The sequence below is a fragment of the Dendropsophus ebraccatus genome, chromosome 1 (assembly GCF_027789765.1).
Source record: "Dendropsophus ebraccatus isolate aDenEbr1 chromosome 1, aDenEbr1.pat, whole genome shotgun sequence".
NCBI classification, from domain to species: Eukaryota; Metazoa; Chordata; class Amphibia; order Anura; family Hylidae; genus Dendropsophus; species Dendropsophus ebraccatus.
The window spans coordinates 147014670-147158848 of record NC_091454.1 but is presented as its reverse complement, the minus strand read 5'-3'; the positions used below and the strand labels follow the sequence as shown (position 1 = coordinate 147158848).

Sequence of the window (144179 nt, the reverse complement as noted above, 5' to 3'; positions counted from 1 at the left end):
CTGATCATACCGGGCTGGGGCGCAGGGCATAGGTATATGTATAGGAAGTGTGCTTGGTTCCCTTTAATTGTAGCAACATGATAAGTCATATAGTTATGTGACCATTAAAAAGCAAAAGGCCACAGGCAAAATGCATTTATGTTAGTCACAGCTCTCAGAAACTTCTTGTATCACTATCAGTGTTGAGTGGACCTGTCAAACTGTTTGGACTCTGCAACGTTCTCCAAACGCGAAACTCCAAACCAGGGGTGGATTAAGGGTACCATGGGCACCGGGCAGTCCAGAAATTGTGGGCCCCCTGCTAGCCATGCCCCAACTAAGGAAAAATGGCAGAGCAATGTCCTCTGCAGGTAATTATTATCTATCTCCTATCTATCATCTATCATTTATCTCCTATCTATCTATCTATCTATCTATCTATCTATCTATCTATCTATCCATCTCCTATCTTTCTATCTATCTATCTATCGATCTATCTATCTCCTATCTTTCTATCTATCTCCTATCTATTATCTATCATCTATCTATCTCCTATCTTTCTATCTATCTATCCATCTATCTATCTCCTATCTATTATCTATCTCCTATCTATCATCTATCTATCTCCTATCTATCTCTCTCTCTCTATGTCGTGTCTCACTGGTCCACCAATAAAGGACCAGTGAGACATGACATGCTGACCCGCTACATTTATTCAGCTCTCAGAGTTTGCTGGGAGTTGTAGTCTCTGATTAGACAACCCTTTAATAAATCACTGTGTGCAGTGTCTCCTGGTGGCTGCAACCATCAGCCCAGCAATACATCTGTCTACACTGTACTACAACTTCCAGCATATCCTGAGGGCTGCACACTGTCAGTAAATGCTGGGAATTGTAGTGCCTGCAGTTGTTGTAGTTGGGTCCTAGGTGCATTATACACTGGATGCTTTGTGGCATATAAGAATACATAGATCTGTGGGGGCTCAGTGTAGGCAAGTGACTCCAGAACAGCACTAATAGGGGATGGAACAAAAACATCTACCCCCCCCCCCCCCCCCCTACCATATTCTCACCATATTACAACCATACCGTTACACTGTTACCATATTATCACGATACCGTCAAACTTCTACCATATTATCACCATACCATCACACTTAGAAACCAAATCCAGTACCCTAAGAACAATATTACCAATAGAAGTGATTACAGTGCAGTTACTAATGACTCACAGGTGAAGGCTTCTCTGATTGCAGTCGCTCACTTTTCGGTTTCTTCTCCATCTGGCGCGGCCATCATGAAGACTTCTACGACCACAACTCATCTGTAGGCGGGCAGCTGGGGGTGACTTTGGCAGGAGGGCAGCTGGGGTAACAGGGGCAGGGGAGCAGCTGGGGATAGCAGGGGGAGCAGCTGAGATAACAAGGGAAGCAGCTGGGGGGGCAGGGGAGAATCTGGGGATGCAGGGGGAGAATCTGGGGAGGCAGGGGGAGCAGCTGGGGGTGCTAGGGGAGAAGCAGGGCATGGCAGGGGGAGCATATAGGGTAACATGGGCAGGGGGAGCAGCTCGGGTGACCGGGGGAGCAGCTGTGGTGACAGGGGGAGCAGCTGGGGTGAGGAACAGGGGGAGCAACTGTGGGTGACAGGGGGAGGAAGGAGCAGATAGGGGTGCAGCTAGAGTGACAGGGGCAGGGGGAGCAGCTGGAGGTGGCAGGGGGGAACACCTAGGGTGATAGGGGAGATGAGCTGGGGGTGGCAGGGGGGAGCAGCTACGGTTACAGGGGGAGAGACTGGGGTAATAAGGGGAGGAAGGAGCAGCTGGGGGTGCAGCTAGGGTGACAGGGCGGGGGAGCAGCTTGGGGGGGCAGATGCAGGGGGGAGCTGTTAGGGTGGCAGGGGCATGGGGGAGCAGCTAGGGTGGCAGGGGGGAGCATCTGGGGCTGGAAGGGGCAGGGGGGAGCAGCTGGGGGTGGCAGGGGGGAGCAGCTAGGGTAATGGGGTAGGGGGGAGAAGCTGTGGGGTGGAAGGGCCAGGGGGGAGCAGCTGGGGGTGGCAGGGCCAGGGGGGAGCAGCTGCGGGTGGCAGGGCCAGGGGGAGAAGCTGGGGGGTGGCAGGGCCAGGGGGAGAAGCTGGGGGTTGGCAGGGCCAGGAGGGAGAAGCTGGGGGTGGAAGGCCAGGGGGGAGAAGCTGGGGGTGGCAGGGCCAGGGGGGAGCAGCTGGGGGTGACAGGGCCAGGGGGAGAATCTGGGGGGTGGCAGGGCCAGGAGGTAGAAGCTGGGGGGGTGGAAGGCCAGTGGGGAGAAGCTGGAGGTGGAAGGCCAGGAGGGAGAAGCTGGGGGTGGAAGGCAAGGGGGGAGAAGCTGGGGATGGAAGGCCAGGAGGGAGAAGCTGGGGGTGGAAGGCAAGGGGGGAGAAGCTGGGGATGGAAGGCCAGGGGGTTGCAGCAGCATCGCTGTGGCTGGTGGCCTGCGCCGGTTGGTCCCGTCCCCCCCAGTGCTATTATTATTAAGAAGCCCTGGGGCGAGCTTCCGGCACAGACAAACAGTTACACACCGTGCCGGAAGCTCACTGATGCAGTCCTGGTGCCTGCACTTCTCTTCCGCTCGGCAGCGCAATGATGTCATCGCGCTGCTGAGCAGGAGAGAAGTGCAGGCACCAGGACTGCATCAGTGAGCTTCCGGCATGGTGTGTAACTGTTTGTCTGTTCCGGAAGCTCGCCCCAGGGCCCCTTAATAACAGCACTGGGGGGGACGGGACCGGCCGGCGCAGGCCACCAGCCGCAGCGATGCTGCTGGCCTGTGTGGATTATTAATGGGGGCAATCTCCCTGGGCCCCCCTGGAGCTCGGGCCCCGGGCGGTTGCCCAGATTGCCCTCATAATCCGCCTCTGCTCCAAACCCATGTTTTCCTGGCAGCCCTAGGGCTGCATCCAACTTCTACAGTCACAGGGAATCAAATGCAGAGCGTTCAAGTTTGGAGAATGTTACTGCACCCGAGCAGCCACTAGTAAAAGTTTTACCAACTATTTCAATGTATTTGTTTTGTTCTTGTCAGTGCAAAATACACATGTGAATTACTATGCTCTATGTCCTTTCACTTCAAAGAAACAATACATTCCAATACATTCTGATTTTCCTGAAAATGTTTGTTTCAGTTCTCTGCCTGTGAAACACTATGGAGATGAAAACCAAAAGTGGTGTGGACTCCCTGTAAGTACCAAAATCTACAAAGTAGTAAGAAATGTTACGGTTAGTATTGCGTATGCATAACAGCCTGATTTAAAGCAGACCCATCCAAATCACAGCTCTTTAGAGTTTTATGTGTACCATAACTATCCTTTATATAGCATATGTAAGGCTGCAAACACACACAGCTTATTTTGGGAAAACTGCCACTTCAGTTTTTGTGCCAAAACCAGAAGTGGATTCAAATGGGATGAACAATATAAAAGTAGGACTTGTACTTCTTTTTTATGTTGGATCGTCTTCTGGTTTTGGCACAAAAACTGCAGTGGCAGTTTTTCCCAAATAAGCTGTGTGTGTTTGCAGTCTAATGCTGGGTTTACACGGGACGATAATTGGCCCGATCGCACGATTAACGATGTTGGAGTAACGTTTAGCGTTTAGACGGTACGATATATCGTACGGAAAAATAGTTTTGCGATCGTTTTAAGATCGCCCGCCCGCAGCCCGGCCCCCCGCTCATCCGCAGCCCCCTGCGCTGGCTCCATCGCCACCCCCGCTGCCCCGATCGCGACCCCCGCTGCCTAGATTGCCACCCCCGCCGCTCCGATCGCCTCCCCCGCTGCTCCCGCTCTGATCGCCACCCCCGCCGACGCTCCGATCGCCCCCGCCACGAGCATACCTTACCTGCTCGGCGTAGCTCCTCTTCAGCCAATCAGTGCTGCCGTGCATTGATTGGCTGAAGAGGAGAGTCGGGAATTTCTAACGGCTCCTCTTCAGCCAATCAGTGCTGCCGTGCATTGATTGGCTGAAGAGGAGAGCCGGGAATTTCAAACGGCTCCTCTTCAGCCAATCAGTGCTGAAGAGGAGCACTGATTGGCTGAAGAGGAGCTGTTTGAAATTCCCGGCTCCCCTCTTCAGCCAATCAATGCACTAAAGAGGGGAGCCGGGAATTTCGAACATCCGCTATGCCGAGCCAATCGGAGTGGCGGCGGGGGTGGCGATCGGAGCGGCGGGGGTGGCAATCCGGGCGGCGGGGGTGGCGATCGAGCCAGTTCAGTGATTTTTCTGGGCTGTAAAATCTCCCACTATTTTTCTCTGTAATTCGTGGGAAATTATCCGTATTTGAATCCGTATCCGTAAAATGTGAACAATACTAGTTTGCTTAGATTTGCTTAGATCCCTGACGTCCGCAAAAAAACCTGGATCCCATATACTTCTATTCGTATTCCGTATCGCAATTACAATCTGCACTAGGACATGTCTTTTTTATGGAACAGATTACAGATCAAACTTAAAATGGACTGTGTGAATAGCCCAATATAAATCAATGTGATCAAATTGTCCATAATTGCAGATCCGTAATCATGGTTCAACTTTACGTCACACGTGAATAAGGCCTTATGGTGCCTTTACACAGAGAGATTTATCTCACAGATTTTTGAAGCCAAAGCCAGGAATGGATTTGAAAAGAGGAGAAATCTCAGTCTTTCCTTTATGACCTGTTCTCTGTAGTCTGTTCCTGGCTTTGGCTTCAAAAATCTGCCAGATAAATGTCTCTGTGTAAAGGCACCCTTAGACTTTGTGCACATATTTATAATTAGATATCCTGTATGATTTTGTCCTCTATTCAGGATGTATGTGGTATGAGTCTGCTGGATACAATGCATGGACCTTCACACTATTCTATTGAGACTAATTCTGTAAAAAGAAACATACTTTGTGGTATACGCTTTTCTTTTACCACTGGATTCCATGTATGAGAAATTTCACTAGGTTGCAACCATGCAATTGTATTGCATTAGCATGCAAGAGACTTCTCCTGATGGACACTGCTTAGCATATCGTGAAAACAGACTGACTTTTTTGCACCATAAAAGGAACTTTCAAAATAGTACTAAACTATTATTAACTTTATATTAAAGGGGTTGTCTGGCACCCCAGCAGCTAGTGACTGGCTGAGCGGCAGTGGAGACGGTGTGCTGTGACGTCACTGTCGTTATAACTCTCAAAGTCTCCTGAAAGCAGATTTTTAGTCTTGTGTTGGTTGAAAAAACAGACTAAACACATGACGTCTGGCCTGTACAGAGAGTCACGACTCAATGGGGAAGATTTATGAAAGGGTGTAAAAATACACCTGGTGTAAACTGCCCACAGCAACCAATCACAGCTCGGCTTTCAGCTCTGGTAAAATATAAGAGGAGCTGTGATTGATTGCTGTGGACAGTTTACACCAGGTGTATATTTACACCCTTTCATAAATCTCCCCCAATTTGTCCATTAGTGACATGACTGCCTTCTCTGTGTGAGCGCTCAGATGGTCTGGGATACACGGGACTTCCTGTGTTTAGAGAAAAAAAAAGCATCAGAACACGGGAAGTGCCATGTTCTCCATGAAAACAACAAAAAAAAAAAATAATGAATGTAAATTGCAAACTTGCTTTATATCACATCTGCTGTTGTTTATGATTTTGAAAGTTATAATGACAGGTACACTTCAAAGGCTACAGAGGAGCAAGGGAGGTGGTGATTATGAAAGTCGCTAAAGGGGCACATTGTAAATTTTGACCCTCTCAGAGCGACAAGGTTTGCATACTTCTTAATACATCATATGAAAGTAAAATGTATGTTATGAATTGTCAAAAAGCCTAATTATTTTATGTGCCTAGATGAAGCCTTACTTCATTGACGATTCTGGTCATGCTTCCTCAATAATATTTACTCGTACAGATGAAGAACATAACAGACGAGAACTGCAAAGGGCAGGTTGGCAGGGCAGGATTCCAATCCACACATGCCAGGTGAGAAATACCATGTCAGAAATGTAACTGATGGATTCATCATAGTAATTGATTCATTTTGTATACGATCATTTTAATCCCGTTGCCTATTTCTACAGGATGTCAGTAGAGTAATGTCAAAGTATCGTATTCTGTGTCAGGAGAGACTACGGAGTCTGGTTCTGGGATATGTGCAGTATATATCCTGGAACAGAGCTGAAAATCTTTTAAGAAAGCAGTGCCTCAGAAGACCAAAAATCACTCCAGTCTTTTATAAACTGCAAAAGCAAAAAGATCAGGTAAAAGTCTGCAAAGCTTGAGACTGCACCATAAAACATTTTTGGTACTGTTCCCATTGATAGGAGTACATAGCTGTACATGAGTATGTTCTAGCAAGTGTGGGCTCTGTGTTCACACCTTAATGATAGCATATTGTAATATATGTGTATTTCAGGCTTACCTACAATGGAGGAACCAAACACTACAAAACCAGGAGCAGCGGCTACATCTCTCAGCAGTTCTTAACCAAGCTTTACAAAGAGTGCAGGAGGACAGCGGGATATTTTTGATCAAGCCTCTTATTTCTTGGGATGGAAGGTGATGGTTTTATAACATTAGGGGGAGCAAATGCTTTATTCAAGAAAACATATCCCTAAGGAAATGTAAAAGAAAGATTCCTGTCATCACTGTGCAGTGATTTAAAAGATGTACTTGAGAATAAATCGACTGTATGTAAAGTGCAGGGGCCTTTCATTACTTTTCTCCTTTTCCCACTTAGTTCTATGCTGGAGAGACGCAAGAAAATCAACTGTAATAAAAAAGCTTCTCGTCACTCTTTTCCCCCAGTCTGCAAGGTAACACCAGTGGTTAAAATCTTTGCATTGTTGTTGCATTAAATCATTGCATGTAAGAGTTAATATTATACTGTAATATCAAGATTTGTTTTCACACCTATATACAGCATTTTCTTTTCTCTTTAGGATGGAATATCATGTCATGGTATAACTTCTAAACCTGTGACCAAGAACTGGAGGAATATGCACATCCACACAGAGCTGAGACCACTAGTGGTAACCCCTAAATTGTTGGAGATGGATATACATAGATACCTGTGTAGGGAATGTTGGTGAGTACAAATCAAGAAGATGTCAATGTAAAGGATAATATGTGGCAGTTTCAGGCTACGTTCACACACAGTCAAGTAGTATTAAAATACAGCCAAAAGGTCAAAATAGAACATGTGAACAAGAGAAAAATAAATAAGTTTGTTGCAAAAATTATTTGTTAATTATGGGTATGTTCATTATTTTTATGCCTGTATTCAATTAAAGGGAACCTGTCACCCCCCGTGCCAGGGTGACAGGCTCCCGACCCCCCGTTAGAGCCCCCTATACTCACCTAATCCCGCCGGGTCCCGCTTCTGGAGGTGGTCGGGTGATGAAGATCTCAGCCGCTGCAGCCCGGCGCGCGCGCTGAGAGATGAGTCCAACACCCATAGAGAATGACAGGAGAGTCCAGCGCTCCGTCATTCTCTATGGGTGTTGGACTCATCTCTCAGCGCGCGCGCCGGGCTGCAGCGGCTGAGATCTCCGTGACCCGACCACCTCCAGAAGCGGGACCCGCCGGGATTAGGTGAGTATAGGGGGCTCTAACGGGGGGTCGGGAGCCTGTCACCCCGGCACGGGGGTGACAGGTTCCCTTTAAGTCCATTTTTTTCTCCTGTGTGTGCACCGATGATCAATAACCCATAGACATCAATAGAGCATATTATTACATTGGATATACATCTGTATTTTTCACTCAAAATTATGGACGTATTTTGCTTTTATTTAACAGTGTGTGACCCTAGCCTCAATCTTGATGGTAGGATCTTATTGTATAAAAGTACCAGGGAGTGAAATGAGAGGTGTTTGGGCAATGGCTGTAATCTACATTTACCTTCCTCCTCCTAATATAACATCAGGTTTTATTACTTACTGAGCATTCCTGATGTTTTGTTGTGAATGTTTGTTTTGCAGTGTAATGTCACAGCTGCAACATCCTTTACATGGTTTACCTATAAAACAACCATCAAATCTTGTCCATATCAAGAGGACTGCTGCTTTTCCTAAACTGTGAAGAGAAGAAAAATGGGAAGAAGGACTAATGGTCCGTTCACACGGAGTGACAATTCGCCCAATCGATCGTTTAATGATTTGGAAGCAACCATTTTGGTTTTTATAACGATCAGCGTTTAGACAAATAAATCATTAGAAAAATCGTCATTGCGATCGTTTTAAGTTCGCTTAAGCCCATCTCACACATAGGGTGAATCTTCGAAAGACTGTTTACAGAAAGCGATCTGCAAATTTTTAGCGGACGACCAACAACAATTTGAGAACATGTTGAAAGATCATGATAAACGATTTCTCACTCGTTGCTTGATCGTTTGCTGTGTTTACATGAGCCAATTATCGCTCAAATGCGAACGTTATTGCGAAAATTCGAACGATAATCGTTCTGTGTAAACGCACCATTATGCTAAGTTTTCACAAGACGATAATTGGCCCGATCGTACGATTAACGATGTCGGAGTAACGGTTATTTTTTTATAACGATCAGCGTTTAGACGGAACGATACATCATACAGAAAATTCGTTTTTCAATCGCTTAAGCCTATCTCACACGTTGGTTAAATCGGCGAACGACTGTTTACACAGTACGATCTGCGAATTTTTTGCGAACGACGAATGACGATTTGAGAACATGTTGTAAGATCAAAATGAACGATTTCTCGTTCGTCGTTTGATCGTTCGCTGCGTTTACACGTACGAATATCGTTCGAATTCGATCGTTATCGCGCAAATTCGCATGATAATCGTTATGTGTAAACCCAGCATAACTCTGTTCTATAAGACATTTTTTTTTTTTTTTAAATTGTAATTTTTATTGAATTTTCAACGAAAATAGACATATAACACATCAGGCTAGAAAAGCACATTCCGCCTCAACAGAACACTGTAGCATCGTGTAAAACAGAAAGCACATACATTAAGGTAACTAGTTGCCCAGCCCGAGTGAGAAGGAGCACATATTATTTAAAGAAAGGTGCTGGGGCCAGGGAACCAGTCGTGGCTTATCACCACAGCGCCTGTCCAAGAATGTCCTGACAGTGCCAAACAGACCAATCATACATTAGACACAAGACAAGTCAAAACAAGGACCAACAGGAGGGAGGTAGGAGGGGGGGGGGGGGCTAAACAACGAACGGAAAGGATTAAAGGATGGAAAGAAGTCTAGGATATACTGGCAATAGGAGTCCCATGGAGCCCAGATCAGATCAAAGGAGTCCAATTTATTGTTTAAGGATGCCGTGAGGCGTTCAAGGGAACGTAATTCCCTGACTCTAGCTTGGAATTGTCGAAACGGAAGGGGGGGAGGGCTGCTTCCAACTTTTGGCGATCAAAGACTTTGCCGCCGTTAACAGGACTAACAATAATTTAGCCTGCTTTTTCCGGACAGTTTTGGGAAATAGATTAAGGAGACAGAGGCTTGGTTCCCTAGGAATTCGCACTCCAAGAACTGCCGACACCAGCGCACAGACCTCCGACCAGAAAGGCCTCACAAGCTCACACTCCCAAAAAATATGGAATTGAGAGCCTAGCTCTCTAGCACACCTCCAGCATTGCGAAGATATCGAGGGGTTGAGCCTGTGAAGCAGTTCCGGGGTATGATACCAGAACATCAGAACTTTGTAATGGGACTCTTTGTAGGTGGTGCATATCGAGGAAGTAGCAGCCCGGTCCCATATGACAGACCAGCATTCCGGGGAGAAAGATCGCCCCAGTAGCGTTTCCCATTTAGTCATATATGAATGTCTCGCCTGAGAACCATCAGCAGGTGAACCAAGAATACGGTAAATATCGGAAATAAGACCAGAGGTCGAAGTTCCCATTCTGACCAACTGTTCAAAGGCAGATGGTTTGGATACAGTGAGGGCCCCCAGGCGGGACTCCATAAAGTGGCGAAGCTGGAGGTAGGCAAATCGCTCCAAGTGTGGGAGAGAGTGTTTTTCAATTAATTTATAGAAAGGGAGGAGTGTACGAGACAGGGGGTCGACCACATCAGCAAATTGGAAGAGGTTCTTCGATCCCCAAAGCCTTACCATCTGAGATTGAAGGCCAGGTTGGAAGTCTGGGAAAAGGAGAAAGGAGTTCAGGGGGGAGGCGGTAGAGGCCAGCTTAAACCGGGTAGAACAAGAGGACCCTATAAGACATTGTTATGCACCGGTGTGAAGTGTCAATTATATCTAAAGTAGCATTGTGGGATTTTTGTTAAATTTTGATATAACTGGTCAGCTGACTGTGAGTGGAGTGACAGTGTAAGGAACATGCAACTGGATGCCAGGTGTGTGGACACAAACAGCCAGAACATGTTCATACCACTTGTAATCATGTACACAGTTCTATCCTTAGTATGACCATTTTCTGGACATTTTTCAAATAATTGCCCTCATTGGACTGTTCTCAGTATCAGCATGCTATGTCCCATTAATAAATAAAATGTACAAAAAAATCATAATGTTGTATTAAAATGTTTCTTGTTCACTGCGGTCAGTAAAAATATAGTGCAAAAAAGTTTTACTCACCATGATAAAAATCTACAGGTAGATTGCATGATAAAAGTCAATTTAAAGAGGTATTTATCTCATCTAATACAATTACACTTCTAGGACTTATCAAGTTAAGTCTTTGTTTGCAAATACATATATTTAGCAAACTTGCTACTTTCTCCTCCTCATATGCTGCTCTTTCCCCTCCCATTGTTGACAGCTTGTTGTCTAAGTTTAGCTATATTAGTTAGGATGGTAATATCCCTTAAAATGCAAGGACCAATGGCTCATATCTCTCCCTCATCACTGTGCAAGGCCTTCTTTGCAGGTGGCACATGGGTCACTGGAAATGATACTGTAAACACAACCCCACTTTCACTTACAGGACATTGCATATGCCCAGGTCTAAGTGATAATTTAACAGCACTGATTTTTTTGTTTCCTGAATTCAGGCCTGTATTTAGAGTTCATGCTGCCCTAGGCACTTTGCACGCGGAGGCCCCCCTCCCTCCTCGGTTACATGCATGATATATACCCTGGCACTTGTGTGCCGCTCTGCTTGATGCCCGCTCTTCTCATCAAACAGACGTGATGAAGGAAGGAAGGAGGCCGGGGACGTCTTAGTTTGGGGACCGCTTCTGTCCAGTGTCGGACTGGGGTACCTGGGGCTCACCAGAGGAAATGATCCTTGGGGCCACCAATATAGAACCAGTGAGACACGACATGCTGACCCCGTCCTTTCCTGGATTCATCTGTATCTGTGACAAATCCCTTTTTCAGTCGAACTAAAACTCTCAGAACCCTCTCTATTTATACAGCTCTCAGGGTATACTGGGAGTTGTCGTCTCTGAGAGGACAACCCTATAATAAGTCACTGTGTGCAGAGTCTCCTGGTGGCTGCAATCTGTGGGTGACAACCATCAGCCCTGAAAGTCCAGCAATACATCTGTCTACACTGTACTACAACTCCCAGCATATCCTGAGGGCTGCAGACTGTCAGTACATGCTGGGAGTTGTAGTGCCTGCAGCTGTTGTAGTTGGGTCCTATACACTGGATGCTTTGTGGCATATAATGATACATAGATCTGTGGGGGCTCAGTGTAGGGAAGTGACCCCAGAACATCACTAATAGGGATAGGGGTAGATGTTGTTGTTCTATCCTCTATTAGTGATGTTCTGGGGTCATTTCCCTACACTGAGACCCCACAGATCTATGTTCTGATCTCCCACAAAGCGCCCAGTGTACAATGCACCTAGGACCCAACTACAACAGCTGCAGGCACTACAACTCCCAGCATTTACTGACAGTCTGCAGCCCTCCGGATATGCTGGGAGTTGTAGTTCCTGCAGCTGTTGTAGTTGGGTCCTAGGTGCATTGTACACTGGGCGCTTTGTGGGAGATCAGAATACATAGATCTGTGGGGTCTCAGTGTAGGGAAGTGACCCCAGAACACCACTAATAGGGATAGGGGTAGATGTTGTTGTTCTGTCCCCTATTAGTGATGTTCTGGGGTCATTTCCCTACACTGAGCCCCCACAGATCTATGTATTCTGATCTCCCACAAAGCATCCAGTGTACAATTCCCCTAGGACCCAACTACAACAGCTGCAGGCACTACAACTCCCAGCATGTACTGACAGTCTGCAGCCCTCAGGATATGCTGGGAGTTGTAGTTCCTGCAGCTGTTGTAGTTGGGTCCTAGTTTAAAAGTTTGCGCTAGTGTACTGTAGTGACCGCGGGGCTGTGTCAGTACACTACCGCAAAAAATACACTGACCCAATGGTATACAGGCTCTGCACGCTATAGAAGTGATTACAGTGCAGTTACTAATGACTTACAGATGACGTCTTCTCCGATTGGCATCGCTCACTTTTTTGCTTTCTTCTCCATCTGGCGCAGCATCATGAAGACTTCTCCGACCAAAACTCATATGCAGGCGGGCAGCTGGGGTGACGGTGAGCAGCTAGGGGTGGCTGCGGGGGGTGCAGGGGGAGAGGCTGGGGGGTGCAGGGGAAAGGCTGGGGGGTGCAGGGGGAGAGGCTGGGGGTGCAGGGGAGAGGCTGGGGGGAGTGCTGGGGGTGCAGGAGGAGAGGCAGGGGGGTGTAGGAGGAGAGGCTGGGGGTGCAGAGGGAGAGGCTGGGGGGTTGCTAGGGGAGAGGCTGGGGGGGTGCTAGGGGAGAGGCTGGGGGGGGTGCTGGAGGTGCAAGAGGAGAGGCAGGGGGTGTAGGAGGAGAGACTGGGGGGTGCTGGGGGGGTGTAGGAGGAGAGACTGGGGGGGTGCAGAGGGAGAGGCTGGGGGGGTGCAGAGGGAGAGGCTGGGGGTGCAGCAGGAGAGGCTGGTGGAAGAGGGAGCAGCCGGGGAGCAGAGGCAGGTGAGGTAGGCCGGGCAGGTCCGCCCCCAATGCAGCTTCGGGTCTGGTGAGTCTCCGGCGGGCACACACTGCCTCTATCACAGGCCGGAAGCTCACAGCTGCAGCCCCGCGGTGCACGAACTTCTCTCCTGTTCGGCACGATGACGTCACGTCGTCACGTGCGTCGCTGCCGAGCGGGAGAGAAGGACCGCAGGGCTGCAGCTGTGAGCTGTGGCCTGTGATAGAGGCAGTGTGTGCCCGCCGCAAGCTGCACAACCCCCGAACAGCATGGCAGGGGTGAAATTTTTTTTATTTTTTTGTAATGAGAAAAAAAATTTGGTCCCTGCGGGTGCCGCCCTGGGCACCGGACCACGTGTGCCTAGTGGCAAATACGGCCCTGCCTGAATTATAAGCAACTCTTTTCATAGTCTTCATTACAAATGACCAGGCCATATGGGGCTTAGGAGCCCTCCATCTGAAATAGGTGTGGGTCCCAGAGGTGGAAACATGTGGATATTAAGTAAGTGTTCCAGATGGGTATACCCATTTTTAACCCTTTGAGGACCAGGCTCTAAATGACCCAGTGGACTGCGCAAATTTTGTTCTTTGCGCTTTCGTTTTTCCCTCCTCCCCTACTAAGAGCTCCAGTTTTTAACGCCGGGCTTACAGATGTCCCCGCAGCTCCGGGGATTTATGTTGAGGCGCACTGCCTCTACATAAATCCCAATTGCACAAAGCCCATCTGTGCAAAAATGTTGAAATCTACGTCAGCTCAGAGCTGGCGTAGGTTTCAGTATAATTTTTCCACCGGAAAAAATGATAAATGCGGCGCACGCAGAGGCCGCACCCCCTCTGCGTGCTGCCACACACCCCGTAATGCCCCCTCTCCGCCCCACTGGCGAAGGTGGCGCAGATGGGGAAGATGAGAAAAAAATATTCGCAAAAATACCATTTGCGAATATTTTTACGTCGATCTGTCCCATCTACGCCTAAAAAGGCATTTACGTCTTTCCATACATGTCCCCCATAGTATACACTCCGGCCTGGATCCCTAGCGGCGCGCAGTGATAACTGACATGTCAGTTTAGTCCGGCAGCTATTAATTGAATAGTGGCCGCACAGACCTGTCAGTCCACACAATGGAAAGTGCGACTCCGGCAGTAACGCCGGGGATGATCTTCACAGACACCGGCCATTCTGTGACACAGCTGGGTCACAGAGAGGCCGGTGTCTTACAGCATGTAAACCCGGCCTGGGGCTGCATCCAACTTCTTTAGCCACCAGTATTCAAATGTCAAACAATCAGACTTGAGCATGCTCGAATTGCACTCATCTCTCATAGTAACGTAAAGACATGTCCATCCAGTTCAGCTATGGCCTACAGCTATTGGCAGCCATTGCTGATAAGTGGCATAGTCGGGTGCAAGAGCAAGCTGGCGGTTTTCTGTTATCTAGTGCTACTATGTAAGTTCTGATACATAGTGCTAGTTTTATCCATTTCATTATAGCTTATTTTCTGTTCCCTGTATCTTGGTGCCTCACATTGCAGTTTGCTATTGTGGTAATCCAGAGAAAGCTAAACTTGAGGTAGAAGCCAGTTTTTCTTTTATTAGCAGAAAAGTAAACCTCCCTTCCAACTCCAGATCTGCCAATAAGAATTAGTTCCTGGCTCGACCATCCTTTTCCAGGAATGTGACACCTATATTCCTCTGTTCCCCTATCTGTTCCCTTCTGGGACTACACCCAGGCCACACAGGCTGACAGGCTTCTTATTCCAGGATCTTTACACTTTCTCTCGTGCTGCCATTACCTTCCACCACACGGGGGCGCTGCTCCGCATTTGTTTTGTTTTTCCTCTTGACGTCAGCGCGACATCGCCCTCAGCCCGCTGCTGGCCGGAGTTCCTGTGTAATCCCGCAGCTTCCGGCAGCTCCAGTGATGGCGGATGAGAGTGGAGTCTTACAGCACGGTCCCCCGGAACTGGATGAAGATGAGGAGGCACCGGGCAGCGACAGCGACACGGAGGGAGAGGACATATTTACCGGGGCTGTGAGTGGTGTTGTTACAGTTGCTGTATAGTAAGGCCGGCAGGTGGCGGTGTGCTGTCCTGTCCTCAGGCTGTGATATCACGTCAAGCAGAGTGTGATCTACGGCCGCACATTGCGCTGTCCTGTCCGCTCTACGGCCGCACATTGCGCTGTCCTGTCCGCTCTACGGCCGCAAATTGCGCTGTCCTGTCCGCTCTACGGCCGCACATTGCGCTGTCCTGTCAGCTCTACGGCCGCACATTGCGCTGTCCTGTCAGCTCTACGGCCGCACATTGCGCTGTCCTGTCCGCTCTACGGCCGCACATTGCGCTGTCCTGTCAGCTCTACGGCCGCACATTGCGCTGTCCTGTCCGCTCTACGGCCGCACATTGCGCTGTCCTGTCCGCTCTACGGCCGCACATTGCGCTGTCCTGTCCGCTCTACGGCCGCACATTGCGCTGTCCTGTCCGCTCTACGGCCGCACATTGCGCTGTCCTGTCCGCTCTACGGCCGCACATTGCGCTGTCCTGTCCGCTCTACGGCCGCACATTGCGCTGTCCTGTCCGCTCTACGGCCGCACTTTGCGCTGTCCTGTCCGCTCTACGGCCGCACATTGCGCTGTCCTGTCAGCTCTACAGGGCTATCTAGAGTGCAGGATATACACCCCAAAATGTGCTGGGAGTCCATGTAGCTAGGGGAGTGCAGCTGTGTCGGTGCGACCCTCAGTGTAGGCTGAGGGGGGGGGGTTGTGTATGCAGGTGTGCCCCCCGGAGTAGGTGGGGTGGGTTGCCTGTTTGTACCCCCCCAGAGTCGGCCGAGTAATTGTGCACCCAGAGTAGCCTGAGAGGCTGTGCAGGTGTGCAGTAGACGGAGTAGTTGTGCACCTATAGTCGGCCGGCGGGGTGGGGGTACAGGTGTGTGCCCCTCTGAGTAGGGTGGGGATTGTGCGCCCAGAGTAGCCGTGCAGGTGTGCCCCTCAGAGTAGGCGGAGTAGTTGTGCACCTATAGTCGGCCGGCGGGGTGGGGGTACAGGTGTGTGCCCCTCTGAGTAGGGTGGGGATTGTGCGCCCAGAGTAGCCGTGCAGGTGTGCCCCTCAGAGTAGGCGGAGTAGTTGTGCACCTATAGTCGGCCGGCGGGGTGGGGGTACAGGTGTGTGCACCTCTGAGTAGGGTGGGGGTTGTGCGCCCAGAGTAGCCGTGCAGGTGTGCCCTCGCTGACCCCAGTTCCCTTGCAGGGTTGCATTCAGTTTGGGTACATAGTATACATATGGGGGTGATGGCAGCCTCTGTACAGCTTTGTGGAGTATACCGGCAATGTATAATATCAGTATCCAGTATATGCGCTGCAGATTGGTCAGTATATTCCTGGCCACTACTACATCTGTTTTTAGAGCTGTAAGTACAGGAAGCAGCTGCTTGTATATGACTCCTGATAGAACTGGTTTGCTCCGAGCTATCTGGTATCTCCTTATGAGAAGATGGAGGAGACAGATGTTATGTGTTATTACTTTCTCTGGTCTTGATCAGCTTCTGCTGGTTTTACGGTCTGTGATTTTTGTTGTTTTCTTTGCTGTAAAGCGCTATGGAACATGTGAGCTATAAAGACTATTTGCACCAACAATATTATGCTAAACGTCAAGAAGAGTAAGCTGCCTCACATTGACCTGTGGCATCATCGTTCATGGGGAGTCGCTGGTCCATGGGTTTGGGGGCCTTGATTCTCTCTTTTGTCATTAGTTTCAGCACTTATAATTAAAGATGAGCGAACCGGGTTCGAGTCCATCCGAACCCGATTGATCGCATTTGATTAGCTGGGGCTGCAGAACTTGGATAAAGCTCTAAGGTTGTCTGGAAAACGTAGATACAGCCAATGACTATATCCATGTTTTCCACATAGCCTTAGGGCTTTATCCAAGTTCAGCAGCCACCGCTAATCAAATGCTGATCGCTCGGGTTTGGATGGACTCGAGCATGCTCCAGGTTCGCTCATCTCTACTTTTAATGCTAATAGACTCTCTGCAGGAAGTTCCTCAGGTTCGCCCCCTGTTGACAGTAGTGGTGACTTTCCACAGCTATGGAGTTGCAGTGTGTGGACTATGTAGGGGGTCCACCTGAGAGCTGAGCAGTGGTGATGGCCCAGTGGACAGTCTAGACCAGTGCTCTCCAGCCTTTGGCTATCCAGCTGTCGCAAATTACAAGTTTTAGGGCCGTATTACCTGGCACAATCTATAGGGGGAAACCAGTGCCAACCTGTCAGCTCAGCGCTTGCTTCCTCCTTGTTCCCTGCTTGCTGTCTGTGTTATTACATGTACAGACAGCAGGGGGGAGCTGCAGGAGGGACTGCCCGGAAGAACTTTAGATCCCCGGGTGGCCCATTGAAGAAAGCAGCGGGAGGGGCAGGACTGCTGTGGCTTCAGAGACCGGCTGTGAAGTTGCACCGGCAGCTGCGGGGAACCTGGAAAAGCCAGGAAGACACTGAAGAGCTTGAAGAATTATGTATATACTTATTATTGAGCCGTATACTAATTTACATTACTAATCAGGCTGTGTAATACACCCCTTACATTTAAGATGTAAGAACAGGATAGCATGTACATTTTATCAGTTTACACTCTATCAGTAAAATGATGCGGGGACCAGTTGAGGGGAATCCTTGTTGGTGAGCAGACATTTTTCAAAGTGAATGTTCCATCAGGCCCGGGCTGAAGCACTGGAGGCAGGCCGACCCATCCCCAGTGGGAGGAATTATAATCATTATAATCAATGGAGCCATATCATAGAGGGCGGGGGTTTCCTCCCACTGGGGATGGGTCGGCCTGCCTCCAGTGCTTCAGCCCGGGCCTGATGGTACATTCACTTTAAGGTCCATGGCGGCATCTCTGCCCATTAAAAAGTTGGCATCCTCAGTTTCTCTGACCAAGCTGAAGAAAACTGGCACCTGTTCAGTCAGTGCAACATTGTACATAGCTTATAATAAGCCTATTGAGACAACAGAGCCTATAGGATGTCAAGATTGAGAAACATTGTATATTTAGTTGAATGTGGGAGGTTTTTATGCACTGCTCTGTTAGCATAGTGCCTTAAAGGAGAGGTCAGGTGAAAATTTTTATTAAAGAATTGTATTGCCCCCCAAAAGTTATACAAGTGATCAATATACCCTTATTATGGGGAATGCACTTACTACTGCATCAAGGCTTCACTTCCTGGATAAAATATTGATGTCACGACCCGACTCCCAGAGCTGTGCGGGCTGTGGCTGCTGGAGAAGATTATGGCAGAGAGATGCTCAGTGTCCCTCCAGTGCCCTTTGTCCCTCAGTGTCCCCCTGCCATCATCCTCTCCAGCAGCCACAGCCCGCAATGCTCTGGGAGTCGGGTCATGACATCACCATGTTATCCAGGAAGTGAAGCCTTGATGCAGTAGTAAGTGCAGGGAAAAAGGCACTTTATAAGCATTTCCCGTAATAAATGTATATTGGTGATTTGTATAACTTTTGGGGGGCAATACAATACTTTAATAAAAGTGTTCACCGGACTTCTCCTTTAAGATCCAACAATGGCAAAATCCAAAGCATAAACTGCACAGGTAACAATAAAACTGTACTCAAGGGTGCACGCACTCCAGGGGCTGGTCCAAGAACCCAATAGGATGCAGTGTTCCACTTTAGATATCCTTTTGAAGCTTGAATAAGATCCAGCAATATCCAAGCTGAAGAGGTACGCTGTCTGGCATACAGTGCCAAAGGCCAGTAGTGATCAGGTATCCCAGGATCCCCAGTGGTATCTTATGTCTCAATAATGTTATTGGATATGTAAAGAAAAAAAACTTAGCATGAGGGTATATAAAAATAGCAAAGATAACAAAGTGTGTGGAGTGCTGCTCATGTCCAGAGCCTGTAGCACCATGATGGCTTTTACTTCAGCAATCAAAACCTGCCTGAACCATGGTCCCTGGGGCACTTTGGGTGGGGAGAAGCCACTGGGGCCCTGTCCAGAAGCTTGCGGGCAGCATGAAAGTGAAGATAGGTTCTCTTTAAGGGAGAAGAACTCTGGGTAATAAGGGAGATAACTTAATCTCCAGCAAACAACTGATTCTGCTGGGGAAAGCTGCAGCCTGACAGGTATGTCTCCTGCAGTGCAGCTATGTGAGATACAGGTATATGGGTTGTTGGATGTGCAAATCTTCCAGTACATATCAAACAGTTCTTATTGTTACTTAGCACTGATATGACTTGTATTTTATATGGCAACTTGTTTTTCATGCCCAAATACTTTCTGCTGTTGAAAAGTGGGTCATTATGTTTAGTTGGAATTCGTGCCATATTCTACATAGCACAGATACCTTTTTTTTTTTTCATTAAATGTTTTTTCATTTTTGCAATAGAATGTGAGACAAACAGAAATACATAAAAAAAAAACTAACAACACTAACACAGGCACTTTACTGTAAATAACCTAAGTGCATTAGCATGAGAAAAAAAGCGCAGATACCTTTTGATATGCTGCTGCCCATGGTGAGACTAAGGGTATGTGCACACTACAGAATCCGCATGGATAACTGCCAGCGGATTCCGTACACACTCTCGCTTGAAGTTCCGCAGGTCCCATAGGCTCCTTACTATGCACTATGCACAGTTCTTTTGTAGACCGCGGAATCTGCCTGTGCATAGTAAGGAGCCTATGGGACCAGAAGAACTTCAAGGGGGGGGAATGGAATCCGCTGGAAATTATCCGTGTGGATTGGGTAGTGTGCTTCCATACTTGTTGTTATCTATTCAGTCTCCTCCCAGTTCTCAGCTGGTGTTTTCTGCTGAAGACACAAAAATCTGTGTGTGAGCCTTTTTCTCCCTCTACCCTCCTCCTCCCTACCTTCTGCGATGTCTGATGTAAACAAGTCCCTGACTGACTTTATCTGCAGCATTGTAGCCTCTTGGTAATTCCGGGAGGGATAATCACAGTGAGTTCATTCAGCAACCTGACCTCAGATTAACCCCCTCAGCATTACAAAGAAGCTACACTGTTGCAGATAAAGCCAGTCAGGGACTTGTTTACATCAGCTGTCTCAGAAGGGAGGGGGGGGGGAGGGGGAGACCGAGAGAAAAGCTCACACACAGATTTTTGTGTTTTCAGCAGAAAGCAGCAGCTCAGAACTGGGGGTAGGAGACTGAAAACATAATAACAAGTATGGAAGGTATTGTAAGGGTATGTGCACACTACCCAATCCGCATGAATAATTTCCAGCAGATTCCGTTGCTTCGTAAAATACCCCTTTAATAATACTTGACCTGTCACTTATGGCCGTTGCGTGCATCTATTCTACCCAGAAACTTTTAGGTAGCCAGAGCATGGATTAGCTCCACTGTGAGTCTAATCCGCATCTAAAACTGTGGATAGATAAGCAATAGATTTTTAGGGTTCATTCAGATGTACTGGATGTGCAGCAGATCCACAGCAGATTTGATGGCGCAGATTTGATGCTGTGTTCACTTATTTAGTTACATTGATATTATATCTGCTGTTGATCCTGTACGTGTCAGTGCACCCTTAAGATGGACAAAAACTGTGTAGTCTGCACAGAGCCATAGTGTGCCGGAGTAGAGCTGCTCCTTTCTGTTTGTTTTGGGGACAGAGCCGTAAGGAACATAGAAACCAGCCTCACCTTCGGCTTATTTCAGGACAGTAGACATCTCTTGTTTCTAGTTAAGCTGTATATTTGGCAGGAGTACAGATTGTTTTGCTGATGGAAAACATTTTAGTGGGCTGCAGGAATGATCCAACATACTACACATTCACCATCTGAAAAGAATAGTCAGCTTTTCATTGACCTCCCAGAACACATGACTTGTGTGCTGCGTCCAAATATGAGTCAGGAGCCAGGAACTCGGATGGAAACTGGAGACACCTCACTAGGTTCTCTCGGGGAAACTGCACTGACAACACAGGCAGGAAGCGATGGAGGGGGATGAGCTGAACATTACTTATACATGTTGACTATCAGTTTAGCAGGAACGCCATGAGGCACAGTCATGTGATGAGCTCTCTTGTACCCAGGGAACAGGAATGCTGTGGTTATCATCAAAGATCAGCCATGTGAATGTAGGGGATGAGAGATGACAAAACCTATAGTTGTTGAGCTGACATAAAAATAGTCATTGCAGTCATGATCTGAAATGTCACTTTTTAGTCACACTGGCTCCACGCAAGTGAATGTGTATTGAAAACACATGGCCTCACCTGACCTGTCTGTTTTATGAAATACATGTTTTCCCCCTTGAATCCTCTCTGCACATGAATGTCCATATGTTCTTATGATCAGACTACAGTTGCTGAGACGACTTCCTCACAAACAGACCCTTAAACTGTGCTGAATGCTGTAGATCAGGGATGGGAAACCCTCTGCCCTCCAGCTGTTGCAAAACTACAATTCCCATTATGCGAAGCTTTGGCTGTCCAGGCATGTTGGGAATTGTAGTTTTGCAACAGTTGAAGGGCTGAAGGTTCCCCATGTCTGCTGTAGATACTAAGTAATGGAGAAGACTACACACCCTATATGTGCCCTGTGTGTATGTGTACAACACAATGAATGACCAGCAAATACAAAGACATTTTTAACCCTGACTAGTCCAGATACATTCCAGTGACCTATTTCAGTGGCTGTGACTAAAACAAAAGCTTTACAGAAATTTCTCAACTCTTTTTTAAAGCCTTTTTTTTACCCTTCAAAACCAACAGCTTTCAACCTGTAGACTGGCTAGCAGTGGTCTATGACATAAGTATTTGCAGTTTATAAGACCTGTCAGACTTTCTGCCTTGGATACACAGCAAGGTTTATTTTTCCTCATTTGTCATAAGCCAAACCACACGTGCAAGTATCTTGGTTATATTCTGGAAGAGCGCACACTGTGTGCTGAGATGCATCATGGCCATTTGCAGAGACCAGGAGCAGTCAGTGTTGTCAGTTGATTCTCTCGGATTAACAGAAACAGTAGTTCCACATACAAGTAATCTTTTTTTTTTTTTTTCTTCTAAGTATACAATGCTTTTTCCTTGTTGGCTTGTCTAACCAGTATAACAGAAATGTAATACTCCTAGAGAGCTAATACGTAAACTGGCTTCTTAGATCCTGTTTGTGATCTTAGCAGCTGGTGTGTGGAAAGTCTTGTCAGGTTCCCCTGTGATTACAATACTTGTCGTCTATTGGCCTGTTTCCTCACGGTCCACTTATGTTTCAGAGCAAGGAAGTGATTGCCCCATTGCCCCAGAAGGAGGTGGTCCAAGAAACTTCAAGGGAAAATGGACTGTTCCTGGATGATGATGACCAAGATTTGTTTGCAGGTATAGATAATGAATTTTGTACAAGAAATGCGTTATAAACTCCTTTCTAAAAGGCCAGTTTCACACATACTGCATTGCAGCAAATTTGACGCTGTGAGTTCCGCAGAAAAATCCACTGCCATGCTCTGACCTTTCATTTCATATGAATTTACATTCTGCTGCGAGAATGTAGCCCCTGCCCAATTAACCCACCGCTGCCGGGCTAATACATTACCCGTCCGCGTTGCCGCTTGCTTCTCCAGCTCCCTGGTGTCCCGCTAGAAGTGAGAAGCGCGGGCAGGTAATGTATTTGTTAGCCCGGCGGCAGATTTTGCAGTGTAAAATCCACTGCAATACGGTACGTGTGACACTGGCCTAAAGCTAAAAAGCTAGAAACCTAGTTGGGCATATAGACTGGAGTGATCATGAACTTGTGTTCTCTTGTTCTGGTCTGGTATGGCGTAGCAGCGAGGTTCCATTGAAGTGAATGGAACTGAATTGTGATACCATACAAAACCCGAGGACATAGTTTGCCTCTGCTCTTTTGGAAACATTGACTGGATAAGTTGGGTGTTACTTATCTGATACTTTTGATATTTGTACACAGTCAGGGCTGACAGCTTGTCTTTGCTTTTTAAAAAAAGAGTGATCAGAATGGACTACAGTAATATTCCTGCATCTTCTCAGACAAACAATGGTGTAAACAACCTCTTAGCAAATGACAATGTACAGAAGGCACCATCCTATAAAAGTAAAACAATAAATTTGGTAGCTGTCTCACTTTGTTTTGTTGTTATATTTTAGAATCCACTGTCAAGTTATCGGTGGACAGTTCACGCAGCAATCAGAAAGAGGAGGCTCCTCTTAGTACACCTGCGCTTATTGCAGCCGCATCAGCTACCTCCAAGCAAAAGACTTATGAGGAGGTAATTTCCAAGAACATTCTAGTGTCTTTGAACCCACCTCTGCTATATGATGCACACACATAACCTCTGCTAGATTATAGAGACACACACACATTTAAATACATATTGTATTTACAAAGTCGAGCACACCCCGAGCAGTAATGGAAGGACCTTCAGTGATGTCAAAGTCATGTGATTAGTCAGAGACATCGCTGCAGGTCCTTCAGTGCGCGGGTAAGTTCCACGGGGTTATTACATGCAGCACTTAACCTCCAGATTTATCTCCTACCCAGCGCTGATCTCTCTGATCGGTGCCCGGTATGGGGAGGGAGAAGGTTGTGCAGCTATCAGCAATTGCACAGCTCATCCAGCCGTCAGGCACAGGGCTGAATCTGTGCATCTTATAAGACAAACAATACGGTAAGTAATATTGCTCTATAGGTCCTGCAGAAATGTACACAAGAATCGGAAATTTATTTCGCCAGTTTTAACCTTTGGTGAATTAAGGTTAGTTCAGTAGAACCAAGAGACGTCTGGTAATGTGGCCATAACAAACACGAAAATGTGGTTTACAAATTGCAGATTTTGTACTGAAGATCCTTAACAATGTAGAGTACAAGGATTTGATGAAACCCTGTAACATAGGGAATAGGATGTGCTGCAGGTTTGTAAATCTGTGGTTGTGACCTATTTGCTGCATATTCTTTAAAAAAAATTCAATTGCAATAAAAAGGGTAACATCTACTGCAAAGGTCCCTGGTAATCTTCTAACCCTTCATATATTAGTTTCAACCCTTTTTGGTTAGTTGAAAATATTTAAACAATAGTGGGAAGTTATTCATGTGAGTCGGGGGGTTCTGTAACAACAAGAAAAAAACTAGAGTAAAGAAATATTTTCAATTGGAAATTGTGAGCAAACTAAAATCATTGCAAAAAGATAAATGCCAAGTAGACTTTAGCCATGACAGTGTATTCTTATTACTTATTCTCTTTGCTTTCAGTTAGAAGAGGAAGAGCAGGAGGATCAATTTGACCTGACTGTCAGTATCACAGATCCAGAGAAGATTGGTGAGCACTCCTGCCCCGGAAGACTCTTAAATTATAATCTATGTAGCCTGTAATTAGTGGAGATCTCCGGAGGATATAGAAGAACTGACTGCATGCAGTACACATACTGTGTATTCTGGCTGCTTTTATCACATGGTTATTGCAGTGTTTTAACTCAAATACTTAAAATAAAAGTCCGGTGAAAATTTTTATTAAAGTATTGTATTGCCCCTAAAAAGTTATACAAATCACCAATATACATTTATTATGGAAAATGCTTTTATAGTGCTTTTTTTCCCCTGAACTTATTACTGCATTAAGGCTTCACTTCCTGGGGAAAAAAAAACTTTGTGAATTTCCCGTAATAAGTGCATATTGGTGATTTGTATAACTTTGGGGGCAATACAATACTTAAATAAAAAATTTTGCTGGACTTCTGCTTTAATAATGTTGGCATCTTGAATTGTGCTTTGATACTTAAAAGGTTATTTCATCTTTAAGAGGTTTTAACAGGTTTGAATGACACATTAATTCAGTTCGTACAGATGACTTGGCTTTTAAACAGTTGTCAAATGCAAATTAGAGTGTTTGCTGGTGAAAAAATTATACATTTACTGTACTTTATTTTGTATAGCATAACTAACCAATACTATAGTTTTCTGCTTAGTCCTATATATTTTGTCAGTTTTAAAGGGAACCTGTCAGGTAGGTGAGGGTAGCATGACATAGCAACAGACATGCTGTTTCCAGTGGAAGGTTACTTATGCCAGGATGTCTTGTAGGTTAGGAGAATTTACAACCAAAATCAGGCAGCATGTGACCAGAGAAAGTTATCGCAGCCTGTGTCCGCACTCATCTGCCATTGATTGACAGATTTCTCTATATTGCTGTTCATAGTGAGAAACCTGTCTGTCATCAGGACATAGGAGGGGGCAGCAGTGACTCCTCTTTGGCCAGACGCTGTATGGTTTCAGATGTAAATGCTTACCATACATAGACAAGGTAGATGTTAAAATTAAAATGTCTGCCCCAATGTTATGCTGCCATCCGCAACAACAAGTTCCCTTTAATTTACTTTTGTAAAAGGATTAATTGAGAAAGGGTGGAGAGGGTATGCCTTCTCGGGTTTTTGTTTGTACTGGGGGATAAATTGTTTTTATTTTATTTTTTTTCAATAAAAAAAGATTTGCTTAAAAAAAAAAAAAAAGATTAATTAAGGATTCTTTTTTTTAGGTGATGGTATGAATGCATATGTAGCTTATCAAGTATCAACTCAGGTAAGTAATGGATGCCAGTGAATTCCTTAAAAACATTAAATACAAAGTTTTGGTACATCGCAGCTCATCATATATCAGAGAGGCTGTACTTTGGGGAGGCATTACTGTATATTGATATTGTGGTTGTTCTCATTATTAATAGCGGCGGTAGTAGTACATTTTATGAAAATACAGTTTAAATAAGTGTATCTTTCTTCTGTTGCTGTTTGATGACAACATTAGAGTAACATGCTGCCCAGTGCAGTGAAAAATAAAATAATCTGAAGGACCCATTAGCATTATTGACATCTATTATGACCTGTTTTGTAATGGATCCTAATAGATTTGTAATATCCTTGTCCACTAGAAAACTGGAAACTATGATACCAATGTCAACAGAAAAACCTTTGATTGCGAACGAATTCTTACCTCCACTATAAAATAATTGGTCTCTAAATAGGACAAGATGCTTTCACAGTTTATCTAGTCATGGTGAAATTTATAGGGATTTATAGTAACATTTCTTTTAGTGACCAATTTATGAATTGTTCTGGTGAACGCTAAGTGGATCCAGCTTCTTTCCTTGTCACCTACAAATGACAATGGATGGATTTGTTTAGTAAGACCACGGGTCATCTTTGTCACATGCACATGTGAAATTTGACTGGATTTGCATGCTCAAGCAATGTTAACAGGACTTTACTGGATTCTTTTTAGGTAGGGTCGGTGGTTGGTGTACAAAGGCCTCAAGCAGTAAGCGTTCCTTATCTGCCCCAGCCACCGGAGTACTGGGAGGCGGAGGTTACTGATCAAAGCTCTAGAGAAAAAGAGACAGAATTGGAAATATACAATTTGATTTAATTATTATTTATACTTGTTTCATGTTAGACCAATTTGCCAATGTTCAGAAGCAAGCATTTCACTGTGAAGAGGCGATTCAGTGACTTCCTTGGCCTTTTTGAGAAGCTTTCTGAGAAGTATGCCCAACAAGGAATCATAATCGCACCCCCTCCTGAGAAAAGCCTCATAGGTGAGTAGTAATGGCACCAGTACTAATGCCCAAGGAAGAAATAAACACCTTTTGTGGGTAGTATATACAAGGTACTTATGCAGTCAGAATTTAGGTCAGACATTAGTATCAAGGGTTTAGCATAGAAAAGAAAGATTAAAGGTCAAATACCAACTTCCTTTTTCCCAAATATCACTAGTGTTGGAAACAACTTGGCTTAGGGTAGATATGGTTGTGCTCCACTCTTTTCAATTCACTTATGCAGAAAACAGGTGAAATGATTGGTAAATGTGTGTCTTTTCATACCTAGAAGATACCACTTATCTGATGCATATTGTTTTTGTTCAGGTATGACCAAAGTAAAGGTGGGGAAGGAGGATTCTTCTTCAGCTGAATTTCTAGAGAGAAGAAGAGCTGCTTTGGAGAGGTATGAGCCAGCACGGTAACAAAAGGAGTCCAATGATATGTATATGTATCACAGTTCTTTTCTCGCTGATGTAATGCTGCTTTGTAACTGTACATCTAAAGCTAAGCCCACTGTATGACAAACAAACTCTCTTTTTGCCCCAGTTTATTGTTTCACACCTGGTTTTTACATAGAAATATATAAGATTGTAGGCAGAAAAAGACCCTGTGTCCATCTAGTCTGCCCTTTTAGTATTTCCCTTCTTGTTATCTTAGGATAGATATATGTTTATCCCGGGTATGTTTACATTCTGTTGTTGTAGACTTACCAACCACATCTGTTGGAAGTTTGTTCCAAGCATCTACTACTCTTTCAGTAAAGTAATATTTTCTCACGTTGCTTCTGATCTTTCCCCTTAAAATGACACTACACATATTGATTACCTTTATTTGGAATTAAAGGGGTTGTCCGGCGATAAAAAATTATTCACAGAATAACACACATTACAAAGTTATACAACTTTGTAATGTATCTTATGTCTGTGAATGGCCCCCTTCCCCGTGTCCCACCACCCCCACCCGTGTACCTGGAAGTGTGGTGCGCTATACTCACTTGTCACGTGCCGACCACGGTCTCCGATCCTCAGCAGTGACGTCTTCTTTGGGCGGGCGGCGGATCTTCCCGAGTGCCGGCTTCCCTCTGCAGCGTCATCCGAAGCTCAGCCGCGATTGGCTGAGCATAACTGTGCTCAGCCAATCGCAGCTGAGCAGCTAATGACGTGGCCGCGTCATCAGCCGCGATTGGCTGGGCACAGTTATGCTCAGCCAATCGCGGCTGAGCTTCGGATGACGCTGCAGAGGGCGGCCGGCACTCGGGAAGATCCGCCGCCCGCCCGAAGAAGACGTCACTGCTGAGGATCGGAGACCGTGGTCGGCACGTGACAAGTGAGTATAGCGCACCACACTTCCAGGTACACGGGTGGGGGTGGTGGGACGCGGGGAAGGGGGCCATTCACAGACATAACATACATTACAAAGTTGTATAACTTTGTAATGTGTGTTATTCTGTGAATAATTTTTTATCACCGGACAACCCCTTTAATGGTCAGGGGCTGCTGTTAGCAGGTTGGGACCAAACAAACTTTGGGCTATACATCGACTATATTCATCAGGATATAGTAAAATAAAATAGTATAGTATGCCGGCGTAACATGACTGTAACAGACTGAATGTGGTATGCTAGTGGCTACTTTTCAGTCTATTCTATACTTCACTGGGGCACTGTAAGCAAATTCCACACAGGGCGCCATCTACCCTACGTCCGGCCCTGGTTGGAGGTTCTGATTTTCAAGGTAGAAGAACCTGATTCATTACATATCGTAAGCCTAGGCCCACACATAGTATTTTTCCCAGTTTTAGCCAAAACAAGGGGTGGAACAGACACAGTAGAACTAATGGAACTGTACCTTTTTGTGTTTTTGTTTTGTTTTTTTAATTATTAATAGTACATATGAACTCTGTTCTTGTGAAAAGAATCTTCGCATCAGTAATTTGACTAAGATGTGTATTTTGTGTCTTCATGTTTGAAACAGATACCTACAGAGAATTGTTAGCCACCCTACTCTTTTACAAGACCCAGATGTCCGTGAATTTCTGGAGAAGGAAGAGGTGTGTTATAGCATCAGTTATAGTGAAGTTCTTGATTGTGTTTCAGAGAACTTGTGAATGAACTCTACCTGACATAATGTGGGTAACGCACAAAAAGATTGCTTGATGGCAAAAATAGTTATATGATAGTTTTGGAATATGAAAAAATATTTCAAAATTGCATGGAGTATTTTATGTCACAGACCATTCTTCCTCCAGGAATGGACTATTGAGGTACTTAAGTGGGCTGGCATTGTAGTTTTATTAGCTAAGCCAGCCCCTTCCATTGTGTCTGCTGTGATGGAGAAGGGGACTGGTTCAGCTGCTGAGTCACACAGCCTGCCCCCTTTAAGCATGTCACTGACAGAGTGAACAGAATGCGTATAACTATATATGCAGTTTAAAAAAAACTAAACGCATAAATAGCAATTACATGTGTTTCACATATAAAAAAAACAACGTTTTGTGACTGTGCTTTATTTAAAATAAACAGCAGTAGCCTTTTATTAGGGTTATGGGAATACACAATACACAAATCAAAGTTTTTCTCTTATAGCTTCCTCGTGCTGTCAGCACTCAGACTCTCAGTGGAGCTGGTCTCCTCAAGATGTTCAATAGAGCCACTGATGCTGTCAACAAAATGACCATCAAGATGAATGAATCTGATGTGGTAGGCACTAAATGCTTTTGTCTTTTGTTTTTGTTTTTTATTGTATAGTGAACATGCTGAGTTACTGCAGTTCAGCTCATACTGAAGTGAATGTGAGATGAGCTGTAGTAACCCAGCCCAGTCACTGTAGTAAGTGAAGCTGTCCGCCTTAAGCCCTGTTTTCCTGTGTATGCCGGAGACATGACTGCTTTGTGGTTGGTACTGGGTGTCGGAATGTCACCAATCTGATATTATTAAACTATCCTGAGACTAAGCCATCAATATGTTGTGACTGGAAACCAATTTAAAGGGGAACTATGAGTAGGTTAGATGAATCTCTAGTGGGCACTAGAGAGGGCAGTGCTGAGGATGAAGGTATGTCTGTTACCTTCATCCTTGGCGATGTTCCAGTGCTGTTAGTTGTGAAATCCTGTGCCCGTCAAGCCATTAAGAGCACAGGGACGGGGCTATTGTCCCTCCGAGAACCGATCCAGCCAGCCCCCTCCATTGATAATCATTTGAATGGGTGGACCAGCCAGGGTCGTAGCCTTGCCCCCTCCAGCCTGCCCCCCATGATCAACAAAGGAGGGGGCCGGACGGAGGCCTTGTGAAGTCCCCCTGGTGTACTTTGGATGCCTGAGTATCTGGGCGTGTTAGCAGCTTGCAGACAGGCAGAATGCAGGATATAATACACTGACAAGATGACAAGTGAAGTATATTACAGTAGTGATCTGATGATCACTGGAAAAGTCCCCTTGTGGTACATGAAAAATAAAATATTATAAAAAAAAAACCCTCTCCCCCCCCCAAAAAAAAAAATAAACAATACTTTTCCCTTTTCCTTATAAAAAATACATTAGGTATCGCTGAGTTTAAGACCTCAACAATAAAAATATTTTATTGTTTATCCTGTATATTGAATGCTGCAAAAATTTTAAAAAAAACACTGATTGCTGTATTTTGTCAATCCACCAAGAAACTAAAAAAAAGTATTCCAAAATAGTACCAATAAAAAGTAAAACTTGTCCCACAAAAAATGAGTCCTCATATGGCTAGTTCGATGAAAAAAATAGAAGGTTACACTGCTTGGGAGGCAACCATGTTAAAAAAAAAAATTACTTTGACATTAAGGCCCAAAATGTACAGTATGTTGGAGGAAGGGGTTTAATATTATGTCAGTTATTTTGAAAAGAGAGAGCACTTAATTCTTTACACAGTTCACTAACACCACCTAGTGGTGGGAAACGTTGTTGCTCTTTCCATCATGTTTGATGTTGGATTTAAAGGGAACCTGTCAGTCGGGATGCCGTGGCGGAGCCTGCCCGACACCCCGGTGGAGCCGGGAATAGGTAACCATCCCTCGGAGTCCCGCTGCTGGATCCGTTCTTTGGGCGGAGAAATCAAGGCCCCGAAGCGGAGCGCGCTCCTTATGTTAAGCAGGAGAAAGGAGTCCGACGTCCATAGAAAATGACTGCTCCAGTCATTTTCTATGGACATCTGACTCATCTAACCTGCTTTGCATAAGGCGCGCACTTTGCTACCTTTTTTTTTTTTTTTTTTTTTTCCCCTAAACCATTTTTTTTATGGAAAAGGAACATCATCATGTAGACAGTACAAGAGTGGGGACACGCAGGTCCCAATATATTGTATAGGGAAAATTAAGACATTTTTGCCTTTTCGAAAAGCAGAGACCTAGAATAATATGTAAACATGAACACTAATGTTCAGAAATACAAAAAAAAAGAAGAAAATGTGTTTAGTAATAACGAGTAAACAAGAAACAAAGAACCAGGGTGGAACCTTGCTATATTACAGATCATGTGGTGCTCAGACAAACAAGTTTATAGCAGAAGTTAGGAAAATAAGAATGCTGGAGGCTTGTTAGAGGTGATAGTAGAAGCGTTAAATAAAAGCATTTAATTTTAATCTACAAAGCTCAAGTCATGTATAACCTGATAGGTTGGATAGGTATTTCTAGTAGAAGTTATTCCACGATTCCCATAAAGTTGAGTATTTCTCATGATTGCCCATCTCCAAACTACATAACTCTTCAAAGCAAGCTATTTGTTGCGCCTTATCAATCCATTCAGTCACAGTAGGTGGCAATTCTTCTCTCCAATGAATTGGAATGAGTAGGGGTGGGAACCCACAATAGAATGAGAGGGATCAAGATAAGATGTGTCGAGAGATCTCTAACCAATAATTTTGGAGGATAGGGAAGGAAATCCAGATATGTGCGCGCCTTACACCTCTAGCAATGTTCATCTTTTTTTTAAAAGATAAGGTGTCCTATACCATCTTGTTGTTAATTTATAGGAGTTTTCTTGATTTTTAACGCATCTAGAGAAGCCGTGTGAGTTCTTAAAAATTTGTAGGGTTGTAGATCTAGAGAATGATATATTCAATTCTTCGTCCCACGCCGCTCTATAGGTCTTTAACGGAACCAATCAGCCTAATTGGGCTGATGTGGTTCCCAGGAGCGCTGCATAAAGCTCCTGGGCTGCAGCAGGAGCTTTATACCTGATTTAAAAAAGTGTCAATCATCCCCTTAAAGCGCACTGACAGGCAGAGCGTGGTCACTAGAGATGAGCGAATCTCGAGCGAACCATCCGAGATGAGCAAGCCATCTGAACCCGAACTTTCGGCATTTGATTAGCGGTGGCTGCTGAAGTTGGATAAAGCCCTAAGGCTATGTGGAAATCATGGATATAGTCATTGGCTGTATCCATGTTTTCCAGACAACCTTAGAGCTTTATCCAAGTTCAGCAGCCCCAGCTAATCAAATGCCGAACGTTCGGGTTTGGATGAACTCGAACCCGAACCCGGTTCGCTCATCTCTAGTGGTCACTAGATACGGGCGGGGAGCCGCCCAGATGACCACTTTCCCGCTCGTGCCTTTCACGCGGCCGGAGAATAAAACACTTTTTTTTTCTCTACTATAAAGCTCCCGCTGTGGCCGGTATGTGCCGCGGCTGCTGCAGGAGCTTTATACAGCGCTCCTGGGAACCATATCAGCCCAGTTGGGCTGATTGGTTCCCTTTAACTCTCCTGTGTGCTGTGGAACAGATTGTGTAACAACCACATAGCATAATGACAGCAACAACATATATGTGACTTGGGACTAGGATGTATTAGTCTTCAGTATTGGCTCCTTTAAAAAGGGCCATAATTCTAATTCAAGAAAATGGGGAACTAGTTGTCAATTGATTTGCCTTGGATAGTTTGGAATCCGAAACCCTATATAGCTGTTGTTAAAAGAGTAGGTATTTAAATTGGATTGGGTTGTCATAACATTATAGGTACTGTTATTTACTATGATCATCTTTTTAGTGGTTTGAAGATAAGTTTCAAGAGGTGGAATGTGAAGAACAACATCTTCGCAAACTTCATGCTGTGGTGGAGACTCTAGTAAACCACAGGAAAGGTATTTTCTTGCATATATAAATAATTGTGTTGTTGCATTTAATTCACCTCAAGATTCTTTAAAGCGTAACTGTCATTTCAGGGTCATTTTTCTGAAAACATTAAATATCAACAGTACAAGCCATTTTAAGAAACTCTGTAATAGGTTTTATGTACTAAAAGAGTTTCCTTCTGTACTGAAAAAGCAATCTCCCAGCCTCCCCCCTCACATCAAATGAAGCAGGATTTCTGTCTCCATTATGTGGCTATGGAGAGGGGAGGGGCTGTTAGGAGTGACTTAGCACGGAGCAGTCCTGCAAAGCACAACACCCTGCAATCTTCTCTCAGTAAGTTCATAGATAAGCACTGACCTTTCTGACACCTGAATTTAGTGGTTTAGGTGCCCAGAGAGTCTACAAACAGCTGACCTTCATGTCACCTCTTCCTGCTCCCTCATCTCCCTCAGCCCCTCCCCCCTTCATAGGCTTACAATGGAGAGAGCAGAGCCCGTCTTCACTGGCTTCTCTGTGATGAAGATGTGTTTGCCTGATAATGCACAGATAAGAAGTCAGGGGGGGGGGAGCCTGGGAGATTGCTTCTTCAGTACAGAAGGAGGCTTTTTTGGCTGATGAAACCTATTACAGAGTTTCTTAAAATCTCTTATACTACTGATTTCTGCAATAAATAAAACATGACAGTTACTCTTTAAGTGTATCTGTCTCAATAGAACACGGAAAAAGTATTTCGACTCCCTTTTAAAAGCAGATTTTTATGGGATTAAGGCCACCAACAGCTTCCATGCAAGTATGACAGGCATCAGGGCACTTGAACTTATCACACGCAGTTTGAGGGAGTAAGAGCGGGTGACAGAGTCACTTTAAAGGTGTTTGCTTGAAAAATGATGGCCCATACTTAGATAGGCCAATAATAGTAGATTGATGGTTGACTGGCCCTTAGGACCCCACCTGTCAGTGTTTTTTAGTAACAGCAGTGCTTGGTACTGCAGCTATAGTAAACACTGTACCTTGAGGGGGGATGTAATGATAACCTATCAACTTTAACCCCTAGGTGACCCTGGACGTACCTGGACGCCCTTGCCGTCTGTCACTAGACGACCCTGGGAGTACAGGCATGATCAGTGTGCATATTCTGCTGTGAAGCGCGCTCAGAAGCAGAGCATGTTTTGTAGCAGGTGGGGCCTCACTGTTAATGACAGGCTGCACCTATCGCACTGCAGCTTGTCATTAACCCCTTAAACGCTGCCATTGCGTTGTTTAAGTGTCAGTGACAGGAGCAGCTCATGATTGCATTCCTGGACCGCTGGAGGTCCCTTCCCTTCCTCTGTGCGGTCCGGATGGCGTTCTGTTCATGTGCAGAGCGCCGATAACCCTGATCATTGCTATGCTATTTAATGATCAGTGTATGTATGTAAAAATCCTTAAGTAGAAAGTGTGGGGAAAAAGAGTAGAAATGTTTTTAAAAATATCCCAAAGCCCCTCTCCTAATAAAAAGTCTCAGATAACTCTTCAAATCTGAGCATGTGATCTCAAGTCACTTTAATACCTATTATTTTTTTTAATATGTCCCCAAACACCCCCAAACAGTCTTTTTTTAGAAAAGGTTGTCCATGAGCATTCTACTGGCCAATCTGATACTGCTCTTAGAAAGATGCAAGTTCATACCTGGTGATTAGGTTTCCAAATCAACCGTCGGATGCCCAGTGAGTATTATGCATGGATCCTATTTTGGGGTGGAGAAGAGTATGCCTGGACAGACTTTTATACAGTGTTACTGGTTATGGAGCTCTTGGTATAAAACAAGGAGTTCTGAATCACTTCTCTACTCTGCCAGCAGCTTATATAGAATGAACAAAGATTCATGTTGATTCAAAATGTGGATTGAAGATGATTGACCTAGTAACCTGCATACAGGGTAGATTGGGGATTTGGTTCCTCTTCAAGAGAAGTTTCTAGGGCTATAAAAATGATAAAGTAAATGTTTTTTTTTTATATTTATGATATTGTCACACACACACACACACACACACACACACACATTTTTTTTTTTGATAATTTGTTGATATCTATTGTCTAATTCCTTTGGCAGAACTTGCTGTGAATACTGCTCAATTTGCCAAAAGCCTGGCTATGCTAGGGAGCTCAGAAGATAATACTGCACTTTCTCGAGCGTTATCCCAGCTAGCTGAAGTTGAGGAGAAGATAGAGCAACTACACCAGGAACAAGCTAATAGTGACTTCTATCTTCTGGCTGAGCTTCTGGCTGACTATATTCGTATTCTGTCTGCAGTCAGGGTTAGTGCACATGACTGAATAATATCTATATTACGCCTGGCACTTTTCTACACTTTAGTTTGCAGAATAAGGCCTCATTACTATATGAAGAATATGACACCTTAAACAAATGTGTAAACTGCATATCTGAATTTCTGTGTGGTACCATACTTTTTGTATATAGGTACCATATGGGAATCTGCAAAGAAAACAAACCTTTTCTGATTATTTTAGGGATGAAAAACCCTACTTGTACAGAGGTTTTAGAAGAAAGTTGACTTACAGCAGTACATGGATGGTATATAAAAAAATATCTCCGTCCAAACATACAGCACAACAACTGTACTTCTGTATTATGGATAGGCCTGTACCACATGGAACGGGTATCAACATTTTTTAAGGTTCTCTGCAAGGTCTTAGAACACATTTCTCTTAGTGTCTCTATTCAGTAGTATCAAAGCAAGTTGGTTATTCTCACTGAAGATTTGAGGAACATTTTGTGAAGTTTACTTTTAGACGCAAGATAAGCAGCTGGCAAAGACCACAGCATTACACATAGGTGTGTCTGTGCTATCACACAGCACCAGGCTGACATAGGCAGAAATAGTAACTCAAAGCGTGTAGTTGTGGAAATGAAATGTGTTTATTACAGGTCATGCTGCTGCCCACTGTTCAGATCTCTGTCAAGCTGGCCATACACTAGAATTCTTGGAAGGCCAAAAAGACCAAATTAGACTATTTTCTGCAAATGTAACTGATGGAAAAATATTTGTTAAAACAGTGATCTCCTTGTTTTTTACACTGTTGGAGGATGTACTTGAAAAGCTAATAATAAGCAAATTCAGATCTGCATCCCATCAATAAAGGCTAGGCCACAGATCAAGGTAGAAATTGATCGGTTAATTGTCATTTACATTTATGCCATTGTCCAAGATGTCCAACTTTTCAAATGACAAGATTTTCAGGAAGTGAAAATCCAGAGTATGGCTGCCTTTATCATAAAATATTTTTTTAGGTGTCTCCACCAGTCAAGGTAAAGGGGTGGTGTTATGAAGAAAATGATACAAGCATTTCTTAAAATGTATGGCTTGAGAGATATAGACTTCCTAATCCCCCATGTGCTGCTTTGTTTACAGCTCACTTTGCACCCACTGAGTACTGCCAATTGGTTTTGACTTCACAAACATGGAGGATTGTGGGAAAGTGTTTGCTCTGGGTCACAGTTCAGAGAGGAAACCAGGGAGTCATAACATCCTTGAAAGAGAAAAGCAGTACAGGGATGTAAGCTGCTTTACTAAAAACTGCACATTGGTTCTCCTTTACATATATGTATGTGGTACACATCTGATTATACCTTCTCTGCTTCATGACACCACCCCTTTAAGTGACGCCTCAGTTTAGAAATGTATAATGTAGAATTTAGAAAAGTAAAATTAAATTTAAGTTCAGTTCTTTCTGTATATTTTATTAGTTGTTATATATAAGAATAGATTTATGGAGGAGATTTATCAAGCTGTCCTATAGAAGGAATGTCCTTTGTTGCCCATAGAAACCAATTGGAGCTCAGCTTTTATTTCTTATGTTTCTTTGGTAAAAATATAAACTGAGCTGTGATTAATTGCTGTGGGCAAGAAAGGACATTTTTTACTCTAAAGCATCTTTCACATGTTCCATAGTTTGTCTGCAATTGCAGATGGCACTGTGGACCCACTTTTTTTAATGGACTGTTCACACATCTGTACTCCTCATGAAGTCAGGTGCTAATACGGACCTGCAATTGCATCATGGATAACTATTCTGTAATGAATAGGCTGTGCATTGTGGACAATTTACAAATGCGCTTTCGTAGTGCTATCCCAAGCTCAGCCAAGGAAGCTGACTGCTTGATAAATCACCCCCATACTACTATCTTCATATTTGTGGAAGATACCGATGAACACATTCTTTGTGCATTGCAGGCTATGCTTTACCAATTTATCTACTAACTAGGGCATTTACTGAAATGTGGTTTTATGACTACAGAGTATTAATATTTGCTTCTGTAAAAGCATGCTGTATTTTTTTTGAGGCACGTGTGTTGATAAATGTCGGACATAATCATGTGTTCTGCTGTTTTAGTGTATTTATTTATACCACCTTTCTAGGAAGTTTTTAATTTGGTGCAACACCCTAAATAAATCTTGGCTATTGTCTACTATAGGGTGCGTTTGATCAACGCATGAAGTCCTGGCAGCGCTGGCAGGATGCCCAGTCAAACTTACAAAAAAAGAGGGAGAATGAAGCGCGTTTGTTGTGGGCCAACAAGCCAGATAAATTACAGCAGGCAAAGGATGAAATCTCAGAGGTGAGTGTGCAGTGAAGGTGCCCTGGTTTTCCTGAAGTGAAACAATAGCTTGAACCAAGTTACCGTATTTTCCGGCGTATAAGACGATTTTTTTAACTCCGAAAAATCTTTTTAGAAGTCAGGGGTCATCTTATAAGCCGGATATGGTCGCCCCATACAGTGGGGGGAGTTAAAAAATGGCCCCACCGTATGGGGCGACCACTTAAAAAAAAAAAAAAAAAACCCTTAACTCACCTGGGGCCCGTTCCCAGCCTCCGCGTGCCTCCTGTCGGGGATCCCCAAAGCTCTTCCGAGCAGCCAAGTGTCTCATCGGAGAAGCTTGGAGATTCTCGGCTGCCAGGAGAGCTTCAGAAGAATGACAGAGTTTTTAAATTTAGCTGCAGTTAACCCTGGGTTAACATTTTCCGAAGTATAAGGCGAACCCCTGACAATCATCTTGAAAGTCAGGCGTCATCTTATACGCCCAGTTGTTTTATAAGCCAGAAAATACGGTATATTGGGTATTGTGTATGGATGTATTCAATATATATTTTAAAGAGTCATTTCCATGTTGACATTTATGAGATATCCACAGGACATGCCATAAATGACTGATAGATTCAGGTCCCAACTCTGGAACCTTCATTTGTCTTCAGTTCTAGGGCCCATGCTGGGATTGTTCACCATGTTTGCAGGCTTTGGTAGCGGTCAGGATTTTGAAAGACTAATGCAATTTTTATATAAAAATCCCATTCATGTAATTGAAGAGTGCATAAACAATGTAGCACTGAGAGCTGGAGACTTTCATGTATTGGATATTTATGGCATTCCTGCGTAAATGCCGTAAGTGGCCTTTATGAATGTTTTGCTGAATTTATATACTTTCAACCAAAAATAGTTAGCTCATTAACACTTTTTCTTTCTTTTGTGATTGTACTAGGATCATGAAATACATTTTATGGGTGTGGATGATAAACTAGATACATACACCTTCAGTTCTCATAAATTTTATAAAACATTAAAGCTCACACAGCTAAAATAACAGAAATTAGCTTCTAGTCACTGTGCTACAGTCCAGAGAGCAGGGGATTTCAGATGATCAAAAAAAGATATTAAAGTTATACTTACCTACTCACAGTCCCATGCAGCTCCTGTTTGGCAGGTTCTGGTTCACCAGTCTCCTTTCTTCTTCCTGCTTCTGAGACAAGAGCTTAGTGCAGCATCTGCCCACTTACTGTCTGCAGTGGTGTACCGTCTCTGAAGCAGGAAGAAGAAAGGATATTGGGGTACTAGAAGTTGCTGAATGGGAGCTGCAGGAAACATAGGTAGGTATGTTTATTTTTTTTGTTCTATCTTTTCACTGCCCGATCAACATCCACAATTTGTTTCCAACATAACATTACAACAATGCAAAAATAGCTGTATACAGAATGGGAATTACAGAAGGCAGAGTTTATATACAGCCTTAGGATAAGCCAGTTCCATACAGTAAAATACGTCTGCAAGAAAGAAAAGGGAATGGATGGGGTGGGGACCCCTTTAAAAGATGGTCTAGTTGTAACTACGTCCTTTGACTTTGTGTTGACAGGTATGCTATAAAACTCTAAGTATTCAGGCATGGCATAAAATGTGTTTTACATTGAATCCCACGTACAATTTAAATATCCAGTATCATCTTGGATTTCCACAGTGAGAACCTGAATAGTGTACTAGGTTGTTTGATAAAGTGTACCTGTCAGAGAGTCCATTCACACTTTTAAATATGCAATAGTCCTTGGAGCCTCAAAACACGGGAATAGCCAGATATCTGTAGCCTGTTGCCACGGGGTGCCTCCATGATGGGGAGAGCACCACACCACCCTGATAGGTAGCCACTCAAGTCCCACTCAGTTGCGAGTATTGGAACATAAATAGGGTAACAACAGGGTGGCCCCTTTTTGTAAAAGTCTATTACTCAAGGTGCGAGTATTGCGACATGACAAGGGCTTGCCAAGACAGGCATCCATCCACAGACAGCTGTTTCGGTTTCATTCACACTTTTGCCTACAGACGCAGCTGCCAATGGAAGTCCGGGCTGCTGTGGAAAGTCCAAAACATCAATGAGTTCCATGCAAACATTTTACAGTCTGGTCGCTTAGGTTCAAGTTCAATGCTCAATCGAAATTCCTGCTAGAGTTTATATAAAAATGGTTGCTGATTAATCAATTTCTGTAATTGTTTTTTCGTAGTGGGAGTCCAGAGTCACACAATACGAGAGGGACTTTGAACGGATTTCTGTGACTGTTCGAAAGGAGGTCATAAGATTTGAGGTACATTTTGGTAAAATGATACCTGTCTGTACATACACTGGACTGTGTTAATTTCAGTTTATAGTATCTTTTTGTTTAAAGAAAATTAGACACAGAGATACAAGCTGGTGTAATGAAGTTGCCCGAATGTGTCTTTTAGGGGCTTCTATTCCTGCTCAGAACACAAGCTTAGGATTGTCTGTATACTGAGCTTGTATCGTTATTTTACTCTTTAAATCACAACTCTTCTGTGACTTATTGTTTTTGGTGCTTGTAATTAAAAAACAGACAGACATTGGCCATGTAAAATGTCTGCTCCCAGTTCAAAGGCACAATTGTTTATTACAGAGAGTTTATTAACCAAAGTAAGGAATAAGTAGAGATCATACTTTTAAGTTCTTTGTTTGTTTTCTAGAAAGAGAAATCCAAGGATTTTAAAAGTCACATAATGAAATACTTGGAAACACTATTGAATGCACAGCACAAAGTAAGTGACCTTAAACTTTTACTACTATGTAGTCTTAACACAGGTAGGTGTGTGTGTGTGTGTGTGTGTGTGTGTGTGTGTGTGTGTGTGTGTGTGTGTGTGTGTATATACACACACACAAACACATATATATGGTTATTTACACAGTGACGTTGTTAATATATTTTCACGATTTTGTAATATTGCTCTACATGTGGCAGAAATAGTTTTTACACAGTGGGCCGGCCGGCTGGCATATACATAACTATACATGTATACATATAGTATACATATTATAAAAAATTTAAACTGGGTTTAATTGCCCACAGAAACAATCACAGCTCTGATTTAATTTTACCGGAGATGAAAGCTAAGGCTGTGATTGGTTGCTATGAGCAGTTTACGTAAGTTTCTATTTTACGTAGTTTAATAAATCTAGGCCTATATATCTATAAATCTTAATTACCTCTGTATGTCTATGTTTTTGCAGAAATATTTTACTTTACGTGCCCAACATATTTAACCCCTTAACGACATCGGGCGTACACTTACCCCCCGTTGCCTGGGCTTTAACGCAACAGGGCGTAAATGTACGCCGGCGGTTTCCCCGATCGCTGTGTTCACACACAGTGATCGGGGAAGATGGCCTGCTATAAATCATAGCAGGCCATCTTAGCTTTTCAGCACGGGGGGTGGTTAACACCCCCCGTGCTGACGATCGCTGCTATTGGCTGATCAATTCAGATCAGCCAATAGCGGCAATCGGCACCGACCACCGAGGACGGCACCGACCACCATTACTGTAAAAAGTAATGGTGGTCACGGTGCCACCGGCCCGATCGCCGTGAACGGCCGGCCGGTAGGTAGCTGAGGGGTCCAGAGCAGGTATTTGTACATTACTCATCTGTCCCGGGGTCCCGATCGGCGTCTTCCGGGTTCGCAGCGTCCTCGTCTTCTCGTCGGGTCTTAGGGTTCTTCCGTGACGTCCCGTTTGGCTTTTTTCGGCTCCAGCGTCGTCTTTTTTCGGATTTTGCGCTCTGCTGCCCTCTAGCAGCTGATAAGTGTAATACACTTATCAGCAGCTATAGGGATGTTCAGAATGTAGTAAATGTTTTTTTTTGTTTTTTCCCCAATTTTTTCTTTTTCTATTTTCCGCACCCTGAGTGTTGATCAGCATTGCACGAAAGTGCACATAAGTGCGGCATTTATCGGCAACACCATTTTTGGCGTAGTTTTTTTTTATACTTACTGTAAAAAAACACGTAAAAAACACTACATTACACCACACTACACTAAATAAAGTTTGACACTACACCACTACATACCCCATATACCAATCTCCATATAAAAGTGGCCCCCTGGCGTGTTTTCGGTGTCGGACGCATGCGTTATTATTGCCTCGGACACCGAAACAGCCAGTGAGGATGAATGGGGGATCCTTTTTTCCTCCATTCATCCTCATCATCCAGTGACGTGTCTGGGGGTAGCGTAGCGTACGCTGCCCCCCAGGCACCTCTTTTCCACCAGTACCGTCCCAATAAGAGATGACGGTATGGCGTGAAATTCTACAAACTCTGTGAGCGTACCTCAGGGTACACTTACAAATTTAGGGTACGTGCACACTGGGCAATGGCGAGGGATAACCCTTTGTGCATTCCGCAGCTGGCACCCGCCGGCGGACTGATGTGGACGCGTGTCTCCACCCGTGTCATAGACCATTGTATGAACGGGCGGATTCCATCGTCCATCCAAAGAATGAATACGTTGGTCGGAGAGCGGAATCCGCCCGTGCATAGAATGGAGTCTATGACACGGGTGGAGACACGCGCCCGCATCAGTCCGCCGGTGGGTGCCAGCTGCGGAATGCGTGAAGGGTTATCTGTCGCGATTCCGCAGTGTGCACGTACCCTTAGAGTGTATGATGGAAGGGACACCCGAATCCAGCCCCCAGATGCCCCCCCCCCCATGCTCAGAGTTAGTGGGGAGATCGTTGGGGAACTGGTCTTCCCACTGCTGGATAAAGGTCACCACCTGTACGGGGATATCTTTTATACCAGCACCCCCCTTCCGGTCCCTCGCTGCCCGAGCTACTGTAGCTTGCGGCACGATCCAAAAATATCAGAAGCAGTAATAGAGCCCTAATATTTAGCAGCCATGGAGCGGACCTAGCACTTCTGGATATGAAGGACCCCGTATCGCACCAGGGCAACATTTTCCAGGTGACGTCCCCCACACTGGAGAACAGGAGACCCCAGAAGAAGTGCAGAGTGTGGCGTAACAGGGGGATCAGGAAGGACACCATTTTCCAGTGTGACACCTGTCCTGATCACCCCGGCCTCTGCATACTGGATCGCTTCAAGGCCTACTACACGTCATTAGAGTTCTACATTTTCTAAATTCTGTCCCTTATTCCTATTTCAGGGGTCACGTTGATCCAGGGATTATTCTGATTGCCATTATGGAGTCGGGAAGGAATTTTTCCCCTGTGATGAGGCTACTGTCGTCTGCCTCACGAGGGGTTTTTGCCTTCCCCTGGATCAACACAGGTTGAGTTTGATGGACACCTGTCATTTTCAACCTTATAAACTAATAATTGGCCTAATACCCCCAAATAAATTAGAATTGTCCCTTATCCACAACTAAATAGGTATGGCCGCCATTCCCATTAGAGGATGCCATGATGCAATTTCAAAGCCTCTGTGCGGCCAGGACAGTAGAAACCCCCCACAAGTGACCCCATTCTGGAAACTACACCCCATAAGGAATCTAACAAGGGGGGGCAGCCGGGATATGGCCCCCTGGTAACGGGCACATTTGTGCCGTGAAAATGAAAAAAAATAGTATTTTTTATTTTCACGGCATATGTTCTACATATGTGCCCGTCACCAGTGGGGTCCATATGCTCACTGCACCCCTCGTTAGATTCCTTATGGGGTTTAGTTTCCGGAATGGGGTCACTTGTGGGGGGGTTTCTACTGTCCTGGCAGCACAGGAGCTTTGTAATTGCGACATGGCCTCCATCCTCCATTCCAGCCTCTAAATGGCGCTCTGTCCCTTTGGTGGCTTGCCCTGTGCCCATATGGCACATTATGTCCACATGTGGGGTATTTTCGTACTCAGGGGAAATTACCCTACACGTTTTACATTTATTTCTTTTTTAACCCCTTGTAGAAATGGAAAAAATCAAGGCTAGACCAACATTTAGTGTAATTTTTTTAAAAAATTTTACTCTAAATCATTGATCTTGTCATGATTTTTTCATTTTCACAAGGGGCTAAAAGATAAAAAAATTTCCCCTGAGTACGGAAATACCCCACATGTGGACATAAAGCGCCATGCGGTTGCAGGGTAAGCCTCCAAAGGGAAGGAGCGCCATTTGGTTTTTGGAGGCTGGATTTGGATGGAATGGATTTTGAGGGCCATGTTGCACTCAAAAGGCCCCTGTGTTGCCAAGAAAGTTGAAACCCCCCACAAGTGACCCCATTATGGAAGCTACACCACTCAGGGAATGTAACAAGGGGTGTAGTGAGCATATGGACCCCACTGGTGACGGGCACAAATGTGGAACAATGTGGCGTGAAAATGATATATTACATTTTTTACACTATAATGTTGGTTTAGCCTTAAATTTTTCATTTTCACAAGAGGTTAAAAGAGAAAAAAACACGCAAAATGTGTAGAGCAATTTCCCCCGAGTCCGTAAATACCCCACATGTGGACATAAAGCACCATGTGGGCGCAGGGCGAGCCTCCGAAGGGAAGGAGCGCCATTTGGATTTTGGAGGTTGGATTTGGCTAGAATGGATGATGAACGCCATGTCGCATTTACAGAGCCCTCGTGCTGCCAAAACACTGTAAACCCCCCACAAGTGACCCCATTCTGGAAACTGCACCCCTCAAGGAATCTAACAAGGGGTGCAATGAGGATGTGGACCCCTTGATGATGGGGACATTTGTGCCATGAAAGTGAAAAAATGATTTTTTTTTTTTTTTCCTTTTATCCCTTTGTGAAAATGAAAAATTTAAGGCTAGAACAACGTTTTAGTGTTAAAAATACATTTTCCAACTTTGAAACTTTTTTGCTTATACAGAAAATGGTTATGCCACATAAATTATAAATTAAATAGCATTAGCAACATGTCTACTTTAGGTTGGCGGCATTTATTAAACTATCTTTCAGTTTTTTTAGACAATATAAAGCGTAAAACATTAGCAGCAATTTTCCAAATTTTCAGTAAAATTTCGAAATCAGATATTTTTAGGGACCTGTTCAGGTTTAAAGTGTATTTGAGGGTCCTGTGTGTTAGAAAGCCCCACAAAGTCCCCCATTTCAGAAACTGCACCCCCTAAACTCTGCAAAAGCATATCCAGAAAGTGTTTTAACCCTTTAGGGGAGTCACCGAAATAAAAGCTAAGTGTGTAAGAATTTTGAAAATTTAAATTTTCTGTGCAGAGATTTTATTGTAATCCAATATCTTTCATAATTATAAACCTATTACCAGAGAAATGCACCCCAATAATTATCTCCCCATTTCTGCAGTTTATAGAAATACCCCATATGTGGCCCTATTGCGCTATTTGACGCAAGCACAAGCCTCAGATACAAAAGGAGCGCCCAGTGAATTTCAACGCCTCCGTTATATTTGGTCATTTCTGACTGTACCACTTCAGGTTGGCAGAGGCTCTGGGGTGCCAAAACATAAAAAACACCCCTAAAGGGACACCATTTAGAAAACTACTCCCCTCAAGGAATGTAACAAGGGGTGCGGTGAGCATCTGGACCCCACAGGTGCTTCACAGATTTTCCGAACAATATGGCGTGAAAAAAGAAAAAATGCATTTTTTCACAATTTTTCACATTATTTTGGGTTTTTCATAAAGATTTGTTATAAGTATCGACTCCAATTTACCAGAAATGTAAAGTACAATATGTCACGAGAAAACAATCTCATAATCAACCGGATAGGTAAAAGCATCCCGAAGTTATTAATGAATAAAGTGACACTGGTCAAATTCATAGAATTTGTCTCTGTCCTTAAGGCCATTTCAGGCTCTGTCCTTAAGGGGTTAAAGTGACACTGTCACCCCCTTTTTGCATTCTGAGTTCTCTACACAGGTTTAATGGGTAAATTTTGTAGTTTTCATAGCTCATTTTAAATCATATGTCATGGTGCTTGTTCAAGTAAAAAGTGATATTTTATCAGCTGTAAATTGTACTAAGTGGGTGGGGCTTCACGGCAACAGCACCACTTAGCCCCGCCCACAACATCAACGTTGGACCCACCCTCTGTGACATCATCCGCACAGGCACCGCACCCTCGACGCCCATTGGTATGGGCTGATCTAGAGGGGGTGGGGCCTAGACCTTTTGGCCAGCTTGTTCCAATAGCCGACAAGGGGGTGGGGCTATGTGCCTATGAAGTCATGAAGGTGCGTGGCCAATGATTGTACTGTGGGCTGGGCTAAGTGACTCCGTTCCATTGAAGTGAATAGCGCTTAATTACAAACCACACCTGAACTGAAGACAAGAGTCGTGTTGTCTTTGGAAGAAAGTAACCATGTTTTTCTAACGCTGGATAACTCCTTTTAAGGAGTAGATGGTATTGCTTTAAAGTGACTCTGTACCCACAATCTGACCCCCCCCAAACCGCTTGTACCTTCGGATAGCTGCTTTTAATCCAAGATCTGTCCTGAGGTCCGTTTGGCAGGTGATGCAGTTATTGTCCTAAAAAACAACTTTTAAACTTGCAGCTCTGTGTCAAACGACTGTGTCCTAGATTGTGTATGCATCAGGCTTGCACAACCTCTGTCCCTCCTCCCCGTCCTCCTCCTCATTAGGAATGCCCCAGGCAGGTATTCTCCTATTCATCAGCTGTGAGAACTCGGCACCTGTGCAGTGTTCACTGCAGAGGAACAGAAAAAGTACTGCCACTGGCATTCCTTATGATGAAGAGGGTGGGGAGAAGGGACGGAGGGGTGGTGCAAAGTTAGGGCACAGATACTCTAGGCCACGGCTGTTTGGCAAAGGGCTGCAAGTTTAAAAGTTGTTTTTAGGACAATAACGGCATCACCTGCCGAACGGACCCCAGGACAGATCTTGGATTAAAAGCAGCTATCTGATGGTACAAGTGGTTTGGGGGGTCAGATTGTGTATATGTATAGAGAATACAGGGAAATGAGAGTATAAAGCCTGTTAGGGATTGATATGAGTAATTAAAAAGTCTGTACAGTATTGTGGAATATGTTGGCACTATTGTGCCTATAGAACAGGATTTTGTAACTATGGAATATTGAGGTTTACACTATAGATGACGTGCAAGTACCATACAGAAAACACAACTGTAAGTAATGTTTATGCTACTTTCTGTTTCACTGTTGTTTTTTGAGGTTGTGGTCAGCCTATTCTACTTCTTGTAATTATCTCACATTATTTTAATAGACACATGCACTGAACCATTGTTGCCATGCATCTAGATGTAGAAGATTGTGACACGTACTGCATCATAAAAGCTTTTTGTTATTGACCACATAATATTTTATTTTTCTCTATTTTATTAGCTCGCCAAGTACTGGGAAGCATTTCTACCAGAAGCAAAGGTTATATCCTAACTGCTGTGGAACAGAATTACAGCCCGAACTATGCTACTTCTCTTCTGCCATTTTTTTTAATATATATAAATATTATACCTCTTGCCTTTTAGAAACCCTAGAATCACAATCTCGATTTGCTTCTACATCTACTTGATGCTGTCAGTCTCTGCTAATTCCATCAGTGCTGAGTCAGGTCTGTTACGCATTGCTGTGCAGAGCGTTGATGGATCCTTCCTCATACAGCCTAGTGCCTCATATACGGACACCCATTCAGCATTTCCTCTTGCCACCTGATCAGCCAGAAGACGTTAGCGATAACTGCAGAGTGGCTTGACAGGCAAGAGTTAACCTAGATAAGGACAGTTATGTCCCAGCACTTATGGACACGCCTGCATCGGTTAACATTTCTTGTGTATATTTTTCATTTAACTTCCACATATATTTTCTTATTAACTATACAAATTGATAATTTAGGGCTTTCTGTGAAAAAGGAAAAAAAATAAAAACCTTTAAACTAGCGGGAATTTCTTGGGAGGGTTTATTAATATAAATATATAATGTATATTTTTTGGCTGTGACACAGACACAAAGAATGGAGTGTTTCTATTCTACAAGAACCACACAGTTATTCAATAAAATAATGAAAATGTTTTTGTGTATTCCTGTGTGTTTAGAGCTTTTGGGTATAGAAATGGAAGCATCACATGACCCTTGTATGGTGAGGCATTGCCAATGTTTTAAGCATGACCCCATGAGTATATTAGGGTTGTGTGTTCTTAACCCTGCATTCATTTTCCATAAGTGAAGAATTATGATTACGTTACTGTGCAACAAAACACAGTAATCACTGAACTCAAGGAGAACAGTGAAAAAACTCCAATGAAGTACTCAATCAAGAGTCTCCACTGATGCCCCCAAAAATTTAAATATGCAAAAGAGGAGTCCGTGGTGTCTCGGTTGCGAGTCTCAAAACACGGGATAGCCAGATATCTCTAGCCTGTTGCCACGGGGTGCCTCCATGATGGGGAGAGCACCACACCACCCTGTTAAATAGCCCCTTAAGTCCCACTCTGTTGCGAGTATTGGAACATAAATAGGGAAATACCTGGGTGGCCCCTTTTTGTCAATGTCTAACTCAAGGTACGAGTATTGCGATCATGACAAGCGCTTGCCAAGGCAGGCTTCCATCCACAGACAGCCATTTCGGGGTATTTGCCCCTCGTCAGTGTGGAGCAGGATTCTGGCTAGTTGGGGCAATGACAAATCAACAAACAAAACACAGTAATCACTGAACTCAAGGAGAACAGTGAGAAAACTCCAATGAAGTACTCAATCAAGAGTCTCCACTGATGCCCCCAAAAATTTTAATATGCAAAGCAAGAGTCCGTGGAGTCTCGGTTGCAAGTCTTAAAACACGGGATTTCCAGATACGTTACTGTGCAGTTAGCATAATCGGTTATCTCATAAATACACTTATAATGCTACTCCCAGCAAACATTATACTCCGTGGCCTGTTAGTCACCTCCAGATATTGACGTCATTTCATTCCTGCCGTCGACCATAAGACCGGTGTTCAGCACTCTACAATCAGAATAAGTAGAAAGAGTGCAAGATTGCACGGTCCAGGCAGAAGGACCTGAAAAGAAGCTAGTGGACATAGCTAACGGGAAAGCTGAAGGAAAAAAAAACTCTTAAGTACCTCACATCATTTTTTTTTTTTAATTTACAAGAACTTTTAATTTTACATTTTCAAAAACAAACATTATTTAATTTCATCAATTCCACACAACATATTTAAAGAATCCTCTTGTTCTTTCTTGTCCACTTTCCCCAATGTATACTTCTTATTTAGCTTGATACATATCTTATATGCACTTCTAAAGGATATTTTATATAAAGATTTTCTCTAAAAGGGTGGATAAATTTAGCGAAATTCTGTCGCCTGTACGCACGCACGGCCGCGCGCCTTGATGTGTCAATTCTTTCAGCGGAATCAGACAGCCCATAGAATGGTGTCTATGGAGCCAGCGGAAAGGTGGGCACGTACGGGCGAAGGAATTCCGCGGAATTTATCCGCGAGAATTCCTCAGTGTGGACCCACCCTAAGACATGTATTTCTATGAATTTCTGTGTAGCTCCTGAAGGTAGACCCAGAAATCAGCTAAACAAGGAACAGCAGGGGGCCCTACTACTAATATCAATGTAAGATATGTTATAATAAAAAATAACTCCTTTAAGTGGGGGCTGGGCCTTTGGATTCCCTTGGAAAGTTCAGACCTCCTATAACAATGCATCTGTCTATGAAATTAGCATTGTAGCCTCTGTTAGCAGCAGGGAAGACAAAGTCCACCAAATGTTTTTGGGAATACAGTGTAGTGCAACATTTGACTTGCCTATACATAATGTTTAGATTACCTAGCGGGCCAAAGAGCTGAGCCCACTACAAATCCCATGGGTACTAGCTGTTTGTTACAGAAAGCAGCCACGGAAAGAAGCTATGAATGGAGGTAACTCCTATTCCAGCAAACAAAAACAGCATCTTGGTAATTAGACAGTAGGTGGGTTATTAATAGAACGGTTACAAACAATCATTGTTCAACTGGACTAATAGTATAAAAAATTATAATAGTACAAAAAAATAACATAAACTTCCCACTTAGGTTTTGTTTGATGCCATTGAGATCAGGTAAATGTTTTTCTTTCCAGGTGGACACACCTGCTTGTCAGTGCAGATTGGCCTTATATTTACATGTAGTATGATAGGGCTGTATCCTGGAAAGTCTGTATTTACTAAAACCTGGATATATGCTGAAATATACATTTGCAGTGACAGCGCTTTTGTACTCTTTTTAACTTCATCAAAGTAAAGTTTACAGTCTATATATGGTAAAATTATTCATAGTCACTGTCATTATACACAAGTGCAGAATAAATAGATTTGTTATGGTCAGCAGATAATCTTGTAGAGCACATGCAAGTAGGCCTGACTGAGGACTAGAAGACCCCGATGAACAGGAAATAACTACTTTCTGTTCCTTTTTAAAGAAAATACCATTTCCTCTTGGCAGGAAAATGTAATGTCAGATGCTTAAATGAGGCTTCATGGATACCTCCATTTTCGTCACATGTCTTCCAGATCAGACTAATGCTATGGCAAGCAAACTTTTTGTGATTTAATGTTTTACTATTTGTTTGTTTCTTTGGACCCACTCTTCTTGGGCATCTTTTCATTTTATTTTATTCTCCTTTTATTAAGAAAAATAATAATTGAAATTGTGCTGTAAAATGGCCTCATGGATCTGCTTCAAATTACGTTCAGTGCAATGGTAGTTTGTAGCAGACGACCCATCCATTAGTCCTAGTGATTTCTAAGCATGACCATCAATCAGTAAATATTCCACATTTTCAGGACCCTGATTGGGATGATGATGGATTCTGTCTTCACATATGTGTGGTAATTATAGTTATACTGCTAAAGATACTCTTCTGTCTTCTCCCAACATAAGGCTGTGGCATTTATCCTCTTGTCAAATCCATTTCTGGCTTTGGCTTCAAAAATCTGTCAGATAAATACGTCCCTGTAAACACACTATTAGCCTCTGGATGCTGGATACTGTCAGCAAATATTGTGAAAAAGATGAATTTAAACTTCTGGGAAAATTTTATAAAATCTAAAAAATAAAAACTTGCCCATGGCAACAATTTCACAGAAAAGCTTTAATATCTTAGTGTTCTTTAAAAAAGAAAAAAAAAGTTATGCTGTCTTTGGTTGCTATGCTCATGACTAGACTAGACAGGCTGTAAAAGTGACAGTTTTATTAGAGTGGCTCATGTGCTTTGAAAATCCCATGCATCTTACGAGTGTTCCGTGTTTTTGGTGCATTTAAGTCACACCCTTTCAATGAGACCACACCCACTTTTCAATAAATCACTACATTCTTATCAGACGGCAAATTATTTGCATAGAACCATCAAACTTCTTTATTTGTCGATCTGTTCTATATTCTGAGTTAAATATTCCATATTCTGAGTTAAATATGACAATGTTACAGGGGTAAATTCACCAGCTAGTTTCATTCACTGCCCAGAGAACACTCACCACCCTAAATAAACTGCTTACTCTGCATGCTTTGAACTGTGTTAAGCTTTGGTCCTGTCACTTTCAGCTAGTGCTGATGCAGCATAAAGAGCTTAGGAGTTGATCTGGCTGAGTCAGGAGCTCTGAAGCATCTGACCCTGTGACTGGCCTGTGGTCTGAGTCAGAAGCAGGTGCTGAACATCCCACCTTGAATTGTGCACAGAAAAAAAAAAAAACAATGAAAAGAGAATTCCTCCAATACATAGGGACATAGCATTGTATTTGTAATTACTAAATTCTCAAGGCCCTATTCCACGGACGGATTATTGTTCATAAACTCGCCCCAACGACCGCTCGTTAACGATCAGCAAACTATTTTTTTTAGCGAACGATAACACATAAGACATGTGGGAACGCGAACAATATATGTAGTGTAACGATTATTTTGCGGTCGTTACATGGTCATTTAAAACGTTCTCCGGGGTGATCATGACCATACGATACACCTACTTTTTTTAAACCTTTTTACGAACAACTAAAAGATTTCTGAAAAACTATTTTGAACGACAGTATAACGATTTCGCCTTTGTCGTTCACTCGTTTACACCTCTTCCACAAATTGATTATCGTTAACGAGCGAGTTTATGAACGATAATCGTTCCGTGGATTAGGGCCTTAAGTCTTATAGGCCATGCAACCTTACAGTGTGTGTGGGTGGCCTGCATAGTTCAAAACAGCCTCAGGAAGTGACATCAGCATAAGAATTGTGTATTCAATGGTGTAGTTAATACCAACATGATGGTAATATTCATTCTTATTTCAGTTCAGTTTCAATTTTACAAAAATGAAGAAAAACAACAACAGAAAAACTGCAGCAGGATCACAGAAAGGAAGGGGTTACAAAAGCCTGTGATGTAAGTAGTGAACTGCTGATGACAATAGGGAGGGATTACATGTAGGGGCAGCACTGTGTGCATAATAAGTATATTCACAGCAGACAGCTGCCCAGAACTTTAGGAGCGGTAAGAGATGAGGAAAGCCTTGATTTACCTTTTATCCATTTCGTTTAGAAGCAAAGGGGCGTTAAAAGGGCAGTCTGGCCAGGACCCCTTTTTTTCAAAATGTCTGAGGAAGATGTGGATGAAAAGAAATAACATCCACTTACCTTCCTGTCTCCCAAGCTGCTGCCTGCATTTTGCCACTCTGGTGTGCAGCCGCTTCCTGGTATTGAGACGTGATGCCGTAGGCCCACTCTGCATTGAAACGGTAGTGGTGGAATGTGGGAGGCATTGTGCATGCCATGCAGGTGAGTGGATGTTATTTTTTTTCACCTACCCCTTCCCCGGCATTCTGAAAAAAAGGGGTCCTGGCTGGACTACCCCTTTAAAGCGATATTGTCATTCCCTTTTACTATGTGTGCGCTTTTCCCCACCATCCACAAGTATCCAGCTAGTTTTTCCTCTGACCCCTAAGTCCACAATCTTTGGGGTCACCTTTGACTGTGCCCTGTCATTTAAACCGCACATTCAGACCCTGATCAACTCCGGTCATTTTTATCTCAAAAACATTTACTGAATCAGCTCTTTTCTCAAGCCTGACTCAGCAAAACGGCTGGTACACACACTCATTGTCTCCCACTTGGAATACTGCAACATCCTCCTCTCTGACTTTCCATCTAACATCCTTGCTGCCCTCTAGTCTATAGTCAACTCCACTGCCCAACTAGTCCACCTCTCCTCTTGCTATACCTCTCTCCCCTTCCCTATTGCCCAATGGATTCATTTTAAATTGTTGACCACGACATACAAGGACATCCCCAACCTGCCCCCTCCATATATCTCTGACCTGATATCACTCAACCTTTTGATGCTCCCATGTCCTCCCATATACTCTTCCCTTGTTTGTACATCACACAGCTGCCTCCAAGATTTTGCACAAGACATTTGGCCCTCCCCCCTTTTCTCTGCATTTGAGGGTCATGGAGAATAAATGGATGTGTGTATGGGTCCTTATACAGACTATCACCCTGGTGAATAACTTACTGCTGTTCCATGGAATACAAACTCGCTAAATGTAGCTAAGTCAAAGATTATAGTTGATGACCAGGAATGATCTGTGAGGATTGTGCATGTCCTGTTATTGATCCTAAGTCATTACCACTATGGCCGCCTCCACCCAATTGACATTTAACTTAATATCTTTGACATATTCCAGAGATTTCATGACAACAAGTTAGATCTGGTACATAATAAGCATTTAAAAATGCAGATGTATAGAATGATATAAATCAGTTATATAATATTATGGAAAATAGGATCCATGACATGCACTGAATATTAATAACAACAAAAACAGTCCTATCCAAGTACATAGCTCCACACCTGCAGACAAGTGCTCAGTGTCTGTGTGCCAGTAACAGCAGTTCCCTTCCTGACCCACTCCACTACCGGACATAAGTAAACAGTAGTGCCTTATTCTTCTCTGTCACATCTCGGGTAATGGACAGAGAGCGCAGTGTGTGTGTGTGTCTCACCCCCAATTACCAGCTCTGGCACAAACTTGAAGGGGAGCTTGGAAAAATGAAGCCAGTATGTGTGGGTGCATGCAATACTGGTTACTAAATAGCATGTTGTTCCTCTCTTTCGCAGCATACCGTCATCATAAATATAACAGGTACTTCCAATCTTGCATGAGTTTTACATTTACCATTTACATTAGCACATTTTTTTCTCTAAAGTTTATTACATTTTTGTAAACATGTATAGGGTACACAGACACCAAGAACAACCCCAGAAGAGAAAACAATGCTCATACAAAAATATCATATATCATGCAAAAGACCAGCAATCATATGAAAACCATCCGTTTACATTAGCACATTGGTTGCTAAAAGGGCAACATCACCAAATGGCAAGGGGAAAAATATTTATGTTGCAGTGAAATGATAGAATTGAGGCATTTGATCAAATCCCAGGAAATGATGGAATAAACGCGCTGTTCCATCATTTCCCTAGGGGTTTGATCAAATGCTTGACCCCTTTCAAGGAAAGAAGGAATGAACAATCAAGGAGTCGCCCGGCTCTACGTTTGGCGGTGGAGGCGGATGGGGGAGCAGAGCGGCACGCCTTCCCAGCAGGCGTATGGGGGGGGGCGGCGGCGAATGGGAACTCCTGGCAGGCATATGGTGGCGGAGGCAGACAGGGGGAGCAGAGTGGCACACCTGCCCGGCAGGCATATGGTGGCAGGGCGGACGGAGGAGCAGAGCGGCAGGCCTCCCCAGCAGGCATATGGCGACGCGGCTGACGGGGAGCAGAGCGGCACACCTCCCGGCAGGCATACGGCGTTGGGGCAAACAGGGAGCAGAGAGGACGGGCTGGGGGAGCAGGAGGCATGTCGCAGGGCGGGACAGACAGGGAGCGGAGTTAATTACCTCCTGGCAGGCAGACGGTGGCGGGAGCGGACAGGCCGCGGGAGAGGGAGACGTGTAGCAGGGGAAGCAAGCGGTACGGGGGGCAGAGAGGCAGCGGAGGCAGACGGGGAGCAAATGGGACAGGCCAGGGGGAGCAGAGAGGAGATACGGTAAACAAATTCTATGTTGCAGGGGTAAATCATAGAGTTCATTCCATCATTTCCCTGAAAGGGGTCTGTGATTTGATTAATTCCCTAGGTAAATGATGGAATGGTGCGGTCATTTAGTGAATTGATAAAATCCCTGATTCTATCATTTCACTGCAACATATATACCCCCTAAAACTAAAGATATAATATCTCAGCATTTGTCTAATTCCTGCAATATTTTGTAACATTGTTTCCCATAATTCTTCTCAATGTTTATAAATATCATATAGTGTTCACTAACAATCATTCAATTCACAACCAAACCTATAGTAACAAATCTACTTGTGAGAGCTTGTCATATACAAATGTATACCACCACATATATTTCTTAAAGCATCCCTGCTACCATCACCTAAGAATATTCAACTCTGTTAGTTTAATTTTACTCCCACGCAGACTTCCTGCAGCCTGGTATGTTAATATTATGGTAAGCATTCCAAACTAATTGGATGTTCATGTACAAGGACTTGGTTAATATCAGATTGGTGACCTGAGAGGAACCTTCTTGTCAAAGCACATCTATTTATTATTAAAAGGGATAGACGCCTTGCTTAGTTCTGCAGACACATGGAGGACTGTTCTGTACCAGTCAGCATTTATATGGGGGTGGTGCCTTTCCTCTAAGATTTAGTAAGGGGGCAGTGGTCAGACTCCACCAGTCTGAGGTTGCTAGCATATATACCTGTAGTTATGTTAAAACATTTAAGCCTCAAAAAATGTCTGAAACTTTAAAAAAACAAAAACATTTTTATACAAATGTATAATACATATGTCCTGGAAGATGTGCCAGAACATGCATGTATTTTGTCACATACACTGTCCAAAAAAAAAGTTCCTTTAATTTAAAGTTTCATTGTCACTTTGTAATTTAAAAAAAAAAATCAGCATGTTAAAAATGCAGTAGTAAATGTAGCTGTGGATGGTTTTGCAGCAAAATCAACAATTCTAACATATAATTGGAGATTTTGAGTTACCACTGGGGGATTGTCATAAAGGAAGTGAGATATATAGGAAAGGATCTACCTCTAACTTTTTTATTTACTCCTAGCTTTGTCTGCAAAAAGCCTGCATCGTTGTATTGCCTTGTGTGACTATACTTTTATTTTAGTTTACTTAGCGTCCATTTACACAGAAAGATTATCTGACAGATTATCTGCCAAAGATTTGAAGCCAAAGCCAGAAACAGACTATGAAGAGAGATCAGGTCATAAAGGAAAGACTAAGATTTCTCCTCTTTTCAAATCCATTCCTGGCTTTGGCTTCAAATCTTTGGCAGATAATCTGGCAGATAATCTTTCTGTGTAAATGGACCCTTAGTCAGCAATCACCTAAAATAAATGGCTTTTTTTCATTACTATGTCATAGAGGTGTGGCCAGAATACTCCTGACCTCCTTGACACTTCAGAGCTGGGATAAAATAGGACAGGATCTAAAATTTCCTGCCATTTTTTTTTTCAGAATGGACACCCTTTAATAAAAATCCTGAAGGGTGTCAGTGCCCTTACATAGCTAAGTAGTTGTGTAAGTCTTTTCTAGCGGTCAGTTCCCTCTAACAGCAGCACCTCTGATGTATTTACAGCATATGGACAACCACAGCACGACAACTGAATGGAGTATTTTTTACTCTTAGGCAAAATGCCCCATTTTTGTGTAACTAATTTTTTTATTTTTTTGCAGAATAATTCTGCAAAAAAAAGTCATAGAAAAATATAAAATGCACAAGTTTTTTTTGCAGTTTTTTTATTCTTGTTTTGGTTAAAAAATTATGTTTACCCAAAGGATGATGCGGGCGTGTCCCTCCCTAATATGTACCTTTACTATCTCGCTGGGCAGTTGAAATACCTGAACCCATGGCTGCAGGTAAACCCGGATTCCTCTCCCGACCAACACCTGTTGGACTTCATCTCCCCGATATCTTTGTGGTCCTACTTGGAGGCATCTTCCTGCCCCCGAGTACAGGCTCTACCAGCCCACAAAGTGGGTCGCATAGTCTGGTCAGCGGCCGGAAACAAACTGCGGTTTCAGGGAACCCCCGTGGAGGCTCCACTATGGAATAACCACTCTCTCCCGCATTTGTTATCCCTCCCTGAACAGAACTATTGGGCACAGATAGGGGTCCTATATGTGAGTGACATGTATGTAGACCATGCCATACGAACCTTTGACTCCCTAAGAGAATCCTTTGGTATCCCGCGTACCTCCTTTTTTAGATATCTCCAATTGCGCCATGCCCTGAACGCACAGTTCCCCAACCCAGCGACCTCATTGTCCTCGCACCCCTTGATAGGGGTAATTAGATCCCAAGGTCCAGGAGGCCTAGTCTCCACTCTCTACTCTCACCTGATCACTGCGGTGGTGGCGTCCAGCCCTCTTCCGGCGCTAGATAGATGGAAAACATACATCCCTACTCTTGATGACGAGGACTGTGAGGCCCTATTGGAGTCTCACAGACACGTATCCCCAGCAGCTAATAACAAGCTAATCCAACTGTATTTTATCCACCAAGCATACCTAACACCCCAACGGTTATTCCGTATGGGGCGCATTCCAGCCCCTATATGTCCCAGGTGCCAGACTGGTCCTGCAGATTTCTGGCACATGGTGTGGACATGCCCATCTCTTGCCTCTTTCTGGGGTTCGGTAATACAGCTGCTGTCCTCGGTCCTATCAATGCCGGTCCCATTGTCACCATCAGTATGCCTGTTCGGCCTGTTGGAGGAGGAGGTCTGGACGCCCCACCAGCGCACCTTTCTAAGAGAGACGTTATTTCTCGCTCGTAAGTCCATCGCCATCAGATGGATGGACCCCCGTCCCCCTAATCTTTCCATGTGGAAAAAACAGGTCAACACCGTAATGATGTATGATAAAATTGTGTATTTGCACCGTAAATGCCCTAAAAAATTTGCTAAAGTATGGGGCGCGTGGAAGGACTCACACCTGACAACATCCCCCCCGGATAGGACTTAACGTGTTAAAGTGTGTCATTGAATCACCTCAGTTATATTTATGTTTACATTTATGTTTGCAACGAGTTATTTCTGAATGTAAGTCACCTGTATGCAGCACCTCTTGTCATGCTTACCATTCTATTGACTATGATGGAATTGCTCATGACTTTCCTTTCTTGATGATACCTATGCCAATTCTCTTTTGTACTGCATTTATATACATTTTTAATAAAACTGAGTTAAAAAAAAAAAAAAAAAAAAAAATTATGTTTATGGGTAGCTTCACACACACCTATCCCAGTGAATTTTTGTGTGTAAATTGTGTGTATATTTGGTGTAAATAACTGAACACACCATCAAATCTGCTGCAGATCTGCTGCGCATTGTTTGTGTGTGTTAGCACCCTAAGGGCCAGTTCACACTGAGGAAACGGCGCAATTCAATTCACACAAACAATGCGCAGCAGATCTGCAGCAGATTTGATGGTGCAGATTTGATGCTGTGTTCAGCTATTTACATCAAATCTGCTGCGTATCTGCTACGTATCCGCAGCAGAAAATTCACTGTGATATGTTGTGTGTGATAGCCACCCTGAATAAGAAATCATTGAATCACGATTGATAAATCATATGGTTTTAATGGGAAAAATACCACATTTAAAATATGTTTTCCATTTGAACCCACGTCTGGCTTTGGCACAAAAACTGCCATGTGTGAAAGCAGCCTAAGCGGCAAAAAGGGCTGGTGGTTTTGCAGAAAGAAGGCATGGCACAATATTGGCATAAGATAAACCAACTGATAGGAGGTATAATGTTATTTCCCAGATACAAAGGAGGCAGCAGCTGTATCACAGAGGACCAGCCTGTACTATGCCCATCATTTATTTGAGGTAAAAAGTCTTCAGAGCCGTCTTGTGTGAACGTGGTTATAGAAGCCGGACACATGAGCGGGTGGACCCCAGCCAGATAGCGTCCCATTGAGGAGTGACACCGCCATGGACTCTGTGAGGCGTGTGAGCAGCCTCCTGTGTGTGCAGGGGGGCGGCTCTGCTGCGGTACATGAATGGAGCCGGGGAGGGGCGCCATAGTCCCGGGGAGGAGCTGCCTCAGGTCTCTACTGTTACCAAGTTTCAAACAGCTGAAGAGGACGCGGCGGAGGCAGAGGGGGTGGGGTGGCATAAAGGCATCAGATGTGTCCAGCCCCGGGCACTCCGGAGCCCACACTGCCCGGGCACATCCCGCGGAGCCGTATGTCCCCCGAGCTGCGGAGCCCAGCCTCACCATGATAGAAGTCTATATCCCGTCAGTGGGGCACCAGGTGTACAAGGCTGACAAGACCCACACGGTAGGCACCGGCCGGGGGCACTGACCTGTATTATACCCCTCTGAGTCCCGGGGGCGCTGTGTCTGCCCCCCCGAGCTGCTCAGTACAAAGGAGCTGCTGGCGGCTCCCAGAGATGCCCGGCTTATTGCCTGGCACTGCCAAACATTGCTGACAGGGGCAACCTCTGCTAATACACCAACCATTGTTCTGTATTATTACAGGGGGCATTGTAGGCAGCCATGTGCCCCCACTGAGGTATCATTCAGGAGGCTTGCCTAGCTAGAGGGGGCAACTTTACCATCCCTCCAAGTCGGAGTCTAAATGGACTGCAGATTTGCTTCCCAGGCTGAGGGCATCTCTTGGGTATTGATCCAAGTTATACTGATGTATGAATGATGGCACTGTGTACATGCCTGGCACACATGGATGTAGCTATGCTGGTTCATCTACCTTGTGTGGGCTCAGGTATGGCATATTCTTGGCGTGTTCTTGTGCTGACCATTGCGTAATGGCGTTATAATAGAGCAGTCTAGACTTTGATCTGTGTCACTGTGTGCTGTGGTTTACAGGCAGTTCCTCTCATAGTCCCTCTTCTGGTGTGAAAGGTAAATAATACTGAGAAGTGGGAGAAATCTATTCCGCTCCAAGGTGGAGACCTACACGGGAGAAGGGGAAATAAAACCTTCCCAAAAGTTTCCTCCTGCAAACCTTGTTCTCTGTTCGTGTGTCTGAATAGGAAACTAGAGTGACCAAACTTACACGAGTGACCAAAGGTTTTCCGTGTAGGACCTACTCCTGAAATTCTGCGCCAAAGTACAGTGTTAGGAACAAAGATCATAGTGTGTATTGTGCTGGGGACCACTTCATATGAACAGGAGGCGTCTTCACCAGAGAAGCTATTTAATAGCACTGGGCAAAAATATATATTTTTTTATTACTGCCTTCAAGTAATGTGCTATAGTTTAACAGCCGCACTGATGTTCCTCTGACCACGCAGCGTTACTTCCACAGAACAGGTCAGTGTCCTCGGCCAGAATGGCATTACATTGTGGAAAGAAGACCACTTGGTAATAGGAATATCAGCGGGCATGTTACTGGCGGGTAATACCATTTTATTTTTTTGCCCACAATACTGCTTTATTAGGCTATGTTCACACTATGTAAAAACAACGTCCGTATTCCATAACAACAGTTATCTTTTAAACAACTGACGTTTGCAAAGCAATGGCCATTGTTATGAGATACAGCCATTGTCTTTACATAGTGTGAACATAGCCTTAGTGTGATTAAACACTGTATGTATGTGGGATGTTAGAAACAAAGGATATGCAAAGTTGCTCTCAAATCACCTTTTTAAGGAAGCTTTCGCTTCAAGTCAGTGTTTCACTTTTTAGAACACGACTAAGGAAATATTCCAAACTTAATAAATATTTGATTTTTTGGAGATATTTTATGTGGAACATAATATGCTATTTTATAAGGAAGTGTGAAGGTAAGGTGTATGCTGGGATTCCCCTTTATGTATAGCTCAGATAGCCTTACTGTAACACAATGGTGCACAGTTACTAATACCTTCAATAGGAATGTCACTTTGTCATTACATTATTCACCTTATCTCTTAGTATGGTGCTGGATTAAAGAATTATGTATGCTGTACTGAAGAAACATCATGAGACGTTCCGTGTTAGGTCAAGATCACGTTTTTGCAGTCTGTTAAAACGTCCCATTTTTTAAAAAAAATGTTTGACACATTTTCTATTGAAATAGAATGCAACAGTACACCCAAATTATACAGGTTCCCTTTTTTCTGTCCTGTATAAGAGCAGGAGACAGATATGTCTATGTTATTTTGTCAAATAGAAAAGAAAAAACAAAAGAGGATATTTTAATCAGATGCAAAAACGTGATGTGAACAGTCTCTGATGGAATCTCCACACTTAGACGATGCTCAAAGCTTTGTTACTATATAGCATATACACAAATCACAGGCCAATACTATATGTGGGAACTAAGGGGCCTAATACTAAACAGAGGCAGAGAGGGAGCTTACTACTATATAGGGTACAGAGGGGCATAACTATTAAACAAAGGTTCGGGGGGGGGGGGGGATTCTATATGAGGGTACAGAAGGGGCCGCTCTACTAAATGAAGACACAGGGAAGACTTATGACTATAATGTTAATGTATATGCTCTGTCCGGTGGGGGGTTAACAGGGTGGTCTCCCGACATGCTCGCAGCAGGTTGTCAATCCCGCTGCGAGTTTGTCTGCCCATAGACATTCCAGGGCAGGGATCCGCAGCGGATCTTGCTGCAAATTTTTACCCTTACAGAAGAAATTACATTTACCTCAATGGGAGAGAAACTGCCAAAAAAAGGCCACTAAAAAGGGAGAGAAGAGAAAGACACCACAGAAAAAAATGCTATGGCATTTCATAAAATTCCATTGACTCACATCTAACATCTGGCCGTGGTGTTTTTGCAAAAAGTTTAGCCAGTGTGAAACAAGCCTAAGGGCTTATTCCCACATTCTGTGAAACACGGAAAGTACAGATGGGTAAGCTGTGTAATGGACTCTTTCCCTGCCCAGCATCATGTATCTGTATCATGCCGGGAGCAGGGAAGGTGTTTGAATCTTTGTAGCACTGTAATGACACAGTTGCGTGGCTAAATAATAATTGTAATGATAACCTTATAAAAGCAGCAGGCTAAACGTTCCCTGCAATCTGATTGCTGAAGTGTCTCCCTTTTATTTTAAAGTTACACCAATGCAACTGGAGAACATGCAAGTCAGTGAAGCATTGCTTGGGCTAGTCATTCCATTTAAAGGCTATAGATATCATTATACTGATTTTTTGTTGTTGTTGATTTGTTTGTTTACTGAATGAAAAATAAAAAATTGTTCTTCATTATGGATATATTCCCACAACGTATAAACAAGGGACGTTATTTGGCACTCAAAACAACAGCCACTGTTTTGTGTATCAAACCTTGGCCATTGTTACAGGTACAGGAACATTATTTTGACGGCTGTAGCCAAACAACGGCCGTTGTTCAATATATTGTGTGAAACAACAGCCGTGGTTGGAATTGACTTCAGTGAAAAACATTGGATTCTAAAAAGAAAGGACGTTGTTTCCAATCAAAACAACAGCAGTTATTCTCATAAAAAGTATGGCTTGTGAACTTAGCCTTAGGCTATGTTCACACGCTGTACAAACAACAGCCGTTCCGTCATGAAGGGTCACCGGAATTAACGATCATGATCATTAATTCCAGCCGTAGGTATAGTTCTTGGAGGAACGGCTGTTGTTTGTACAGTGTGTGAACATAGCCTAAAGATGTCTACTATTTTGCTGCTCCACAGAGCAGCAAGCAGGAAGATAAGGGTCCTATTACACCAACAGATTATCTGACAGATTTTTTTAAGCCAAAACCCGGAATGGAATTAAAAAGAGGAGAAATCTCAGTCTTTTCTTTATGACCTGTTCTCTGTTTATTGTCTGTTCCTGGCTTTGGCTCAAAAAAATCTGTCAGATAATCGGTTGGTGTAACAGGGCCCTAAGTCTGCTGGTTTCACACTTTTTTTTTTGTGCTCAAACCAGAAGTGGATCTAACAGGAAATAGAAGTACAAGTACTCCCTTTTGTATTTTCCATCCCATTTGAATCCATTTCTGGATTTAGAACAGACGTTAAAATAATGAACATGCCTATTATTTCTGGTCGTCAAACAGCGTCTGGAAATAATAGCTGTTCACACAATGTAAAGTACGGCAGACAGACGTACTTTACATTGTAGTCAATTGTTAAATCTTGGGCACACCCAATATTGACTGCAAGTCAGTTGTAAAAAGATAATGATATAGATAAGCCAGTAGTGGCTGCAGGAACGTGCTGAACGCGCCGAATGCTGTTGCTATGCAATGGACAGTGTTATACTAAATGTGAACATAGCCTAAATGTGAACACAAGACTGCTCTTTCAGTGCTAGCAGCAGGGGAAGGGGGTTACATGGGGGAGATAAACCATGGAGGACAGCTCACACAGGATGTAGGTAGAGAAGAGAGCACACAAAATGTAGTTTGTAGGCAAAATCATATAGGCTGCGTTCAAGTATAGAGAAAGTACTGTAGAATTCACACTAAAATGTTAATAAGACCTATTAAGAAAATGTTTTTCCACACAAAGCAGGAATTAAAAAAAAATGCTTTTCAAAGGTGTCCATAGGCATTAATTTCTTCTGTGTTTAGCTCCACTAACAAGTGATGTCTGGCCTGGAGTAACTTCACTGCTCCTTTAAAAAGCTTTTTGTCTGCATTTATGAAGGGCATGGGCTTGCAACATGTTTGTGCAAAATTGTTCTACATTGTTAGTGTACTCCTGGTGTTCAGATCAGGTTACATGCTGCAGGGTGTCTGTATATTCTATGTCACATGCACATTGTTTGCTCTGTATGTTAGAGAACCAATAATGGTGACATAGCAGAGCCCTTAGTCAAGTAATGAGCACTTGTGAAAATCTGCATGTCAGGAGTCTGTCCCTATGAGTAACCCTCTAGGGCAGTGAGAAATGTCTAGATTCTTCTCTATTTCCTGGACTGTTGAGGGAAGATTTAGCAAAACTAGAACAAAGGATGAGGCTAGGAGCTGTCCAAGCAGTCATCATTTATCTTTTATTGTCTAAGGCCATTTGTAGATTAAACTTGCTACTTGCCTGGTAACTATGGGCGGTACAGACACTTTTTGCTGTGTTATATATATGTATTACCCCAAACAAGTCTAATGTATTAATATAAAAACAGCAGATCAGTGAAACGAAAAGTTGAGCACCCTCCATAAAAAGACTATGGGGGAGATTTATGAAACTTGTGGAAGGGTGCAATCACACATACAGGATCTGCAGCAGATTTGAAGTTGCTGAATCAAAGCTAATCTGCAGATTCAAATCTGCGCCATCAAATCTGCTGCAGATCCTGTAAGCGTGATTGCACCCTAAAGTAGAATTGGCTCAGTTGCCCCTAGCAACCAATCAGATTTCTGTGTGTGTTTGTACCCTTAATTAAAACCTTTGCTGATGCACTGATGCGGATGGGTGTGTGGCTCTGACATGTACACAATAAAAGGGCCAGAAGCTGATGGCACCACTCATGGTTGTGTCGGGTTACTACAGCCCAGTCCCCATTGAAGTTGTAGTACCTTAGTGTTAGCACTACACAATGAATGAGTTCTCCAGACATTGATTGATAGCCTATTCTGAAATTGGAAGTCATTTTGAACGTAAAAAAAGCCACACATTGTTGTAGAACACATTGCAGAAATTGGTGAATTTTTGGCAGATTCACACACTGTCAAAATGACGGCTGTTTTTATTGAGCTTAGTATACGGCTGTTATAAATAAACAGTTATTAACGGCCGCACAATAACAATGGCTGTCATTTTGACATTATGTGAACATAGCCTTACATCACACTGCAATCTCCATCAGCTCATAGCTGCCACAGATGTCACTAGTGGCAGATGTATTACAGGTCAGTACCTTTTAATAAATCTGCTGAAATTAACAGCTGCAGAAATTTACCTATAGGGGTTGTCCAGGCAGGGCACTTTTTTTTGCTATATGCTTAAGGTGGGGAAGTTTTAAAATAATAAACGCTTAGCGCTCCTTCCCTGCTGTGAGTTTAAATCTGCAACAGAACACAGGTGTTAAAGATTTTGTGGTGGATTATTCGCTGCAAGATCCATAGGTAAGGAGCAAAAAAAGAAACAATTTAAAAGGAAAAAATATATTTACTGCTTTTCTGTCAAATTGTCCTACAGGTTATTGGTAAAATTTGCTGGGAGCATAACCTTGTCTATTACCTAACTAGACTAGTAGATTTCTTTAGGTTGCAGTTTCAGAAGTCTGTTTTTAAGAATCCTGCTTGCTTTGTCATACAGGACTTGGGTGTGGGGCATGGTTTTTGTTCACCAAGAGCAAAAGAATCTGTGTGCAGGTCTGTCACATGATCTGACCTCAGATCAAATGTCAAAAGTTAGACCAGGAAAGAACATGTTTTGTTAATGAGACAATTACACAGCTCACTTCTTACAACATGTCTGATCTGTATAATGTTCAGATTTTTATGATGTTTTGCCCTTTTAAACTCTTGTATTTTACAACATAATACAAACATACTGTATAATAAGACTTTCCTTTGTTGACCATGCACATGTATTGAAATACATAACCAGCAATTGTGTAACATGATCTGTTAGCTGAATCTTCCTTTTACCATAGAAGTTGCAGGAAATCTGATTTTCTATTGATTGCTGTCCCCTATTACCTGAATTTCTCTTCTTCATAAGTAGAGCTATCTAGGTATATCTATAGATCTCCTTTTAAAAAATTTCTCCATTTTTCAAGTAGCTGTTACCACCCAGCTTTCTTCTACATTGATTTCTCGGTGACATGTCAAATAATGTTGAAAGGTGAACACTTCTTTTGAAGAGTTTTTAATGGCTGACCCAGCAAGCACGAGTAATATACTGGGCTTGCAAAGTGCTGTTTTTGTGCTAAAACCAGAGGTGGATCCAACAGGAAAGAGAAGCACAAGTCCTCGTTTTATATTTTCCATTCCATTTGGATCCTTTTTAGGATGAAACTGTAGTAGCTGAGATCTATGATAATAGGCAACTTTCTGGTGAGATACCTGTCTCATCATATGGAGTAATCCTAAAGTTTTAGCATACCAGTTTTAGCTTTCCTTGCAACAATCCATTGCCCAGAGGCTTCTCATGTGGCTTCATGTCTTGCATTCAGCATGTCTGGAGAAGATGAAACCATTGCAAATTACTTTACTAGCATTACTCTAGTGCCCTTTTACATAGATTTATTGAACTGTTAAACCTTAACCTTAAGGTAATGGTATGCAATAAAAAGCTCTAGCTTGCCTGGCAGTATGTTTGTCACAGTGGCCATACCCTGCCCATACTGCAGACTGCTGTATTACTCTTTTGTTTCCCCTGAACATATAAGCGTACTAGCTTAGGAAAATTGCCCCCCCCCCCAAAAAAAAAAAAAAAAGAAAGAAAGAAAAAAAAAGAAATGCGACATTATGTTAGACAATAATACCGTTAGAGATAGCCTTTTATTGCTATAAAAAATGTATGGAAATGTATGAAAATCTTTGTTGTAGGCAGGACTACACCAATCGCAGCTTGAACATGAATAAAGGTTTTGATTTACTAGTCATGCCAATTAATTTATTTCTAGCAATGGTTGCTTAGTCCTGGTGTAGTATCCCACTACTAGTGTTTCTTTTATGCACCTGTCCTAAAGTTCTGAGGATAAACAAGTGGTGTAAGAAGTATGCAGTTTCCCCACTAGGTGTCAGTATTTCTTATATATAGTATTGCATAGCTGAAGGAAATAATGGGTTAATTGTCTATTTGTACCATGTGTTATGTGCTGACCACTAGTAGGTTCTTTTTCTTTTCTAGGCTATCCTGTTCTTGCTCTCTTACACTCACAGCCCTGTAGGAGGAGTTAGCACTGTGTTGGAGAAAGTCAGCTGAGTTCAGACTAGGCGTCCAGTGTGAACAGATGCAGGAGAGACTAGCTCTCACAAAGATTTCTTCTAAAGAAACTACTACTTACACTATGCAGTGCTAAGCAACAGTAGGGGAAAGCAGCCACCAAGGAACACAGTAGCCCATGCCAGAAACATGTCTACAAAGTGCTGGACAGACTCCTGAAGAAATAGAAGTTAATCCCAGTAGGACAAAGCTACCATTACATAGAAGGTCAAAGTATCCTACTGTGCAGTGCAGGTAACTGGGAAATCTCAGACACCTAGCTAGACCCAGATAACCACGACTGGGGCTCATGCTACCCACCTGGGATGGGTTCTACGATACCAGGGGGCAGAAGGCGGTCAGACATAGTCTAAACGTGAGTACGAGTATCACTTCACTACAGATCTCCACTATAGTTCCTGCAGAGTACTGGGGCTACATTTGGCATAGGGCTCCTCTGGCCAACTCCTCTCCTTTTCTCTCTACCTTCTACCCAGCATTGGTACTTCTACTCTTTCCAAGCACCTACCTTGAGCACTAAGTCAAGTTTGTGTCAAGATTACTATTGTCTGCAAAATGTGCACTGTATCTGGCAAAAGCTCTTCAGTAAGGTTGTTCTATTTTTCTATCAAACACAGGACACTGTCTGCCTCTGTCTGCACCAGCACCTATACACAAACCACCCCACACCTTGGGTTATTTTCCCCCATTCTGTGGGTGGCGGGACCAACATCCCGGGTAGGTCAGTTGCCAATTCAGGTTGCCATGCCGAGAGCCCAGGGGCTATATAACAACCCGTAAGGTTACCGACTATTCTGGGGAGTATAAGCCGGCCATATACAAAAAGGAGGTATCAACATCACACCTGTGTGCTGGACTAGAAGTGGTGTCACGACAAATAACATCACTGGCCAAACTCACAACAAAACTTACCAGTAGCGTACCTCACATGTAGAATACAGTATTCAGTCCGATCTCCATCTGCGAAATTTGACATATACATGGCCAACAACCTTTTCACTTGACTCTATATAAGCATATTTGTTTAAATCAGTGATTTTCAACCTTTTTTGAGCCGTGGCACACTTTTTATACTTAAAAAATCCTGGGGCACACCACCAACCAAAATAGCACAAAATGACACTAAAACAGTACATATTATACATATAGTTAATAATATAGATTCTAAATGTATTTATACTCACTCAGTGTGAAACCTGGGCCTGTTTTCTTCTCCCCCCTGTGCTTCTCTCCTGTGCTTCTCTCCACCATACTTCTCCCCCCTACTTCTCTCCTGTGCTTCTCTCCACCATACTTCTCCCCCCTGCTTCTCTTCTGTGCTTCTCTCCCCCATGCTTCTCTCCTGTGCTTCTCTCCCCTGTGTTTCTCTCCTGTGCTTCTCTCCACCAAACTTCCCTCCCCCCTGCTTCTCTCCACCAAACTTCTCTCCCCCCTGCTTGTCTCCGCTAATTCTCTCCCCCATCCCCATGTTTCTCTCCCCCCTGCTTCTCTCCCCTGTTTCTCCCCTATCCCCAGGTTTCTCTCCCCCATTGTTTTCTCCTGTTTCACAGGGGCACCATAGTTTGGGGAACTTTCCCCGCGGCACACCCGACCCGGCACACTGGTTGAAAATCACTGGTTTAAATGAAGAGAGGGCCATAAACCACTATCTGAATCCTCTGGCAGCAGATAGTGCTGGGAGGACTGAAATAGGTGATGATGTCATCCTGTAATCGCAATAATTTCAGTGTTAAAAAAAAAATGCAAATTTTGCCATTTTTGTCATTAAATGTGGGTATTTTTCATAAGGAAATCTTAAGGATATCTGCCGAAACTTTCCATTAACCTAAAGTACAATGCGTCACGAAAAAAATTTGTCATCTCAGAATGACAGAATGACTTCCAGAGCCTCGGGATAATTTGTCTTGTGGGCAGCAGAAAGAAGCCTAAGGGCCCTTTCTTAGGGTCCATTTACACAGAAAGATTACCTGCCTAAGATTTGAAGCCAAAACCAGAAAAAGACTATAAACAGAGATCAGAGATCCTCTTTTCAAATCCATTCCTGGCTTTGGCTTCAAATCTTTGGCAGATAATCTGTCAGATAATCTTTCTGTGTAAATGGACCCTTAATCCTGGATATTGGGCTCGGTATAATTGAGAGAAGGGCCAATTCCAGTGTAAGGACTAATTGGTTGGAGGTGACAGTGTTATATAACTGCTGAACCCCTTTCCACAGGACCGTGATAGAAGGGCATGACCACCAATCTGACCCTACCTCAGACAGAGACACTTTAAAGCATTACAGAGTTATTACCACCACATAAAGTGAGACCGGTCAGATTTGGAAAATTTGCTCTGGTCTTAGCCGAGTTCTGCAGAGGCTAAGAATAGATGGGCTCTGTAAATAAAAAATAAAAAAAGTTGTTCCATGTAGGTATCTAGTGTAAGTGCTTTGACGCTGGTATATGTAGAAGTGAATTTGCCACATATTCTGAGAGCCAGCATAAATCCCTAATATTGATTTGACAGTACTGCAGGGTTAGACAAGAACACAGAATGCAATGTTATGTTATGTTGTGTTTTTGTTTTTGCTTAAAAAATATCCGTTTTTCTTGTTAGGTCTTCAAATTAGATATTTTATTCAATGGCCGTCGGCATACACTGGACCGCCGATATAGTGAATTTCACACTCTCCATAAACTGGTAAGTTACATTTTTCCTTTTATTTTCTGTATTTCAGATTTGTTTGTAAACATACTATGTATTACCCCAATGCTTTTGCAGATTCTTTTGCCTATGTGATGTGACAATAGGGTGAAGAATTGCGTAGTCTATATACAGTATATACATATTTGTGAGGTTTCCCCCTGTAATCCATATAATTTCCTCTCCCACATAGAGAGGCTACTCATCACTATTGAACCGAGAGGTCTACAGCTACCGTATCATCATTCGTGAGATAACACTCCCAGCTGTAAACAAGTCTCATCTTCTGGAATCTGTACATGCTATCATGGCAATGCATCCATGGATCTCCTGCTAATATTAACATCTCAATGTACATGTATCTACTTATATTAAAGGGATAGTTCACCAAAAATGCTTTCTTTCTAATCAATTGGTGCCAGAATTTACTTCAAATATCAAGTCTTCCAGTACTCATCAGCTGCTGTATGTCCTCCAGGGAGTGGTGTATTCTTTCCAGTCTAACACCGTGCTCTCTCCTGACACCTCTGTCCATGTCAGGAACTGTCCAGAAAAGCAGCAAATCCCCATAGAAAACCTCTCCTGCTCTCCAGACTGGAAAGAATACCACTTCCTGCAGGACATACAGCAACTAAGTGCTAAAAGACTTGATATTTTTTAATAGGAGTAAATTATAAATCTCTGGCACTTTATGGCACCAGTTAATTTGAAAGAAAATAAAATTTGTGACGAATCTAACCTGCTGATAGCTCCCTATTGTGTATGGGGTGCTGAGAATAAAGGTATGCCCCCTCTAATGGTTATCATTGGATTGGGTGGCCAGGGGTGGGCCGGAGAAGCGCTCCAGCCGGCCTTACTGGACAGAGCACTACATAGAAACTGCATGTTTCACTGAGCTTAGCAGAACAAACTTTCATTTTTTCACAAATAAATATTTGGAGCTATGTCACTCACTAACCGTGTCGGTGGCTGCAGTACAGCAGTCACACCTTTCCAAAATGTTTTTTTAAGTGGGTGAAATTCTCTTTGTCTGAACAGCTCAAGAAGACATGCAAAGTTCCTGACTTTCCACCCAAACGGGTTCCAAACTGGATGTCCAAGGTCCAGGAACAAAGACGGCAAGGACTGGAGGCATATATCCAAGTAAGATATTATTTCTTAGGCAATACACATCATGGTCCCATGAGTGCCATATATGTTGGCAACCTGTCAAAAAATATAGCTGGTTTTTACCACAGCATACTTACGAAGGGAACATTAAGTTTAATGGACCAATGTATTAAAGAGAATGTATCACCTTGCTCTTCTTATACTAATTAGAGTTAGATACTTGAAATTATTCTTTTATTCTAATCTGTTTCTGTTTTGTGAATGTAGGTTTTTTTATTTCTCTTTTTGTACATGATGGGGGCTGCTGTTATAGATGAGCTAATTTACAGCATTAATGAAGCGAAGCGCTTTGTTAGCCAGCTGCCTGTGAACTCTGCGCCACTCCGCTCCAGGTGCCTGGAAAAGCTAAATCCAGTCTGGGACTGGATTCACAAGGAGCAGTACGGAGTTCAAAGGCAGCAGGCTGATAAGGCGACTGCCCAACTAACAAGCGCTTTGCTTCGTTAAAACTGTAAATTCGTTCCTCTCTAGCCCTCTGTGTTTCCTAAGCAGTTTTGTTAAGTGACGTGCTTTACAGCAAAACTCATGGACATAGACGACAATATACAGAGTCTGTCTCCTTAAGATAAATGTGAAACATTACTGAACGTACTCTGTGACCTTTGAAGAGGTCATTCTACAGAGAGCTGCTATTGTTTTATACTGATGCCATCTACCTACTGGTGTCACCTGTCACTGCAATGCTGTACAGAAAAAACATCTCCAAAAATTCTTAAAAAATATGTTTAACATAAAAACATTATTTAAACAATAAGTTTTTCTGATGACACATTCCTTTTAACTAGTGACTACAATCAGTTCAATTTTTGGAATGTATTTGTTAATTTTGTGAAACTTTATAGTATAGCAAACCATGTCATTGAGTCCTGCAATCACTGTAGTCACTAATCAACTGTGTCAGTCTATTAAAGGGGAACTATCAGTAGGTTAGAGGAATCTAACCTGCTGATGGCCCTTAATTGCGCAGGAGGTGCCGAGGATGTTCCTGTGCACTTAGTCATTTACTCCATGGTCCAGTAAGACCGTTAGGAGCACTACTCGCTCCCACAGCATTGATCCGCCCCACCCCCGGGCAGCCCGCTCCATTGATAATCATTAGAAGGGGTGGCTGGCAGGGGGCAGATTGGCACTGTGAGAGTGGGGCAGTGCTTCTAATGGTCTTACCTGACAGTGGAGTAAACAAGTAAGTGCACGGCAACGTGCTGAGGCTAAAGGTAAGAGACATACCTGCATCCTCGTCTAAACTGCTGATAGATCCCCTTTAAACTTTATGGGCCTGTTGGAAGTATGCTGCAATATATGCCTGCAAACTTTTTTACAGGTTGCATGCCAACGTATAATGCGAGTGTAGGGCCAGAATGTGATAGGAACATAACCTTATACAGTAGGTCACTGCTTTTTTGTTTTGCCTTTCAATAAATAAAGTATATCTCATATAGAATGAAAGAGCTGGTTCTCTAGCGCAACCTATTGGAAGTAACTTCCCTGTAAGTCAGTGATCACATTAAAGAAGCTCTCAAACATGGCTAACGATTAATAGGTGGCACTAGTGAGCCTTTTAGTTTTTCCTCCTGGGTTACAGATACTTTTTCCCAGGGAGCATTGCTTTGCCTATAAGACCCCCACGCTAATTTTGTGGTCTTGCAGTGTGATAATTTTTATGTCAATGGAAGTTATGTAAAATGCTTAAAAATGTAGGAGGAAGTTCATAACCAGTTTACAGAAAATGATTCATGAAGTTCTGTCATAGCAAATGTGGAAGAAGAAGCTAGCACATGAAGAGAACTGAAGTGTTTGAAATTCATAAACCACCAGTTACCAATGGGAAATAACATCAAAAAGAGTAAATTTATTTATAAACATACACGATTAGATTATATGCATGCATAACATGACAATGTATTAGAAGTACCAGAGGATATTTTCTGGAATATTATACATGACCAATGGTAAGGCTGGATTCACACAGGACGGATCTCTGACGGATTTCATTTTCAATGAGGTTACATACCCCCAGTGGGATTGTCTCTCTGCTGCCAGTATGTAAATGCCGGCCCCCTTAACCCGCTGCCCCCCGGGTACATACTTTACCTGGTCCACCTTCCAGCTGCGGTAGTTCCCGCCGAGCCAATCAGTGACTGTGCGGGGCCGTGCACTGATTGGTTGAGCGGGACCTACGGGGACCAGGAGCCTCAGATGCAGCCGGAGAGTGGACCAGGTAGAGTATGCTCCGGGTGGAGGCAGGTTAAGGGGGCCGGCCAGAATGTAAATGACAATTTTGGACCTGCAGCGGATTTTGCTGCAAACTTGCAGCATGAAATCCACTGTGAATCCGTTGTGTGTGAATCTAGCCAAATGGAGAATGGAAAATCTGGGCAGCATAAAAGTCTCTTCTATCATACTTGATTTCTGTTGTCAGAAGATATAAGGAAACATGAGTACTTGTTATTTTTATATTTTATATTTAAAAGGAGCCAAAAAAAATCATATCTATCTGTCCCTGCCTATCTATCCTAATGGCCATGTAAAAACACACTTTCTTGTACATTGGAGATTTTTTTTTTCTTTCATATCAACTATTATCATAAAGTTGTCCAGTACTTATCAGCTGCTGTATGCCCTCCATGAAGTGGTGTTTTCTTTCCAGTCTGACACCATGGGTGTACGGTGGTCGGACCCCCCTCGATCTCTTACTTGAAGGGGGCAAGATAATTTTGCCTGGACAACTTCTTTAACGTTGAATCATTTTAAATTTTGGAAACAAAGTTATGACTTCTGAATTATGACCATGAAAACAATATATTTCTATACTGTGAAGGCCAGATTTAAGCCAAACTTAGGAATTATTATTGTAGCATGCATTTTATAATGGATGTGCAGCAGAAGCCCTCAAAAGTCACAATGACATCTCAGAGATAGGAGCTAACCTTTTCATGTTTACTCTCTTTTAGGGGGTTTTGTGGTTCAACAAAGAAGTTCCCAAGGAGTTGTTAGATTTTCTCAAAGTAAAACACTTTCCACAAAGCAAAAAGAACTGCAGCGTAGAGTGAGTATATGCCATTGCAAAATGTGGTGTTCTAAAAAAGGGTAGAAATTAGATAGATGAACCAGCACTGACAAGTATATTGCCCATCAGTCAGGATGGACAACTGAAATAAGAGAGCTGGAGTCCGGTTACTGAAGCTGGAATCTGAGTTGGCAAAAGCTAGTAATACTGGCCTCACAAAATGGAAGAAAATGGTTGGATATGCATGCAGTCTTAGGCAGAGGTCCCTCATCGTTCAAATATATCAGGAAGCATTAAGCCACATTTTGTACAGTGAAAGTGAAAATGTGACTAAAATTAGATTTTGAAGAGTAAAAGGGGTATACCCATCTGGGACACCTATGATATATCTACAGAATATGCTGTGTGTCCCCTAGATCCGACTTCTGGGACCCGCACCTTTTTTCAGATTGAGGACTCCCTGGCCTCCTTCAGCTTGTTCATTGCTGTACGATGTGGTTGGGAAGCCAAATCCATTGAATTACACAATTGTGTGTAACTCCCATTGACTTTAATGGGAGTTGCTCAAACAGCTTAACACTGCAAGCTATGCTGTATGATTAACTCCTGAAGTTACGTAAACAGCGTAGCTCAGGGGCTAGGCTGTTTGCGCAACTCCCATTAAAGTAAATGGGATTTACACAAATTTGGTAACTTGCCAAATCTGGCTGTTTTCGACTTTCTGACAGCCTCAGGTGATTTTAGCGATTTTTTGATTTAGTGATATTTTAGAGATTTTTGTCATCACATTAACTCATCACTTTTCAAAGGCTCCATAGTCTTCTTATACTGCAATCAGCAGTGTAATGGGCAGACACCAGAATCTAGTGTTATGAGGCACAATTAACTACTGTTGCTACCTAGTCAGATACAATGATTTCTGCAGCACCACACATGGCTCTGGTCACTCTGGCCAACCCTGTTGTAAAGTACTATATTTTAGTGTTTTTTTTATACAACTTAGAAATCGGCCATAAATTCTAAAACAGATTGTCTAATTAGGATTAATTGTACTTGCAACCATAAAGCCATATTCTCATGGTCAGGAAATGTAATTATTGAATACAATACCAGGAATGGATATGAGAGGGCGAGAAGTCTCAATCTTTTCCGTTCCCCGTTATACATACATTATACATTCCTGGCATTTATTCCATAACTGCAAAAAAAATCCTTAACCTGTATGCATGAGAAAGTTTCATTTAGTTAATAGTCTGTTTCAACTTTCTTTTCAGCAGACTTTTGGCGGACGTCACAATAGAAAACAGGTACGATTCTGTTGTATTAGACACCAAATGGGTCACTAGTTTTTTAAGTGATGTTTTCTTCTATTATGACATCAGTAACTTGTATTTGTTATTATAAAACTCCTGGGTAGCTGGGGTTTTATAGCTTATGGAAAGTAACATCCATTCCCACAGGCCTAGCATCTACATAAGTATTATCTGTATTTACATGATATACAAACATTACTGGGGTTATTAATCTTTCTAAAATTGAAGGCTCATCCTACGGACATCAATGTAAAATTGGAGGTCTAACTCCCGATATTGCTACTAGGGATGAGTGAATTAAAGGGGTTGTTCACCAATTTTTTTTTTCTTTTAAATCAACTGGTGCTATAAAGTGCCAGAGATTTGTAATTTACTTCTATTAGAATATCTTAAGTCTTCCAGTACTGATCAGCTGCTGTGTGTCCTGAAGGAAGTGGTGTTTTCTTTCCTGTCTGACACAGTGCTCTCTGTTGCCTCCTCTGTCCATGTCAGGAACTGTCCAGAGCAGCAGCAAATCCCCATAGAAAACCTCTCCTGCTCTCCAGACTGGAAATAATACAATTTGCTGGGCATACAGCAGCTGATAAGTACTGGAAGGCTTGAGATTTTTTAAAAGAAGTAAATTACAAATCTCTGGCACTTTATGGCAGCAGTTGATTTTAAAGAAAAACATTTTTGGTGTACAACCCCTTTAACAGTACTAGCAAAGCCCTTTGCTAGTACTGCTGCCTATAAACTTAGTGCCACTTTGCTCTGGGTGCCTGAAAAAGCTGGATCCAGTCCTGAGAAACTTCTCTCTGTTTCCCACAACTCTATCTAGCTCCCAGCATCCGGAGAGGAGCCGCATCAAGTTCAAAGGTAGCCGGCTGACAAGCCGACAGCCGAGCCTAGTACTGTAAATTCGCTCATCCCTAATTGCCACCAATCAGCTGTTTATGAAATGCTTACAACACAGTTTTTTCAGTGTATATACTGCTGCTCATAACAGGGGTACTGATGCACATCTGAGAACTGTCCGTAGTTTCTGGCCCACTATTATGAACAGGATTATTGATCTGTGAATGGGGCATACATTAGTCAGATAGCCTCCCTTATATCACCAGAACACATACATGTATTTATTTATGTATAGCACTATAATCATTTTCCAGCTTTTTGAGACTATTAATTTATATAATTAAAAAGCCTATTTTTTTTTTTTTATAGAAATAGCTATTTCATAATAATTAGCTCTGATTATTATAAAGCAGGATCAATGATCATCTGCTAAACCATTGCGCCACCTAGTGGTTACACATGTGATTTTAACTGATAATTTTTCAGCTTGGGAAACAAATCAGTCTTAGGGTGCGTTCACACCTACAGGATTGACAGCAGATCTGCAGCAGATTTGATGCTGTGTTCAGTTATTTAAATGAAATCTGCTGCGGATCTGCAGCAGAAAATAAGCTGCGGATCCGGTAAGTGTGAACGTACCCAGTCTCAAACGCAGCTACCTTCTTACACGTCAAAGACAGATCAGAAGTTGTTATCTATAGGGGTATGAAGCTGTGTGTCTAATTTACAGCAGCTACGCTGCTCCTATGTGGATTTTTAAAATCTGCAACCTGTACATTTAGATTGTGGATTTCCTCATTGCAATTAAAGAAAAGTAAAAATCCACAGCAAATCTGCAGCATTTCTGCACCAAGCCTGCAATAAAATGTGTGCATTTTTAGTGTGGTTGTCGATGCACGATGGGGCTAATTGATGTCCTACATTTCTGTTGTGATGTACACAAGGAAAACACCTGGATTGTGACAATTCAGTTATTTCCCCATATCTGAAATGCGTTTCGCAGTTCAAAGTGATACCTGCACAGCATATTCTCTTTAAAAACAATAGGACATTCATTATCATTGCGTATTTTGGCATGTAATTTATGCTAAAAGGTGCACAGAAAAATACTGTGCAAACCCAGCCCAACATCTTTGGGATTTAGTCTTGGTTTTGACTTAATGATATTTTTCCTGTTTTTCCCTGCAGTTCCCAGTTGGCACATAAGGCGGTAGTAGGATTTTACAAGGACCTGTACATTTTCCCTCCAGACACAGGTAATTGTAATTTTATAGGATTAAAGTGTACCTGTCTTTATAACTTTCAAGATCTAAATCAGCAGTAAAGGTGATATAAAGCATGTTTGCAATTTAAATTCATTATTTTTTAGTTATACTTTAAAACAAAGTAACACTTACTTGTATCCAGGTCCAGTTTCTTGAAGGCAGCTTTTTAGTCTTGTGCTGGTTAAGAAAAAGATTAAACACATGAAGTCCTGGCCAGTACAGAGAGTCACGGCTCAATGTGTCCATCAATCACATGACTGCCTTCTCTGTGAGGGCGCTGATGACCAGGACTTCGTGTTTAGTCTCTTTTTTTTCAACCAGCACAAGACTAAAAAGCTGCCTTCAGGAGACCGGACCTGGATACAAGTGAGTATAGCTTTGTTTTAAAGCACAACTAAAGTAGTAAATAATGAATGTAAATTGTAAACATGCTTTAGATCACATTCACTGCTGATTTATATTATGAACGTTTGAAAGACAGCGACACTAAGGTGGGGGAGCATTTTGGGATTTGGTTTATTCTTTTGTACTGTCCATATTTCCTATTTAAAGGAGATTTGGAAGTTTTAGTTTGTTTATACTTCTGCAAGCTAATATGACTATACTCTGTCACTTGGACAAAGGCTGCTATTACACTTACAGTGCCCAACATCAGGCTCACTGAACAGGCAGCCCTGGTTTTGTTTATTTGTTGTGACCCCTCTATACCCTCTTAACAGCTCCACAACGCAATTGTACATTGGTACATTCAGGGCCGGCCTTTGGGGTGTGCGACCTGTGCAATTGCACAGGGCGCATCACTCCTCGCCAGCTAGGGGGCGCCCTGGCAGACAGAGAGCTGCACATATAACTTAGACATGGGAATCTCTAAGTTACATGTGCTGTCTGCGGAAGCGCCCCCTCTAGCTGGCCGCCTCCCCTCCTCCCATGCTGGTTGCTTTGGGGCTCTCCTGCAGGCACTCAGCACATCTAGCTTAGAGATTCCTATGTCTCAGTTAGATGTGCAGCCAGTAGGGACGCGCTCCCGCCCACCGAGTTTACTGGGGACCCGGTAAATTACTGTTCCTAGTATGTCCGGTAAGCTCCGCCCCCTGTATGCAAGCCCCACCCCCGGCGCCCACCGCGAGTGGGACACTGGGTGCAGAATCTTCATTATCCTGCTGAGAAGCATCAGGTTAGGAGAGGGAGATAAAGGAGGGAGTGGGCCTAAAGTGAGAATAGCCTAGGGACATAGCAGCAGCCACATCCCTCAGTGTGCTGGGACAGACCAATGTCCATGCTATGAACCAGAGCCAGCAGCAGCAGCCTGTGCTCAGCACTGATACTACTGCCATATGCTGCTCGCTGGAAGGAGTCTTTCCTGGGCTAGTAAAATTATATAGCATTTGATTTATCGTAGTCAGTATTATGGCAGTCACCCAGCTTTCCCAGCATCCTGTATGTCAGTGTAATGGAGGTCACCCAGCATCCTGTATGTTAGTATAATGGAGGTCACATAGCTTTCCCAGCATCCTGTATGTCAGTGTAATGGACGTCACCCAGCTTTCCTAGCATCCTGTATGTCAGTATAATGGAGGTCACACAGCTTTCCCAGCATCTTGTCAGTATAAAGGAGGTCACCCAGCTTTCCTAGCATCATGTATAGTAGTCAGTATAACGGCGGTCACCCAGCTTTCCTAGCATCTTGTATAGTAGTCAGTATATGGGGGGGTCTCCCAGCTTTCCCAGCATCCTGTATAGTAGTCAGTATGATGGGGTTACCCAGCTTTCCCTGCATCTTGTATAGTAGTCAGTATAATGGCGGTCACCCAGCTTTCCAGCATCTTGTATAGTAGTCAGTATAATGGCGGTCACCCAGCTTTCCAGCATCTTGTATAGTAGTCAGTATGATGGTGGTCACCCAGCTTTCCTGGCATTTTGTACTCAGTATGATGGAGGTCACCCAGCTTTCCCAGCATCTTGTACTCAGTATAATGGAGGTCACCCAGATTTCACAGCATCTTGTAGTCAGTATGATGGAGGTCACCCAACTAGATAGATAGATAGGCATGGTAACCTGCTTATGTTCCCTATGGGTAACATAATTGGTTGGGGGCCCACTCAGACTCGCTCGCCCCTCCCTAGACTGAAAAACTAGCTACGCCCCTGTGTACAATTGTCTGCAGGAGCGCCAATCAGGAAAGCCATGGACGGCCGCGGAGGCACCTGTCCTCCTGTGTGCTGGTAAGTACCTTTATCGGGGGTCGGGTGGTTTAGAGGGCTTTGCTTTAGAGGTGGTGCTCATTGTAGTAGGATTTAGTCTACCATATCTAAATCCTTCAGCCTCCCACTACATTTGTGGTTTGATTGTGGGGGTTGTCTGGAGGGGTGGGAGGCTGTGGGATTTAGTCTATGTCACTATTATGGGGTATCGGGGGGGGGGGGGGGCGCCGAAAGAAAGTTTTGCACAGGGCGCCATCTACCCTAAGGCCGGCCCTGGGTACATTTAAATCCCATTTTGCACAATCATTTAAAAAAAAAAAAGTTTTTTTTTCAAATGAACCCTTCCTTCATAGCGGTGACAAGGTGATTTAGTGCTCTCACTGCTGATATTAAGCCTGAGAGCCACCTTCATGTATGCCAGTAGTATACCTACAAGCATTTCCTAACAAATCACACACTCTTCTCTGCCATGACATAGTTCTGGTAAAATTGCACTAAACTGTTGGGCTGGTGAGTTACACAGTATGCTACTATACATGAAATGTGAGGGAAGAAGGGGTTACTGATGTAGATTATGCAATGTACCATGTGAGTATAATTGGAAGTAACAGCATCACAGCAAATACTGATCAGGCTGCGCTGCCAGCAGATGGCAGCACAGTGGAGGACTAGGGATTATTTATTGACTGGGTGTGCAAAGTTCTAAATGAGCAGAAAGGAAATTCAACAGCAGCAAAGGGTACGATAAGCTTTGCTGCTACTGAGATCAAAGAGAAGTCTTTAACTTGAAGCAAATAGCTTGCCGGTACACAGCCCAAGCGCCTCTCACTGTCCTTAACATGCACAGAGCAGATGTATGCTCCTACCTTCTTGTATCTGTCCTGCCACCTCTGTTAGAAGACATGGATTTCCACTGACAACAGGCAGTGGACAGCAGATTGCCAAGAAGGGAGACACCTATTGGCCAAGAGTAGTTTTTCTTTAGTAAGGAATTGATTGTAAATGAATATAGAAAATGTTAGAAAACACATAGGCTAACAAATAGAGGGAAGTTGCTTGAAACACCTGTAACCATTTATGTCTGTTTGCACTGTGTCGTACTAATGCATGTTTTTCTTCTGTATTAGATATACTTGAGGACATTGTATTACAAGGAGTAATTCAAGGACTTTACCAGCAGACTCACAAAAATCCTCCAGTAGCCAAGCAAAAATTAACAAGCAATCCTGTTCCATGACCGTGTCAGAAAACCAATAGAACAGTCATTCCATTTAGGGCAGTGATACCTGCTACTTTTCATTACTGGATAGATCACCCATTAAGAAATGGATCAAGTATGTTAGAGCTACACATCAGTTCTCAAGCTGGTGTCTGTCATGGAGTGGACTCTGCCCACCTCTGCTATCACTACCTGCAGCATCCAAGGAGCATTACATTATTTGAGGTGTCTATGGAGAATATGGCCAAAGCTACTATTTGGTAATCCTTTGAAGTTAACAGTAGAAAGTGCATTCATTGTATGTGACTAAAGTGAAAAGAAATCTGGGTTTTTACAAAATCTTTCAGTTCACCCTATTCTTTATATAAAGCCCTAGTGACCTATGTAGATATATTGACACTAGAGAAATCTCAGAAGACAGGATGGTGAAGACATAGGATTGTGATTCTAAGCAGACTTCCACAATTTCATTTGGCTGCACATTTTCACAGGTTGCTAATGTTTTCCAGTTTGAAATCTACACTAGCAATAGGCACGTTCCATTGCTTCCCCCTCCCCAAGAAAGGAGGTCAGCATGTCCTGGCTGACCAGGATGAAGCACATACTGATGTGCAGTTCAGTGTATGTGAAGTCTAGGATGCAAATACACAGTAGTGCTAACAAAGCTGTACTGCAGCTCATGGAATACAGATTGTGTATACAAGTAATCCAGATCATCATGAGGCACAAATCTCATGTTTAGTTGTCCTTTTTTTTTACCATGAAATTAAAATCTCTTTATGGGAAAAAATTTAGTATACCTTGTAATTTACTGATTGAAATCTGCTGTTTCTATGCTAAAAAGAGACTAGTCCATTGAGTGATACTGTCCACTGGCCTGGACATTTATTCTATCTGTGCTGTTTTTAACCATGTGATATTTTTCCATTATGCGCATTACATCATTTTTACGGATGCATTTTTGCATTGACTAACAATTTAAGGCATAATATACTGTTCGCAAAAAAAAAAAAATTAATGTAGCCTTGATTTTGCAATTGTGCTGTTCACCACTATCTACATGCTAAGACAGGATAACAAAATATTAGCCACACTTTTTTTTTTAAGAAACCAGTTTATTTTAAGGAATTGTACACATTTCTTATGTCTTCCCTAACCCAATTTGGATACATTTAACACAAAATGGGTGGAATGTGTAAGTCAGTATACTGGGTCTCCAACAATGTTGGACAGCATTTTGTTTTGGTCACTTTTAGATCAGTTCTGAGCTACACAGACATCTCTGTATAGGTGGCAAAGAGCTTTCTGCCTGTCACAGAACAAAGGCAACTGGTTAAACAAATCTTCAAGCTCCAATTGATCCAGTGATGGAAGAGCAATTTCTGGAAGAGTTGGCACTGCCACTAGTTTACTCTTTAGCAATTCCAAATGGCTTCTCCACTTCAATCTTTCCAGAGTTAACAATGACCACATCTTTAAGAGGCTTGTCCCGCGAATCTGTCTTGGTGGCTTCAATCTTTCTTACTACATCCTGCAATGCAAAAACTCAGGATTATAAATGAAGGAAGACATTAAGGTCACAAGAAATGTAGTATTTCACTATGCCAGTATAACTGAATAAGCGCTGACTAAAAGATCGTTGTCCTGGGGGGGTTGCTTTTTATGAGCTCTAGATGAACATTTAGCCCTTTAAAGCGACTCTGTACCCACAATCTGACCCCCACCAAACCACTTGTACCTTCAGATAGCTGCTTTTAATCCAAGATCTGTCCTGGGGTCCGTTCAGCAGGTGATTCAGTTATTGTCATAAAAACAACTTTTAATCCAGCAGCGCTGTTGTCTAATGGCCGGGGCTTACATTTGTATATACATTAGGCTGCCACCACCTCTCCATCCTTCCTCCCCACCCTCCTCATCATTAGGAATGATCCAGGAACATTTACTGCTGTTTGAGATTTGCACAGGTGTATTAACGATCCAGCCCATGTTCATTATACACACAGGTGGGGAATAGGAAGCAATCTGCCTGGAGCATTCCTAATGATGAGGAGGGTGGGGAGGAAAGACGGAGAGGTGGTGCCAGCCTAATGCATATACAAATGTAAGCCCCAGCCGTTAGACACAGCGCTGCTGGATTAAAAGTTGTTTTTTAGGACAATAACTGCATCCCCTGCCAAACAGACCCCAGGACAGATCTTGGATTAAAAGCAGCTATCTGAAGGTACAAGTGGTTTTGGGGGGGGGGGGGGGGGGTCAGATTGTGGGTACAGAGTCGCTTTAAGTCTTCCCTTTTATAAAGATGGATAACCACTTTAATATTTTACATAAAAGTATTTTGAAAATCCTAACGGTAAATCGTACTTGTCATTTGTAGTGATTCTCTAACAATGGTGAAAATGTTCAGGGAGGCTACACAGATCTGCTTTATTTTTTTAACTTTAGGTGTGTTTATTGAAAGAAATTTTCATTTAACAGAAAGGAATAAGAACAGAACAATGTGGAAGACCCAACAAGCTTCCATAAAAAACCTTGTGAACAAATACAATATGCAGGGCACAAAAAAGAAAACATAACGTAACATACGGCCACAGTTGTGATATAGAAAGTACAAATGGATGACACGACCGTTAGAATAGCGAACAACAAGTATAAGTGTCTCCATTGTTGTCAGCCTACATTTTTCTGATATGTTAATAGTCACCTAACCAATGAAACAAGGCCCATTACTAACTTGTTGACTACTTCAACCATAACAAAAAAAAAATAATTAAAAAATAAAAATAAAAAGAGGAATAAAAATAAATAAGACTAGTGTTACAAGAAGAATATAAAAGTATTAGAAGGAAAAAGGAACCAAAGAGAAAAGAAAACAGTCGAAGAGAAACAGGAGGGGGGGGAGGGGAAGAGGGGAGAGGCCGTCAGCTGACATCCTCAAAGAGCAAAAGGCGTGTTCTGAACTCAGGGGGAGGCCAGCCAGGAGCCCATATCTGGGCTATCACGGAAGGTCAGCCATACCATCCACGTTCGGTTAAACCGTTCATTGCGATTAGCATCCTCTGCCAGATCTGCTTTATTTGACCATTTGTAACCATACCACTTAAGGTGAAACCAGCCTGTTAGGCCAGATTTACACACTAGTGATATATGGTCTGTAAGCTGGATGTATCACAGACTGAACCCTTCACTAACAGGACTCCCTGTGCTCAAGCCACAGCTATATGCTACTGAAGTGCCATGGCTGTGTTTCAGTCCAACAGCATAGTGTTTAACTGTTCCAGAGCTCACAGCATCATAATAAATTGTGATGCAGGGAGTCCTGTTAGAGATATACATCCAGGTTATGGACCATATAAAACAATGTGTGAATCCTGCTGTAACTAGGTGATCGTATAAAAAAAAATGGTCTGGAAGATCTTGCTTACCTTTATGTTTTGCTCTGCAGCTCTATTAAATGTTAGCTTCTGTTAATATGTAAATGAGGCAGTACTGTACACTGGGGGGGGGGGGGGGGGGTTATTTCGCCTTTAGTGAACTGATCAGCCTGCACGCTCTGCAGGGAACAGCAGCCTAAATCCTCATCATTGCAGAGCCCTGGCTGAATTCTCATTAGTAGTTTTTCTGCTAGCGCCAACTGGTAGCCAAACACCCTCATTTACATATTAAATCAAAAGTTACTAAATAATGCCACATCACACCAACACAAGAAAGATGTCCATGTTCTTTTTCTTGTCCCCTGCCCTAATAGAATCTATCTAGATTATCTAAATTATCCCGAGAGCAGAAAAAGGCCCTACCTCTTCTGCTCTGCGGTGCTCCACTAACCCTTCTGCCAGTCTGTTCTGTTAATTTCTGCAGATGAGAGAGGGAGCTGCTAGAGGTTACAGCGGCATCAGCTATGGGACCGCAATTGGCTGAAACAAGCTCCTGCCCGTCTCATCTACAGAAGTTATCAGCACAGAGGGAGAAGGTGGAGCGCCAGAGAGCAGAAGGAGGACCTTTTCTACTTTCCAGATAACCCCTTTAACATCACCTAACCAGCTGCTAAGATTCCCTTTAAGAACCTGATCAGATAACTGCCATGTGGACAGCAGTTGAAATCCCTTGCCATCTTGAAGCTTGAATGGGTGTCATAATGCAGAGGTCCTGGTGAGCAATCTGACCAATATGTCAGGATCTCCTGCCCAGGTACTGTGGGTTAAGCCTAAATCAAGACAAGCCCTTTAACACAGACAGTCCCAATTTATTTTCATTAAGAAACCAACTATCCCATCAGCCTTTGAAACAGAGAAACCCACAAAATTTACTGCTGTCTCAATGCATCCACCACACAATGACCTAGTTACACAAACAGATTAGTAGTTACCTCTCCTTCCAGGATTTTCCCAAATACCACATGTCTTCCATCCAACCAAGTGGTCTTAACTGTTGTGATGAAAAACTGGGAACCATTTGTGTCCTTTCCAGCATTGGCCATGCTCACCCAGAATGGACCATAGTGCTTCAGCTTGAAGTTTTCATCTGGGAATCTATCTCCATAAATGCTTTTTCCTGGGTTTGAAGATAAAATTTCTTATCAGGCTTTATTTCAGTCATGTTTCTTTATGGCCTCCTTTACATGGCCATTATGACATTTTTAAAGTGCTATAGTAAAACATTTTTTTAAAAACGCTATTTGTAGACCATCCCATATTTAGATTTGTGGCACATTGTGTGCCAATACATGCCTTACATTTATTAAAGAGGACCTGTCACCTGTGCCACCTGATCGCGCTGGGTCCCGCTTCTTGAGACGGTCGGGTGACAGATTTCAGCGCCCGGCACGTGCGCTCCTGAGTTAAGTCCAACTCTCATAGAGAATGACTGGCGAGTCCAACGCTCCGTCATTCTCTATGAGAGTTGAAATCTCAGTCACCCGACCGTCTCAAGAAGCAGGACCCAGTGCAATCAGGTGCTCTAGTGGGGGGTCATGAGCCTGTCACCCGGCACGGGGGGGGTGACAGGTTCCTTTTAAGTGTTTAGACACTTCTTCACTCGAGGAGGCATGACTTACAGCTTTATGCACCTATAAATTGTGCAAACATTTTGCCATTTAATGAAACACTCTAAAAGACGTGGTAAATTTATCAAACATTGACTTATAGGGCCACTTAATATGGTGGCTTTGGTGGTTTCCTTACAGGAGCCACCCCTTGGCTAGGTCCTTCCCGGAGGATATCTGGCTAGTCCTGTGTTTTAAGACTCTAAAAAAAGACCTATTGAGCCTCATTTAAAATTTATCAATGGCCTGATTCATCTAGTGCATTTTCAGATTGTCTAATCTAAGTTTACATCAAGCATTAGACAATGTGTGCACATCTTTATCAGTATAAAAAAAACAAAAAAAACATTACAGTTGTTTACCAGAATGGGGCTGCATCATCTACAGGCTGTGTGTGTGAAATGGCAGCCAAGTCTAATTCACTTCAATCGACCGGTTTTGGAAGAAAATAGAAACCCTGAAGCGATGTTGTATCCACCAACACCCCCCCCCCCCCCCCACACACACACACACACACACACACACTCTGGTACTCTGTTTGATGACAGTAAGTCCTTCCCAGTAATGTCTTTTAAAAGGTGCCCGCTGCCTGTTAAGAGTTAAAACAAAAACAAAAAAAAAAAAACTGTCAGCAGCAGCAGAGTCAGGCTGCATTCACATGTCCGTAGATTTTGTGAACCTACGGACAGTGAACGCATGCAATGGATTGTTTCCCCGTCTGGCCTGATGTGTCAATATGCTGGCTGCAGGAAAACTCTTTGAATCTCCACAGCTCTGTCACTACCACTGGGGCGTTACTGGAAAATAGGCATATTCGGGGGGAATTAGTCAACCCCTGTATGTCATCAACGTGGTGAAAATTTTTGTGCAAGCTCCTGTTTGCACAGAAAATGTGCACACATGCCCCACCAAAAAAAAAAACAAACAAAACAAAACCCAACAACCATGTTCTCACATACCTAGGAATGCATGTCCCCCACACATTCACCTGATACTTGGCTGTCGGCCATGTAATGCTTCTGAAAATGATCAGCAACACCACATGGCTAAAGGTAAACACATAGGGCCGTGGTTTGTTCATTTGTGGTCTGAGGTGTGTGACTGTGGTCTTATGCAAGATACCAGTAAGTGTATATCTATTCTATTACTGACCTCCAGTACCGTCTCCCCTTGTAAAATCACCTCCCTGAATCATGAAGTCTTTGATCACACGGTGGAACTTGCTGCCCTTATAGCCAAATCCTTTCTAAAAAGAGAAGAAATTGTTTGACATTTAGCTTGGACACAAATCAAACATTTTTTGAACTGAATACAAATTTCCCCCAAAGCAGAAGGTCAATGACAAGTACCTGGCTACACTGTTTCACTACTGTTCAAAGAAAGAGGCTGTAAGTTTAAAGCGACTCTGTACCTACAATCTGTGCCCCCCAAACCACTGGTACCTTCGGATAGCTGCTTTTAATCCAAGATCTGTCCTGGGGTCCATTTGGCAGGTGATGCAGTTATTGTCCTAAAAACAGCTTTTAAACTGGCAGCCCCGTATCCTACGGGCGTGGCCTAGAGTATCTGTGCCCTAACTCAGTTCCCCCTGCCCACCCTCCTCATCATTAGGAATGCCACTGGAACATTTTCTCCTGTCTGAACATTGCACAGGTGCCTTAACGATCCAGCCCATGTTCAGTTATTCACACAGCTGATTAATAGGAGGCAATCTGCCTGGAGCATTCCTAATGATGAGGAGGGACAGAGAGGGTGTGCCAGCCTAATGCATACACAATCTAAGCCCCGGATGTTGGGAACGGGGCTGTAAGTTTAAAAGTTGTTTTTTTTAGGACAATAACTGCATCACCGGCCAAACGGAACCCGGGAAAGATCTTGGATTAAAAGTAGCTATCCGAAGGTACAAGTGGTTTGGGGAGGGGGGGGGGTCAGATTGTGGGTACAGAGTCACTTTAAGTCTTCCCTTTTATTAATAGTAAATGTCAGTGAATTAATTAAATGTTGGGGCATACTGTACCCATGAGATAGCAATCAGACTGCTCTATTCAACATTTCAACACTAGTGGCTGCAGGAGGAAACACAAGGGCAAAATGATGGTGTTTAGACTTTGACAGATTTTAGCCCCTTGCACACTGTAGTGTTCAGTACGTGAAACAGTCTGAAAGCAGGAAAGCAATTCGTGGACTGAACGCATGCCTGTGAACAAGACTTGCTGCACCATAATGAATAATGGCACCGTCCGCTCAATCCCCGACTCTCTACAGGAGATGGGCTCCATAGACTTACAATAGAGAGTCTCCTGGAGCAGTATGGAAGAGGCAGTAAGCTGGGGAGTGAAGTGCTTACCTGAGTGCTTGTCCTTGCTCCACCTAACAATATGTGGGGGTCTGAGCACATTCACTGTATATAAAGTGTATATTGATATGAAATTTATATTAAACTATACATAGTTTGTTTAAAAGAATAAAAAGGAAATAAACTTGAGTTTTTGGACTCATCTCAGACAGCTACATAATGGGTCCTTTAAAACACTAGTGATACAAATTACAAATTCAGCAAGCCCACTGAGGTGGTTACAAGTGATACATATGTAATACAGACCCTGCTACTCATGGCCTTCAAATTATTTGAGTATATTTTTTCTATGCCTACTAATTTTCTGCCATTTATTTTGAGGCTTGCCTCTTGTCTCCCTTTGCTTAAATGTACAGGCAACACATTGTTTAGACCAACAAAACGACTAAGGACAAGAGGTTATTTTGTATTACTGTCAGGAGAGGGAAACTGGAGAATTGTGAAGACAAAGATTATGGGAAAATAAATATTTAGAAACCGTTAACCATAGAACAGCAACTTATCCTAATGATGGCAAGAAAGCCTTACAGCGAATATACTGCTGTCCGTCACCTGGCTATGTTCTAGATTATAGGATTAGCCTTCACTTTAAATGTGTGTCGTATTCCCACTAATCTCTTGCCTCCAGGACAGGGTGTATGGACACATATGGGGGCTTATACCTGTTTTCTTTGCTTCAGAACTCACCTCCCCAGTTGCAAGTGCAACAAAGTTATCAACAGTCTTAGGAACAGTTTTGCCAAAAAGTCCAATCACCACACGGCCAACTTCTTCATCCCCAACGCTAATGTCAAAGAACACCTTAAGAGAGAAGATCATACAAGAAGGTCAATTCCACTCTTATCACCTGGAGGTGTGCAAGGAAAATATTTGTGAGAAGAATGGTGCACATCTGACATTTACAGCCTAGAATTTAGTGTGCTTACTATAAGCAGATTGTCACTTAGGTCACATGGATTTGTTATAATAACAGTACAAACAGTAAGCAGGGATGACTCCCATCAAACGTCCCTTAATCCAGACCCCGATACAATGCTAACCTTTTGGATTTGAAAAGGAGGTGTTAATACTAATGTGGCACAGCCTAATCCCATTGTTTTACCTGGGAAGCACATATTATAGTGTTCTAAGGAAATTAGCAGGTTTATTAAAAGCAACCACATACAAAGGTTCCGATAATGTCACCTGCTTAACCACTCCAACACAACAGTGAGGCATTTGGCAGGCCTATCCTTGCAGAGACAAGTGGTAAAGTAAATTCACAAAGAGACTGATTGTAGCCAATACATCAGATTGATTATGGACTGATGGTAAAAGCCTTTGTACAGGATACAATTCAGGTCCCGCAACTGTTTTTGTGACATGTAAAAGATGTGGTAAGCTAATGAAACAGGAGAAGCCCTTTAAAATAGGTTCTCAAGTCTTCTGTAACTAAAGTGAGCCATACATTTGAATAATCTTAATCTATAAGAACCTAAACTTGCAATTATTAATCTAATCTGTATGGGCAGAGTCTAGAAGGTGTTGTCCAGGGATGAAAGGGTTTTTTTCTCTCTTAAAGCAAGTTTTTTTCTCTACTACCTTGTCAGCACCAGCACAGAGATCCTGGTGGTGTTGGCCATTTTTCAAAACACCAGTGCATAAAGCGAGTTGGTGCACATCGTCACGTTAGTGGGGATCAGGAACGGATAAAACAGCAGAGGCACGGCTGCTGAATATAGCTTCAATTTTACTTTTCTCCCCCCAAGAAATTAATCACTGTAAAACAAATGCTACATAACTTACCATAAAGGAAGATCGATCCTCCACCTTATGGAGGAAGATTTTCCTTCAAGTCAGTGTCTGACTAATACAAAGCCTTAGGACATCATGACTGGGAATGTAAGGCACACTCTCCTCAAAGAAAAAGATGACCCTTTGGTTGCACCACTTACCCCATGTCACATCAGGCAACTGACAGTCAATAGATGCAAGGTTACGCAATCAATGTGGCTGCATTGTGACATGACTCACAAATCACCCAAAATCCATATTTGATGAATTTTTGGTTGCAGATTACGTGTTGAATGCGACTTTTCCAACATTGTCCTTTGTGAAAGCGGTGTGTGACTGCAACAGGTCTACAGTAATAAAGCCATTCTAAGTAATAAAGCCATTCTAAGTAATAAATAGTTTAGTGACCCAATAATACCAAATAGGGCTGCAGAGACCTATGTCTCCTGAGGTTCTCGGGCAGCGTGATTCAGGCTTCAAACCCGAATGACCAAGTACAATCTGACACTATAAAGGGCTGCCAGTGTCTACTGTACTCCCGGGTGGAGAGTGGCGCTCACACTGAATACAGAAGGTGAATCAGTCACTTGTATACAAACACAATGAGACAAGCAGACTACATATGCCATGGTATAGGGATGAATACTTCACAGTACAGTGTAGAAAAACTTATTACACAGTATATATATGTGTGTATAATAATAAATAGTATTATGCCATTCCATTCCAAATTCCTAGCTGATCACTAATCCTAACCAACTTCCCTCTTGGAGGACTTACATTACATCTATCTGCAGGCAGCTCGAAACGTTGTCAGCCTGTGGCAAAACCACCGCTCCCATCATGCGCTGGCAGTTAAAGGTTATCAGGGCATGATGGGAGCTTTGGTCTTGAAACAGCTGGAGAGCCACAGGTTGGAGAACACTGATACTGTCTGAATGAAATGCAGGTATATTTATATGCTAATAATGGTGTCAGAATGCTGCCACCTGTAGTGCATCACTAGGGAGATGGCCAGTACATCATCTCAGTGGCCCTTGCAGGCAGTATACTGCGGTACCTGCACAGCAGGCAGTATACTGCGGTACCTGCACAGCAGGCAGTATACTGCGGTACCTGCACAGCAGGCAGTATACTGCGGTACCTGCACAGCAGGCAGTATACTGCGGTACCTGCACAGCAGGCAGTATACTGCGGTACCTGCACAGCAGGCAGTATACTGCGGTACCTGCACAGCAGGCAGTATACTGCGGTACCTGCACAGCAGGCAGTATACTGCGGTACCTGCACAGCAGGCAGTATACTGCGGTACCTGCACAGCAGGCAGTATACTGCGGTACCTGCACAGCAGGCAGTATACTGCGGTACCTGCACAGCAGGCAGTATACTGCGGTACCTGCACAGCAGGCAGTATACTGCGGTACCTGCACAGCAGGCAGTATACTGCGGTACCTGCACAGCAGGCAGTATACTGCGGTACCTGCACAGCAGGCAGTATACTGCGGTACCTGCACAGCAGGCAGTATACTGCGGTACCTGCACAGCAGGCAGTATACTGCGGTACCTGCACAGCAGGCAGTATACTGCGGTACCTGCACAGCAGGCAGTATACTGCGGTACCTGCACAGCAGGCAGTATACTGCGGTACCTGCACAGCAGGCAGTATACTGCGGTACCTGCACAGCAGGCAGTATACTGCGGTACCTGCACAGCAGGCAGTATACTGCGGTACCTGCACAGCAGGCAGTATACTGCGGTACCTGCACAGCAGGCAGTATACTGCGGTACCTGCACAGCAGGCAGTATACTGCGGTACCTGCACAGCAGGCAGTATACTGCGGTACCTGCACAGCAGGCAGTATACTGCGGTACCTGCACAGCAGGCAGTATACTGCGGTACCTGCACAGCAGGCAGTATACTGCGGTACCTGCACAGCAGGCAGTATACTGCGGTACCTGCACAGCAGGCAGTATACTGCGGTACCTGCACAGCAGGCAGTATACTGCGGTACCTGCACAGCAGGCAGTATACTGCGGTACCTGCACAGCAGGCAGTATACTGCGGTACCTGCACAGCAGGCAGTATACTGCGGTACCTGCACAGCAGGCAGTATACTGCGGTACCTGCACAGCAGGCAGTATACTGCGGTACCTGCACAGCAGGCAGTATACTGCGGTACCTGCACAGCAGGCAGTATACTGCGGTACCTGCACAGCAGGCAGTATACTGCGGTACCTGCACAGCAGGCAGTATACTGCGGTACCTGCACAGCAGGCAGTATACTGCGGTACCTGCACAGCAGGCAGTATACTGCGGTACCTGCACAGCAGGCAGTATACTGCGGTACCTGCACAGCAGGCAGTATACTGCGGTACCTGCACAGCAGGCAGTATACTGTGGTACCTGCACAGCAGGCAGTATACTGTGGTACGATAAGTGATCCAGCAATCTGGAAACCAGACCCTGTGACTATGTGCAAGAATCTGTCAGCAGCCGTATATGGCTTCCTGTTATATGCTTGTTCAAAAATTATGGCCATGGCCATCTATGGTACCACACCATCTATGTATACACCATCAGCAATGCCAGATGGGAACTACAATTCCCATCATGCCCTGACAGGTATCAGAATATAAAGCTATAAAGCTAGGTGCAGGCACTAGAGAGACAGTTTGGGGATTGTATGGAGGCTTCCATGTTCTGTTTTATTGTCCTTTGTTCTATAAGTTATGTGACTGTACACACACCACTGCACACTACACACTACACATCCACACACCACTGCACACTACACACTACACATCCACACACCACTGCACACCACTGCACACTACACACACACACCACTGCACACTACACACACACACCACTGCACACTACACATCTACACACACTGCACAGAGGCGCATTGCCGGCATGGAGCGGGCAGGTGACAGCCGCAGCGGTAGCGCAGTCTCTGGAGCAGAATGCGGCTCTCAGCAGCTTCTCTATCGCGCTGTATAATAGGAGGAGTGCGGGGATTATTGGGCACAGGACACAGAGGGGCTCGGGGTCCCCAGGGAGTCCTCCGGCCCCTGCCACGTCTGGTCACGTACAGGAGACGCATTGTGCATGTGCAATGACTGCGGCGCCCGAGGCAGCGTGGACTCTGTGCTGCGGCTCCGGCACTAGCTGCCTCCAGTCTGTACTGTTACCTTGACGGTGACCTTGGGTCCCTTCTTCTTCTCATCCGCCTCGGAGCCTCCGGGGAAGAGCAGGAAGATGACGGAGCCCGCGATAAGGGCAGCGGCAAAGAGCAGCTTCATGTTTCTCTCCAGCAGCCGAAGCATGAAAGAGGAGAGCAGGCCTCGGAGAGGAAGAAAAAGGGCGTCCGGACGCTGTGACGTCACCGGCACAGGAGCAGTCCATTAACGCCGAGTAAGGGGGGGGTGTTCAGTGCAAGAATTCAGCCCTATGAACAAACTCTAAAAGTATTTAGTGCTTCATCTATAAGATTGTGTGGCCTCATTCAGTATTGTGATTAATGATAATGACGTATCGTTTTCACTGTCAAACCTTTATTTTGATTTAGTTATCCCCTCAGGTTCCTATCACTACATCAGTCCTAAGGTAGCAAGACTATTGGAAATAAACTAGGACTGTACCATATCTCTGGCACCCCCATGAAAGCTTCGGAATTATGTGCCACGTTACGAGTTTACCATTGGGTGTCCGAGCAGCCAATCAGAGGCCGACATGCCTGTCCATTCAACCAATAGAAATCATCGCTGGTCATGACTAGACAGCGTACGGTCTCCTGGGAGAGATGACGTCACGCGATGCTCAGAAAGCGGCTGCTGAGATGTCCTCCTGGTCCTGCCGCCCATCACCTGAGAGCTGAAGCAGCCCCTGCACTGGTTTAGCAGAGCTCACTTTGTAATTTGGTGATTTTTTTTTTTATAGAAGTCCTGCTTATTTATATTACACTAGAAGGAATATCATCATGAATGCGCAGAGAAATGACAATCCAGCTAGAACATGGACACTGAGTTCTGACAAATGACGGAAATAGGGATCTGTATTGTAGATTCATAAGGGATGGATGCACCCTCCTGTCATGTTATACAGAGATCTGAGGCCTGGAGGTGAAACTGATGGATTTAGCCCCAACATTAAATTTTTATGGGGAAAAAAATTACAATTGCAAACAGTAAACATCCTGGTATAGTCTATGGACCAAGGCGCACAACTGCGGTCACGGTCCGTGCGTCTGCCTAGAGCAGAAAAAAAGGGATTTTATATATATATATATATATATATATATATATATATATATAAAAATAATTTATTATACATATATTTTTTTTAAAACGAGCTTTATCCAGACTGTATTTGTGGTCTGGGCTCCATAGACTTTAATTGAGCTTCCTTTCTAGCAGCGCCCATCAGTTAGTATACAGACGCAATACTGTTGGTATTTGGTGTTGTGTCATATCTGGCCTTAGGCTATGTACGTGTCTTTGTGAGAGATGTTTCTGCCTTCCAAGCTAGAAGTTGGCCTCTTGTGAAGTATGTAAGCTGGAGAGCAATGTCCAGAGGACGACATGAAGAACATAGGAGCCTTGGTTTGGTTTTGTTTTTAATTATTACCAAACAGCATGAAATATATTGGTGATAAGTAGTTTCCCTTCTATATTTCTGTCCTTTCTCTAAATAAGAGGCACATGCCTGGGATATGATGGCTACATTGTAGATATAAAGAAAAACAGTAGGTGTAGGGAACCTTGGCTCTCCAGATATTGCAAAACTACAACTCCCATCAAGTCTGGATGCATGATGGGAGTTGTAGTTTTGCAATAGCTGGAGAGCCAAGGTTCCCTACCCCTGGTGTAGGGTTAGGTGTACACACCATGAAGGTTCTCACTATATTCTCATCCATTTGCCTGCTATGTTACTCTGTAGTGGATTTCACGTGTAATATTGGAGGTATTTTTGCCTTGTGTGAATTTTACCAAAATATAATAATTATTATTTTTTTTTTTTACAAAATTTGGTAACAAAAGCATGAAATAATAAGCCACAGCAGAAAACAGAACAGAATGCTAAAACTCCATATGCGAGTAGTCAGTACTATTTTCTTTATATAAATATTTATAAATATTTTATTTATATTTCACCATTAAAACCATAAAAAACCAAAGCTTTCTAATAGCATCAGGAGCTCAGTATCTTCGGCAGGACCTTATTTAGAAGCAGAGCAGTCTGTAGATTCCCTGTCACATGTAAGCGACCTGTTGTGTAAGCAGTCATGGGATCCAAATCTCTCCGAATAAGAGATAGGAGATCGGCTTCTGTAATCTCTAGGGTAACATCAGGGGAGAAAGTGAGGACTCCCATGCCACACAGTCCTGATCCTGCCAGAAGGAAGATAGAGAAAAGCTTTAATAGATACAGAAATAGAGGAAAAACAAGACAGCGGGCAAAGGACCCTCATGGTGGCAATGAATTTACCTGATGTTAAATCTAGGAAACATGCAGATCTCTTCCCATCCTTCTGGGCCACATACAGCTGATAGGAAGATCTGATTTCAGAGACTAATGATTCTGACAGGATTCCCTCCAGCCGAGACAACATCTCTTCTAGTGAGAGATCTGTAACCACAACAAAACAAGGACACTGTAACATTACCACCACCGCGGTAAAGCAATCGGTTATGGTAAAGAACTTTAACCCCTTAAGGACAGAGCCCAAAATGGCCTTAAGGACCACAACAATTTACATATTTGCAGTTTTGTTTTTTCCTCCTCGCCTTCTAAGGGTATATTCACACTGAGCAAATACGGTGTTTTGCTCAGTGTGAATATACCCTAAAAGCTATAACACTTTTAGTTTTCCATCTACAGGGCCACGTGAAATTTTTTTTTTTTTAGGAACAGGTGCGCTTTGTAATGCAGCCTTTCAATGTACCTTAAAATGAATGACGAAACCCCCAAAATATAATTTATGGGGTGAATTTGGGACAAATAATGCAATTACGCAAAGTTGGTGGGGCTCCGTGTTTACATTATGCACTTTAGGGTAAAACTGACCCTTTATCTTTATTCTATAGGTCACTCTGAATACAGCGATAAGCATGTTTATATAGCTTTACTAATGTTTTACTATTGTTATTAACCGTAAAACTTTTTTTTTGCAAATAGTTATGATAAAAATGGCCCTATTTTCACTACTATTTATTTTTTCCCTTATAGGGCTGTATGGCTGTATTTTTTGTGCCATGATCTCTAGTTTTTATTAGTACTATATTTGTTTAGATTGGATGTATTGATCAAAAATCAGCGATCCTGGCATCTTTTTACCACTTTTTGCGGTAATATTGTTTTATTTTAATAGAGTGGACAATTACGCACTGTACGATATATTATATGTTTATTTTATAATTTTTATGTGTTTTATTTGGGAAAGGGCGGGTGATTTAGACTTTTATTGGGGAGGGGCTTTGGGGCAATTAAAAAAAAAATTATTCATTTATTTTATTACACTTTTTAGTCCCCTCAGGGAACTATTACATGGATACATTAAAATTCTCACACTGATCACTGCTATGCAATAACATAGCAGGTATCAGTGTTATCTGAGATCTTCTGATAGAGCCAGCCTGTGGCAGACTATATCAGAAGACTGAAGACTAGAGATGAGCAAATCGGGTTCGGGTTCGAGTCGATCCAAACCCGAACGTACGGTATTTGATTAGCGGGGGCTGCAGAACTTGGATAAAGCTCTAAGGTTGTCTGGAAAACATGGATACAGCCAATGACTATACCCATGATTTCCACATAGCCTTAGGGCTTTATCCAACTTCAGCAGCCACTGCTAATCAAATGCCGAACGTTTGGGTTCGGATCGACTCGAGCATGCTCGAGGGTCGCTCATCTCTACTGAAGACCTAAATGCACGGAGGAAGGTAAGAGACCTCTGGCAGTCAGGCCATCAGGACCCCCGCAGCCGATCCTCAGCTCCTGGGCTCGCTTCATAGCTCAGACCTCCCCCCCCCCCCCAGGGTGTACATTTACGCCCCCCTTACGCCCAGCCTTCGGTACATGTACGCCCATGGTCGTTAAGGGGTTAAAAGGGTTATCCCGGGTTTGAAAAAGCACAGCTACTTTCTTGCATAACCAGCACCACACCTGTCCTCAGGTGGTATGTGGTATTAAAGCGGTTATCCAGTAAAAATCTTTTTCTTTCAAATCAACTGGTTTTAGAAAGTTATATAGATTTGTAATTAACTTCTATTTAAAAATCTCTAGTCTTTCCATACTTATCAGATGCTGTATGTCCTGCAGAAAATATAGTTATCTTTTGAATCCGACACTTTGCTCTTTGCTGCCACCTCTGTCCAAGACAGGAACTGTCCAGAGCAGGAAAGGTTTTCAATGGGAATTTGCTGCTGCTCTGGACAAGTCCTGTCTCGGACAGAGATATAACAATATTTCCTGCAGGACATACAGCAGCTGATAAGTATGGGAAGAATTTAGATTTATTTTTTTTAAATAGATGTAAATTACAAATCTATAAAACTTTCTGAAACCATTTGATCTAAAAGAAAAACATTTTCACTGGATAACCCCTTTAAAATTTAACTCCATACTATACCTGCAGCATTGAGAGTATTTAACAAACCACATGTGACACAACACTTAATACCCACACGTCTAGGGGTCATTCCCCTTGCAACTCTGGACGGCCTCATCATGGATTCAGATTACAGTGATTGGATAACTAAAGGTATAACTACATTTCAGGACCTGTATTATGATAAACAACTGAAACCTTTCTCTGAATTAGTAGCCACATATAATGTCCAAAATTAAGATTTTTATAAATACTTACAAATGCGACATTGCCTTGCTAGATTTACAAATGGAAGGAGTTTTATAAATAAGATCGCTTTGTATCATGGAAAGTTTAAATGTGTTCCAATAAGTGTTTAACGATAGAATGGAATGGTGGTTAGCTGTGTTAAAGCAGGATACCATTATGAGCTTGGGTATGTTTACAGCATTATAATTTCAGGAGCCCATGTATGTTCACTGTGACTATAGGGTTTAATTACCTTATTTGTAACTACTCTTTTTGTATTGATTAATGGGATGTGCAAATTTATGTTTATGTTGTGTTTAGATGTGGAGCCGAATGTTTAATCGGCGAATGTTTGTGTATAATGTAAAGATGAAAAAAATTTTCAATAAAAATTTAAATTAAAAAAAATAAAAAAAATATTTAACTCCATTTACTTCAACAGAACAGAGCTGCAAAACCACACTCAAGTTGAGCAAAGGTGCCGTTTGAGGCAGAAAGCAGCCATGTTTTTTTAAGCCTGGACAACTGGTATAAACTGTATGTAAATATAAAAGGTTAAAATGATGAAAAGCACATAATGTTGAAAAAATTTAAGTTTAATTTTTCAGAAATAATAAAAATCAATAGTGCAAGCGATTAAAAAACCCTCTGTAAGAGGTTTTATTAAGCGAAAGAGTTTACTTCTGTACTCAAGCTGTTTTCCTATCTCCCCCCTCATTTCAGTGTCCATTATGCTCTATGGAGAGGGGAGGAGCCAAGGGGGACGAGTGAGCATGGAAAGGAGAAAAGGCAGCCCGGTAAAACACTATATCCTTCTCTCAATCTTCTCTCTCCGGTACAAATAATGAGCACCAATCTCAAATTTTGAGACTCCCTAAATTCCATTACCGCAAAAAGATGTAACTGCACGTCTATTTTTGCAGTGAGGTACCGCAAATTGACATTCAGTTACAGGTTATCCAGTGCTACAAAAACATGGCCACTTTCTTTCAGAGACAACACGACTCTTGTCTCCAGTTCAGGTGCAGTTTGCAATTAAGCTCCATTCACTTCAATGAAACTGAGCAGCAAAACCCCGCCCAAGCTGGAGAAAAGAATGGGGCTGTCCCTGAAAAAAAAAGGCCATGTTTTTGTAGCGCTGGATAACCCCTTTAACCCCTTAACGACATTGGGCGTAAATTTATATTATACACTGATCATTTGCTTTGGGGTAAAAAGTTTTTTGTTTTTTTTTTCCAAATTTTTTTTTTCTCTTTTTATTCGCCCTAACGCCGCTGAGTGCTGATCAGCATCGCACGTAAGTGCGCCGCTGATCAGCAACTCCTCCTTTTTGGCGTAAGGGCGTTTTTTTCTTACTGTCCAAAAAAACTTTAAAAAACACTACATTACACCACACTACACAAAATAAAGTTTTACACTACACCAGTACACATTTACATACCCCATATACTAGTCCCGGTAGAAAGATGTCCCCCAGGGTGTTTTCGGTGTCGGACTCATACGCTATTATTGCCTCCGACACCGAAACAGCCAGTGAGGATGAATGGGGGATCCTTCTTTCCTCCATTCATCCTCATCATCCAGTGACGTGTCTGGGGGTAGCATAGCATACCGTCCCAATAAGAGATGACGGTATGGCGTGAAATTCTCCAAACTCTGTGAGAGTACCAGGTACACTTACAGATTTAGGGTACATGCCAACTGCGGAATGGCAAAGGATAACCCTTTGTGCATTCCGCAGCTGGCACCCGCCGGCGGACTGATGTGGGCGCGCGTCTCCACCCGTGTCATAGACTCCATTCTATGCACGGGCGGATTCCATCGTCCATCCAAAGAATGAACACATTGGTCGGAGAGCGGAATCCGCCCGTGCATAGAATGGAGTCTATGACACGGTCGGAGACGCGCGCCCGCATCAGTCCGCCGGTGGGTGCCAGCTGCGGAATGCGTGAAGGGTTATCTGTCGCGATTCCGCAGTGTGCACGTACCCTTAGAGTGTATGAAGGAAGGGACACCCGAATCCTGCATATCCCCCCACCCCTCCCATCCTTGGAATTAGTGGGGAGATCGTTTGGGAACTGATCTTCCCACTGCTGGATAAAGGTTACCACCTGTACGGGGATAACTTTTATACCAGCACCCCCTCTTCTGGTCCCTCGCTGCCCGAGCTACTGTAGCTTGCGGCACGATCCGAAAATATCAGAAGCAGTAATAAAGCCCTAATATTTAGCAGCCATGGAGCGGACCCAGCGCTTCTGGATATGAAGGACCCCGTATCGCACCAGGGCAACATGGTGACGTCCCCCACACTGGAAAACAGGAGACCCCAGAAGAAGTGCAGAGTGTGGCGTAACAGGGGGCTCAGAAAGGACACCATTTTCCAGTGTGACACCTGTCCTGATCGCCCCGGCCTCTGCATACTGGATCGCTTCAAGGCGTACCACACGTCATTGGAGTTCTACATTTTCTAAATTGTGTCCCTTATTCCTGTTTCAGGGGTCACGTTGATCCAGGGATTATTCTGATCGCCATTATGAAGTCGGGAAGGAATTTTTCCCAGTGATGAGGCTACTGTCGTCTGCCTCACGAGGGTTTTTTGCCTTCCTCTGGATCAACACAGGTTGAATTTGATGGACACCTGTCATTTTCAACCTTATAAACTAATAATTGGCCTAATACCCCCAAATAAATTAATAATTGTCCCTTTTCCCCAGCTAAATAGGTATGGCCGCCATTCCCATTAGAGGATGCCATGATGCAATTACAAAGCCTCTGTGCGGCCAGGACAGTAGAAACCCCCCACAAGTGACACCATTCTGGAAACTACACCCCATAAGGAATCTAACAAGGGGGGCAGCAGGGATATGGCCCCTTGGCCACATTTGGGACGTGAAAACAAAAAAAAGTGTATTTTTTATTTTCCTGGCACATGTTCGACAAATTTGCCTGTCACTAGTGTGGTCCATATGCTCACTGCACCCCTTGTTAGATTCCTTATGGGGTGTAGTTTCCAGACAGGGGTCACTTGTGGGGGGTTTCTACTGTTCTGGCAGCACAGGAGCTTTGTAATTGCGACATGGCCTCCATCCTCCATTCCAGCCTCTAAATGGCGCTCTGTCCCTTTGGTCGCTTGCCCTGTGCCCATATGGCACATTATGTCCACATGTGGGGTATTTTCGTACTCAGGGGAAATTACTCTACATGTTTTGTGTTCAATTTCTTTTTTAACCCCTTGTGGAAATGGGAAAAATCAAGGCTAGACCAACATTTAGAGTAAAAAATGCTTAATTTTTACACTACACTAAATCATTGATCTTGTCTTGATTTTTTCATTTTCACAAGGGGTTAAAAGATTTAAAAAAAAACACAAAATGTGTAGAGCAATTACCCCTGAGTACGAAAATACCCCACATGTGGACATAAAGTGCCATGTGGGTGCAGGGTAAGCCTCCAAAGGGAAGGAGCGCCATTTGGTTTTTGGAGGCTGGATTTGGAATGGAATGGATTTCGAGGGCCATGTTGCATTTAAAATGCCCCTGTGTTGCCAAGACCCCATTATGGAAACTACACCCCTCAGGGAATGTAACAAGGGGTGTAGTGAGCATATGGACCCCACTGGTGACGGGCACAAATGTGGAACAATGTGGCGTGAAAATGAAATATTACATTTTTTACACTATAATGTTGGTTTAGCCTTAAATTTTTCATTTTCACAAGGGGTTAAAAGAGAAAAAAAAACACACAAAATGTGTAGAGCAATTTCCCCCGAGTCCGTAAATACCCCACATGTGGACATAAAGCGCCATGTGGGTGCAGGGCAAGCCTCCGAAGGGAAGGAGCGCCATTTGGATTTTGGAGGCTGGATTCGGCCAGAAAGGATGATGAACGCCATGTCGCATTTACAGAGCCCTCGTGCTGCCAAAACACTGGAAACCCCCCACAAGTGACCCTATTCTGGAAACTACACCCCTCAAGGAATCTAACAAGGGGTGCAGTGAGGATATGGACCCCTTGATGACGGGCACATTTGTGCCGTGAAAGTGAAAAAATGAAAAATTTCCCTTTCACGTAACATTGTTCCACATTTGTGCCCATCACCAGTGGGGTCCATATGCTCACTGCACCCCTTGTTAGATTCCTTGAGGGGTGTAGTTTCCAGAATGGGGTCACTTGTGGGGGGTTTCCAGTGTCTTGGCAGCACGAGGGCTCTGTAAATGGCCCTTGAAATCAATTCCAGTGAAATTCAGCTTCCAAAAGCCAATTGGCGCTCCTTCCCTTTGGAGGCTTGTCCTGCGCCCGCTTAGCACTTTATCTCCACATGTGGGGTATTTCTGTACTTGGGAGAAACTGCGCTACACGCTTTGTGTTTTTTTTTTCCTTTTATCCCATTGTGAAAATGAAAAATTGAAGGCTAAAACAACGTTATAGTGTAAAAAATACATTTTTCTTTTTTCACGCCACATTGTTCTGAAAATCTGTGAGGCACCTGTGGGGTCCAAATGCTCACGGCACCCCTTGTTACATTCCTTGAGGGGTGTAGTTTTCTAAATGGTGTCCCTTTAGGGGTGTTTTTTATGTTTTGGAACCCCAGAGCCTCTGCCAAGCTGAAGTGGTACAGTAAAAAATGACCAAATATAACGAAGCCATTGAAATTCACTAGGCGCTCCTTTTGTATCTGAGGCTTGTGGTTGCGTCAAATAATGCAATAGGGCCACATATGGGGTATTTCTATAAACTGCAGAAACGGGGCAATAATTATTGGGGTGCATTTCTCTGGTAGTAGGTTTATAATTATGAAAATTGCTGCTAATGTTTTAAGCTTTCTATCGTCTAAAAAAAATGAAAAATAGTTTAATAAATACCGCCATCATAAAGTAGACATGTTGCTAATGCTAATTAATATATAATTTATGTGGCATAACCATTTTCTGTATAAGCAGAAAAGTTTCAAAGTTGGTCAAATGCATTTTTTTACAATTTTTCACGTTATTTTGTTTTTTTTCATAAAGATTCGTTATAAGTATCGACTCCAATTTACCAGAAATGTAAAGTACAATATGTCACGAGAAAACAATCTCAGAATCAGCCGGATAGGTAAAAGCATCCCGAAGTTATTAATGAATAAAGTGACACAGGTCATATTCATAAAATTTGTCTCTGTCCTTAAGGCCATTTCAGGCTCTGTCCTTAAGGGGTTAACCTGCTGACAAACATAATACGTAGCAGTGCAGATCAGCATTGTAGTGTATTATTCTATGTCACCAGACATTCAGATAATGACAATAAAATTAGATGTAAATGTTAGAATGTCCCAGAATCTCTAGGATAAGTTAAAGCATCACAGAGCAATTCACGGGATAGCCAGATATCTGTAGCCTGTTGACATGGGGTGCCTCCATGATGGGGAGAGAACCACACCACCCTGATAAATAGCCCCTTAAGTCCCACTCGGTTGCGAGTATTGGAACATAAATAGGGAAAAACCAGGGTGGCCCCTTTTTGTCAATGTCTAACTCAAGGTGCGAGTATTGCGATCATGACAAGGGCTTGCCAAGGCAGGATTCCATCCACAGACAGCCGTTATTTACGTTCCAATACTCGCAACCGAGTGGGACTTAAAGTGACACTGTCACCCCCAATAATCATTTTTCAATCTTTACAGGTGTGTGTAACCCTCCTATATCTCTCTGCATACCTGTAATTATTTTTCTGTTTCATGAGGTGGCGTTGCCTGAAATTGTAATTTGGCCGAGTATCTTCTAGCGCCACTGGGCGGGGCTTGGTCCCTGAAGCGCCACATAGCCCCGCCCCCTTGGGCACGTCATATGTCCCGGCCGCCGCTCCGTTTTGAGGCCTCCTTGACGTGCGCGTCCACATTTCCCGCCGTCTTCCGCGTGCGGGAGCATCATGCGCAGGCGCAGAAGGTGACCTCCGGGTCACCCACAGCCGGGCTGTGCGTGCGGTCGCACAGCCCGTTGATTACACCGGCCGCACCGTCCCTTGTTGTTTGGGACTCTCCAGAGGCCTCGCTGCGGCTGTGAAACCCTCCTCACAGCCAGCAGCGAGGCGCAGACATAGTGCGCAGGCGCACTGCGGCGTCCGCCGCGCACTGCGCATGTGCCGAAAAGGTCCGCCGCAGTGCGCCTGCGCACTATGTCTGCGCCTCGCTGCTGGCTGTGAGGAGGGTTTCACAGCCGCAGCGAGGCCTCCGGAGAGTCCCAAACAACAAGGGACGGTGCGGCCGGTGTAATCGGCGGGCTGTGCGACCGCACGCACAGCCCGGCTGTGGGTGACCCGGCGGTCGCCTTCTGCGCCTGCGCGCCACATGACGCTCCAGCACGCGGAAGACGGCGGGAGATGTGGACGCGCACGTCAAGGAGGCCTCAAAATGGAGAGGGGGCGGGGTCAACGGCGCTGTAATGGGCGGGGCTATGTGGCGCTTCAGGGACCAAGCCCCGCCCAGTGGCGCTAGAAGATACTCGGCCAAATTACAATTTCAGGCAAAGCCACCTCATGAAACAGAAAAATAATTACAGGTATGCAGAGATATATAGGCGGGTTACACACACCTGTAAAGATTGAAAAATAATTATTGGGGGTGACAGTGTCACTTTAAGGGGCTATTTATCAGGGTGGTGTGATGCTCTCCCCATCATGGAGGCACCCCGTGGCGACAGGCTAGAGATATCTGGCTATCCCGTGTTTTGAGACTCGCAACCGAGACTCCACGGACTCCTGTTTTGCATATTTAAATTTTGGGGGGCATCAGTGGAGACTCTTGATTGAGTACTTCATTAGAGTTTTTTTCATTGTTCTCCTTGAGTTCAGTGATTACTGTGTTTTGTTGGTTCATCACAGAGCAATTACTGCATAAAGTGAGACAGGTCAGATATGAAAAATGGGCTTGTCCTTAAATGAGAAGTCCGGCAAAAATTTTATAAAAGTATTGTATTGTCCCCCAAAAGTTATACAAATCACCAATATACACTTATTAAGGGAAATGCTCCCCGCACAGCTCTGGGAATCGGGTCGTGACATCACTATTTTATCCAGGAAGTGAAGCCTTGATGCAGTAGTAAGTGCAGGGAACAAAGCACTTTATAAGCATTTCCCGTAATAAGTGTATAATGGTGATTTGTATAACTTTTGGGGGCAATACAATACTTCTCTTTTAAAGCCATGTTTGACCCAGTCCTGAAAGGGTTAATGGCAGCAGTGTTGTCCACAGATTCCCTGTTCTACACAGGGCTTTATATGCCTGCACAAAAGATCAGCTGATGAACAAGAGCTTTCTCTTTTACTGACTGTATTATTGGGAACAAATATTTCTATAGATGTTTATTTGTCCTATGTAACAGGGCCTTTAAGGGATGACACCTCACACTTACACAAAGTGTTGCTTCTAAATTATGAGTGGCTCTCCTGTCCTTGTACATCACACTATAGAATGCATACCGTCATTACAGTACATTACATAGCTATAAATTAAGAACTGTCAAACCTGTAGCTGGTTTTGTATCTGTTTGTGAAACTTGTTTGGTCATTGAGGCAAACTGCATGATGAATTGCTCTAATCCACCATTTGGGTTTACAGCTTGTGGGGTGAGGGGCACATTTACATGGTCTTCATGTGGTCGTAGGACAGCTTCTATAAGGAGGTCCGCACGCTCCACACAAACCCCCCACTGCTTCACCTGCTCATTAATATCCTCCTGTAAAACACAAAGCCAGATGAAAGAAATTAGGTGTCAATTTTTTTGTCTGCCTAAAGAATCATGTAAATCAGTGTTTCTCAACCTATTACACCATGGGGCACCCCTTGGAAAAGATTTTTTTTTACTTGGGAGCATCCCTACCAAATAATGTTGTACAAAATACAAAAAATGTCATTCAGTGACTCTCAGGTGGCGTCTTCCTTGATCTGAGGTAATCACTTTCCTTTTTCCTCTCCAAGCGGCCCAGACCTCCATCCATTCATCTCTTTAGAAATTGCCAGGCAAACATCTCAGGCAAATTTCTTCCCTTTTTCCCACCTAGCAACTCTGCTGTTTGGTGTCATGTACAGTAAAGTGAGTAGATATATGGGTTGCTCCTTGCTGTGTCCCCCATATAGTAGTAATGCTCCCTGTAGTGCACCCCCACATAGTAATAATGCTCTCTACTGTGCACCCCCACATAGTAATAAGGCCCCCTGCTGGGCATTCCCACATAGTGAAATGCTCCCTGTTGTGCTCCCTTTAGTAAAAATGCTCTCTTTTGTGCACCCCACATAGTAAAATGCCCCTGCTGTGTGCCCCATAGTAATAATTACCCTAATCTGGGCTGTGTGGCTGTACTAAGCAGGTCTCTCCATCTTCTGGCCTCCAGCCTGTGAGACAGGATTCTCCAGCAGGCGTGATGACATCATATCATTGTGTCTGCTAGAGAGATCATGTCCAGGAATCTCATAGGCTGTGGGCCAGAAGTGCCTGCAGCCTATTAGAATGAATAGAGAAGGACAACGCTGACAAATCCTGCTCCTAAATTCTGTTAACTTTAATGGGCAGTCCGCTCATCTCTTACTGTCTCTGCATTGTAGTGAGTGGGCTGAACATTACTGCCAAAAGGGCATCCCTTAAAGCGAACATACCCATCACAGTTTGGAACCGCTGATGTAAGCAATATCTTAGCAAAAGTTTTTCTTGTTCTTGGCAACAGGGCTTTTACATAAATGTAATTTGTGTATTTTTTTTGGTGCATAGTGTGTTTGTCATTTAATTTTTTTTTATATATACCACATTTAACATGTGAAAAGTTCTGATTAGTCAGGGTCTGGGTATTTGGGACCCCACCTATTGCTGGAATTAGTTGGAGAAAAGTGCTTGGGTAATTGGTTCTCTTCCCAGCTCACTGCAGGAGGCTCCATATACTTACTTTATAATCTCGTGCAGCGTGATTGAGAGCATCAAGCCGGCGAGAAAAGCATTCAACCAACTCATTTTAGTCATTGCTGGTGGCTGACCAGACCCTGACCAATCACATAATTTGACATGTCTCTGTGGCATGTAAAAAGTTTTGACAAATGACCGTGACACTTTAATAACAAAACTAGATATCATTTCTATTTCCAGACAGAAGTGAAGGTAAAGGGAACTCATTTAGCTTAGCTTTATGATTTAATATACATCACAGTCCCAGATTTGGGACCAGATGCCCCAATGCTATATTTACATAGTAATACCACATAACTGCTTTACATTAAATACACTATGGGGGAGATTTATTATCATTGCGCCCCTGGGCACGCCAGGGAAAAAAGATGCAGATTCTTGGTTTCTCCCTGGCATACATGGAAACAGGCATAAACCAGGCAAAAATCTACTCTTGCTCTGAGCAGGTGTAGATTTTTGCACAATGACGGCTGGCCAGCTGCACTAAGGGGTGTGCGCCTCTTGGTAAATCTGGCCATGGAAAGTGGGCAGGGCTTTTATACTGGCGTACGCCAGTCTTGATATATCTACCCCTATATATTTGGAATTGAATTATTTACTGATTGACATGTATAAAGTAGAGATGAGCAAACCGGCCGAGGTTCGGGTTCGTATGAACCTGAACTCTCGGCTTCTGATTCCCGCTGTCTGCCCGCTCCGTGGAGAGGGTAGATACAGCGGAAGGACCGCCTGGAAAACTGGGATACAGCCTATGGCTATGGCTGTATCCCAGTTTTCCAGGCGGTCCTCAGCCTGTATCCACCCTCTCCACGGAGGTGGAAGACAGCGGGAATCAGAAGCCGAGAGTTCAGGTTCATACGAACCCGAACCTTAGCCGGTTCGCTCATCTCTAGTATAAAGTTGTAATTCTTCTAAACGTTATGAAAATGTTTTATTATCTCTTTCAGATTTCCTGTCTACTAACCTTAAAATGTTCTCCTAGCCGCATCTTGTCACCATAGATCTCTCGGAGATACTTGCGACCCAAGCTCTGCACCAACAGATTCTCTGCTGTGTTCTGGATAACAAAATGAAGGTTCTGCACAGACAGCACAGACAGTACAGGGTCACATATTCTAAACTGAACATTAGCGCCTACTGAGACCGCCACATCATCCCGAGACTTGACCTGGATATACAAGAGTGAATGCATTATTTATGGACGGCAGATATACTAATTTATTCTCACATTAATATACCTATAAAAAGTATTTACAATGGGTATCTGTGTATATCATTGCTCATTCGTTCCACTTTCCACAGTCTTATGCATGAAGCAGTCCCACTCTTCATCCCTTACCCAGTATATGGCCATTTATGTACAGCGACTTCAGGCAGTGCCACTTGGAAAATGATAATTACAACTTGTAATATGATTTTCTGGAACCCATGGCAGCACCCAGTCCAGAGAGTCCACCCCCAAGGACAGGTGTGCAAAGGCAGAGCCTCCCATCAGCCTCCAGGTATGCCTAAATACACTTAGTTAAGACCAAATCTACAGTAGTCCTTTTTTATCTCTCTGCATAACATGTGAATCAATTATAGAAGAAAATAGGTAGGGGGAATGCAAAGGTTCCCGAAAATTACTATAATTATTTTTCCAGATAATCTAATTATGCTAATATTTTTTTCCATGACTCAGGAGAGATTACAGAGGTATTACCCCTAGGAAGGAATCTTTGCCCACAATATTTTACACCCAATGGATAGAAAGGTAGCAGAAGGAAGCTGTAGATCAGGAATGTCAAACTGCAGCCCTCCAGCTGTTGCAAAACTACAATTCCCAACATGCCTGGACAGCCAACCTTTAGCTGTCCAGCCATGTTGGTAATTGTAGTTTTATATCAGCTGGAGGGTCTGAGTTTGACACCTGTGATGTAGAAGTTCTTAAAGAAAGTGAAAGGAGAAGGCCGGTGGCTTCCTTAAGGTCCCCATAAACTTTTATTAACTGACGGCCGAACAATATGTTTGGCTGTTATCTCTCTTGCCCACCACTTGTCCTACCCATACACAGGATCATTCGATGCGTTCTCTATGGGGAGAGGGTAAGCTACAAACAGAGATTCCTTGCTATGGTTTATCTCTCACAGAACAAAGGAGTCAGGTGATGATTTTCCATCACGCCTGACCCTTATCATTACCAACATAATTTGTCTTTCTAAAGAGCCCTATACACCTGCCGCATGTGTATAGGGAGCTTTACTTGTAGCTTCTACTAAGGCTTCAGCTTTTATAGTTCAAGAGACAGCATTTGCTTTGGTTGAGTGGGCACTCATTTGGAATTGGCCTATTGTAATACATAAGCCAGACATAGAGGGGAAACGTATCATTGTGAATGCATGTTGGAAAACGCTCTGTGTTGATTTTTTGTTGGTTCATGGAGATAGCAGCTCCGACCTCCAGATACTTAGCCAAATAAACAATGGGTAAAGGCTCCATACCAATTCATCAGAAGTGGAGTTCTTACCTTACATGGCTGTATGCTGAGTGCTCTTGTTCTCATGTCTATTCTCTGAAACTGGTCAATAAGAGGCAGCAACAGGACAACTCCAGGACCTTTGGGTGGACGTACCCGACCAAGGCGGAATACCACTATCCTCTCATAATCTGGAACTATCTGTAGAAATAACATAATTCTAAAATCATATTTAGCCTTTTTTTTTTTTTTTACCAATATTTTTTTCACCAAAAATTTAACCAAACCACTTCTGGTTTTGGTTGAAAAAAAGACTGACAGAAGAACTGTGTGTGATCATAGCCAAAAAACAACCTTTCAGCAGGTTTGTAGAAACTAACCTGTTGTTATCCCCTCGTAGGGCCCTTCAATCTTAATCTAACGGTGCCTTTGTTATAAATACTGGCCTTGCAGCTGTACAGTAACTTTTTAGGGCTGCCAAGGTAATGAATATCGATAGGGCACATTCCTAACGCAGCTGCCGGGTTGCCATTGTAGTGCACTGAGAGGCACCAAATAAGCTATTTACTATATTTAGATTTAAATGGATTTATTTTCAACTGCAAGATTTTATATGTCAGGCACTGATGGATTCGGGGCTCTACATGGGGATACCAGCACATTAGCACTAGATGATAGATTTCCTTTAAAAAAGTTTGACATGTCCTAGAGACATGGCTTTTCAATCTGTGTAGGTTAGTCCCTGTCCCAATAGTCCCTGTCGGTCCCTTCTATTATTCTTTTCTGGATGCACGCTGGGTCACCCACGATCCCCAAGTGGGTATAGTGTGATAATGCAAGAGAAGTCCTACAGCATCCACGGCTATATTTTCAAACCTTTATTGGTGTCCAAGTCACATAGATACTAGATACTAGATAGTATCTATGTGACTTGGACACCAATAAAGGTTTGAAAATATAGCCGTGGATGCTGTAGGACTTCTCTTGCATTATGTCCTAGAGACATGGTCAAACAGAGTCCAGCAGCACCAAAGAGCTTGTTCAGGGAAGGGCAAGTGTACACAGAGAATGCACGCTGGAATAACCACAATCTCTAAAGTTTTGATCAGTCTGGGTGTTTAGACCTTCACCACGGATTAGAAAGAGCCAGGGGAAGCCCTCATTTGCCCTAATTGCTTCCTATCTTAGCTCGCTGGAGGAGACTGCTTCCATAGACTTAGGGCCCTATTCCACCGGACGATTATCGTTCGCATAATCGTTAACGATTAACGATCTCAAACTACCGCTATTGCGAAAGACCTGAAAACGTTCACTCATTTCCATGGAACGATAATCGTTACTTATGATCGTATATGCGATTGTTTTTTCTTCGCTATTTATTCGCTATTGCGTTCGTATCTACTGCGAACGACCGAACGATGTCTTATTCAATGCGAACGATTTGCGAATGTTTCGCGAACGAGCAACGATAAAAATAGGTCCAGGTCTTATAAAGCGATTTCTCGTTTGGTCGTTAATTGTTAACTGCTATCAGGGCCGTCTTTCCCATTGGGCAGGGTAGGCAGCTGCCCGGGGGCCCATGACTCATGGGGGGCCCCAGTGGCAGTCGCGTACCCCGCAGCCAAACACACACTTATGGGCCGCGGCTTATTCTGCTACTCTGCAGACATGTCATGTTCAGGGAAGCTGATGAGCCACGCTGTGCCCCCCTCTCCCCATGAACACTTATCAGGGCCGTTTCCAGGCCCAACTCCTGCCCTGACCAAGTAATTGGCGCCCCCTCCGCCTCCCCTCCAGACCTCACAGATCTTCTTCAAGCTGCCGGCGCCTTCTCCCCCTCCCCTACAGACCTCACTGATGATCTCCTGTAAGCTGCCGACGCCAGCCTCCTCTCCCCCTGCGCGGATCTCACTAGCATCTCTCCCAGACAGATCCTGCAGCAGGTCAGTGATGACGTCATCGGGCCTGCTGGAGGATCCGTGCGGCAGCTGACAGGCTGGAGAGAAGAGAAGAGAGGAAGACCGGGGCCAGGATTAGGTGAGTATATTGGTTTGTTTTGTTTTCTTGTGTTAAGGCAGTGCAGGAGGTCTCTTACTATGGGGGTCGTGCAGGGTGTCCCCCATACTGTGCTCCTGTCCCCATTTTCTATACTATACCCAGAGAGAGATCACTGTGTTATCTGTGGTGTTACATAGGACTGCAGGTGACAGCTACTACATTATCTGTACTCAGATTTATCACTGTGTTATCTGTGGTGTTACATAGGACTGCAGGTGACATCTACCATATTATCTGTACTCAGAGATATCACTGTGGTGTTACATAGGACTGCAGGACACATCTATTACATTAACTGTACTTAGATATCACTGTGTTATCTGTGGTGTTACATAGGACTGCAGGACACATCTATTACATTATCTGTACTCAGAGATATCACTGTGTTATCTGTGCTGTTACATAGGACTGCAGGACACATCTATTACATTAACTGTACTCAGAGATATCACTGTGTTATATGTGCTGTTACATAGGACTGCAGGACACATCTATTACATTAACTGTACTCAGAGATATCACTGTGTTATCTGTGGTGTTACATAGGACTGCAGGTGACTACTATATTATCTGTACTCAGAGATATCACTGTGTTATCTGTGGTGTTACATAGGACTGCAGGTGACTACTACATTATCTGTGCTCAGAGATATCACTGTGGTATTACATAAGACTGCAGGACACATCTATTACATTAACTGTACTCAGAGATATCACTGTGTTATCTGTGGCGTTACATAGGACTGCAGATATATCACTGTTATCTGTGCTGTTACATAGGACTGCAGGTGACTACTACATTATCTGTGCTCAGAGATATCACTGTGGTGTTACATAGGACTGTAGGACACATCTATTACATTAACTGTACTCAGAGATATCACTGTGTTATCTGTGGTGTTACATAGGACTGCAGGGGACATCTACTACATTATCTGTACTCAGAGTTATTACTGTGTTACCTGTGGTGTTACATGGAACTCCAGGTCTCAGGGAGTTGAGCTCTGCTACATCTGCCACCCTGCCACCCTTCAAGGTCAAAATGACCTAGAAACTGCCCTGACACTTATGGACCACTGACTTTTAAATTCCTAGCAGGCTTGCCATGCGCAGGGACGTCTGCTTCCCTGACATCCCTTTCGGCGACTGACCTCACTTCCTGGACGTGACGCTGAGGATCCAGGAGCCATTGCAGCTGCTGGGCACCGGAGCTCCTGAAGGAAGAAGACTTAGCTGGGGAGCAATGTTTGAGGTGATGGTTAGTGGGTCGGGGGGAGGGGGATGCGGGGACTTGATCTTGGGTCAGGGGGCCCAGTTCACAGCTGTGCCCAGGGGCCCATAGTTTTGTTAAGACGGCCCTGACTGCTATTCAAACAAACGATTATCATTTAGATTCGAACGATTTAACGATTATCTGAACGATAATCGTCCGGTGGAATAGGGCCCTTACAATAGAGCCTGCAGCAAAACGGAAAGGCAAGGAGCCAGAGAGTTCTATTAGTTCTAGCTAATATTTACTGTTCAAATAACTGGTTGCAGAATAGCTAAGGCTAGGCTCACAATGTGCATGTGTGAGCCTGTGTACGTTAAACCCCTTAGCGACCCATGACGTATCTGATACGTCATGGTGCCGCGGAGGGTGTTCAGAGCGGGGTCCCGCCGGGACCCCGCTCTGAACGGCGCTGATCCCGGCTGACACGTGCAGCTGGGCAGTGCCTCTGTTAGCCGGCGCGGGTCCCGTTGCCGCGTCGGCTAATTAAGCACTTCAATGCAGCTGTCAAACCTGACAGCTGCATTGAAGTGCTTTATGCACACTATCCCTGGTGTCTAGTGGGTCGGATCTCCCCCCCGCGATGCGATCGTGGGGGGGAGATCCGTTCTTCTGCCCGTGCCGGGCCTCAGCGTCGGAATGACGCTGATCCCGGCTCGGCAATAGATTGCTATGGCCTGCAGCAGGCCATAGCAATCTATGACCAATCTAATCGATCTTTGCTGTGTATATACACAGCATTGATCTCTATGAGAGATCAGTGCTATGTATATACAAGCCCCCCAGGGGGGCTTCTAGTCCATGTAAAAAAAAAAGTAAAAAAGTGTTTTTATTAATAAAAAATCCCCTCCCCTAATAAAAGTCCAAATCACCCCCCTTTTCCCATTTTATAAATATAAATTAATAAATAAACAAATAAATAAACATATTTAGTATCGCCGCACACGTAATCGCCCGAACTATTAATTAATCACATTCCTGATTTCGCACGGTAAACGGCGTCAGCGCAAAAAAATTCCAAAGTGCAAAATTGCGCATTTTTGGTCGCATCAAATCCAGAAAAAATGTAATAAAAAGTGATCAAAAAGTCGTATATGCGCAATCAAGGTACCGATAGAAAGTACATGTCATGGCGCAAAAAATGACACCTGACACAGCCCCATAGACCAAAGGATAAAAGCGCTATAAGCCTGGGAATGGAGCGGTTTTAAGGAACGTGTATTTGTTAACAATGTTTTGATTTTTTTAAAAGCCATCAGATACAATATAAGTTATACATGTTATATATCATTGTATACAAATAGAAAAACACAATGGGCTTAATTCATAAAAAGTATAAAGAATTTTTATTGTATATAATAGGTACCAATACATAAACAATTTTTACCAATATAAAATGAAGTTTTAAAAAATATGACCCCAGTAAAAACACATATAAGATAGGTGTCAGCAATACGGTATTATACCCACAACAATTTTCTAATATGGGAATATAGCTATAAGGTGCATAAAGTTATATACTGTTCTAGTATTGCCTCAATATCATTCCGCATGTAAACAAAAAAAGCCAAGTGGCCACTATAGCGTTTAAAGCATATTGCACATACCCATGTTTGTCTGACACCGCACAAGCCGTTCCTACGTACGTTTCGCTGTTGCACGCTTCCTCGTGGAACTCGAGTTCCCCGAGGAAGCGTGCAACAGCGAAACGTACGTAGGAACGGCTTGTGCGGTGTCAGACAAACATGGGTATGTGCAATATGCTTTAAACGCTATAGTGGCCACTTGGCTTTTTTTGTTTACATGCGGAATGATATTGAGGCAATACTAGAACAGTATATAACTTTATGCACCTTATAGCTATATTCCCATATTAGAAAATTGTTGTGGGTATAATACCATATTGCTGACACCTATCTTATATGTGTTTTTACTGGGGTCATATTTTTTAAAACTTCATTTTATATTGGTAAAAATTGTTTATGTATTGGTACCTATTATATACAATAAAAATTCTTTATACTTTTTATGAATTAAGCCCATTGTGTTTTTCTATTTGTATACAATTTTATTTGTGGGTAATTTCTAATTGATAGAGTGACATCTAGTGGTGTAGGCAGGTACTACATCCCTTATTTTAAGATCATCTTTCACATCTATCACAAACCAGTGTGTGTAAATGTTATATATCATTGTAATCGTAACGACTTGAGAAATATGCATAACAAGTCAGTTTTACCATAGGGTGAACGGCGTAAATGCAAAACTATCCAACGTAGAAAGAAAAAGTCTGGCTCTCACCCAAGTAGCAAAAAATATCAAAATTTCTTTATTCACCAACAGCGGGTTATCATGGCGTGGACGAACACAGATCAGGCTACAGCTGTTTCGCGTTAATCACGCTTTTTCACAGCCTACAGCTGTTTCGCGTTAATCACGCTTTTTCACAGCCCTGACGTCATCACGTATTACGGTCATTTATATACAGCATTAAATTTACATAATTAGCATATTTAAAATCACATGATAGCAAAAACCAGACATAACAAATAACATAAACAATATTGACATGTAATACTTATTTGCATCGTGCATACCGAGCGAGCTTTCTCTACCAGCAGGTTCCGTGAATACCGGACCTATCATTCAGACCTAGCGGTCCGATGGCTTCCGTTTTCAGTATAAGTTCAGTCTCCTCCTGGAGTAATCGCAACTGGCGATCACCTCCAGCTGGTAGATATTTTACCTGTTTTAAACCCATAAAGCATAGATCAGAGGCATTACCATTATGCACTGTGTGAACATGGGCCATTAACTTCGGACATCCTTTACCAGTTTTTAAAGATCTGACATGTTCTGAAAAGCGTACATACATAGGGCGTATGGTCTTACCCAAATAATAAAATCCACATGTGCAAATTACCGCATATACTACGTACTTTGATTTACACGTAATGAAATCTTTTACTTCCCATTTAATGGGGCCTAGCTGAACAGTTCTCACATCATTTAAAAATTCACAGTAATTACAGTGCTTACACTTATAGTTACCCGGATCATGAGTAGCTCTACCTAGCCAAAGGTTTTTTACGTTCTATTTGCCCTGTATCCACAAATCTGCCTTTTACAACCTCATCTCGTAAGTTTTTACATCGCCGGAATGATATAAGGGGGCGCTGTTCAGTTAGATCTCGCAAATCAACATCGCTCTCTAATAGGCGCCAGTGTTTGAGTATAGTTTTTTTCACTATATCATCCATAGGTGAATGGCAGAATGTGAATGCAAATCTAGGGGTGCTATCCTTCTTTTTATTTTTATTTCTCAATAAGGACACACGTGGAATATTACAGGCTTTTTCCCAGGCTTTTGTTATGACATCCTGTGGATATCCACGGGTAAGTAATCGTTGACTCAGTGTGTATGCCTGTGCTTCAAACGATATATCTGTGTTGTTTATCCTACGTAATCTTATGAATTGTCCGTATGGAACTGATTTTTTTACATATATTGGATGATAACTTTCATATTTAAGCAACGTGTTTGTGGCACTTGGTTTGCGATACCCACTTGTCAGTAATTCATTATTTTTAACCTCTAGGTGTACATCCAGGAAATTTATTTGATTACCCCCATATTCTGATGTAAAGGTCATATTGTAAGTATTGTTGTTCATGTACTGGATGAAATCACCGAACTCCTCCTTTGTCCCCGCCCACACGATTAATACATCGTCAATATACCTGAGATATAGGGCAATTTTAGCCAAAAAATTGTTGGACACTGTAAAAATAATATCATCCTCCAACTCCGCCAAAAACAAATTTGCAAAAGTTGGGGCTACCGGTGTCCCCATCGCCGTACCAGCTCGCTGACAGTACCACTGATCAGCGAGCTGGAAGGCGTTATGTTGTAAAACAAAAGATAACAAATCACAGGTATATTGAATATGTGGTATATCCATTGTTCCGAGGCGAAGCAATCGACGACGAATTGCCTGTACACCCGCATCCTGAGGGATGCGGGTGTACAGGCTCTCGACGTCAATGCTCACCAACGAAAACTCTTCTCTCCACTCAAAATCTGCCAGAACATTTAATAGTTCCTTCGTATCCTGTAAATAGGACGGGACCTGTTGGAGCAAGGGGCGCAGAATCCAGTCAAGGTATTTTGACAAGGGTTCCGTAATGGACCCCATACCTGCTACAATAGGGCGTCCTGGAGGACGCTCCATATTTTTATGTAGCTTTGGTATCCAATACCAGTACGGTCTCATAGGTGATACTGCAAACAATTTTTCAGCAAATTTTTTAGAAAAAAAGCGTGATTAACGCGAAACAGCTGTAGCCTGATCTGTGTTCGTCCACGCCATGATAACCCGCTGTTGGTGAATAAAGAAATTTTGATATTTTTTGCTACTTGGGTGAGAGCCAGACTTTTTCTTTCTACGTTGGATATTTATTATATAAACTGCTGATTTCGAGTCTGTGCACCACCCTCAGCACGCTCCAGAATATTGGCTGCAATACACACGGGAGAATGGAATCTATCAGCGGTTGTGAGTAGTGCCGAGAATCTTGCTTGTGATTTATATTTATGCTTGGACTGTTCCTTTAAATCTCAGAGCACACTCATGGATCCGCCTGTGACTAACATGGAATTGTCTCCAAACATGTGTACAATTAGCAATGAGCCATCGGAGGATCACCTGAGTACGGGTCGTATAGACGTGGATGAATTTTTTGCTCAGTGCAATATTAATGACGAGCTACAAATGTTGGGCACAAAAGCCTTGGAATATCGTACCCAAAACTTGGCTGAAAAAGAGGTAAAACTATTTTGGACTAAAAACTCTTTATCATCATATGTGAAAAGTGAGAGAGCCCCGAGAGGCTTACGTATGTACAAAGATATATCGCAATATCATGATGACAGTGAGTTTAAAAACGAGTGGCAACAATTACATTTAAATCATGCTTTAAACCTTACCAAGTTGATACTTAAAAGGACTGAAAAAGAGTACATAAGTGTGACGGAAGATCTATCTAAATGTAAAGCTGAATTAAAAACTCGCTTAACAGAACAACAATATAATAATGCTATGAAACGTATTGACAAGAAAGTGACTTCAACACAAGTGGAAATTAAAGAGAGAAAAAGAAATAAATTTGTGAGAGACAAACGTGATTATGATCTTGGAAAAATATTTGATTGGAATCAGCGACCTACCAGACGTAACAGGAAGTTCCGTAAACATGCTAAACCCCAGGATTACTGGACTACCGACTCTGGATCCGATTCCAGCACGGATTTTCCAGATGGGAACAAAGATGGTGCCGACCCAGGTAGCAATGTTGCTGCCGGAGGTGCGGCCCCTTTAGGAAGGCAACACGGAGGGGGAGACGGAGGCAGAGGAGGAAACAAAGGAGGTGTAAAGAGGAAACAGGTCTCTTGGAGGAAGTAGGAGATTCTGTCCCCTTAAACACCACAGAGGTAAAAGGTTCTGAAGTTATTAATCTAACTAAGATAGAACTGTCTAATGAATGTATATCTCTCCTATCTAAAGGGTTAAATTATTGCATTAGTACTGAATTTAATTATACTGAATTCACTATGGACCTCCATAAATGTATACGTAAGCTAAATCTCCGCAAATATTATGCCAAAAATAAAACTAGGGAGCAAGGAGAAAACAGCTTAAGCGGAGAAAGACCTTGTAATATTGGCAGTTTAGGTTTCAGCCTGAGTGATAACTTTGATAATACCGATATGGAAATTGTTACCATGCTCATGGAATTACAGGGCATACCATTACCTGGTGTTAGTCCTAGTGGGGATTTTTTTTGGGGGGGAATACCCTCTACTTTTAATCCCCCCTTGTCCGCTGGCTCTAATCTGGACTTATTTGAGCAGTATGTGGCCAGGGATATCAAAGCGTTGATTTATCCCAAGGCCACTCCTAATCTTACTGCGGCAGAAATAAGAGAATTGAAATGGCTCAAGTCCAGAAAAGATGTTATAGTGAAGCCAGCGGACAAGGGGGGAAATATTGTTTTATTAACCAGGGACTATTATAAAGAGGAGGCATATCGTCAACTAAATGATTCCAATGTGTATGAAAAATTAAAAAAGGACCCGACGCCAGATTATATCTCTAAAGCTAGAACGCTGTTACAAAGGGGTGTAGAATCTGGTATTTTTTCTAAAAAATTTGCTGAAAAATTGTTTGCAGTATCACCTATGAGACCGTACTGGTATTGGATACCAAAGCTACATAAAAATATGGAGCGTCCTCCAGGACGCCCTATTGTAGCAGGTATGGGGTCCATTACGGAACCCTTGTCAAAATACCTTGACTGGATTCTGCGCCCCTTGCTCCAACAGGTCCCGTCCTATTTACAGGATACGAAGGAACTATTAAATGTTCTGGCAGATTTTGAGTGGAGAGAAGAGTTTTCGTTGGTGAGCATTGACGTCGAGAGCCTGTACACCCGCATCCCTCAGGATGCGGGTGTACAGGCAATTCGTCGTCGATTGCTTCGCCTCGGAACAATGGATATACCACATATTCAATATACCTGTGATTTGTTATCTTTTGTTTTACAACATAACGCCTTCCAGTTCGCTGATCAGTGGTACTGTCAGCGAGCTGGTACGGCGATGGGGACACCGGTAGCCCCAACTTTTGCAAATTTGTTTTTGGCGGAGTTGGAGGATGATATTATTTTTACAGTGTCCAACAATTTTTTGGCTAAAATTGCCCTATATCTCAGGTATATTGACGATGTATTAATCGTGTGGGCGGGGACAAAGGAGGAGTTCGGTGATTTCATCCAGTACATGAACAACAATACTTACAATATGACCTTTACATCAGAATATGGGGGTAATCAAATAAATTTCCTGGATGTACACCTAGAGGTTAAAAATAATGAATTACTGACAAGTGGGTATCGCAAACCAAGTGCCACAAACACGTTGCTTAAATATGAAAGTTATCATCCAATATATGTAAAAAAATCAGTTCCATACGGACAATTCATAAGATTACGTAGGATAAACAACACAGATATATCGTTTGAAGCACAGGCATACACACTGAGTCAACGATTACTTACCCGTGGATATCCACAGGATGTCATAACAAAAGCCTGGGAAAAAGCCCGTAATATTCCACGTGTGTCCTTATTGAGAAATAAAAATAAAAAGAAGGATAGCACCCCTAGATTTGCATTCACATTCTGCCATTCACCTATGGATGATATAGTGAAAAAAACTATACTCAAACACTGGCGCCTATTAGAGAGCGATGTTGATTTGCGAGATCTAACTGAACAGCGCCCCCTTATATCATTCCGGCGATGTAAAAACTTACGAGATGAGGTTGTAAAAGGCAGATTTGTGGATACAGGGCAAATAGAACGTAAAAACCTTTGGCTAGGTAGAGCTACTCATGATCCGGGTAACTATAAGTGTAAGCACTGTAATTACTGTGAATTTTTAAATGATGTGAGAACTGTTCAGCTAGGCCCCATTAAATGGGAAGTAAAAGATTTCATTACGTGTAAATCAAAGTACGTAGTATATGCGGTAATTTGCACATGTGGATTTTATTATTTGGGTAAGACCATACGCCCTATGTATGTACGCTTTTCAGAACATGTCAGATCTTTAAAAACTGGTAAAGGATGTCCGAAGTTAATGGCCCATGTTCACACAGTGCATAATGGTAATGCCTCTGATCTATGCTTTATGGGTTTAAAACAGGTAAAATATCTACCAGCTGGAGGTGATCGCCAGTTGCGATTACTCCAGGAGGAGACTGAACTTATACTGAAAACGGAAGCCATCGGACCGCTAGGTCTGAATGATAGGTCCGGTATTCACGGAACCTGCTGGTAGAGAAAGCTCGCTCGGTATGCACGATGCAAATAAGTATTACATGTCAATATTGTTTATGTTATTTGTTATGTCTGGTTTTTGCTATCATGTGATTTTAAATATGCTAATTATGTAAATTTAATGCTGTATATAAATGACCGTAATACGTGATGACGTCAGGGCTGTGAAAAAGCGTGATTAACGCGAAACAGCTGTAGGCTGTGAAAAAGCGTGATTAACGCGAAACAGCTGTAGCCTGATCTGTGTTCGTCCACGCCATGATAACCCGCTGTTGGTGAATAAAGAAATTTTGATATTTTTTGCTACTTGGGTGAGAGCCAGACTTTTTCTTTCTACGTTGGATATTTATTATATAAACTGCTGATTTCGAGTCTGTGCACCACCCTCAGCACGCTCCAGAATATTGGCTGCAATACACACGGGAGAATGGAATCTATCAGCGGTTGTGAGTAGTGCAGAGAATCTTGCTTGTGATTTGTAAATGCAAAACTCCCCGAAATCAAAACAAATTCGTTTTTGTTTTCAATTTGACAGCGCAAATTATTTTTTTCCGGTTTCGCAACATATTTTATGGAAAAATAATGCCGGTCATTGCAAAGTACAATTGGTTTCGCAAAAAATAAGGGCTCATATAAGTCTCTCGGTGAAAAAATGCAAGCGCTATGGACTTTTAAACATAAAATGGAAAAAGCAAAAGCGCAAAAACGAAAATTGGCTTTGACCTTAAGGGGTTAATGTATATGTTTTTTACTGTTGAAAAGAAAAAAACATACACATTAGTCAAATGGCAAAAATGGATGCTGATGTCTGCCGTACAGCAGGATCTGTTTTCCATTGACTTACATTAAATAGAAAAACATCTCCAAATGTGTACTTTTTTTGGTGGATACAAAAAAATATGGTTGACAACATTCTTGTATACAGCAAGAAAAGAAACAAAAAAGTAAAATGCAATGTCACATACCTGGCTGAGCAATTGCCCCCTCAGCCAATCAGTGACTAGGGCAGGGCACCGCCCCACTCGCTGACTGGCTGAGTGGGTAGTGGCTCACCCGGGCCGTGAGATTGGAGATGGAAAAGCTGGGTATGTGACGTCCCTGGATTCCATACATTTTACTGTGAACTGCTGTGGTTTCATGATGCAGTTACTGCCAGTGTATTTTTACAGGTAAAACATGCTTAGAGATGTCTTCCACTTGTAAAAAAATAAAAATACAGAATTGTAATTTACTTATATTTAAAAATCTCAAACTTTCCCGTACTTATCAGCTGCTGTATGTGCTGCAGAAAGTAGTGTATTCTTTCTAGTCTGACACAGTGCTCTCTGCTGTCATCTCTGTCCCTGATAGGAACTGTCCAAAGCAGGAGAGGATTTCTATGGGGATTTGCTGCTGCTCTGGACAGTTCCTGTCATGGACAGAGGTGGCAGCAGAGAGCACTGTGTCAGACTGAAAAGAATACACCACTTCCTGCAGGGCATACAGCAGCATACATACAGCAGTAACACACGAACTGGAGAGAATGGAACCGCTGCACATCCCATCTATGGCTGATACTAATGCCGCTAGGCCTATATTAAACAGATCAACACCAGAGTGTCTGTATATGAATTGATCAAGCCATATTGCCCCGTGTACCACCGCGCAGGTCCTCTGGTCCACAGGGGTCCCTACGCTAACTCCACACCGTGTCGGTCAGCGACCGCCAACCCCGCAAAGCGTGCAAGTGCAGGGAAGGGAGGCCATGGAACGGCCCTGCAACCCCAATGTCACAGGACCAGACCCAAAAAGCCCCACCAAAACCCAGCCAGCACCACCGTCCGTCCGTTGTCTGATAGCCCCTTTCAGTCACTCCTGTCCGTCGCTGTCCGTTGTCAGTGTCTGATAGCCCCTGTCAGTCACTCCTGTCCGTCGCCGGTGTCTGATAGCCCCTGTCAGTCACTCCTGTCCATCACCGTCCGTTGTCGGTGTCTGATAGCCCGTTAGTCACTCCTGCCCGTCGCCGTCCGTTGTCAGTGTCTGATAGCCCCTGTCAGTCACTCCTGTCCACAGTCACTGTCAGATCCCTCCCTGTGTGTGAAGAACCCCCACTTCACATATATATTTTATTTTATAGTTTTTTTTTTCTGTTGCTGGTAAAAGTAAAATGTCCAGCTCCAAATCTTTCAGTGCAGAGCAGGCGTACGCCATGCTATGCTCTGGGAGTGGGAGTGAGACTGACACTGCTTCAGATCCAGACTTTTTTCCGGATTCTGACGCCAGTGGCAGCAGTTCAGAGGAGTCTGTCCCTGCTAGACCCCGTATGGCGGCCGCAGCTGCAGTGGAGGTGTCGCAGCCTGGCCCCAGTCGTGTCCCTAGGGAAAGGGGTGTCCCTAGAGCAAGTGGCATCCCTGTGAGTTTTTGGGATCCTGACACCTCTTTCTCTCCTCAAATCCCCCCATTCACTGCCACGCCTGGGATCAACAGGGATGTCAGCAATTACAACCCTGTTGATTTTTTTTATTTATTTGTGGGTGATGAGGTCCTAGGACTTATTGTCGAGCAGACAAATTTATACGCTCGGCAATACATCACCCAGAAGCCCACCTGAACCTATGCACCTAAACCCCCCAGGCTGCCCAGACACAGTTGGCCTCAGTGGGAAAATTGTGTGGGAGCTGATGGTGCCTTTTCTGCACAAAGGCTACCATCTCTACACTGACAATTTTTATTCTAGTGTCCCACTCTATAAATTGCTGCACGCTGCGAATACAGGGGCCTGTGGGACAGTCCGAAAAAGCAGGGTAGGACTCCCACCTGAATTGCTCTCCAGGCAGGTAGAAAGGGGGGCATCATTTGCGCTGGCAAGTGAAAACCTGCTCTCTGTCAAGTGGCATGACAGAAAGCAGGTCTTCATGATCACCACCCTGCACGCAGACACCTCAGTGGTGGTAAGGGAGAGGGGTGCCACCACTGACAGCACTAAACCTGCCTGTGTCTGCAAGTACAATAGATTTATGGGTGGTGTGGATTTGTCCGACCAGGCGCTGCAACCATACCTGGTGAAGCGCAAAACCAGGGCCTGGTATAAGAAGGTGGCAGTCTACCTTATTCAGACTGCCACTTACAACTCCTTCGTGGTATATCAGAAGGCACAGGGGACTCTCACATTTCTGCAATTACAGGGGGAGGTGATTGAGCGTCTCCTGTTTGATTCTCCTGCCCCTCAGCCGTCCCTAGAATGAGAGGATGCACGCAGACTCACAGAGCGCCACTTCCCACACCCTCTCCCTGCCACCCGAAGGTACCCCCAAAAAAGGTGCAGAGTTTGCCGCAAGAACGGAAGGAGGAGTGATTCCCGCTATTGCCCCATGTGTCCATCCCACCCAGGCCTCTGTATTCACCCTTGCTTTGAAATTTACCATACTGTGTCCCAATATTAAATTTATTTCAGATGCCAAAAAGGATGGGTAGGGGGGGGGTCATTCCTTGTACGGACAAAATTTCCTTATAATTTCTATTTCATTTTGTGGTTCATTATTTCTGGAGAGGCATTCATTTTAAAATTTACTGTACTGGGAATAAAAAACGCCAAGAAGGTTGGGAGGGAGGGCTTCTTTCAGGGAGTCACTTTCTTTATAATTTCTGTTTTATTTTGTGGTGTATTATTTCAGGAGAGGTATTATATTTTTATTGGGAATTGTAAAAAAAAAAAAAATCTATCCACTTCTACTAGACTACAAGTGCTGTCCACACAATCCTTGTACTGTCATCAGTAATCTGATCCCACGCTTTTTTTTCTTTTTTAATGTACTTTAGTAATAGCTCATAGGGACCCCCAAAAAGTGACCCAGGCTATGATTGCCTAAATAAATAAAACCATTGATCACGCTCCTAAATTCCGTAATTCTTACACCCCTAATGTCAGTGCACCTTTTTCATGGCACAGCCAATTGTGCATATTTTATTTTTAAAATTAAAGGCAACATTACTTTGGAAAAGTAGCATTTGTGATCATTTGATCATCTTTCAACTGTTCTTATGACTATGTCCACCCACAGAAGTCTGTTATTTCCATTCCTAATACTGTATTCTCATAAGGGCATATTTTTTTTTCTTTTTTTGAAGGATATCTAATAATAAAGCTGTTCAATATCAATACACTATGGGCTTAAATATAAATTCTTCACTATGGGGACTAGTGATACTTTACTGTTCAGACGAATGGTAATGGACACGGTCTCTATATATTTTGAAGGTGTGCCTAACGGTTCCTACTTTCCCGGGCAGGGACCTGTTATGGTGTACCGCATCGCTCACCACATTCGTTCCTCATATAGGGATTGATGTGGCTACATAGGTGTTGTATGACCAGTCGCTATAAAATAATAAACTTGTCTTCATAGCCCTACAAGTGTTTCATTTTTTTTATTTTTTTTTTAAAGTCCAGTTTTCCATACAGTTGGATCTTCCTCAATTTTTTTTATATATTGCCCTTCACTACAGAACTTTTTTTTTCCTGCTACATTTCAGACCAGAATGTTGTTCTTGATGTCATCAAAGTGACACAATTGCGAGATATCTGCTTCTGTGGCAAGACATAGTCATATTTACAGGTAGTTACTGTTTTAGGAACATGCCCCCTTAGGGGTACTCTGCTTTAATTCTCTACTTTTTGTTGCCAATAGGGATTCCACAATTTTTACACCTGTTGATTTTTAAAATTTGTTTGTTAATTTACTTGCTGTGCATTGATTTTATCCAAAATATATTCCCTATGGGGTTTTTTTTCCAAAATGTGGTCATTTTTGGAGGTTTCCTATTGTTCTGACAGCTCTATACCCCTCCAAGTGAACAATAGGGGCCTAATGGGGCCTAATAGATTTTTTTTGAAGAAAATGGGTGCTCTAAAATCATTGGATCCCGCTGTGTGTCCATACATTGAGTTAGGGCCACAATAGTTATATTTTTGAACTCAGAAGAAATGGGATGATAAATTAGGGGGTGCCTTTTCTCATTGTTATGTGTGAAAGACGGATAACATGTCTTTAAAATGACACGTTGAAAAAAAAAAAAAGAGAACATTTTGCCACTTTCACCCGCTTTGAATTAATTCTGTCCAAACACTGTGGGGTTAAAATACTCACTCTACTCCTAGATGAATTCCTTATGGGGTCTAGTTTCCAAAATGGGGTCATTTGTGGGGGGTTTCTATTGTTCTGGCAACTCTTAACCCTTCCAAGTGAACAGTGGGGCCTAATAGATTTTTTTAAAAGCAAAATGGGTGCTCTAAAATCATTGGATCCCGCTGTGTGTCCAAACATTGAGTTAGGGGCACAATAGTCATATTTCTGAACTCAGAAGAAATGGGGCAATAAATTAGGGGGTGCCTTTTCTCCTTATCATGCATTTAGAAAGGATAACATGTCTTTAAAGTGACACGAAGAAAAAAAAAGAACATTTTGTCACTTTCACCTGCTTTGTGTTCATTTTTTTCAATACACTGTGGGGTTAAAATACTCACTGTACCCCTAGATGAATTCCTTATGGGGTCTAGTTTCCAAAATGGGGTCATTTGTGGGGGTTCTCTATTGCTCTGGCAGCTCTATACCCTTCCAAGTGAACAGTGAGGCCTAATAGATTTTAAAGCTAAATTGGTGCTCTGAAAACCACTAGGTGCTCCCTTCATTTGGAGCCCTGCCGTGTGCCTACACATTGAGTTAGGGGCACAATGGTCATATGTCTGAACTCAGAAGAAATGGGGCGATAAATTAGGGGGTGCCTTTTGTCATTATCATGCATTAAGAAGGGATAACATGTCTTCAAAATGACACATAGAAAAAAGAAAAAAAGAAATTTATTTCACGTTCACTTGCTTTGCGTTATTTTGTCCCAACACTGTGGGGTTAACATACTCACTCTACCCCTAGATGAATTCCTTATGGGGTCTAGTTTCCAAAATGGGGTCATTTGAGGGGGTTTTCTATTGTTCTGAAACGTATGAGCCTCTGAAACTTGGCTTGATGCAGGGTATAAAATGCAATTCACAATTTTTAAAAAGTATGGTTAATTTTGTATGTTCTCAAATTTGAGTATTTATTTTTTTTCCCAAAACTAATGCCAAAACAAGGGAAACAGATGGAAATATATGTATGATAAAAAAAATTCTACAGAAATTACATATATAAGTGGAATATTATAGTTAAAAGTTGAAAAAAAAGAAAAATTTTCAAAATTTCTCACATTTTTTGCTTTTTTAATCTATTTAAGAAAATTATATCAAAGTTTTTTTTACTGCTGGGATAAAGTACAAGATGTGACAAAAAACAATCTTAAAACCGCTTTGATATATGAAACCGTTATAGAGTTATAAGCAGATTAAGTGAACCATACCAGATTTCCAAAATTTGGTCTGGTCATTAAGGCCCAAATAGGCTTGGTCCCTAAGGGGTTAAAGAAGTCAGGTGAAAATTTTTATTAAAGTATTGTATTGCCCCCCAAAAGTTATACAAATCACCAATATACACTTATTACAGGAAATGCTTATAAAGTGCTTTTTTCCCTGCACTTATTACTGCATCAAGGCTTCACTTCCTGGATAACATGGTGATGTCACGACCCAATTCCCAGAGCTGTGTGGGCTGTGGCTGCTGGAGAGGATGATAGCAGGGGGACACTGAGGGGCACAGGGCACTGGAGGGACACTGAGCATCCCTCTGCCATAATCCTCCTAAGCAGCCACAGCCCGCACAGCTCTGGGAGTCGGGTCGTGACATCATCATTTTATCCAAGAAGTGAAGCCTTGATGTAGTAGTAAGTGCAGAGAAAAAAGCACTTTATGTGCATTTCCTGTAATAAGTGTATATTGGGGATTTGTATAAGTTTTGGGGGACTATACAATACTTAAATAAAAATGTTCGCCGGACTTCTTTAAAAAAAATAAAAAATAAAATCACCACAGTTCCCCTTTAAAGAGGATGTACCACCAGGAACATCTTCTTTAAGCTGAACCCACGGATCAAACGGGGCCATCACGGGGAAGCCAGTGCCGCGGTCCATTTTTCGGACCACGGCCCGATTCCCGTGCACAGCGCCGTTCTATGCACCGGACCCAGCCGGTGCTCAAGCACTGGAGGTAGGCCGGCCCGCCCCCAGTGGGAGGGAATTCCCTCCCCTCTATGACGCGGCTCCATTCATTTTAACGAAGCCGCGTCATACAGGGGAGGGAATTCCCTCCCACTGGGGGTGGCCCGGCCTACCTCCAGTGCTTGAGTTCAATCCGTGGGTTCAGCTTAAAGAGGATGTACCTGGTGGTACATCCTCTTTAAAGACTATCCTGTTCCCAAGGCAACAGCACACAGGATAAGGCTTCCTTCAGACACAAATTTTTGCATTCCATTTGTTTACCTACAAAAACACCCTTGCTGCATTTTGTGTTTTTTCAGTTTAGTTTGTATTAGTATTAGGCTAGGTTCACACTGCATTTTTGATGTTTGTTTAACAGATCAATTTTTCAATGTTTTAATTTTAACATATGTGGTCAACCACATAGCCTGAGCATGCTGCAGTTTTTATTAAGTTGCCTCTAAAGTGTGAAAAAATGGACAACACAGAAATGCCATATGTGTATTGTGTTTCATAGTCCCCTACTAGAGATGAGTGAACCGGGTTCGGGTTAGAGTCGATCCGAACCCGAATGTTCGGTATTTGATTAGTTGGGGCTGCTGAACTTGGTAAAGCTCTAAGGTTGTCTGGAAAACATGGATACAGCCAATGACTATATCCATGATTTCCACATAGCCTTAGGGCTTTATCCAACTTCAGCAGCCACCGCTAATCAAATGCCGAAAGTTCAGGTTCGGATTGACTCGAGCATGCTCCAGGTTCGCTCATCTCTATTCCCTACTGACTTTCAGCTAAAACCTGTCCTCATTGTTTTTGAGCCACAAAAATGTCATGCTGAGATAATGGCATTTTTATTAGTGTTTTTTTTTTTTTTTTTTTTTTTGGTAACAGCAAGTGTGACAGCAGCTTTAATACGGTTCTACTCTGGGTCAGATCGGCCCAGTACACAATGAATATCTTTTTACCTTTAGGAAAAACCAGATGGATATAGGTAAGGTGAGGAGTAGAATCATAGATGAAAGGCAGGTAATCCACATGTGACAGCACCATGTCAGCCACCAGTGAGAAGCATCTGTAGAGAAATACACAGTGCCAATAACCAGCTATATGGCTATCAGATAAAAAAAACCTCTGTATGTGTGGGCCTAGCTACAGACAGGTAGAACAGTACACCAAATACTGACAGATTCAGCAATTTTGGACATTTCCCTCAAATCCTTTCTAACCCTGGTGCTATTTCTATTTAAAGTGGTTATTTGTGATATGAAATAACATGGCTGCATTTTTCCAAAAACCTCGCCAAACCTGTGCTCAATGTGCAGGAACACCTATCTGTGGCAGGAATCCCTGCTCATGTTGAAAGCAATTTGCCCAAATCAAATAAAAAAAATCAGATTTGGAGAAAAGAGATTTTTTTTTTAATTCAGAGTGACTGGTAATTTTAGGATCTGCTCCTCTGGTTTGGTGCCTGCTGTGCTGGGGAGTGCTAGGTATACACAGGAGATGCAGATATAAGATGGCAGAACACTTACAATGTGGCCTTATGTTAGGGCACAGACTGGTGTGAATGTGCTAACCTGGCCCAGTATTCCCAGCCAGCTGCACACTGGGAGTTGTAGTTCTTCCCCAGCTGGAGCGCATTGCAGGTGAGGGCCTCTCCTACCATGTAGGTAAGTGTTACTGTAACCTCCCATAAGAGAGCAGTCACTGTACACTCAGGGATATTACCTGGTTTTGTAGGCGGAGTCGCTGCCTGCAGTGTCTGTGGTAAGGCAGAGTACTTATACTGCTCCCACATGATGGAAGCCAGCTACACACAATATCACTGAGCCGGGGGCACACACTGTAACGCGGCTGCACTATCATCCATAGAGAACGTTACCTCCACAGCCCTTCCTGGTTACTATGGATGCATAACAAGTGGAGCTGTGAGTGACGGGGAGGTCATCCAATGGGTAAAGCCGGAGTGCAGTACACCAGTCATGTGACTAGAGTGACATAATCTGGGTTGAAGCTATTTGCCAATGCTTTGATGACCTCATGCCCATGTGACCAGATTGTTGTGTGGGCGGAGCTATCTCCAATCTGCTGTGTTTCTGGGCTTTCCTGTGAGCACACAGAGGGCAGTCAGTCTGTGCAGTGCAATATAATCCCAGGAGGTAACTACACTCTGGGTGTACTGTACTGCCATGTTCTGCACAGACTGGGGCTGTCCGTGTACTGTACTGCCATGTTCTGCAGGGACTGGGGCTGTAGCTACCCCCAGTAGTCCCACAGGGTGGCAGTATACATCAGTACAGCACATGATTACCCCCAGTAGTCCCACAGAGTGGCAGTATACATCAGTACAGCACATGATTACCCCCAGTAGTCCCACAGAGTGGCAGTATACATCAGTACAGCACATGGTTACCTCCAGTAGTCCTACAGTGTGGCAGTATACATCAGTACAGCACATGGTTACCCCCAGTAGTCCCAGAGAGTGGCAGTATACATCAGTACAGCACATGGTTACCTCCAGTAGTCCCACAGAGTGGCAGTATACATCAGTACAGCCAGAGGCGGTCTTAGCATTTCTGCCCCCCCCCCTCGACACGCGTTCCAAAACAATAGACCGCTGTGTATTGCCCCCAGTAGTATATTCCCCTTGTGCGCTACCGCCAGTAATATATACTCCTTGTGTGCTGCCCCCAATTGTATAAACCCTTTGTGTCCTGCCCCTAGTAGTATATACCCCTTGTTTGCTTCCCCTAGTAGTATATAGACCCCTGTGTGTTCCCCCAGTTATAGATAGCCCCCCAGTGTGCTCCCCCAGAAGTATATAGACCTCCTGTGTGCTCCCCCACTAGTATATAGGCCCCCTGTGTGCTCCCTCAGGGGTATTTAGCCCCCCTGTGTGCTCCCCCACTTGCATATAGACCTTCTGTGTGCTCCCCCACTTGGATATAGACCCCTGTGTGCTCCTCCAGTAGTATATAAACCCCATGTGTGGTTCCCCCAGTAGTATATAGACCCCCTGTGTGCCTCACCAGTTTTATATAGACCCCTTGTGTGCTGCCCCAGTAGTATACAGACCCCTGTGTGCTCCCCCAGTTATATATAGACCACCTGTGTGCCTCACAATTAGTATATAGACCCTCTGTATGTTCCCCCAGTAGTATATAGACCCCCTGTGTGCCCCACCAGTAGTATATAGACCCCTGTGTGCTCCCCCAGTAGTATATAGCCCCCCTGTGTGCTCCCCCACTTGGATATAGACCTCCTGTGCACTCTCCAAGTTGTATATAGACCCCATTCTGCTGCCCCAAGTAGTATATAGACCCCCTGTGTGTTGCCCCCAGTGGTATATAGACCCCTCTGTGAAGCCCCAGTATTCTATAGCCCCCCTGTGTGCTCCCCCCATTTATATAGACCCCCTATGTGCGCTCCCCCAGTTAAACAGACCCCTGTGTGCTCCCCCTCCCATATAGTATATAACACAATAAAACAAACACATACTCACCTGGGTCCGGGCGTCTCCTCTTCTCTTCACTCTTGTGGCCGCAGGAAGGTGTCGAGGTGCCTTCCCAAAGAAGGCCTACTGTTGTTGGCTGTTTCCTAATTGAGTTGGAGAATGGGTCCGGATCCCCTCTCCCACACCATGCACTTAGAATGAGGACACAGATTACGTATCTTGCAAACAAGTCTGGTGTGTTCTGCTATCTCTGAGAACCCACCTTTATTTATACAGGAAAAAACCAATGGATATGAATGTAAAATGCAAAGTCATACACTATACACGTCATCAACTTCAAAAGAACGGATAACTACAGATATGTTTTGACAGATATGGATATACAATAAGATTAAATGTTCAATTAAAAATTGTTTACATAAGGATGTTGATATTAAAAAATTGTTTACATAAGGATGTTGATACATGAACATTTTGTTATCTGCTTACAAAAATGTGAATAATAAAATAACATTTATTATCTGCTAAAAACAGGTGGTAGACCAGCTGTGTGTCCTTGAAGTTCAGTCATATAGGAAAGTTCATTTAGAAAAGATTTTATTTTTCTTCTTATTTCTTTGGATGGATTAACTCATTCCTCTCAAAGGGTTTTCCCTGCGATCACAAGAGACCGCACTCCCCTTGTCCTGGCGCCAATGCTCCAGTGATGTCACTGGAGCGTCGGCACCACAAGGACAAAGCTGCCACTTGTGACCGCAGGGACCTGCGGCCACAAGAGTGACTGACAGGAAGGGGGCCAATGTCTCCCGCCCTGTCAGTGCTGCTGCATGTAACTATGAGCGCTCATTACGAGTGCTCATAGTTACAGTTCAAATGTCAGCAGCAAGCGGAGCAGCGGCCCTGTCCAGTGGTCTTGAGCACAAGAGCGGGGCGTGGGGGCCCCCCTGGATGTTGGGGGCCCCAAGCGACCGCTTGGGGTGCTTGGTGCCAAAGACCGCCACTGAGTACAGCACATGGTTACCTCCAGTAGTCCCATAGAGTGGCAGTATACATCAGTACAGCACATGATTACCTCCAGTAGTCCTCACGTCTGGTTATGCACCACTATTATCTTGGACTTAGGGGAGGACTTGAGGAGAGAGACCTGAAGTGCCTGAAAGGTGAAGCCAGACCATTTCAATTCCTGGATAGACCAATTGGCTTCCTGCCACTTCTCTCAGGATGTGTTGAAGCGCTGAAGAGCAGGTGGCTTGATGAGGAGAGCGCTGATCCAACAAAGCACTTCACTTTGTTTAGATGAGCAATTCGCTCATCTCTACTGGCAGCACTAATGTGGTGGTCACAATATGGAATACATAATATCATATTTACTGTGTACCTGGAATGTTTTTATGAAGAATGATTATCAGGCAGCTCTGGGCTCAATCAGCATTTTCTAAAGTACTAACTAATGCTACGTTTACACGGAGCGATAATTCACCCGATCGTACGATTAAGGTTTCCGAAGTAACAATTTCTTTTTATAACGATCAGCGTTTAGATGGAACGATATATCGTACGAAAAATTCGCTTTGCGATCATTTTGCGATCGCTTAAGCCTATCTCGCACATAGGTAAAATAGGTGAACGACTGTTTACACATAACGATCTGCGAATTTTTTTACGAACGACGATTTAAGAACATGTTCAAAGATCAAAATGAACGATTTTTCGCTCGTTGTTCGATCGTTCGTTGCGTTTACATGTACGATTATCGTTCGAATTCTATCGTTATTGTGCAAATTTGCACGATAATTGTTCCGTGTAAACACAGCATTACATTTTTCCATTTACAATTTGGTACCTTAACGGAGGCGCCGTTATCTCCGCTCCCTTCTGTCTGTCCCTGAATTAGTAGGCGAAGCTTCCTAATTAGAGATGAGCGAACCGGGTTCGGGTTGGAGTCCATCCGAACCCGAACTTTCGGCATTGAATTAGCTGGGGCTGGTGAACTTGGATAAAGATCTAAGGTTGTCTGGAAAACATGGATACAGCCAATGACTATATCCATGATTTCCACATAACCTTAGGGCTTTATCCAAGTTCAGCAGCCACCGCTAATCAAATGCCGAAGGTTCGGGTTCGGATCGACTCGAGCATGCTCCAGGTTCGCTCATCTCTATTCCTAATCTATTTCCAGCGTGACATCCAGTGTAATGTGTAATGTGCCATCTCCTAACGCACAGGTACGCTCAGCAGCAGAGACAACAGCAGCAATAACTCCACCACCAAACGATATTCCACCACCAAATTCAAAATAGAAGGAATTTAGAAAAATGACTCTTGTATCCAGTGCTGCCTGATGGTCACTGTTTATTTATCTGTAGGTACACTATAGATAGTGCTGCCTGATGGTCACTGTTTATACATCTGTAGGTACACTATAGATAGTGCTGCCTGATGGTCACTGTTTATTTATCTGTAGGTACACTATAGATAGTGCTGCCTGATGGTCACTGTTTATACATCTGTAGGTACACTATAGATAGTGCTGCCTGGTGGTCACTGTTTATACATCTGTAGGTACACTATAGATAGTGCTGCCTGATGGTCACTGTTTATACATCTGTAGGTACACTATAGATAGTGCTGCCTGATGGTCACTGTTTATACATCTGTAGGTACACTATAGATAGTGCTGCCTGATGGTCACTGTTTATACATCTGTAGGTACACTATAGATAGTGCTGCCTGATGGTCACTGTTTATACATCTGTAGGTACACTATAGATAGTGCTGCCTGATGGTCACTGTTTATACATCTGTAGGTACACTATAGATAGTGCTGCCTGATGGTCACTGTTTATACATCTGTAGGTACACTATAGATAGTGCTGCCTGATGGTCACTGTTTATACAGCTACAGGTGCATTAAACATCGGGGTAGGGAACCTTGGCTTTATAGCTGTTGCAAAACTAAAACTCCCATCATGCCTGGAAAGCTAAAGCTTTAGCTGTCCAGGCATGATGGGAGTTATAATTTTGCAACAGCCGGACAGCAAAGGTTCCCTACCCCTGCAGATAGTAGGTAAGGGTTATTTAAATTATATATATTTGGAGAGGGCAGTCCTTGAGGGGTTAAGTATAGAATAATGTAAAACCAGTCCCCTAAATAGACACTTAACCCCAACTCGCCCCATCCCAGACTGGTGTCACCCTGTACCCGTCCCCCCCCCCCCCCCCCGTCCCCCTCTCCACACCAGACTGTTCACCCTCCTCCCCAGACTGGGCACCCCTGATTGTTCCCCCCTTTCCACACACCTGTATCTTGTTTCTTCCTCCTCCATAGTGCACAGGACCTGCGATGACTCACAAATTATGATCAAGCATCTTATCTTACGTGGAACATACTGTTTACGCCTTGTTTATTTCTCCAGGTGGGATTGGCAGTGTCGGCCCCCCTGTCTGCATCATCAGCCTGATCTCAGCAAACACACACAATGTGAGACAGAGGCATGGAAGATTTGTCTCCTAAGGGGGGATAGCAGAAGGAGCAGGAGACAATGTGGATTGGCACAGAGGCCATTTTTCTTCACTGCCTGGATTTCTATCAGTTACCAGTGTGGCAGAACCGTACAGATATAATAATACATTGTATAGACACATCTATATAACTTTTAATGTACTTTTAATAGAAAAGTTTTCCTTATGTGGAGTTCCCCTATAAGATCAAATGTGTCAGGAAGTTATACAGATTTGTAAATTACTTCTTTTTTAAAACCACAATCTTCCAGTACTTATCAGCTGCTGTACACCCTACAGAAAGTGGTGTATTCTTTTAAAGGGGTTGTCCGGCGCTAAAAAATTATTCACAGAATAACACACATTACAAAGTTATACAACTTTGTAATGTATGTTATGTCTGTGAATGGCCCCCTTCCCCGTGTCCCACCACCCCCACCCGTGTACCCGGAAGTGTGGTGCGCTATACTCACTTGTCACGTGCCGACCACGGTCTCCGATCCTCAGCAGTGACGTCTTCTTCGGGCGGGCGGCGGATCTTCCCGAGTGCCGGCCGCCCTCTGCAGCGTCATCCGAAGCTCAGCCGCGATTGGCTGAGCATAACTGTGCTCAGCCAATCGCAGCTGAGCGGCTGATGACGTGGACGTGCCGTGGTCGGCACGTGACAAGTGAGTATAGCGCACCACACTTCCAGGTACACGGGTGGGGGTGGTGGCACACGGGGAAGGGGGCCATTCACAGACATAACATACATTACAAAGTTGTATAACTTTGTAATGTGTGTTATTCTGTGAATAATTTTTTAGCGCCGGACAACCCCTTTAAGTCTTCCACCACCAAGCACTTGTTCAGTCCAGAAGTGCACTCCCTTGGATCATCCAAACTAATACGTGTATAAAACTTGACTTTTATTAAGCCATATTAAACTTTTAGAAGTGACTATAAGCTGCACAGTCCTGGTAATACCTGCTTGGTTTTGTATTTTGCTGGTTATTGAAAATAAGAGGTCCCTCTACTAGCCTATTACCAACCAGTCCCATACGTCATTCGTTTCAGAATAAAGAATATCAACTGCACACAATATATTAAGTTGCCATCATTTTTTTTATTTTTGCATTTTAGGCTTAACAGTTATCAACATGGCTAATGTCAAGTTCAGAGCGGCATCATCCTCATCCCCTAAACAGATTACAACACAGTCTGCCTATCTTTTCATGTACATAGCATACCCCGTTGATAAAGGTCTTGTTCTGACCAAAACGTCCAGCAGAGATATGGTATACTTATAACATGTTCTGTTGATAACTGTTAAACCTAAAATGCATTAAAAAAAACACAAAAAATTATGGCAACTTAATATATGGTGTGCAGTTGACATTCTTTATTCTGTAATATTTCTTTCTACTGGCACCACTAATCATTGAGTGTGCAGACATATTGGTATTACATGTCATTTGATTGACACTCTGGGCTTAAAAGTACCTGACTCTATCAGATGGATTCCACCATAAAGGCAAATATGAGTAAGAATTTAAACAAAAAAACAAAAAAAAAACAAATATAAAAGAACTTTATTAAAAAAAAAAACCGAAAGGCACCTCATTAATACTTTAATTAAAGGGCTTATCCTATATTAAAAAAACAAAACACAGCTACTTTCTTGTAAAAATAGCACCACCCCTGTCCTCAAATTGTGTGTGGTATTACAATTTAGCTCCATTCACAGGAAAAAAGCACCGTGATGGAGATTTATCAAACATGGTGTAAAGTGAAACTAGCTCAGTTGCCCCTAGCAACCGAGCCAGTTTCACACCATGTTTTATAAGTCTCCCCCCAAGTTTTTCAAGCCTAGATGACCCCTTAAAGGACAACTCCCACGGAAATTTTTTTTTTTAGCTTATTTAACACACATTACAAAGTTATATGACTTTGTAATGTGGTTAAATACCCGGTCTGGCCCCCTTACCCCACTTTCGGACCCCGCTGTGGGGCTGTGTGAGGTGTAATTTTTTGCGTCATGATCTGTACTTTCTATCGGTACCTTGATTGCACATATGCGACTTTTTGATCGCTTTTTATTACAATTTTTCTGTATTTGATGCGTCCAAAAATGCGCAATTTTGCACTTTGGAATTATTTTGCCGTTTACCACGAGGGATCATGAATTAAATAAATTAATATTTCGGGTGATTGCGCACGCGGCGATGCCAACCATGTTTGTTTATTTATTTATAAAATAGGAAAAGGGGGGTGATTTGGACTTTTATTAGGGGAGGGGATTTTTTTTTTTTATTAATAAAAACAACTTAATTCTTTTTTTTACATACAGTAATTAGAAGCCCTCAGGGGGACTTCTATATACACAGCACTGATCTCCCATTGATCAGATAGTTCATGTATCCTATCTTCCACTTTATTTAACCTTCTGCAGTGAGTGTGCGATATAAGAGAGAAAAGTAGTTTCAGTAGTCTTCATCTTGACTTTATTTTCGCAGTAATATATTTGGTTCGGCTGTGTGTAGTCAGAGCACTGGAGATAGCTAGAGGTTTACATAGATTGCCGAGCCGGGATCAGCGTCATTCCGACGCTGAGCCCCGACCAGCTCATTACAACGGATCTCCGCTCTGCGATCGCATCGCGGGGAGAAGATCCCCCACTAGACACCAGGGACAGAGGCCACCACCACTATACAAATGCAGCTTTGACAGCTGCATTTGAATAGTTAATTAGCCGGCCTTGGCGGCTAATACCAGTGGTCCCTGGCTGCACATAGCAACCGGGAACCGCGGGCTGCAGAGAGGGCTCAAGCCAGGAGCCCTCTCTGATTCCCCCTTAACGGCCGCATGACGGGTATACCCGTCATGCGTCATTAAGGGGTTAAAATAAAAATAAACTTTCCACCTTGGTGGCTCCCCTGCTGCTCAGTCCCCGATGTGCCACATTTGCAGACATAGTTAGTGATGTCAGTGCAGCCCTTGCCCTAAACTGTTCATACATTACCTGTCCTCTGCAGCTGCTCTGAGCTGACAGGCCGCTCAGCCAATCACTGGCTAAGGCGGTCCTGGACAGTTATTGTCAGCTCAGGGAAGCTGCAGGCGGGGTGCTGGGAAGCAAGCAGAGGAAATGAATGAGTTTATTTATTCATTAGCCACCCGTCGTGCACCATTAATGTAGTGATGCACGGTCGTGGGCTGATGATTTTAGGTCTAGATTTAAAGACACCATCAGCCGATGATCGTTGTTTCTATTACACGGAATGGTGATCGGCTTAATTTGGCCAATTTACTCTGTGTAATAGGGCCCTTAGGCAATAAAACAAGCTCCATTCTAGTTATCAAAGGGACCAGGTCTATTTGCCATGATGGGGTATACTTGGTCTGCCATTTAGCTTCTTCAAACAGTGCATCTTGATAGTTCTTTCTCAGTTGACATACATACCCCGAAGCCATCCACATGATGTACATGAAAAGAGGGTTCATTAGAACACACAACCTTCTTCCATTGCTTCATGTTCCGATTTTGATACTCCAATGCCAACTGTGGGCACTTTTGGGAGTGGTCAGCAAAAATAAAAAACTGCAGTGCACTGTGTTCAAATCACTGTCAATCCCGTCCTCTTCTCCCGGGCGCCATCTTTGGTCGATGTCGTCAGAGCAGGGGACGGGCCTAGTCTTTTTCCTCTTCGGCATCTTCCACAGCTGAGCAAGCTGGAAGCCATGTGATGCACTCCAGCCAATGAAAATGCAGACACACAAACAACGCGAGAGCTGACTACTAATGCAGATACATAAACCCAATACAGAGTTTAGTGCAGGTTCTATCCCGTGCAGGAGGCCACCTTACCATGGTGGGATAGAAAACACTATTTGTAAATGGTATGCCAAGAGTTTCATTATTTTTATGATGACTTTCTTTAGCAGTTGGGGGCTTTTTTTTTGTCTGTGCTGCAGATGGGGGGAGTGGCTATCTCCACTTAGTTGAGCACACCACCCATCCCATCCAAGAGGTCTAAATAAGACATGTAACTTAAATATGTTTTTGTGAATAAATGTAATAATGGATGATGAAATTAGCTTTCAGAATATACAACACAGTAAAGGATTGTGTTAAAACAGGGGTGGAGAACCTTTTCCCTGTTGATTGCCATTTGGGCATTAATAAAATCATTCAAGGGCTGCTGCACTTAACGAGAATTAATCATGGGTAAAAAAATCTTTTTTTTTTGCTAATTAGATGTAAATTGACATTTTATTAATATTTGTGAATAGAATTATTTACTTTTAATTATTTTTCTTGCCGCGTTTTTGCATTATACACACTTTCCTTTCTTGTCTTGCATCGGCTCTTTTCCTAAGAGTCGGTGCAAGACAGGAAGCTCCCGTCATGCACAGCGACAGCTAGAACACAAATGACAATCAAGATAGTGGCGCCGGCCTTGCTGCAGCAAAGAGGATCAGGTAAAGTATAAGATACAGACTGCAGAGGCAGTTTGTATCTTCATAAATAGACAAAATGAAGATACAGACTGCCTTTGCACTTTACCTAATCCTCTTTCGGTGCAGCAAGGCCGACTCCGCCATCTTGATTAAGTCACTTGCGTTCCAGCTGTGGAATGCAAAGTGACGTCATCAAGATAGCGGCGCCTGGCCTTGCTGCAGCCTAAAACAGGATTGGGTAAAGTATAAGATACAGACTGCAAAGGCAGTCTGTATCTTCATAGATAGACTTAGGGATAGATGACCTTGGATAATAGGTTAAGTGAGTTTCTGGTAAGGAAGAAGCTGGTGCGAACAGCATACTCCTGTGTCTGGCAGCAAGGTTTGCATTCAGACACAAGAGGCTATTCTACCGCCAGAGCAGTGCCACGGCCACATCAGGTGGTCTCAGGGGCCAGATGTTCCCGACCCCTGTATTAAAAGAATAATAATCTACAATAATGTTATATTGTTGTAATAACATGAATATTAACTATATATGTTGCTATGGATTTCAACTTGGTAGCCACACAAGACCTTTCGGGAGACTTCCTAGGCTTTTATGGTGGAGGGCGATGTCACGACATGCTTGAGAAAGAGAGCAGTGATCATTGAAACGTTGCAAAACATGTGTACGTTGACGCTTCTCTATGCATTTCTTTTCTATGAGTTTATGTTCTGAGTGAGCTCCACAAAGGAGGCCTATTCTAGCCCTGTAATCGGGTAAATATTTTAATACTGCTACTTATGATCACGTTTTTACCTGATGTATGTCTGTTATAAGACTGTGTACATGTTACATATTGATTCATCCTATAAAGAATTAAATAGGTTATTTAAGATAGGTTATATGTGTTTTATCCAATTGAGTTATTTTGGCCAGATTTAGGGTGCCTTCACACAGAGATTTATGTGACAGATATTTGAAGCCAAAGCCAGGAACAGAATATAAACAGAGAACAGGTCTTAAAGGGGTACTCCAGCAATGATAAAATAAATAAATCAATCAAAGATAGTTTTTACATTTACCATCCCTCCTGAGTCTGTCTCAGTTAGAATTTCCAACTGTTTGTAGGACCGTGAAGCTCCAGTTGGTGTCTTTGTTTTTTTTCTTTACTTCCTGGTTTGGGGTTAACCATGATGCATTTGATGATCCTGTGATGTCTAACTGACTCTGTAAAACTGTTAGATGGCTTACAGCTTGTTCAGCCAATCAGAGCTGAGCAATCTGTATCATCTGACAAAGGGAGGCTGGCACAACAGGGCTTAGACCCGCCTCCCTCTTGATGTCATTGTCACAAAATGGCTGCCACAGAGCAGCCTGAGGTCAACTGTCATTAGGTAAGAATGAGTTTACTTCACTTCCTGGTGGAGGGTTGAGGGTGAAAAAGATAGGGAAGGAAGGCAGATAGGTGATTGAAGCATATTACAATGTTATATTACTTTGTAATGTATTTCAATTACTGGGAAAAAGCTTTTCGCTGGAGTACCCCTTTAAAGACTGATATATCTACTCTTTTCAAATATATTCCTGGCTTTGACTTCAGAAATCTCTCTTGTTTAAAGAGTCACTGTCATGAATTTTTTTTGCAGAAATCAATAGTCCAGGCAATTTTAATAAACTTTGTAATTGGGTTTATTAGCCGAAAAATGAATTTTTATCATGAAAGAGCAGTTTGAAGCTCTCCCCTGTCTTCATTGTTCTCCTATGGAAAGAGGGAAATAAACACCAAAATAGGACAACAAAGAGTTAATCTACAAATACATCACCAGCTATCTCTTCTGACAGTCAGCATTGACTGCTGAATATGCTTTCACCCAGCTCCTTGTTTGTGTAATCCTTTGTTCTCAGCTCTCTGCTGTCACTCCCTCCCCTCTTTATAGAACAGACAGGGTTGTGACTGATGCAACAAGTCACAATTGCCTGATTTTTTGCAGTGGATAACAGAAAGGAGGAGGGGACCTGGGAAAAGGCCGAGGACGGCACCGACCGCCATTACTGTTAAAAGTAATGGTGGCCAAGGTGCCACGTCCCGATCACGGCGATATAAGTCCCCAAAAAGTGTTAAATACCTGCTGGGGACACCTCAGCTAGGTAGCTGAGGTGTCCCCAGCAGGTATTGGCACATACTCGCCTGATCCCGGCGTCCCGATCGCTTCTTCCGGGTCCCGATCGCGTCCTCTTCTTCGTCGCATCTTCGGCTCCCCTCGGCAATTTCCGGAATTCGGGACCTACTGCCCCCTAGCGGCTCACAAGTGTATATAATACACATATCAGTAGCTATAGGGTTGAAGAAAGGTGTGTGGTTTTTCTTTTGTTTTTTTTTTTTTTCAATTTTTTTTTTTTTTTTAGTTTCCGCACCCTATCGCCGCTGAGTGCTGATCAGCATCGCACGGAAGTGCGCCGCTGATGAGCAACTCCTCCTTTTTGGCGTAGGGTGTTTTTTTTCTATATCCTACAGCCATGTTTTGCTGATAAGTACCGCACATAAGTGCGGCATTTATCAGCAACTCCTTTCTTGGCGTAGGTTTTTTTTTTTTATACTTAATGTTAAAAATACACGTAAAAAAAACACTATTACACTATACGAAATAAAGTTTTACACTACACCACTACACTAGTCCCCATATAAAGACGGCCCCCAGGGTGTTTTCGGTGTCGGACGCATACGTTATTATTGCCTCAGACACAGAAACAGCCAGTGAGGATGAATGGGGGGAGCCTTCTTTCCTCCATTCATCCTCATCATCCAGTGACGTGTCTGGGGGGTAGCGTAGCGTATGCTGCCCCCCAGACACGTCTTTTCCGCCAATACCGTCCCAATACCGCCCCGTTGTCCGTTCAAAGAATGAACACATTGGATGGAGAGCGGAATCCGCCCGTGCATAGAATGGAGTCTATGACACGGGCGGAGACGCACGCCTGCATCAGTCCGCCGGTGGGTGCCAGCTGCGGAATGCAAAGGGTTCTCCTTCTCCATTCCGCAGTGTGCACGTACCCTTAGAGTGTAAGTAGGAAGGGACACCCGAATCCAGCCCCCAGATGCCCCCCCCCCCCCATCCTCGTAGTGGGAAGATCGTTCGGGAACTGATCTTCCCACTGCTGGATAAATGTTACCACCTGTACGGGGATAACTTTTATACCAGCACCCCCCTCTTCCGGTCCCTCGCTGCCTAAACTACTGTAGCTTGCGGCACGATCCGAACAGATCAGAAGCAGTAATAGAGCCCTAATATTTAGCAGCCATGGAGCGGACCCAGCGCTTCTGGATATGAGGGACCCCGTATCGCACCAGGGAAACATTTTCCAGGTGATGTCCCCCACACTGAAAAACAGGAGACCCCAGAAGAAATGCAGAGCGTGGCGTAACGGGGGGATCAGGAAGGACACCATTTTCCAGTGTGACACCTGTCCTGATCACCCCGGCCTCTGCATACTGGATCGCTTCAAGGCGTACCACACGTCATCTGAGTTCTACATTGTCTAAATTCTGTCCCTTATTCCTATTTCAGGGGTCATGTTGATCCGGGGATTATTCTTATTGCCATTATGGAGTCAAGAAGGAATTTTTCCCAGTGATGAGGCTACTGACGTCTGCCTCACGAGGGTTTTTTTGCCTTCCTCTGGATCAACACAGGTTGAATTTGATGGACACCTGTCATTTTCAACCTTATAAACTAATAATTGGCCTAATACCGCCAAATAAATTAGAATGGTCCCTTTTCCCCAACTAAATAGGTATGGTCGCCATTCCCATTAGAGGATGCCATGATGCAATTACAAAGCCTCTGTGCGGCCAGGACAGTAGAAACCCCCCACAAGTGACCCCATTCTGGAAACTACACCCCATAAGGAATCTAACAAGGGGGGCAGCGGGGATATGTCCCCCTGGTGACGGCCACATTTGTGCCGTAAAAAATAAATGGTATTTTTAATTTTCACGGCACATGTTCTACATATGTACCCGTCGCCAGTGGGGTCCATATGCTCACTGCACCCCTTGTTAGATTCCTTATGGGGTGTAGTTTCCAGAATGGGGTCACTTGTGGGGGGTTCCCACTGTCTTGGCAGCACAGGGGCTTTGTAATTGCGACATGGCCTCCATCCTCCATTCCAGACTCTAAATGGCGCTCTGTCCCTTTGGTGGCTTGCCCTGTGCCCATATGGCACATTATATCCACATGTGGGGTATTTTCCTACTCCTACACGTTTTGCATTCATTTTCTTTTTTAACCCCTTGTGGAAATGGAAAAAAATCAAGGCTAGACCAACATTTAATGTAAAAGTTTTTAAATTTTTACACTAAATGATTGATCTTGTCTTGATTTTTTCATTTTCACAAGGGGTTAAAAGATTTAAAAAAAAAAAACACAAAATGTGTAGAGCAATTTCCCCTGAGTTCAGAAATACCCCACATGTGGACATAAAGCGCCATGCGGGTGCAGGGTAAGCCTCCAAAGGGAAGGAGCGCCATTTGGCTTTTGGAGGCTGGAATGGATTTCGAGGGCCTTGTTACATGTAAAAGGCCCCTGTGTTGCCAAGACAGTTGAAACCCCCCACAAGTGACCCCATTATGGAAACTACCCCCCTTAGGGAATGTAACAAGGGGTGTAGTGAGCATATGGATCCCACTGGTGGCGGGCATAAATGTGGAACAATGTGGCGTGAAAATGAAATATTAAATTATTTACACTATAATGTTGGTCTAGCCTTAAATTTTTCATTCTCACAAGGGGTTAAAAGAGAAAAAAAACACACAAAATGTGTAGAGCAATTCCCCCCCGAGTCCGTAAATACCCCCCATGTGGACATAAAGCGCCATGTGGGCGCAGAGCAAGCCTCCAAATGGAAGGAGCGCCATTTGGATTTTGAAGGCTGGATTTGACCAGAATGGATGATGAATGTCATGTTGCATTTACAGAGCCCTCGTGCTGCCAAAACAGTGGAAATCCCCCACAAGTGACCCCAATCTGGAAACTACACCCCTCAAGGAATCTAACAAGGGGTGCAGTGAGGATATGGACCCCTTGACGGGCACATTTGTGCCGTGAAAGTGAAAAAATGAAAATTTTTCACTTTCACGTCACATTGTTCCACATTTGTGCCCGTCACCAGTGGGGTCCATATGCTCACTGAACCCCTTGTTAGATTTCTTGAGGGGTGTAGTTTCCAGAATGGGGTCACTTGTGGGGGGTTTCCAGTGTCTTGGCAGCACGAGGGCTCTGTAAATGCGACATGGCCCTTGAAATCCATTTCAGTGAAATCCAGCTTCCAAAAGCAAATTGGCGCTCCTTCCCTTTGGAGGCTCGTCCTGCGCCCGCTTGGCACTTTATGTCCACATGTAAGGTATTACCGTACTCGGGAGAAACTGCACTACACGTTTTTTGGGTTGTTATTCCTTTTATCCCTTTGTGAAAATGAAAAATTGAAGGCTAGAACAACGTTTTAGTGTAAAACATAAATTTTTCTTTTTTCACGCCACATTGTTCTGAAAATCTGTGAAGCACCTGTGGGGTCCAGATGCTCACCACACCCCTAGTTACATTTTTGAGGGGTGTAGTTTTCTAAATGGTGTCCCTTTCGGGGTGTTTTTTAGGTTTTGGCACCCCAGAGCCTCTGCCAACCTGAAGTGGTACAGTCAAAAATGACCAAATATAACGGAGCCATTGAAATTCACTGGGCGCTCCCTTATATCTGAGGCTTGTGGTTGTGTCAAATAGCACATTAGGGCCACATATGGGGTATTTCTATAAACTGCAGAAACGGGGCAATCAATATTGGGGTGAATTTCTCTGGTAGTAGGTTTATAATTATGAAAGATATTGGATTACAATAAAATCTCTGCACAGAAAATTTAAATTTTCAAATTTCTTACATACTTCGCTTTTATTTCTGTGACTCCACTAAAGGGTTAAAAAACTTTCTGGATATGCTTTTGCAGAGTGTGGGGGGTGCAGTTTCTGAAATGGGGTGCTTTGTGGGGCTTTCTAACATACAGTCCCCTCAAATACACTTTAAACCTGAACAGGTCCCTAAAAATTTCTGATTTTGAAATTTTACTGAAAATTTGCTGCTAATGTTTTACGCTTTCTATTGTCTAAAAAAAATGAAAGTTTAATAAATGACGCCAACATAAAGTAGACATGTTGCTAATGCTATTTAATATATAATTTATGTGGCATAACCATTTTCTGTATAAGCAGAAAAGTTTCAAAGTTGGAAAAATGCTATTTTTCACGTTATTTTGGATTTTTTCATAAAGATTTGTTATAAGTATCGACTC

At 43.3% G+C, this 144179-nt stretch overlaps 4 protein-coding genes across 7 annotated transcripts; 2 read left to right on the top strand and 2 right to left on the bottom strand.

Annotated features, from left to right (window-relative positions):
* The first annotated feature begins 14747 nt into the window (after positions 1–14747).
* SNX1 (sorting nexin 1) lies at positions 14748–47152 on the top strand. Its single transcript, XM_069956450.1, has 15 exons — positions 14748–14931; positions 22141–22243; positions 23027–23148; positions 24129–24195; positions 25408–25451; positions 26319–26460; positions 26788–26866; positions 28437–28512; positions 29048–29161; positions 32471–32564; positions 34649–34854; positions 37034–37177; positions 39385–39465; positions 39860–39931; positions 46469–47152. The coding sequence occupies exons 1-15, from the start codon at positions 14821–14823 to the stop codon at positions 46517–46519; spliced, it is 1506 nt and encodes a 501-aa protein (XP_069812551.1). The 5' UTR covers positions 14748–14820; the 3' UTR covers positions 46520–47152.
* Positions 47153–58250: 11098 nt separating this feature from the next.
* On the top strand, positions 58251–80052 carry SNX22 (sorting nexin 22). Of its 2 annotated transcripts, none has more exons than XM_069956449.1 (7): positions 58251–58489; positions 68641–68724; positions 69766–69870; positions 72849–72943; positions 74182–74211; positions 76243–76310; positions 79649–80052. In XM_069956449.1, the coding sequence occupies exons 1-7, from the start codon at positions 58427–58429 to the stop codon at positions 79756–79758; spliced, it is 555 nt and encodes a 184-aa protein (XP_069812550.1). In that variant the 5' UTR covers positions 58251–58426; the 3' UTR covers positions 79759–80052. The 2 variants fall into 2 exon arrangements, with proteins under 2 accessions (XP_069812550.1, XP_069812549.1); XM_069956448.1 differs by having other exon boundaries at positions 74179–74211.
* Positions 80053–80834: 782 nt separating this feature from the next.
* PPIB (peptidylprolyl isomerase B) lies at positions 80835–92281 on the bottom strand. Its single transcript, XM_069981603.1, has 5 exons — positions 92103–92281; positions 87822–87935; positions 85931–86024; positions 84104–84288; positions 80835–81271 (listed from the first exon to the last, which is right to left on the bottom strand). Exons 1-5 carry the CDS (start codon positions 92235–92237, stop codon positions 81149–81151), a joined length of 651 nt encoding a protein of 216 aa, XP_069837704.1. The 5' UTR covers positions 92238–92281; the 3' UTR covers positions 80835–81148.
* Positions 92282–94008: 1727 nt separating this feature from the next.
* STOML1 (stomatin like 1) lies at positions 94009–128430 on the bottom strand. 3 transcript variants are annotated; one of them, XM_069981580.1, is made up of 7 exons: positions 128347–128430; positions 127430–127536; positions 108185–108334; positions 106643–106846; positions 104250–104460; positions 94399–94539; positions 94009–94301 (listed from the first exon to the last, which is right to left on the bottom strand). In XM_069981580.1, the coding sequence occupies exons 2-7, from the start codon at positions 127499–127501 to the stop codon at positions 94102–94104; spliced, it is 978 nt and encodes a 325-aa protein (XP_069837681.1). In that variant the 5' UTR covers positions 127502–127536; positions 128347–128430; the 3' UTR covers positions 94009–94101. The 3 variants fall into 3 exon arrangements, with proteins under 3 accessions (XP_069837681.1, XP_069837690.1, XP_069837672.1); XM_069981589.1 differs by having other exon boundaries at positions 106643–106735; positions 128193–128406; XM_069981571.1 differs by having other exon boundaries at positions 128193–128404.
* Between the last annotated feature and the right edge of the window lie 15749 nt (positions 128431–144179).

Excerpts from the sequence above, each read along its gene's own strand:
- SNX1 (XM_069956450.1), top strand. The coding sequence starts at position 14,821 with ATGGCGGATGAGAGTGGAGTCTTACAGCACGGTCCCCCGGAACTGGAT. Across the intron at positions 25,452-26,318 it reads CTTATCAAGTATCAACTCAG|ACCAATTTGCCAATGTTCAG; the intron begins GTAAGTAATGGA and ends GTTTCATGTTAG. Across the intron at positions 26,461-26,787 it reads TCCTGAGAAAAGCCTCATAG|GTATGACCAAAGTAAAGGTG; the intron begins GTGAGTAGTAAT and ends GTTTTTGTTCAG.
- SNX22 (XM_069956448.1), top strand. The coding sequence starts at position 58,427 with ATGATAGAAGTCTATATCCCGTCAGTGGGGCACCAGGTGTACAAGGCT. Across the intron at positions 68,725-69,765 it reads TTCACACTCTCCATAAACTG|CTCAAGAAGACATGCAAAGT; the intron begins GTAAGTTACATT and ends TTGTCTGAACAG. Across the intron at positions 76,311-79,648 it reads CATTTTCCCTCCAGACACAG|ATATACTTGAGGACATTGTA; the intron begins GTAATTGTAATT and ends CTTCTGTATTAG.
- PPIB (XM_069981603.1), bottom strand. The coding sequence starts at position 92,237 with ATGCTTCGGCTGCTGGAGAGAAACATGAAGCTGCTCTTTGCCGCTGCC. Across the intron at positions 87,936-92,102 it reads GACCCAAGGTCACCGTCAAG|GTGTTCTTTGACATTAGCGT; the intron begins GTAACAGTACAG and ends TTCTCTCTTAAG. Across the intron at positions 84,289-85,930 it reads AAGGGGAGACGGTACTGGAG|GAAAAAGCATTTATGGAGAT; the intron begins GTCAGTAATAGA and ends CTTCAAACCCAG.
- STOML1 (XM_069981571.1), bottom strand. The coding sequence starts at position 128,262 with ATGTGGGAGCAGTATAAGTACTCTGCCTTACCACAGACACTGCAGGCA. Across the intron at positions 127,537-128,192 it reads GACTCCGCCTACAAAACCAG|ATGCTTCTCACTGGTGGCTG; the intron begins GTAATATCCCTG and ends ATTTCTCTACAG. Across the intron at positions 108,335-127,429 it reads CCATCTGGTTTTTCCTAAAG|ATAGTTCCAGATTATGAGAG; the intron begins GTAAAAAGATAT and ends TTATTTCTACAG.